At 39.1% G+C, this 137,500-nt stretch overlaps 10 protein-coding genes, 1 long non-coding RNA gene and 5 pseudogenes across 16 annotated transcripts in view; 8 read left to right on the top strand and 8 right to left on the bottom strand.

Moving 5' to 3' along the window:
- The window catches only part of LOC145495853 (uncharacterized), an 11,141-nt gene extending 9,761 nt beyond the window's left edge, over positions 1-1,380 (bottom strand). For both annotated transcript variants that reach the window (XM_081475442.1, XM_081475441.1), the window contains exons 1-2: positions 628-1,380; positions 1-7 (exon numbers count right to left, since the gene is read on the bottom strand). The exon at positions 1-7 is cut by the window's left edge and continues 226 nt beyond it. In XM_081475442.1, the coding sequence (XP_081331568.1) occupies positions 1-7; positions 628-889 (269 nt within the window). In that variant the 5' untranslated portion in view covers positions 890-1,380. The remainder of the gene's footprint in view (positions 8-627) is intronic.
- A 15,372-nt stretch (positions 1,381-16,752) lies between these two features.
- On the top strand, positions 16,753-35,633 carry LOC145495832 (adhesion G protein-coupled receptor L3-like). 2 transcript variants are annotated; one of them, XM_081475418.1, is made up of 18 exons: positions 16,753-17,285; positions 17,707-18,050; positions 18,679-18,738; positions 19,163-19,337; positions 20,778-20,894; positions 21,172-21,235; positions 21,785-21,884; positions 21,965-22,023; positions 22,558-22,678; positions 28,237-28,340; positions 29,556-29,661; positions 30,177-30,327; positions 30,619-30,703; positions 30,781-30,847; positions 31,453-31,535; positions 32,027-32,153; positions 32,825-32,866; positions 33,851-35,633. In XM_081475418.1, exons 1-18 carry the CDS (start codon positions 16,871-16,873, stop codon positions 34,022-34,024), a joined length of 2,394 nt encoding a protein of 797 aa, XP_081331544.1. In that variant the 5' UTR covers positions 16,753-16,870; the 3' UTR covers positions 34,025-35,633. The 2 variants fall into 2 exon arrangements, with proteins under 2 accessions (XP_081331544.1, XP_081331545.1); XM_081475419.1 differs by lacking the exons at positions 32,027-32,153; positions 32,825-32,866 and having other exon boundaries at positions 33,851-33,903.
- LOC145495863 (uncharacterized) lies at positions 26,061-27,249 on the top strand (annotated as a pseudogene).
- A 2,742-nt stretch (positions 35,634-38,375) lies between the features above and the next one.
- Positions 38,376-39,551, top strand: LOC145495857 (melatonin receptor type 1B-B-like). Its single transcript, XM_081475447.1, has one exon. The coding sequence runs from the start codon at positions 38,376-38,378 to the stop codon at positions 39,330-39,332; it is 957 nt and encodes a 318-aa protein (XP_081331573.1). The 3' UTR covers positions 39,333-39,551.
- A 6,573-nt stretch (positions 39,552-46,124) lies between these two features.
- On the bottom strand, positions 46,125-64,672 carry LOC145495831 (zygotic DNA replication licensing factor mcm3-like). The gene is made up of 26 exons (XM_081475416.1): positions 64,505-64,672; positions 63,892-64,004; positions 63,741-63,780; positions 63,442-63,524; positions 63,235-63,320; positions 62,868-62,998; positions 62,134-62,208; positions 60,812-60,895; positions 60,605-60,684; positions 58,256-58,361; positions 57,377-57,507; positions 56,980-57,036; positions 56,533-56,630; positions 56,330-56,403; positions 55,813-55,947; positions 55,165-55,254; positions 54,689-54,773; positions 53,873-53,999; positions 53,306-53,366; positions 52,561-52,650; positions 51,819-51,908; positions 51,392-51,442; positions 50,236-50,354; positions 49,464-49,576; positions 48,243-48,348; positions 46,125-46,995 (listed from the first exon to the last, which is right to left on the bottom strand). Exons 1-26 carry the CDS (start codon positions 64,571-64,573, stop codon positions 46,803-46,805), a joined length of 2,487 nt encoding a protein of 828 aa, XP_081331542.1. The 5' UTR covers positions 64,574-64,672; the 3' UTR covers positions 46,125-46,802.
- A 37-nt stretch (positions 64,673-64,709) lies between these two features.
- LOC145495865 (biogenesis of lysosome-related organelles complex 1 subunit 5-like) lies at positions 64,710-66,430 on the top strand. Its single transcript, XM_081475454.1, has one exon. The coding sequence runs from the start codon at positions 64,737-64,739 to the stop codon at positions 65,187-65,189; it is 453 nt and encodes a 150-aa protein (XP_081331580.1). The 5' UTR covers positions 64,710-64,736; the 3' UTR covers positions 65,190-66,430.
- Positions 66,431-67,177: 747 nt separating this feature from the next.
- Positions 67,178-69,715, bottom strand: LOC145495855 (F-box only protein 43-like). Its single transcript, XM_081475444.1, has 3 exons — positions 69,168-69,715; positions 68,851-68,965; positions 67,178-67,956 (listed from the first exon to the last, which is right to left on the bottom strand). The coding sequence occupies exons 1-3, from the start codon at positions 69,599-69,601 to the stop codon at positions 67,540-67,542; spliced, it is 966 nt and encodes a 321-aa protein (XP_081331570.1). The 5' UTR covers positions 69,602-69,715; the 3' UTR covers positions 67,178-67,539.
- A 3,336-nt stretch (positions 69,716-73,051) lies between these two features.
- On the bottom strand, positions 73,052-79,990 carry LOC145495837 (polyadenylate-binding protein 1A-like). Its single transcript, XM_081475422.1, has 8 exons — positions 79,541-79,990; positions 79,132-79,444; positions 77,639-77,873; positions 76,161-76,425; positions 75,780-75,958; positions 74,666-74,734; positions 73,738-74,118; positions 73,052-73,454 (listed from the first exon to the last, which is right to left on the bottom strand). The coding sequence occupies exons 1-8, from the start codon at positions 79,737-79,739 to the stop codon at positions 73,188-73,190; spliced, it is 1,908 nt and encodes a 635-aa protein (XP_081331548.1). The 5' UTR covers positions 79,740-79,990; the 3' UTR covers positions 73,052-73,187.
- A 1,617-nt stretch (positions 79,991-81,607) lies between these two features.
- On the bottom strand, positions 81,608-84,630 carry LOC145495864 (uncharacterized). Of its 2 annotated transcripts, none has more exons than XM_081475453.1 (2): positions 83,896-84,630; positions 81,608-81,815 (listed from the first exon to the last, which is right to left on the bottom strand). In XM_081475453.1, the coding sequence occupies exons 1-2, from the start codon at positions 84,329-84,331 to the stop codon at positions 81,811-81,813; spliced, it is 441 nt and encodes a 146-aa protein (XP_081331579.1). In that variant the 5' UTR covers positions 84,332-84,630; the 3' UTR covers positions 81,608-81,810. The 2 variants fall into 2 exon arrangements, with proteins under 2 accessions (XP_081331579.1, XP_081331578.1); XM_081475452.1 differs by having other exon boundaries at positions 83,966-84,596.
- Positions 84,631-85,560: 930 nt separating this feature from the next.
- Positions 85,561-91,149, top strand: LOC145495850 (uncharacterized). Its single transcript, XM_081475437.1, has 4 exons — positions 85,561-86,409; positions 87,042-87,168; positions 89,646-89,737; positions 89,843-91,149. The coding sequence occupies exons 1-4, from the start codon at positions 86,071-86,073 to the stop codon at positions 90,500-90,502; spliced, it is 1,218 nt and encodes a 405-aa protein (XP_081331563.1). The 5' UTR covers positions 85,561-86,070; the 3' UTR covers positions 90,503-91,149.
- A 1,921-nt stretch (positions 91,150-93,070) lies between these two features.
- On the top strand, positions 93,071-102,796 carry LOC145495842 (uncharacterized; annotated as a pseudogene). Its single transcript, XR_014050478.1, has 6 exons — positions 93,071-93,174; positions 94,385-94,421; positions 96,926-97,639; positions 98,737-99,009; positions 99,252-99,331; positions 100,418-102,796. The product of XR_014050478.1 is annotated as an uncharacterized LOC145495842 (transcript).
- Positions 102,797-105,165: 2,369 nt separating this feature from the next.
- Positions 105,166-124,392, bottom strand: LOC145495838 (uncharacterized). Its single transcript, XM_081475423.1, has 2 exons — positions 123,019-124,392; positions 105,166-108,898 (listed from the first exon to the last, which is right to left on the bottom strand). Exon 2 carries the CDS (start codon positions 108,894-108,896, stop codon positions 107,001-107,003), a length of 1,896 nt encoding a protein of 631 aa, XP_081331549.1. The 5' UTR covers positions 108,897-108,898; positions 123,019-124,392; the 3' UTR covers positions 105,166-107,000.
- On the top strand, positions 121,385-127,795 carry LOC145495867 (uncharacterized). 2 transcript variants are annotated; one of them, XR_014050482.1, is made up of 4 exons: positions 121,385-121,681; positions 124,414-124,504; positions 124,595-127,200; positions 127,514-127,795. It is a non-coding gene; the product is annotated as an uncharacterized LOC145495867 (long non-coding RNA). The 2 variants fall into 2 exon arrangements; XR_014050481.1 differs by having other exon boundaries at positions 124,414-127,200.
- A 2,855-nt stretch (positions 127,796-130,650) lies between these two features.
- Positions 130,651-135,679, top strand: LOC145494279 (uncharacterized; annotated as a pseudogene).
- Positions 133,275-134,180, bottom strand: LOC145494036 (uncharacterized; annotated as a pseudogene).
- A 1,078-nt stretch (positions 135,680-136,757) lies between the features above and the next one.
- LOC145495790 (uncharacterized) overlaps positions 136,758-137,500 on the bottom strand; it is a 1,047-nt pseudogene continuing 304 nt past the window's right edge.

Raw genomic sequence — 137,500 nt, 5'->3', positions numbered from 1 at the left:
TCGCAGCCTACCGAAAGTGATAAAAGATAAATAAAGAACGTTCAATGCGTTAGCCGTAATTAGGGCCAAAGATTTAGCCGTTAGGCGTAAAGATTGGAAATTTTCTTCGTGTGTCGTCTTATTTTACCTTAAAATTTAAAAAAAGGTCAAAAATAACACTTCTGATCGAATGTTATTGATAACCTCGGCATTTTACTTTGAAAGCCAACATTAAGGTATGAAACCGTCTGCAATATAGTATCACGTTTTCGGAGTTTATCGAATTATATTAATATTCTAATATTCTTTCAACCAATTAAGCATAATGAGTTTTAAATGTGTTTTCATAGAGTTTTCAACGATGATGACAAATTCACTAGTTACTTTAAAGTTTCAAACTCGAATACATAACGAGGGAATAACTTTCAAAGCAAGTTTGCAGTTCTAAGGTTTGTTAAAACCCCCGTCAATATCATTAGGAAAAACAAAAGGTGAGTCGCACTCGTAAACAAATAAGTGTGCCTCAAGCAAACTATAGGATTGGAATAAAAAATTGAAATAGAAATTTATTCAGAAAACAAGTCTAGAATTTTTATTTATAGAAAACGTTGTCGTGGAGGATCACTGCTACACAAACAAATGCCATACCTGCATTTTGCCGAGCCGCTGTGGCAAGTACGCATTTAAATTCATGTTCGTAGAAAGAAGACGCTTGCGGACAGTTGCACCAGCACCCTCCCAGCTGATGTGCGTTGAATTTGCTGCACAGAGGCCTAAAACTCGGGCACAGAGAGGTCGGTAGAAGAAAGTCGTCCGTAGGGAAGCTGACACCTCGTTCGATCTCAATATTGTCAGCAAAGCAGCATCCTGACAAAGTGATCAACAACAAAAGCGTGGAGAATAAAGCCATGGGAACTATTTATCCAAACAGTGGAATATATATAGCCATCAAGCACGCATTACCATCAATCAATTGTCCTTTTTCGATGGCAGAACTTGTACCCGAGTATGCCAAAACCAAACGAGAAAGCCTTTACTTAGAAGTCGCTTCCAATGGGCTCAAGTCTCAACTTCTTATTCAGTCATTCAGATCAAAACAACTTTAAAAGAGAAGCTGAAGTCACGAAAACAAAACGTCTTGGAGTGGAACGCTGACCAATATACGTAAAAAATATTGAACCAAGAGGATATAACTGTCTTAATATATCGTTTTTTTTTTGATGGAGTACTGGATAACACTATCTATGACCTTGATCTGGATAGAAATTTTGGGGTCGCAGAACTTCTGGTCTTAGATATTACCGGTGCCGTAAAAATACAGTAGCAAGCACTCCTTGCATGTGCATGACTTTTTTAAAGCAATTTCCTTTCTCTTTCAATAACTTAAACTCTTCTCAACCTGAGAACACTAACAGAACTTTTAGATGTAAGTTTAGTGCTGAAAAAGTCGTGTTATTGGTATTTAAATGCCAAGTCTTCACACTTCACTAGTTTTGCAAAGCACGTCTTATCAAGTGCCATCGTGGAAAGCAATACGACACGTTGCTTTTGATATATTCCACATCAGTATATGTGCTACAACAAGCTTTTATCAATCCATAGTGTAAATGACCTATCTACACGTTCAAAATAAAAAAAAGGGTGTTACAACAACGCACGCACCAGCAAGCAAATTCCAGTCCAATCTCGTTCAAATAGCCTTCGATCATATTGGTCAGCACCCTTCTCGAAAAGGCCCGAGGACGACCCCGCGGGCTGTATATAGGAAGAAGACTAATTCCAGTCCTCTATGATACCAAACGCCGCTAGCACAAATTTAGTCTCGGTTAAATTATATTATTTAGCAAATATGGAAAATTAATACAACCATTTTTATCATTCATGAATTAAAATTGAAGCTGATACTTGAATTCAGTCCACTTTCGCTTTATTAAGTAGCCATTTTGCTTTGTCAGGTTTTAAACTGTAGTCAGGAAAACAAATTGTATACGTACCGACCGAAATCTTCGCAGAGCAAGAGCGGCCAAGACTGAAGAAAGTGGTAATTTCAAGATTGTAAATTAAATTTATGCCAAGAATTGATGAAATGGTTTTCCTATGTAACCAGGAGCCATAATCGGGGACGGAGACCGTAAGTCTCGGGATTCGCGCGCACCTATGATATGGGACAATTTTTCTATTTTTAGAACAAATTGCGCCATCCTGACGTCATATATCCGCGCGGATTCACGCACGTGTCGGGGGCTCTCGCGTGGATGTTGTCACGTTGTGTGATCAAATGGTGAGAGTTGAGAGATTCTTTTGCGTATTTTTCACAGCGATGGCAGGGAATACGAACCAGGGCGCTTATATGTAGTTTTATGCTCTGAGCTAACGGAAAAGGTGGGTTTTTCAGGGTCGAAAACAAGAGTTCAATCTCACGCTGGGAATGAATACTAAGATCTGCTCACGCTAGTCGTAAGCTTACGCGTATGTTTTGCGTTTGTTCTGACTTAAGAATATAGCAAGAAAACTCTCTACTCTGGTATCGAGTTAATTTGTGAGTTTCTCAGACAATGGTTCATCATAACCAAAACCTGTTTTGACGGTTTCTTATTGTTTCTGCTTGTTTGGTGAGTTTGCAAAAGTTTTTGAAAGGAAAGTCTGACAAGTACAATTAGCTCATTTGCATAGTGCAGCTCGTGCACTTTCAAGTCCGAGTCGGTGTTTGAATTGTCAACAAATCTTGACAAAGATTTCTTTCGTTATCTTTTGTGCTGAGATGCTGGAACAAATTTCACGAACGCAAAAAAGGCCACTAACATCATGTGTGTTTCTTCAACATAAGCACAATGAAGTTTTACACTGCGAAAATGAAAATAGACAAGGAGTTTTGATAGCTCGATCGACAAACTCGAAATCGTTATTCCAAGTTGATTAAAGAAAGCGTCATCGTAACTTTGCTGATTATTTCTGCTTTATTCACATATTTTCAGCTTAGCTTTTAATACGTTCTCAAACATTTATCAATCTTAAACATATTTAAAAACTATAGAGTTATTGTTTGAGTTCGATGTACGCTTTCACACGAAAGAGCGGCGGAAGTACAATTTGTCATGTTTACTGACTGTACTGAAAACACGCATCGGCGGGCGCTCTCATTCATGACAACAGAGAATTTACTGGATTTTTACACGAATAAAACTGAGCAGTATCTACGGACGTAAAGTTATTGGGCCTTGGATGAAACATCAAGCGTTGCTTAAAATTCAAGCGAAACTCAAACTAGCAATTATTTTGTTTTACTTTTCGGTCGCGATAGACTGACAAATTCCTCGCAAGTGTGTGGCAAGAGGAGCTAGGAAACTATGAAGCCCTGAAGCTCTGCTATATCTAAATATATCCGGCTAGTTTTTTGCTGTGTAATGGAAAAGCTGTTAATCTTCAACATATGTGAAATTTAAAGTGGAGTAATGTACAGCTCATGTAAAAGAAGCATCCGTCGGAACACAACTTGGTCAGCGATATATATAAGCTTACAGCGGAACATACCTAAATTCGACACTGTCTTACTTCACTCAAGCTGGAGCAGCTTACGACGAAAATACTTAAGCAAAATTCCAACAGACGTGAACGCGTTGAGTTGTGGGCCAAACACGTGAAACTTTTCGGGAATTTCGGACGCCATTTCCTCCGCGCGACATCCGCAAAAATCCTCGCAGCATGTACGCGCGTGTGCCGCAGGCTATGGCGCAATTTGTTCTAAAAATAGAATTATTGTCCCATATCATGGGGACAACCCTAATACTAGAAATGGCGCGCGCTTACGGTCTCCGTCCCCGATTATGGCTCCTGATGTAACATATGGCCTTTTGAAGTCTATTTCGTAAGAATTTTGCAAGAAATTTAACGTTGAGCCAAAGAAATGCAAACAGGGTAGGAACTTGAAGGGACTACTGTGAATACCACTCCACGTTTTATTCCTGAATGCGCGTGGTAGAGAAATCGAATATTGTAGAGAAATTGAGAGTGTAAATTGAAGATTTAAAATTCCATGTTACTGGTTTACAAACAAATCGTTGGAAGGGGCAAAATAACCACGATGGGAGGGAGGGTGGTGAGAGCAGTATTCTAGGTCATGACCCATATCACTCTCTCTCTCTCTCTCTCCGCCCTAGTAGCTGGAGCCCCTATACATGTATATCTCATTATTATGAAGAAAAATGCAAAATATGGCGCAGAAGCAATATCCAAACGTCATCACTCACAAATCTTGCATGTGCTTCCCTGTATGGATTAAATCGAGAAGATTATTCCAATTATAACGGGCTGCAATGGCCACATCTATATCATTTAGCACAAGAAAAAAATTTAGAATAAAAAGCAGCGATATTAAAGAATGACGTTTCGACGGCTCCATGCTATCATCCTCAAATTCAAATGTAACACATTATGTGAGTTCATTATATAGTTATTACAAGAAAAAAAATAAAGAAATTTTAGTACACGTTTTTCATTGCACGTATTTCATGTTGCTTGCTCATGACCGTATATATTAAAAAAATGCATTGTGTTTCATATTGTTGTTTTTGTACTCTTGCTAATAATTTCCGCCCCCAGAAGTAACAATGGACTCACTGCTTCAATCTCCAAGTAGCGGAAGAAGAATGGGCTTCTTAATCTCGTTGCAGTTTTCTTTCATTTTCTTGCTTTCTTCTTACATATTGTTTTGAAATCTTTGGAAATTTTGGATCATGATCAGGGGTTTTTGGTTAACAAGTGAGCAACTTCAACGATAAATACATTAACGAAATTAAAGTTTTGCCGTTTTCATAACATGTTTGACATTTAAATTTGAAACGAGCTCAACCCCATTTGACCATTGCTTAAACGCTACTTCATCATTCTACATGTTCGTGGACTGAGTTTTGTTTTTATCGGCCCATCACGAAGAGTTTAAGTTGAGAAAATGTAATGAAGCGACGCATATCTTTCTATGTCTTATTCCTTATGCTGTAATTTTAGATCTATCAGGGCCCGACAGACAATTAAGGTGTTAAATTTAGGCAAATGGACTGATTTATGAATTGTGGTGGACTAGGCGGCTTATTTCAAAGTCTCGTTATCTCATCGTAAATTTAAAAAACACCGGCAAAATTCATTTCCAATCAATCGGTTTTTATGCTAATATTGTAATTTCAAAATGTAAGTGCAAAATAAAGTGAAGTTGAACTTGAAGTTGAAATTCCAATTACGTTTGACCGGCTTTCTTTAAGACAATTCATTTTTTTTTTCCTTTTGATCTAATTCAATAAGCTAAACTTGTCAATGGTTAAATCAAAGCAATTTCACAGACAACTTAAAGGTAGATAAAACCATAAATTGGGAATTCACCGACGTGATTTAGTAATAATTTGTATGTCGGAACAGGACAATTAAAATTTCATTTTAAGACAAAATTCCGTCGTAATTCCAGGTTCAATTTTTAGTTATAGCCTTTTTAATTTTCTTTTTCTCATACGCTTCCGCATTGAAATAGAGCAATTGTGATTTAATTTCAAAGAACATGTCGGTAACGTCAGACAATATTTCCCCATATCTCGCATCACAGGCGTAATTATCAACAAGGTAATATATCAGTGTCACGTAGGATAACGGAGGCTTGCCTATGCCGCATATTTCTTTTAAATTTTCGCAGTTACTAATTTCAAGCGAACAGTCCTGATGTCTTAGTAGCAACGCGAACCTTTAAGAGAGGACTGTTGATCTTATTGTTTCGTGGAAGTTTTTGGAAAGCTCGAGATCAAGGTAAAGATTTATAACTAGTCAAATACTTGGTCTGATTTCTAACAATACTTTGTTTAAAAGAAAAATGGCGAATTTAATAGGTAAGCTATCAATTCGAACTACAGACGGCCCTGGATATTGTGTAGACTAGCCAGATCTGTCAGAGCGATATCTAAATAGTAACATGACCCAAAATGTTAGATATTCTCTTGGTAAAGGGAAAAGAAAACGGGAACAAAACTCGATGAGAAATATTTTTTTATGAAATTTAATATTTAATATACTATCTGTCAGCACTCGATGTAATCGGTAGGTAATTCAATCCCAAATAAATACAAAGACTGTCGAATGCGCCAGAAATTACCCAATCTGAATTTGCTTTCCATTCGTTTCTTAGCATATTTCCCACTGACAATGCACTGGGATTTTTTTTATTTATTTGTTTGTTTTTTTCTTTTCGTTTTTACTTCTTTCAGAGAGGCAGATATGAAAATTTAAACCTCTCCTGATTTCCTGAAATTGTAACTATAGACAAAAATTTGATTCGTTCACGACGGATACAGTTTTTCCCCCTCCATTACCTGCTCTACCTGTAACCTATATCCTTCGTTGCTATGTCTCGATAACGTATTTCTCGTTATTCCCCCTCGTCTGCTGCAAGTCTTCACCCTTCAATCCAAGATTATCGCACTTCAATCCTAGATTTCCAGCCCAGTTAATTAGTCCCTTCTGTTTTCTTCTGTGCACCTCCAGTGTTGGTCTACAACTTACAAAATATTTCTTTCTAAGATGCCAATTGATTATCAACTGGAATTTGACTGAAGTAAATTTTAATCGCTGTCTCGAGTTTGGGAAAACTCGATTACGTTTCGACAAGAGATTATCAAGGTTTCTTGGTTTCGAACGTTGACCTTTCCTCGGATCTCCACACACAGCGGTTTCTTCAGAAGCTAATCACTCTACATTTCATGCCATTTTCCCCCCTCCATCAACAAGTATTTTTTACTTTGGAAAGGTCTAGCATCTAACTCTTAATCTTAAGTGTAAAAAGCCGAGTATTATTCTCACATATTCTTGACACAGACACTTTGGCCTCTGTGAAAATTTTCGTAGTGAACTGGCATTTTAGTAAGAAAACTTTATTTAAACTGGGTAGTCCATTCAGCTCTAAGGCTGGTCTCCATAGGGGCCCTGTATCTAAAACTCATATAGGCTAAAAGCCTAAAGTACAATAACTGATAAAATTAAGAAATATTTATAAATTCAGGAAATTTGTGATGATTGAAACAGGAAAATGGACAATTCCTCCAAATTAACTTGAGTCCGTAGTAACAACTGAACAGCTGAATGTGATTACGTACGTTGATATACATATTTATAACATGCCATGAAAAGTACAGCCAATCAGAATACAGGAAAGCCGTTAAATATTACACCCAATCTGCCCATCATGCGCTGCGCGTATGTCGCATTGATTGTGTTAGCCAATGCATTTTCTATGGCATGGCTATAAAACAGTTATGTAACGCTCTCTCGTGGGCTACCATGGAATATCCCACTTTTTCGCTTATGTTTACCTGGTATACACACTCGCCTGAAGGCTTGTGTATGTTCCGAGAAAATACAAGTGATTCGTGGGATGTTCCATGGTAGACAATTCGAAAGCTTTGCATAACTATTATATTATATATTTTTGCTTTGGCTGCGGTTAATATCACTTTCCGAGATCTTGATCATTCTGGATATCATAAATGGTGGTAATTGAACTGAGTGGAGTGCAATTTGGTCTGAAATCATACGCGCGATTTCAAAATCAATGGCTTTTTGCCTTTCATTTTCTTGAAATTTAATTGATTACTTTAAACAGATCTTGAAATCTGATTGGTAGTTTTGCTTTACTGTCCCATTCTCATTGGCTGAGAAAAAGATACGATTTAGAACAAAAAATAGTGCGATTTGTGAATAAATTGAACCACTGAGAGCCAATCAGATTGCAAGGATAACCAGTGATTTCAAAATGGATTTGATTAAAAAAAAAAAAAAAGACTAGAGGTCGTTTCTCATTAAGAGAATACCGCAGAACACTGGTTCCCGTTCACCTTGTCCCCTTGCCCATTTTCCTCGTTTAATATTGGTACTGATATCCGGTCAATATTTATTGACCGATATACCGATTATCGGTTGATAGTAGATCGATAGTCCATTGTTAATCGGTCGACACATCAAAAAACCGAGATATCGATTCTCGAATGACTTGCGCCCTACTATTAACCTATTGTCGACCAATCGTCCACCGACTGCCGACCGACCATTTACTGACTATGAACTAACGACAGACTATTGGTCAATATACTGACGGCCGATATATCGGACGACACTACTAAACGGGACCCAAATTCAAGTATATGTATGAAAGATCGTATATTTGAACTGCGGAGAAGGATATAAAGACATGATTAATCATCACAGTTATTATACACGGCTTAAGCAACTGTGAAAAAGTTGTGTATATAGCTGCGATGATCAATTGAAATTATCGAATATCGTTATATAATAATTACTCGCGTATCTTTCAAAATAAAGCTTTGTCACCTTCAGTCAGTTAAAAAGACTAAATGGTCTGCATATAATTAATGACTATAATTACACTGCTAACAACTGCATATTTAACTCGCTGCTAGGGGTAGTTATATAATTGTTACCTGCAATATTTTCTCGAACATTTTGTTTTCGCTGTACATGCTTTTTTTGTATTCGTTCTTGATGTATGGCATCTTAAAGCTAAAGAAATGACCAAAAAAGGCTTAAGACGAATGACATTAAAGAGTAGTTATATAGGATATCACTTATACTAGACGCTTCCAATGAAATCGAGGTTAAGATATTGTCAAGCCGGTGTGTCTGTCGCAGGAGAGCCATGACGTAATTGAACCATAACACTGTCGAACAAAGGCCTGGTCGAGATTGATTTTACACTCGAACGAACAATGTGAATGAACTTTCCCACATGTCTCGTGAGGTGAATTCATTAAAACCACAGTGGTTTTGAGAAGAAAACACATTTAAAAGCAGTTAGTTTGTCCGGGTGGCGTCAACGTTCACTGTGTAAAACAGCAGCAGAAATAAGGGTAGGTGGACTAATTTGACGTCTCGTGATTCAGTGACTGACTAAATCAACTCGTTTATTGACTGATATGACTATCTGTTTTCTTATGCATGAATACTGATTATTTTCCACCATTCGTTAATCACCCATGCAGGCAAATACAGAAAGTTAAGCCATGGCTTGACTAGCATTTTGATCGGTAATTGTGAAGGATAAACGACTTTAACTCCAAGTATTTGGTAACTGTCAGGAATTTAAGTAAGAATCGGATCCTAAACGATGAAATGTGTTGATTCGGTACGAAGTTGAATTGACGAATTTGACCGTTTGGTCGGGTGTAAGTTTCGAAAATGCTGCAAAACTGAAACATTTTTATTGTTAGGAAGCAGGAGCCTGGGCAATTATGATGTTGTGTTTTTTATTTGCTTAGAAAAATTCTTGGTGTCTGTTTCCTTTTCCCAGCGATTACTTTAGTTCAGTTCCACTCGATTAAAGATCGACGGAGACCCGTATTTTTTCCCTGAATTTTTAACATTTACAAATTTGAGCAACAACCACATTATTTTCAAGCTGAAAACTAAATATAAGTTGGATTAACGACGAATTGTCTATTGTCCATACCTTATTGGAAATCGAAGCGATGCGTGTTTACAGAATAACGAACGACACTAAAACATTCAAGTGACATTTTGTAACTGCTAGAAAATCGACCAATGCAAATTAAATGCAAAACAATCCCTACAACTTTACAAAAGTGCCATGTGCTTTGAAAGGACGTAATGTTGGTCTAACTGTGCAAACATGAATTTTCTTTTGTTCGTGTGCGAAGGTTTTACGTGCAATAAATCAATTTAGTCTCAATAAAAAGAACATCCAAGGCAACCAGGTGAGAAAGCGCTTTTTTCTCCAAGATCAAGTGATGTAGCTCAATATTGAATCTCTCGTTTTGCGCGTATAACAATCTTAGGTCGAACTGCACTCGTAACAAAGGGTTCAATGCACTCTCTGAATCTCTGTTGAACTGCACATCTTTGAATTTAATAGGCGATAATTGAATAAACATGCAAGGAAAAGCTGTCGACCCAAATTTGAAGGAAACTTAAAAATATATAACGGCTACTTTATCAACAAGGTAGAGAGAAATATCATCAAGCTTTGTTTTCATCTAAGTTCATATTATTTGGGGTGGTCAAATAATGTACACGCTTTGTAGTTTCTTCTCGGTCTTCTCTCAACTTTCCGGCATAATTTTCTGCAAGTTATATTTAGTTTTAGCTCTATTGTTTTTGTGTACCAGTTTTCGTAACGCGAATCAGTCACTAAAACTCCAGTGCAGCTAATGAGGACCACGGTTGGCGTATATGACGTAAAAACAAACGAAGTCTGACCTCGACGATCTCTGATAAGGGAAACGAGATTAACAACGCTTCTGTAATTTTATCCAAAATCACTCGCACCTTACCAGTCCCAATATTTACAGTTTTTTGTTCATAAATCACTAAGTTGTTTGCCAGAGAACCCGATGTGTTGTAAATTTGCTCCAACGCCAAAAAAGTTAATGTATTGATCTCGAGGAGTGTATTCATAACTTGCTAGAGCATGACGATCACGTGGTTATTCTTACAAAACAAAACTGAATTCTGAAAACACACGAATCAGGCAGCAAAAGTCTGAACACAAATAATCCCCCCAAAAGTGAGAAAATTTGATTGAATAAAACGAGTTTCGCGTAAAGTGCTTAGTCTGCAATAGCTCTATATAAGAGCACCACAACCCAACGAAATTGTATAAACAGACACTATTGTAAGGCATGTTGAAATTATGACACTGTGTTCAGATAGTAATCATGAATGCCAGAGACGGTGAAATCGTTCCGGTTATTAAAGACAATAATATTAGCTTCAAGTAAAACAAAGCAGCTAGCTGCAGTGCGATGACAACTTGTAATGATAGCCGTGACATCGATTTGATGAATTAAAGCATAATTTTCACTAGACAAATACAACTCACATTTTTCTTAATTAATTTTTCCTAGTCCTCTCATTGGCGTGTTTGAGTCTCGCGTCAGCCAGGTTTCGCGTTGGCTTTTTTTTTTCCTAGCGATGGTTTTCGCCCGAGCGAGTTACCAGTTAAAAAGGCTTCACTGAAAGACTGTCGTAAGTATCATGTAAATACATGTATGGACTATACTTGAAGCGAGAGGAAACTTGTACACCGAAGTTAGTTACGTAGCCTAGCTATTAATTCTCCCTTCTATCATGTTGAATTCTCCATTGCTACTGGATTGGATCAATTCATTCAAAGATGTCGACTGAAACCGCCTGATTTGAAATTTTGCAGGTGCACAATCACATCTGTTTTGCCATTCAAGTTTGAAAAGAAATCAGTAATATATTTTTTAGCCTTGTTAAGCAAAATTTGTTAAAATTAACATCGGCTTTAAGAGGAGCGGTTAACGTTTCAAGATTTTTAATCAATACAATATATTCAATTCTTCTTTTTCAACTGTACTTTTAGACTCAGGAAAACCAAAGAAAAGCGTCTATGAAAGTTTTCTATTAGTTATTGCTTTGTATAAGAAAAATCACATAATGGGAAATTTCTTTGATTTTTTTGTTGTGTCAACTAACACGACGAAAAGAAAACATAAGACATGACATTTTGGAATAACCTATATCTGACTAGCAAACATCTAAAGAATTTTTTAATTAACGTACTATTAGCCATTTTTATTAACGACCAATTGCCTGTTGTGATGTTTACATACTCGAATTAAGCTGCATATAATCGCAGCTGACAAAATTTTGATAAAATTAATTGATCAGCTTTATCTTGTTTTATGGTGCAGCTTACAATTTTGTCTCACAATGCAACGTGCGTTTTTACAAAATTATTTCGAGATTTGCACATTTTCTTTGTTATTCGTAAAACATTTGTTTAACTTACAGTAGTAAACTATAGTAAACTAAGTTTACTATTGTAAGCCTTTGGCGCGAAACCATGCTGGGATACCTGTACTTGGACATAATCTGTCATTGCCTGTTAGTAATCGAAAAAGTGGTAGTTCTTATTCTACAAAACATCGCATTACTATCCGCGGAAGGAGCTACGTCAAGGTTTGCGCATCTTGAAAAGTTTGGCCAAATTTTTTCAAGCTCGTCGTTTGCAATCCGTTTTAATCTTTTCCATCCTTAACCATTCTTGTTCCTTTATTGTTTATTATTTTCTCTTTGGTGTTGTTTTTTTTTTTTATCTTATTAAACTATTATTTTCAAGTTTCCTTTAATTTAAAGGTAATTTTGTACATGGCCAAAGTAAATTAAAATACCGTGGCTGAGCTCCTATTACCCATTTCGTAACACCTTACCTGGAACAGCTGAACAGCTTGAGCTAAAGTGTCCTCATTGCTGTTGCTGGTTTCCTCTTCGTATCAAAGTCTTTTCGAGTTTCTCTTCGCTCGTTTTGGACCTCTAGACCTATTGGATCATGGCGCCCTGTTCGAACTAGATACTCAACCACCGTTGCTTGCCACTATCACACAAAAAAGCAAAGAAAACAACATACGATCAAAGCAACCTTGTGTCATTCAAATGAGTTTGTGAAGTTACAATAGGGACTTTAAGCAATGACGACGGCAGCACCAGGGACAGCGCCTAGTAAAAAATGGATTTATATTTTACCTTCGAATTTTGTACCTATCTGAATTTGTTCAATACGCCAATCGGTCTGAAAACATGCTCAAACTAAAGATATCAGGCCAGCGATCAATTCCAAAAATAAATACGAAAACTTTGCCGTCGTGGCCCGCGTTTTCCAAAATAAGCAGAACTTGGTCAATCACGTTGATGTTTTGCAGAGGACGCGGCTGTCAAATTTACAAAGATTTAAAACGCACGTGTAAAGCTAAGTCAGCCATTGTTCTGCTCATTAAACTTTTTGTTTAATGACGTTTTCGTCGCCGTTGCCGTCGTGGTTTGCTTGAACTCCTTGGCTAATAATTCGCAAAATATGTGGACAAACGGATGAGCCCGTCATTTTCAGAAAACCACATAGTGTAAAAATATTGCAAAACAAAAACTACATTGTTTACCGTGGGAACCGCAAAAACATATGATAATACTAATATGCGAGTTTTGTCCTCTTTGAAAAGCGCTATAAATAATGATCCCTAATGAATAATATCATTAAATAAGCCAGATAAATACCTCCAATGTCGGTAAAAAGACCTACCCCTACCCCTTTGAACAAGCTCTGGCCGACAGACTGCTGACAGTTTAGAAGACAGTGGATGTTTAAGAAAGGATTTTCATCAAAAGTGCTAAGTCATTGAAGAAGTGGACCTTAATTTTCTTTTTTGTTCAGTGGCAGAGAGTCAATCAGTGGCTCATTTGTAAGGGATTCGAGAAACACAAATGTTTTTCTCCTAGTGTAGCATGATTTCTAACTTTTATCAGATGGATAGAGTATGCTAAATGCTATGAATGATGGAAGTAGATAATTTAGCCATACCCCGATGTTTTTCTGTTGATTTAGAAAAAAAGGGGAGAATCAAACAAGGTGGTTTGCACCACTCTTAACCCGCCCATTGGATTTATTTCTGCTCTATAAACCAAGGTCAACCAACCGCTACACGTGAGGAAACCATATTTTAGACAGTTTCTTTCTTCTGTCATCAGCCGTCGTTGTTTCTTTCTTTTTTTTTTTTTTTTTGATTATTGTTATTATCGTTAATGGTGTTTACACGTGAAAAAAATAATTAAAAAAAATGTTTTTCTCAACCAGAAGTAAACATTTTTAAAATCAAATTTCAAATCGAGTAGAGGTAATTATTTGAGTGGGTAGTCCTTCAATGTGGAAACAGCTAAAAAATAATTGAGTGCTTCGCAGAAAAATCATAGTCATATCATATCGAAACATATTTTAAGTGATGTCTACACTTTATCATTTGTAAAACTTGTAAAACGTGCTGATATCTTTTCTGGGTGTTACCCTAGGAATGTAAATGTTAGTATTAATATTACGTGAGTAAGTGTCTTAAAATCAAGATTGCAATATTTTGGAACTGAGTGATTTAGAAGTGAATTTGGTCTAATAATTTACAAAGTTATGCAAAAACGAACTGAGGATTTAGACTGTATGTGAACGAAATTAAAATTGTTCGTACAATTTTAAAACGTTTATAGTATTTTGAGCAAATAATTTAATATACATTTGATTTATCTTGTAGTCAACTATTAAATATTTTTTGTCCAGTTGCATGACGTTTACATAATGTTTGTTTGTTTGTTGTTTTTTCCTTGCCATTTCTCCTGGGAGGGGAGAAAAATAACTACGAAAATACGAATCATCTCTCAAACTACTAACATTAAAGTCATTCTAGTCCGTTTTACAGTTAGTTTATCTATCTATTTCCTTTTTTTTTTTTTTTTTTTGCCATTATGTCAATCGTCTCGGACATCATCTTTTCGGGCAGACAATCTGTGAGTCAAAACAATAATTATCCTCAGAATTTATTTCTGGCGGACGTGAAACGAAATTTGAACTCGAGGGAACGAAGCCTTTTTGGTAAAATGTTATTAGGCAACAAAAGAAGCGTCAGGCATATTCGTTTAAATAAATTAAGTGTGATTGTTTTAAAACACATGCTGGAGACTTTCTATAGTTGAATTAAAAATGATGGGAGATTAATTTACTTCCACTGCTTCCTACCCTAAACAATATATTCTATTTTAATGACAAAGTAATAACTTATTCAGCTCACGTACAACTCTAACCACTTCTTAGTCCTTAAGAAACACTACAAAGTTTTTTTTTTTTCAAAAACAGCCCACATGGAGGAAATAGACTGCATGTTTATATTGCTTTTTATAGTTTGCATTGTTGTTTTTCATCGTCTCGAGAGGCGTTGATTCGTCGGGAAACAGGAAATTGCAGCCTTTGTTGTTCGTATATATTTGATATTTCAATAGCCGGGTTTTTGTAGCAGCATGCTGGCGTCAAAATAGCTCGCTACAAAATTCAATTTATATGTTAAAGTCATTTCAATTAAAGTTCAATGCATAATACTTACAGAACAGTGAAAGAGGCAGACCACACGATTTGCAAACTACATTATAAGGTACACTATTTTAACAGCTTTTAAGCTGATAAAGTTTGCCTAGATAACGATATTTCTTCTTAATCTTCTCGATGCATTTTCTATCTAATTATGCACTTTTATTTTTGTCTGTTGCCCAGGTCACTTTTCGTAAATGGCAGGATAAATAATGTTAAAGATAGGAGCAAACAGGAACACATCCAGTCTTAACGATGAATCTATTGCTGATTGGATAAATCAAGTAAAATAAGTTCATGAACACATGGTGATTTTCGCACTGGAAGCAGAGATCTACAATGTGGGCACTATATGGGCTTGCAATCGTCTCGCGTAAGTAAATAAACACTATATATTTTATTTTACCTTGGTTAGAAACTTTTCTCTCTTCAACTTTGGTTGTTTTATTGAGCATTTTAAATAGCTTGAAACTGTTTCGTTTAGGTAGCAATAGACCGCTTGATGATTATCGTAGGAGTTAAAAGAACGTATACAATGATAGATTGATTAAATAAAACCAACTTGACTTAAAATTTTCTTCAGCACATAAAACGCAGTTTTACCCATTTTTTTTTAATCTGAAGTTTGTGATAAAACAGCCAAGGTTTTGTTTTAATAAATAAATAGTATATGTGCTGAAAACGTAGGTTTGAAAAATGCAACGTAATCATAACTACAATCCCCGACAAAAGTCTTGGCACGCTTGCCCAGTTTTGCAGTATCTGTCAGGGAGATTTATCAGTTCGCCCACTTCCCCCCGATTCAATGTGGTTTATAGTGATAAATTCGTCATTGCTCCTTTCCAACATTGTCGAAGGGGGGGAAGGGGTTCCCTATTCCAGTGATGTCGTTACTTATTGTTTCCAAAATAGCTTGCCAACACGTTTTCGTGTTATCTGATCCAGGTGTGCCAAGGACTTTTGTCTTGGATTGTAGGTAAAGTAAAGTTAAACTTATAACACCACTCAATTTAAACCAATGAACAGACACCTAGAATTAGTTGGCAATCGGCGTGTTCCTTCAGAAGACCTCGAATCTGATTGGTCTCTCCTATTGTTGACTCGCTAACAATTAATGGAGGGCTTGAGAATTAATTTTGCTTTTACAAATAAAATCAAAAATGAATTTCCCTCTGAAGTTAGCGAATATATTTTATTATTCATTATTTTACATCAATATATCATGCCATCGTCATTTACGCCTACATTTGAACGTGTAATTGATCAAAGGAAAGAAAAAGCCGCTACCCAAATTACAGTCCTGGCCAAAGTCATTCGAAGCGGACAAATTAAGACGAATACCGATAGGAAATCGTGCAATTTCAGTTTTTAGTGGACATAAATCTTGTACCAGAAAAAGGTAGGTATTTTACAGTCCTTTTAACATTTTCCTAGAATTAAAGATATAAATAGTTGCCTGAAATAACACCGAAAACGACTTTCCATGGGAACTTGAGAAAATAAATTTCAAAGTTCAGGGGAATAGTACAAACACAGGTAAAATTTTATCATCAGTCTCATTTCACCATATTACCTTCAAGTGTTTCATACGAAGTTCAAAATTTGTTTTCGACATTTGGCGTTGTTAGAAATGAATTTTTCGATAAGATATTTAAAACGATTGCACATAAGTTTACATTACGATGTAGATAAATCTCGGTGCAAAGATTTTGTTCGCTTGTTCCTCCTTAGAAGTCCTTAGAAGCGAAAAGTCATTGCAGCATTCTAAATTTTGGATACACCTTTATACTCCCCTGAACACAGTTTTGAAATAAGGCACCTAGGTTGGATTGTATTGGCGGGCAGAAGATGACGACAAAGACAATTTGTCGATAGAAGGGTAAACCGAAATCTTCAACAACATTTGTAACTTGACGTACCCTCCAACACCTTCCATGTGCATTTGTTCCAGATCTAGTCAGCTGTATGGAGGCTTACGAGTATTATATACATAAACAAAAAACACATTTCTGGACAGAAGTTGTGGAGCACTGCAAAGGGAATGGTTCCATTTTGGCCGTGCTCGATACTCAGGACAAACTCGATGAGTTGTCGAGACGTCTCGAGTCACAAGGATTCAAGAATTCGGACCAGTTTTGGGTTGGACTTGTTTTCAATGCATCCAGTCAACAGTTCATATGGAGTTCAGGGGCTACTGTCAATGCAACCGCTATCAATACTACTTGCGATATCATTCAGAATAAACAGAGTTTCTATGACAAAAACTGGTGTTTTCTGCTTAAACATGTCAAGTCTAAGTCACAGTGTTTTAAGAGAAAAGCTTGTGATAAAAGACTACACCCCGGTGCTGGTTACATTTGTCAGCCGTCTGCCCAAAAAGGTATTTATTTTACAGTTAAGTTACAAGACGTGATCCGATTGGCTAAAAATTCTTTTTCTTTTCCAATTTTAATAAAATTAAGGAGATTCATGTGTTATATTTTAATAACCCTCGCACGTACTACGGGGGGGGGGGGCGGGGGGGGAATGCATGCAATAAAGGCGAACAATAGTAATAAAATAAAGTGGAAGAAGAAGGTAAATACGTTTTTACCACATCATATTTGTTCGAGATTAATGCTGATATGCTGTTATATATTTTGAGATGCCATGTGTTAAGAGCCACCAGTACAAGAAGATAAATCGTAGCTTAGCTTTGGAAAGTCTGCCCAACCAAGTTGTGAAAAAGTACGACAGCCATAATGTCCTTTTAGCAGATACAAATTTCAAGCGCGTGTTCTCCGGATTTTTTTTTTTGGTAGCTACAACCCTGACACTGACTCCTTCTGCGTCGGCAACACATATGAATTCTCGTAGCAGCGAGATTTTTGCTGCTGCTACGACAGATAACCCAGGTTCAAGTACCTCTGAAGATGGGCAACATATGGCGACTTCTGTAGTCTCGTCTTCTAGCATTAACACAGACACTGGGATTCCTGTCTCTAGCAGACCACTAAGAAGGGACGAAACAACAGCATTTGAAGTTGAAACTATCATGGCGACTTCTACATCTACATCTTCAAGTGTTAGAGCAGCCACCCATAATGAACTGAATTCTGAGATTTCGCTGAACACTGAGAATTCACTAAATTCTGCGGCGAATCCGGTGAGTAAGCGTAGTAAGTTTAATCGATAAACAAGAGAGGATAAATAAGAGAGTTATCTTAATTCTCCATATAATTAATCCCTTTCGAGTTATTTTTAGATTACTCCCGACACAATTAATCCCAGCTTGGTCTAGGAATAGCCAATCCCGTGACAGGAATTTACTCACACGGGCAGCGTAGGCCGCTTAACACACACTTTCATCCTACACGAAAAAATCTACGTAACGCATTCGGTAACTTTATCTGTGGGAGGACTAGATAGAGTATCTGAACTTAATTTGAGAAGCATAACCTTGAGAATAACATTAACTCTCTTATCCTTATCTCTTTTCCTTATCCCTCTTTCAATACAATAAGCTAGATGTATTTTTCTCGAGTTGGTTCCTTTTATAACTTGAAATCGACATGGTAAATTAGCTAGATTTCTTACCTGGTTAATTAAAGTCATCATTTCATTTGTTTGTTTCCTTGTTTGTTTATTTACCTCTGCATTTTCTGTTACCATGGTTCCTTCGATAAAGTTTAATTTGTTAACAAATGCTCACCCTGTTGTATATCATTCGCTCGCCAGTACAGTGCAACTGCTAATGCCTTTTTGGTTCGTCTGATTTTTTTTTTTTTTGACAGCTGTTAGAGTTTTCTAATTTCATGAATGCTCTAGATCCGAAAGATCCATTGTCATTAAAGGTAAGAAAGCTTACGTAATTTAGCTTTCAATGTACGTTGATGCCATAACAAAATAAACTTAACAGTTATTTTTGCTCAAAGTCATTTTAGGGGTTTTTTTAGAGGGTTTTTAATCAGGAAGAGTTTAAATTTATATTACAACAATATAAGCTTCTATTTGAAAGGAGTTTTGCATTTAAAGACTCTTAAGTGCTAAAGTGCATAAAAAAACTGTAGACGAATCTTTCATGTTACAACATGTAGTCTGTGCATTTTGTCTGTTGCGTTATGCTGTAAAACCATATTCGCCCAATCTTCTATCCTCCTGGACTACGTGCAGTAAGCCCTGAAGAAAGTGAAAACACTTATCGAATTTTAAATGATATAAAGAGTTCTCGGTTTATTTTTATTATTTTATTATAATTTTTATATTTTCAATATGCAGGTTGCCACAGACGCCTTTGAAGCGCTCGCAACTTCTGTACAATCAACGAGCAAACTACGGAATGGCGTCAACTTAATTCAGTCCACTCAAACCATCGAAGAGTTTGCATTTCAGTACGCGTCTTTCAATTTGAATGCATCAAACACTGAGGAGAGAAAGGAAAACAAACATATTGGTAAAAAAACTAAACTCTTTGTAAATTCAATGTTTGTGTATATACCAGCAATTACGTAAAACGTCCTCTTTGAAGTTATTCACTCGAGGCGTTATCGTGGAACGGCGAGGAGTTATATTGTCTTATTGACTACTTTTGAGTCATTGTTTGGTCGTTTTCTGACCTTTTGGAAAAATCGAGAAAGCTAAGATGGCCGATCCAAAATGGCTGTTAGTATATCATGACGTGTTACCACTTGATATGAAGTCATCTTAGCATGTTGTTTATGTCAAAAGAAAAATGTTCAGAACGTCATCTCTAAGTTTCATAATCATTGCCTGAATATTATTGAAGTTATGAGTGGAAAACGAATTACAAGAAGCATTACGAGAGGTACAGAGACCTTATAGCTCCTTATATGGACAGTGTGTTGGGGGAGGTCAACTCGGCCAACGCTTCAAGAGCAAGGAAGATGCGCCACCCCCGTCCACCCCTTTCCCCACTGGAACCTATTTTGAGCAATTTTACATCTGGCTTTCTGGCAAACTGTGTAAAGGTTAATCATCCTCTTCAAAGTCTGCTACGATTCAATTACTGCGTATTTGGGATCTTCATGTTGACAGTTTACTTTCTAGAGCTGCTAGTCGACTATATATTCTTAGGGTATGCAAATATTATGGGTACACTAAAGATCAGCTTAGTAAACTCTTCGACTCATTAATAATGTCATTATTTCTGTATGGATTAGAGGTGTGGGGCTCCGCCTATCAAGGCAAATATTTAGATCGGATTGACACTTTTTTTCGGCGAGCCTATCGTTTTGGCTATACAAATAGGATCATTTTGATATCTGATGTTATAAATGATAGGGACAGTGATCTTTTCAAAAGAATCACAAGTGACACTGGCCATGTATTATATGACTTGCTCCCACCCAAACGTAACAGAGCTCTTAGAGAAAGGGGCCATGACTTCATACTCCCTAAAGTAAAAACGGAACGATTCAAACGGGCTTTTGTAAATAGATGTCTTTTTAAATTTATTTCTTAAAATTTTTCTTGTAATACATATGATAGGTTTTTTCAAGTTTAGCTTAGTTTGTTATTGATTGTAAAGCCACACGTATGTTGTGACTGATTTCTTAATAAAGACTACTATTATTACTACTACTACTACTGCTGCTGCTGCTGCTGCTGCTGCTGCTACTACTACTACTACTACTACTAAAGTTCTCGTACAATATGGTTGACTTTGATTCAGTTTCTAGAGGGTGTTCTTCAAAATAAACCTTTTTAAAAGGCTTGTTTAGCACCTCTTTACCCAGAACTGTGTAAAGGTTAATCATCCTCTTCAAAGTCTGTGCTACGGTTCAATTACCGCGTATTTTGCGATGGCTGAGTAATGGATATCTAAAACGTAGCTACTCACCACATCCATTTTTGTTTTTTTACCTCATTGTAGTCTTACAAGTGTCGTTGCTGCCAAAGGGTTATAGCAGAAATTTTTCATTTACTGGACAGGAGGGTACCGAGGAGGTAGCGAAGATAACTTTGCCACCGTATTTGTTTCAAGAACAGGGTAATTATGCTAATATCTATGAATAATTATCGTTAAATTATGTGAATAATTATCCAGTAGACCATGCACACCAAGAACGGGAGTTTATCTTGTTGATAACATAAACTATAGCCAAATCGTTTCTCGTTTTATTGATGACTAAACTTCAGTGTATTTTACCAGAAAAATGTTTGAAATATTGATCGTATGTTAAACCATTTGGGCTGGTGAATCAGTTTTCGTATCATTGTTTTAATTATATTTTGAAATATAATCTCTACCGTTGTCGCATTTTCAGATAGCGTTGTAGTCAACGCACTGTACCGAGATCTCCACAAAATGGCTGCCTACCCAGAATCTAGGTAATTTTTTCAATAAATTTACTTTTAGTTCGTCTGTCCGTGTTTGTCTGTCCGAGTCTGCCTGTCTGCACATCAATCTGCCTAAGTGTCTTTCTGTCGGTCGGTAAGTCGGTCGGTAGGTCGGTCGGTCTGACTATCTGTCTCTCTGTCTATCTGTTTATCTGTCTGTCCGTCAGTCTGTCTGCCGGTCTACCTGTCTATCTCCTGTTTGATCGTTATCGGTTGCTGTATCTTTGTTTTGTTTTATTGGTTGACAGTTGGTTGGTTAGTTAGTTAGTTGGTGGCTAGTTGGCTGGATGTTTGGATAAGCTTTCAGTTTCCATTCATTGGCTTAGTAAAGGTTCTTGTGGTAATTATTGCTCCAAAACACGTGAACATTAGAATGTCGGGCCATGCACGTGTTTCTGTATTACGACAGAATGATATATCACTTGAGAATTATTCCGTGGAGATATATCACGTGATCATTTCGGACTTTCCACTTTGCACACAAAAATTCACGATATATAATAACAATTTTCACATTCACTAAATCGTTTTATTTCATAGGAACAGCAAAATTGATTCCATGATTCTGGGAAGTGATGTTAGACCATCTAAACAAGAAATTTTTACGGAAAATGTGACGATAATTCTTCGTACTCTGGAGGTAAATTAATTACCACTTCTCGACGATTTTATTTCCTTCCTACTCTACCATTTTTAACTAAACAAGTGCTCTTTTTTCAGGAATATGACAGCAGAGGAAGAAAAAAGTGCGTTTTCTGGAAGTGGAATGTTTCACACCCGTAAGAAATCTCTGTAATTAATTCATGTACTATTATTTTGCGATTTCCTGGTCTTCCACCTTCATTTGTGTTTGACCACTGGAAACAGCATAGCTGTTTCGTTTTGAAGCTGGCCAAAAAGTGATCAAAATAACAATAACATGTTTGCAAACAGTTTTTTCTTACTACGGGGAAAATATCCATTTTTTAACACTTTTTGTTTCCTTTCTGAGTTAAGAAGAACTAAGCTACTATGAAATGACTCTAAAAGCCAGACCCGGGTTGTTCGAAAGGTGGATAACACGCGTAGTCCCTGGATAGCAATTTATTCGGTGGATAACGTTATCCACCTTTCGAACAACCTCGACCAGGCTCCAGTTGTTCAAAGGGTGTATAAAGCTATTCACCGGATAAATCGCAATCCAGTGGGTAGCGAAATTTGTTTTATTAACACTTATCCACTGGATAACGATTTATCCCGCGGATAGCGTTATCCACCCTTCGAACAACTGGCTCAACAAACATAACACAAAAATAACTGTTATTGCATTGTAGAGCAAATGGAAGCTGGTCTGGCGATGGCTGTTCCTTGGTGGAGTCAAATGAAAGTCACGTGGTCTGCACGTGCAATCATTTGACGAATTTCGCCATTCTTATGAACATCAAACAGCACAAGGTATGTTTTCTGTGGAATGCACTGTGGGTAGCTTTTGAAATGTTACTAGCCTTGTGTGAATTTTATTTTTCCTGGGCCTGTCAGCTCTTGGAAATCTTGAGTAAATCTACGAGTTGATACGTGTTTTCCTCTTTAATTCAGGCTGTGTTATATATGAGAATACCGCTGACCATTATGCATAGTTGTGCATGTGTTGAGTTATTGTTTAACCAATGGCATTAAACAGCGTGGTTGGAATGTAGATTCAAAATGGCGTCTGTGTCATGAATATGTAAGATGGTGTCAAAATAGTGGGATTTCGAGCGCCACGGAACAGGGCCAAACACATTAGGATGGCCGAAGGATACGCTAATTCGTCGTTCAACTGGCCAAGAATGAACTGGGCCGCTGCGGACCTGAGTAAAGAATGGGAAACGTTTTATCAACATTGCGAATTCACGTTCGGAGGACCGCTCAGCAAATGCACTGAGAAGGAGAAAATATGCAACCTTATGAGCTTCGTCGGCAACAAAGGCCGAGAAATTTACCTCACTTTCCGATGGGAAACTGTGCAAGTTGGATCTGGAGAAAGCGCACGAAATGTAAATGAAAAAGAAATACCCCAAAGAGTTGTCGGAAAGTTCAAAGCACACCTCGAAGCAAAGAAGAACCCAATTATGGCGGCAGTTAAATTTGATCGAAGACACCAGTTACAAGGGGAAACGTTTGACTCCTTTGTCACCGATCTTAAGCTCCTGGCCCGTGGTCTGGACATGACAGAGTCGAATAAGTTGATCCGGAACGCCATCGCATGCAAATCTCTGGACAAACAAGTAAGGCAACGCTGCTTGGAGAAAAGTAAAAACCTTAGCCTGGAAATGGCAATTGACATCGGTCGGATGTTCGAAGCGACCAAGGATGGAATACAATTGATGTCTGGTGAAGACCCGAAAGTGGAGGTCAATAAACTTGCATGGAAGAATGGCTCGTTTAAGAAGAATGGCTCGTCCAAGAAGAAACATGACCAAGTTCAAAAATGTGATAGGTGTGGATACAATGCCCACAAGCCACAGGAAAAATGCCCAGCCAGAAATGAATCATCCAACAAGTGCAAAAAAATTGGACATTTTGCCCAAGTTTGCAGAAGCAACAAAAGCAATGTAAACTTACTGCATGAAATGGTCCATCCTGGAGAAGACTTTTCTAGTGATGAGGAAGGTCCTAACAGTGATGTACAACTACTACATGTAGCAAGCCTAGAATTGAATGGCATCAGTGACAAGCAGAAAACATGTGAAAATGACAAATGGTGGGAGGTTGTAGAAGTGGGCAACAGTACCCTGCATTGTCAACTTGACACTGGTGCCTATGCAAGTGTAATTAACACTACTCAGCTCAAGCAAGTAGCACCCAGTGCCCAGATCAAACAAACCAAGAAGACCCTGGTGTCATACAGCCAACACCGAATCACACCCAAAGGTTATGTCACTCTTCCTATAAGATTCAAGGACAGGGAGTTAAATGTGAACCTCTATGTCATAGATAGTAAGCAGAAGCCAATATTGTCAGGCAAAGTTTGTCAAGCACTCAACTTAGTTCAGCGGGTACATAAGTTACAGGCACATGTAGATCCAAACCTAAAGGAGCTACTTGACCAGTACCCAGACCTACAAAGTGCATTCGGAGCCATGCCTGGAACTTACTCTATCAAATTTGATCCCAAAGCAACACCAGTGGTGCATGGGCCTTGCAGACAACCTGCAGCACTCCTTCCCAAGATCATTGCCAAGCTTAAGGAAATGGAAAAGGAAGGACACCTAGCCAAAGCTTCACAGCCCACTGACTGGGTTAACTCTATGGTAGTTTCAAGTCGAGGTGAGAAGATCAGGATCTGCCTTGACCCAGGTGATCTTAATAAAGCAGTGAAACGGGAGCATTACCCAATCCCCACTCTAGAAAAAATTGCAGCCAAGATACCTGAGGCAAAAGTGTTCGCAGTCCTTGATGCTAAAAGTGGGTATCTCCAGATAAAACTAGACTACGATTCCAGTCTACTGACAACGATGAACACCCCAATTGGCAGATACAGGTGGTTAAAGCTACCACTTGGAATCAAATCAGTTCCAGAGCTGTACCAAAGGGCCATGGATGAAATGTTGGAGGATATTGATCACGCATATGCCATTATGGATGACATACTCATAGCTGGACGTGACATCGCCCACCATGATTCAGTCCTTGAGGCAGTTCTTAACCGCGCCAGAACCTACAACCTTAAGCTGAACTTTGAGAAGGTCAGAGTACGAAAACAGTAAGTTCAATATGTGAGCCACATTATCTCAGCAGATGGCCTCAAACCAGATCCAGAAAAAGTAAGAGCTATGAAGGATATGCCACCTCCTGAAACGAAAGAAGATGTGCGTCGGCTTCTCGGATCTATTCAGTATCTGGCCAAATTCCTCCCAATGCTAGCAAAAGTCGAAACACCACTGCGGGAACTAACCAGAAAGGATGTACTTTTCCACTGGGACAAGCCACAAGCAGCTGCGTTTCAGAAGCTTAAGGATATGTGCTGTGAAGCTCCAGTGTTAGCGTACTATGATGTCAGAAAAGATGTGACCATACAATGTGACGCCAGCAAGAGCGCAGTGGGTGCTGTCCTACTGCAAGAAGGAAGACCGATAGCCTATGCATCCCGCAAACTTCGAGCATCAGAGCTCAATTGGGCGCCAATAGAGAAGGAAATGCTGGCGATCGTGTTCAGTACTCAGAAATTCAGGGAGTACAGTCTGGGAAAAACAACTTTGATCCAGACTGACCACAAACCCCTAGAAATGATACTGCGCAAGTCCATGGCAACAGCACGATTAAGATTGCAGGCAATGATACTGAAAGTGAGTGGCTATGATCTAAAAGTGGAATATCTTCCAGGCAAGAAGCAAGTCCTCGCAGACACCCTCAGCCGAGCAAGTCTAAATGAGGTACCACCGGAAGAAGAAGAGATACAAGTAAACATGTTGGAAAGAATCTCGATTTCCGAACCAAAGTATGCAGAACTCCAACAAAACACAGCAAATGAGCTCCATGAGCTGTATGCTATGATTCAAGCCGGTTGGCCAGAAACAAAGCAACAAGTCCCACACAGCATCCGCCAATACTGGGACACACGTGATGAGCTTGCGGTACTAGATGGAGTAATCTACCGAGGAATGAGAATCGTAGTACCCCCGTCGATGAGGCCAGCCATGCTGGAGATACTACATGGAACAAACCTGGGAATCGTAAAGTGTAAGCAAAGGGCCAGGGAAGACCTTCACTGGCCCGGCACGAATGCACAGATAGAAGACAAAGTCAAGGACTGTACCACGTGCCATGACTATGCCCCTGCACAGCAGAAAGAGCCTTTGGTACCAAGCCCTGTCCCAGACCTGCCTTGGGAAATGGCCGCTTCAGACATATTTGCCTTTGAAGGTGAACATTACCTGTTGCTAGTTGATTATTACTCTAAGTTTATTGAGGTGACCAAACTGAAGGATCTCGCATCCCAGGAGACCATTCCTAAAAGAACATTTCAGTCGACATGGCATCCCACCAAAACTAGTCACTGACTGCGGCAGCCAGTACACAAGCAAAGAATTTGAGACATTTGCCAAAAGTTACAGCTTTGAACATGTTCTAGTAAGCCCAAAACACCCCAAGGCGAATGGAGAGGCGGAAGCCGCAGTTAAACAGTGAAGTCTCTATGGAGAAAGAACAGAGACAAGAGAAAAGCACTCCTAGCGTACAGGGCGTCCCCACTTCCAGGAATTGACCTGTCCCCATCACAGCTCTCTATGGGACGCAGGCTACGAACAACACTACCAACAGCACGTGGTCTATTGGAGCCTGAAAAACACAGCATCTAGAAGATAAAGGCAAGAATGAAACATGGTAAGGATAAGCAAAAGTACTACCATGACCGCCAGGGCACCAAAGAGCTACCACCACTCAGATCGGGTGATCACGTCAGAGTAAAACCAGAGCCAGGATCAAAGGAATGGAGAGCGGCAACAGTAGTGCAGAAACATGCCTTGCCTAGATCATATGCGGTAGAGGTAGGCGGCCAAAGAATCAGACGTAATCGAGTGGCTCTAAGGAACGACCCAACAAAGTCTCGTATGGGATATCGGAAAAGTCATGGAAACATCAATCAGCAGACAGAACCTGAGCCAGACAAAACACATGCGGCACCCACATTCCCAGCAAGCCCACAAACGGAGCGCTCATCACAGGAATACCACTTAAATCCCTCAGCTGATGAGGAAATCCCAGCCGGTGATGTGCCACCTTCATCAGACATAGTGGAAGCTAAAGACCCGCCTTTGTATACAACTCGAAGTGGAAGACTAGTCAAAAAACCAATCAGACTAGACCTGTAACAAGTTGTTCTGGAACAAAGGACAGTTCTTGGAACGTGAACAATGACAGACACTGATTGATTAATGTTGAGTTGATTGTCCTTTTATTTTATTTTATTTTATTTTATTTCATTTTATTCTCCTCATTTGTTTCTTTGATTGTAATGGAAAGGAGAGGGATATTATATATGAGAATACCGCTGACCATTATGCATAGTTGTGCATGTGTTGAGTTATTGTTTAACCAATGGCATTAAACAGCGTGGTTGGAATGTAGACTCAAAATAGCGTCTGTGTCATGAATATGTAAGAGGCTGGAACCGAAATCGACTTACGGTACAGATCTGCATATCTTTTTTTGGCATTACTCCTGAGTTCGCTGCTCGGTAACGGGGAAAAGTGGCTTTCAACATATGAGCCAGTTTTTGTTTTGGATTCAATCATGTAGCATCCGTGCTCCAAAGCCCATGCTCAAATTTATGTGTGCCTTCACTCGGATTTCTTTGGCAAACAGTTTGAAAACATTTATCTTGTCCGTGGATGTTTAATAACTTATAGTTTTAGAGTTACATATCATACAATATTATAGCTAAGAATCCATCGAGAGTTGTTTCGCTCCTCCTTGTTCGAACATTCAGTTATGCTTCGACACACGTGTACTCCGACGACTTAGGTCGACATTTTGACATGGGTCACAAATAATACCTGCGACTAGTGTCTAGTTGTAGTCGATTCCCAAAGGTTACGATTAGAATGATCTTCTGCTAATTGAAGTAAACCCAAACCCAAAGTATTCACTCTGGCCAATCACAAAGGTCACAGACATTCCAATGAACCAATTAAAACTATTTTTCTATTTTTTTCTCAAGCTTATCCAGCCTTAGGCCCCGTCAACAAAACGCCGGCCTTGAGTTTACTGTGGACCGAAAACATTTTGAAAACGGAGTTTCGCGGAAACGATGGCTTCTCGTTAATCATGTGATTTCCCTGCTCGAACTTATCTCCGGCGTAGTGTGGACGAACCACTCTCAATAAGAAAACGATATTAAAAACCGCTCTTACAAGAACCAGCAACAAGCTATTGTAAATACACACTGAGTAATTCATAAAAGATGCTCTTTTGTCACGGCCATGTAAGGACATCTACTGATGCGTTTTTATCTGTTTTCTCCTCTATTACAGTTTTCAGACAAACACAAGCAAGCCTTATGCTATATGACTTACATTGGTCTAGGGATTTCGTTACTTGGAGAGACTATTACTATTATTGCGTACCTGTTACTAATGTGAGTATAATTTAATTCAAATACTGGCAGTTGTTCACCAGTAACCGAGAACACAATCTACAATTAAAAGAGTTATATAAAGCGAATCTATAATACAAATTAAATAGTGATAAAATGGACCTAATAGTAAGTCTATAATTAAAATTAAAATAACATTTTTTAGGAACAGCATAGTGCACAGTTTTGCGCAATTGTTATTTAAAAGGTCTCCATTTAAGTGCACTTTCCTCGTGGCTCTCTTAAGGCATCTAGCGATGGCAAGTTCCTTATATCCGGGCGGATTTTACTCCAGAGTGTAGGGCCTACGTGTTTTAATGGGTGATTGCTGAAGAACGCTGTCTTAAATCTTGGCACACGGAATTCCATGACTCTTAATCCTGCACAGAAGTATTGATTTCCAATTGGTCACTGATATATCTAGGGCACAAGTTGTTTTTCACTTTGTACATCAGACAAGAGATATCCTGTACGGGGGCGTAGCCAGGGGGGTCCTGGGGTGCCCGTGAACCCCCCTTTTGTAAGCCTTTTTTTTAAGCGAACAACCTACAACAGGTGACGAAAACGACATGACAATCTGGTGTGTACCTTCACTTTGACACAGCGTGACCCCCCCTTTGCAAAATCCTGACTACGCCCCTGCTGTAATTAAGTAAAAGTAGTCAGGAGATGACATAGTCGATAAAAGTGCCGTTTTTTTGTCACTGACTTGTTTATTTTAGCGAGACGTTTCGGCTAACTCTTAAGTTTTTCAACTGATGAAGGATAAGAGCTAGCTGAAACGTCTTGCTAAAATATATATACAAGTCAATGACAAAAAACGGCACTTTTATCGACGATATCCTGTAATCTTCTATTATTTAAAGATGGTAGCTTAGCTTGGCTGAGAAGTTGATCATAAGACGAAGTTTTGTCACAAAATATCGCTCTTAGACCCCTTTCCTGCACTCTTTCTAACTTCCGTGAGTCACTTGCTTTACAAAAATGCCATACTGTGTGACAGTAAATTAAATGGGGTAAAACGGCTATCTTATACAATAAAAAGCTTACAAATAAGTGAATAGCTAAGAAATAAGTAAGCTATTCAACGGGCACATTTAAGCTAATGCAGGGCGTCGTGTGACAACATGTGTTTTATTATCTCGTTTAAAACTTTACAGTAACGTCTTGAGTAAAATGACACTGCCATGTTGACAGATGTATTTTTTCGATATTTAGATGTTCAAGTCCCGACCAACAAAGCCATCTTCACATAAACCTTGTCGCCACACTGGCGATGGCACAGATCATATTTTTGACGGGAATCCACGCTACACATAATCAGGTGATTTCTTCTTTCAGGGTCCGCTGTTGCCTTCCATGTCTAAGTGAAAATGGGCCTTTCTCATAAGTGTAGGTAATGAATGCGAATCCAATTAACGATTTACATTACGAGTGATATCTGAAAATTCTCTCAAAATTCCACGAACCTTTAGGTAAGTGCCGTTTGAAAGAATTTCCAAATACCACGAGTAGTGTAAATCCTTAATTGCTCGAGCTTTCATACGATTACTCATTTATTACATGACTGAGAAAATTGCAACGCGTGCGAGTTAATTTGTATTGTAGTGCAAATTGAGAATTAACGATAAATTGGCCTGCTCTCGGCCAATCAAAAAGAGGGAATTTTCTCAGCCATATAATAAACAACATAATACTCTTTCAATTTGCAGTTTTAGCCTCGCACGGATGTAATAATTGCAGTTGACTGAATTTCAATCGCTCTGTCTTCATAATATGGGGGAATTAACGTTCTGAACTTCATTCTCTCTTTAACATGCATTCTTGTTTTTCAATCAGGTTCTTTGCCTAACTGTTGCAGCTCTCATCCATTACTTTTATCTCTCATCATTCTGTTGGATGCTGATGGAAGGCATTATGCTTTATCTGTTAATCATTGAAGTCTACAACACTGAACTCAAGCTACCTTTGTGTTACGGCTTTTCACTTGGTGAGTCAGCTTCTTTTATGTTCATAATCACTAAAATTAAACAAAACCAGCGAAATAGTAGAAGTCAACACTACGCCAACGCGAAAATATCCTAAACCGTTCAAGCCTTGAATTTGCAATCGGCGACCACAAAGAGTGCTGGTGTATTCAAGGTGCACGCCATACGTGATGTACACCTCTGGAGAATTCAAGAATGTGCACGCGAATTAAGTATTCAAGTCTTGCTTAGAAAAAAGGCCGAATTCTAATAGGATATTCCGGCTGTATTTTGAGTCACTTGTTGTTTTGCAGGATTGCCAGGTCTTGTTGTAGGAGGAACATTGATAATTGCACACTTGCGAAGCGAGGGAATACATCAATATACAGCCAGCAGTTGGTAAGAGTTATTTCTCTACATGAACACCATCCAAACAAAAACAAAAAAAGGAAACTATTTTTTCATTTTTGTTTCAGGTGCTGGCTGTCAACAGAAAGGTATTACATATGGTCTTTTGCCGGACCAGTCATAATAATATCTGCTGTAAGTATATATATAACATATTGCATGCTCAGCTCATTGACTTATATACTTATATAATTCCAGGCTATGTACGAAGCAAATATATATATATACGCCGAATATTAGCTTACCTTCAAGCCACCTACACTGGGTCCAGAGATTTTCTTTCTACAACGTCGAGAAAATTGAGACTCATATAGTTTGCACTGTACCTTAACTTTTCGTCAGTGTAGCAAACAACAGAAGTTGGAGGACTGGGTTAGTTCCCCAACATGGTGACGAAGTAAAACTACTTTAATCCAGCTTGGTGAAGGCGTTTAAGTTCTTGGGCTCTTCTCTAAGTTTTCTCTCCAAATTAGAGGAATTTGAAAACGCCGGCTTTTCATTTTAGTGTGGAAGAAAAACATTCTCAAAACGAAGCTTTTTGAAAACGATGACGTCACGAGAATCATGTGATTTCCCTGCCCGAGGTTCCCTCAAACACAAATCCAAAATGACCGCTGATTGGTGCGTCTTTTAATTTCTCCGGAGTAGTATGGAGGGGGCCTTAGTAATAGCATAGACTTCTCTAAACACAACATGAATGAGACTTTATTCTCTAATACAATACCGTTCTTTCTCTAAAGGTAAACGTGGTGGTATTTTGTATTGTTGTGAAGGAAATGGTAAACATGACCAGCATGCAGTCAAGTAAACTGAACAAGGTCAAGTGAGTGCGAAATATTTATTTTATGATTTAAGATTGATTAAATTACTGAAGACGAGATCCGATAGGAAATCGAGCAATTTTAGTTTTTAGTGGATGAAATCCTTGCACCAGAATAATTTTAGGTATTTTATAGTCCTTTTTCATTTTATTCAAGTTAAAGATATAAATAGTTGTCTGAAATAACGCCGCAAACAATTTCCCATGGAAACGCGAGAAAATAAATTTCAAAGTTCAGAGCAATTGTGCCAAAAAGATACAATTTCATTATCAGTTTTATTTCACCAATACTTTTAAGTGTTTCAAATGCACTTCAAAATTTGTTTTCGGCATCGACGTTTGCGAAGCAATGTAAATAATCTCGGTACAAAGTTTTTGTCCGCTTTCTGGCGGATCCTTCTAAAATTTTAATAACTAAGAAATATCGATTGATTTTGCAGCGTTTGTTAACACAGGTAATTGTTATTGTTCATTGTTGTTAATCCACATTTTAGAGCAGCAGTTAAAGCCTGCATTGTCTTGTTTCCTTTACTGGGGATTACATGGCTATTTGGTTTGCTGAGTATGGCAAGAGCTGGTGTCGTGTCCCAGTATGTCTTCACTGTACTCAACTCCTTACAGGTGCGCAAGTACATTACATGTACCTATTTTAGAACAGGTGCAAGGTATATACCGTAAGGTGACTGTCGTTTTATTCCCCCTTTCCTTATAGCCCAGGCGCAAAATTTGGAACAAAAAGATAGGGAAAAAAGTTAATAGCAAATAGCGCATGGTACGGACCGAGCTAAAGAGGTCAATAACACTATTGTTATATGTTTGAGTCCCATGAGTGTTCAATTTGAAATTCGTAAGATCAATTATGGCTGAGGGTCTAAACAATCATTGTGAGAAATAGAAATTAATTATAATTAATTATAATTATACTGTTTTGACCTGATCGTTCTGAACAAAGATAATTAATTAGTTAACAATTTGAATTTGTTATGCGTGCACGCACACAGGAATGAAGGAAAAATTTCCAGGAACAAAACTGTTTCCTCATTATAACAGAATAGTTTATCGTAATTTCTTAATTTCAGACCATTTAAAAGTTACGATTTGTAACTAACCGTATGGTGGGAAAAATACAGATTTTGAGGAAATCATTAACTTCAAAAAGACGCTTCTTAGAGAGATTTAGAACGTGGAGGGTACACAAGAAGTGATGTCATAAAGACAACCAGTGTTTCTACTTTAGAGAGTGTTTTTGTACTTTTTAAACGTTTTCATTGAAAAATTTACTTTCTTTCCAGGGATTACTGATCTTTGTTTTTCACTGTGCAAGAAATACCGAGGTAAGATCTTTATTGATTATTCCTTCAGATTACCAGTTTATCAGTCAAATCAGTCGAGAAGTACACAGAAAAGTTTCTTTTCTAATTATTTTGTTCAACAATAACTCCAGTAAAATAAAATTAGAAAACATACTAATCTTTTAATCAATTGGACACAAGTACTTTTGATGCTTTGCTACATATACTTTATGCAGTGTTTTTCGACATGCCATTCTTTTTTGTTTAAGTATGTCAGCTATCTTTAAGGGTTTGAACTCTTTTAATTTTTTGCCCATTTTGCATGAAAATGTTATTGAAATAATCCTTTTTTTTTTACTCTACATTTTGGAAACAAACTGTTTCAAACGTCAGTTACAAGAAATTAAAGTTCGTATACGTGGTGAAGATGATTACCACAGTCTCTGTCACGTGATCTCAAAGTTGGTTCACAGCTATTGGATTTTTAAAAGCTTAAGATAAATTCTGTGAACAGGGTATATTCTAAAATTGCATAGCCCATCAAAGTCCAAGGTTGCTTTTTATTACATTGCGAATTAAGAGGGAATCCACCAGAAATTGGAGTAACAAGTGAGCAAACGCTTTGTTCCAAGATTATGTACATCGCATTGCAAACTTCTGTGTGACTGTTTTAAATAAGTTATTAAAAGGAAATCATTTCTAACAACACCAAATGTATAAGACAAAGTTTGAAGTTCATATGAAACTGATGATGAAATTTCACCTGTATTTGCGCAATTTCTCTGAACTTTGAAATTTATTTCCTCGAGTTCCTATGGGAATTTTTTTTGGTGGTTACTTCAGGCAACTATTTATGTCTTTAGCTTTTCAAAAATGTAAAAAAGATTGTAATAAACTTAAAATTATTCTGGTGCAAGGTTTTTGTCCACTTAAACCTGAAATTACCCGATTTCCTATCTGATTTTGTCTTAAAATTCAAGCGAGTATTTCCAATTCTAAGTTATTATCCTCTTTATTTTCTCTCAGATAAGAGTGGTTTGGGACAAGAAGCTGAAAAAGATGAAGAAACAAGCCTGGCTTTTCTTCAAATTTGGAAGCCCACCTCAAACGAGCACGAGCGAAAACAATTCGAACAAACAAGGACCATCGGAGTTGGAGCTCAATAGAAAAACCAATAAAATCACTCCTGTTGAACGATAGAACGAAAGATGGTATTGGATAATAGCAACACGATTCTTCGTGGAGCAAGATAGAACGAGCAATCTTATTGGAGGAGAGCTTCGCTTCTATTGAAAAATAGAAGGCGCAATCGTATTGGACGAACATTCAAATAACGAAAACATTTTTTTTCTTGTGAAGGATAGCTAGAGAGAATGCATGATATGAACAGTCCAAAAGCAAAAATAACTGCCTCATTGAAAGATATGAGGTAATCGAGTTGGATGATATTCAAATAGTGATATTGCAAGTGTGCTGGTGTTAAAAGAACGGGCAATCACGTTGAACAAAAACAAATCCCATTGTACAACTGCCTACCGCAATGAACGATAGCCGACAAGCAACCATTTTTAAACACACTAAACATGCGAATGGCCGTTTATCAACAATGACCGTAGATATATTTATTTCATATTTATTCTTGAAAACGTTGGATTAATTTTGTCTATTCCCATGAGTTTATTCAGTTGCTAGAGAAAGAACTAATTGCTTATTTACTACACATACTCTTGGCAGCAACTAAGGCGCCGAAGAGAAAGAGGGTTAAAGCTCATGTAAACTCAAAACGGATCTTCTTCCCGTACTTAAAGGCAACTAAAAGCCTATCAAATGAAGAATGTCACTGATTTACATCAAATTATACACACTTAAGTACATCAAACTGATGGATAAGTGAAGTTTGATATCAATTAGCAGGCAGACTTAAAAGAAGATTTGTCATCATCATGAAATACAGAATTATTTTTAGAATGTTGGAAACCTAAGCACGCTGAATTGCTCAGTTAATGAATGTACAAAAACACCGAAAAGGTCATGAGGCGAAGAGAGTGAAGATTATAGAGAAACAAGAGATTATGATCCTGAGAGAAATTAAGACCGATTATACCAAACGAAGTTAAAAAAGAAAAAAAAAAAAATTGAAGACATGCATGCACGCAAGCTTTAAATTACGTGCCTGCTATGAAGACATTTGTTTGCATTATGTCATGGTGCTACCCAAGATAGATCTGATTACAAGTCAAATATACTTTGACAGAAAAAGTTCTCCTGAAGAACAAGAGCTTTTAGACAGTCCTAGTCAACAACACTGCATTAGTTATCTTGGCACTATTTTTTGCTTCTTTTTTCTCGGCGTCCATTCTCTAAGTGCTGTTTATAAAATGTACAGTTGTAGATTAAAAGAAATATATCTAGACAAACGGATAACAAGTGTTATAAAAGCATAATATATTATAAATGTAGTTACAATAAATCAATTCGTTCAGAACAAGATTCATTTAGGAAGTATTGAATTTTAACGACATAAGATATTTATAAAGTGGCCTGAAAGCTTGAAGGTCTGACTTTCAATATATGCGTGTGCCCTTAATTCTGATAAGTTCATCTTATTTGGATGAGCATTAAAAGGTGCGCAGGCAAATCAACAAATCTTATCTTCTGTCATTTCAACAGCAGTCGCTTTAAGATCGACCTAAGAATGAAACCGTCTCGAAGACAGTGGACTGCATTGCTGCTTCTAAGTCTTGATGAGAGGAGAGTTTATATTTTGATAGTTGAAATATTTAAGTGATTTTTCCTTCTTCTTTTCTCCGTGTTTCCTCCGTGCTTCTATCAAGTTAACGAAGCACTCGTGGAAGTTTGGGAGAACTCGAAAAAGCTGTGGAAACACTCTACCAGGGTTCGTGATCCCACAGCATTTCTCTTTCTCCTCTTTCTCCCAAACTTCCACTCGTGCTTCTGTAACTCGACAGAAACGCGGAAATGTTTTCTATTTCTTGTGTATTGTATTTCCAACGTAACGTATATACTCAAGACGAAATATCCTGGCCATCGTAGACTAAGATAAGAGTCATAAAAAGATGACCATTTGAGTAGGTTAACCCGTATCAAAATAATATTGTGCGATTAGGTAGAAGCCTCAAATGTTTAAATGCAAAGTACCATACAGGGTCTTGGTACTGGCTATTATTAATTAACTAGCCGGTTATCTTGGAGTTGGTGCATCAAGTTGGTAACATAAATACTAGCCACATCCAAACACGAATCAGTCTACTCCCTTTTCAGGACTCTTTTTACGATTTTCAAGAGGTAACGCCGTCGCTTTGTAATTATCGGAGACTTTCTCCCATAACAAATAAGAAAAAATTGTAAAATTAGGGAGCCTTCCTTGCTTGTCCGGTGATGTTAAGGCTTGCTCACAAGCTGCAGCATTTCACGAAATGTTTCAGTAAACAACTTCTGCTGGATACAATTGCGCGCCCAAAATACTGACGGCAAGATGAATAAGCTTGGCTACAGCTGTGTGGTGTTAGTGCTGTTTTGTTTGGAGATTGGATGGCGAAAATGGCAGAGGTTGCTTCAGTGTTTTCAGAATTTTGATAGAGCTACTGTTTGATTGTAATAGAGAAAGTCTTAACCAAGCCGAGTGTCATACAAATCATGAGAATAATCAACTTTACCATCAAAATTAACTCCAACGTGTTCAACTTCTTAGCACCACACGTAACCTTAGCAACGGGGCAGTCAACGTAAGGATTAGTATTCAAATTGAAGAGGGAAAATTGCTGAATGGGGTTTCCAAGGTAGCAGCTCGCTTTACAAGGCGCAGGGCCCTTGATGGGTCAGGCTACTTCGAACCTTGCTAGTACCCTTGTCATTTTTATCCTTGAAAAGGCACCTTACTCTCACCATGTCCCTTTCCACCGAAGAGTATGAGCGGGAAATAGCGAGCTGTTAAGATGTGTAAAACCTATAATTGAATAACATCCCATCTAGGCGAGGAAGGTTAGCTCTATCCTGTGGAAACTGGAATTAAATGCCATCGGGACTCCAAAATAGACCCAGGTTTTGCTGCTGTGGATTTCAGCGCCGAATAAAGGACAGTAAATATAATTTGCTGAATATGAATATGCTGAAGCACTTTCTTTATGTTTTTTTTGCCAATAGATCATGACTTGCTCCCTAACGTCAACATATTCTCTATTTCCACTTCTTATCATTTATATATTCACTGTTACAGTAACAAAATATTTTATTCATAAGATGTAGATCAGCTGTTGCAATTTATATTATTATTCACTATTTAAAAAAAACAGAAAGAAAAAACGGTTTCCCCCATAATGTACACTAATATTTTCGTTCTTATCACTCGAAAGCCTCTGAGACTTCTTAACCAAAGCGAAAATCTATCTACACGCGAAATAAATACGAATTTTTCCAAGGGTAGAAATTGGATTATTTCGGAAGTGAAGTTTTAATTAAAGCCTACGTCTTTTCCTTTGAAATTTAAAACTATTTTATTTCTTTCGCAATGAGACAATTTCTTTTCTTTTTATTATTACTAGTCTTATTCATGTTTTATAGCTTCTAGTGAAATTCAATAACCCAATTCTAATTTTTGACAATGAGATCAAGATACAATTCATATTCTATTAATGTAGCGTGGCCTTTCTCGTTCACATCTTAAAAAAACTATAACAATTTTATGACTAAAAAGTAATTTCCCGTCAGGAAGCTTTATATTGACATCGGGTTCTGATGATAATAGTGATAAAGGCAAAAATAAACATTCCCCAAGATGTCTAATTTTGGCATTCGTAAGTTGATCGTTTTTAGTCAACAACAGTCCTTCTTGGAGAGTAAAAGACCTGGAAAAAAAGAAACTGTGGTCAAATTAGGGTGTTGGCTTTTTCATTTGGTTTCGAAGATCCACCTGTATTCTGTTATAAGTTATTCACTCGACAGGAGTTTTAATTAAAATGATTAAATTATGAGGCTTAAATTGACTTTTTTCTCGTGTCAAGGTAACACGTCAGGACTAATCGAACTGACAGAATAAGGTGTCTTTTGTTTTGACATGAGTAAACTTTGTGGGTCTAGATGGTTCCTCTTTATTGAATTATAAATAACACAGAAATGACACTTTTGGACAAAAGCGAAGAGCTGAATGTGTTGCCAATAGCGTAGATTAGATTCACTGCTTTGTAGTTCCAGTAATTTTGGATGAGGTATTGTTATTGCCTTGTTTCTCTTGTTTGTATCCAAGTCCCACATGGGACATAAGTAATTCAGTACTTCCTTGCAAAGTTCTCTTATCACCATCTCGTCAATGATGGCAGAACAAGATAAACTCACCGTCACGAGAGACTAGTCAATGCAAGATATTTGCGAGAGCAGCGTTCGTTGTGTGGTGGTCTTCCATACGCTCAGTCGAAAAAGCAGAACACGTTTGCAGAGCCGAGACTAACAAGAAAAAAAGAAAGGTAACTTGGGAAACATATTATACTTTTCCTTAATTTCACAAGACGGAAGTTTGTTCTCCCAAATTAACACAATGACAGTTGGAACATCAGTTGGCGCTACCATTTCGAATCGTAGTTTTTCCGCAGTTATTGTTGAATCATTTTTATTTATCATCATAAATACCACGGCAATTGTTGGAAACGTATTTGTCATCGTCGCCATTTCAAGAAACCCAGCACTTCGAAAAATCACAAATTGGTACATTTTAAGCTTGGCAATTTCCGACTTGGTTGTGGCAGTCACCTGTTTTCCTCTGTCGCTGGGCGCCTCCATTAAAGGACAATGGCTGTACAGTGACGTCATATGCCAACTCCAAGGTCACGTGATACAGGTGTGGGCGTGTTTTTCTTTGACGATCGTGGCACTGACGGCCGTGAATCGATATTATCGAGTTGTGAGGCCTATTCTTTATCGAAAATTCTTCACAAAGAGATTAACAATAATCATCACTGCAGCATGTCTATTCTTGTCTGTCCTTGTGGCCGTGGGAATGATGTTTGTAATGACAGCAAATTTTCAGTTTGGTCCACACTTCTTCTGCACCCCCAATTTTACTGACAGACTATTGAAGAAAACCATCTCCTTGCCCATATTTCTGGCTTTCATACTAATCTCACTGATGGTGGTCATCTTCTGCTATTTCAAGGTTTACAGAGTCGTTCGCCGTCACGTCATTTTAGTTTGTCCGAATTTAAGGGCCGAGGCGCTTCACCGGCAAAATAAAAACAGTTTCACATGCCGAGTAGACGAGATAAACGCTACTAAAATGGTGTTTGCGATCATCACTGTAAATTGCCTTTTGTGGATTCCCGTCTGCATCATCGGAGCACTGTATGTTTGTGACATTGCGTTGCCACGATGGACCCATCTGATGTACGATTACCTGCTGTTTATAACCACTGCGACGAATCCGTTGATTTACGGGCTCATGAACAAGGCATTCCGAGATGAATACGTTCGAATTATGAAATGTGAAAAAATTACATAGCCGTGTGCTAAAAACAACGTGTCATGAGTTATAATCAAGCACAGTTGGTATAGCAACAGCCGGGTTTGGCACTAACTAACAAATTACTCTTCCGGAAAAGTTTCCGAATCCCTCCAGTGACCTAAACTTTTTAGGAGAAACACAGAGCTGGTATCAAAGTTTGACAGTTTTCATCTTGACAGCACAACATTTTTTTTTTTTCAACATTTGTGGTGCCACTTAGACAGTGTAGATTGAAGTCTACCATTTATGTTTCCATAACTTAAGACTTTTCTATGTTTTACAAAACAATAGTTAGTAAGGACCTCAGTAACTAGAAGTTTTCGAAAATAATTTCTACAAAAAAAGCTCAGTATAAGACGTCAAATTATCTTTTGTGGAAACCACCGACAACAGAAATATGCACGCGCAGTTGTCGATGAATACACTCGTTTTTTTTCTTATAAGAATATTGTTTTTCCGTTCCAGGCTGAATATTCCTATTTTTTTTTGCCATTTTTAGGCTAAAAATATTCTTCTGAATATTCTTAGATTACAACCTGGTATGACACATATCATTTTCTGTAGAGCTTATTGGTTTTAGTCTAGTTTTTCCAATTCGAGAAAGGAAGAAATTTAATCGGTTTAGTAAAAACATGTAATTGCATTGTATTTATAAATTTTCCACACACAAAAAATTGTATTCTTTTCAAAATATCAGCCTCGGGTTTATTCTTAAAATTTCGTAAATTTCGGCCTCAATATTCTTATAAAATATATTCTTACAGTTACACGGGTTGGTACTGACAAAACTGTCGCGTTTGTTATTGACAAAGTAACAGTGGTTTTCAGTATATATAAAAAAAATTGTCTTATGTTGTCAATATCGGTAGCTTGCAACGTTAATGATTTTGCCACTCAGTGTTAAACATTGGGAATATATAACACAGGTACGTTTCAGGGAATACCTAGCAAGCATACCAGTAAAGAACAAGTTCCTCAGCTCGAACTCTTGAAACGAAATATTTTATTTTATCACGTGTTCGACAAACTTCATGCAAAGTGTTTCCTTGACAGTAAGGTTACATCTTGAAAAATTAGTTAACTATGGTCGGCTTTTTTTTTTTTAGCAACAACTAAGTCTCGCCGAGTGCAAACTGAACTTGTCGTATTTTACCACACACAGAAATGCTTGTCGACGGAAATGTGAGGTGAAAGAATAATCTACAAACGAGCGTAGCGAGTGAAATATTGGGGTTAACACTGGAAGATACAGTCCAAATCTTCAAGCCACCGTGTAATTTTCTTTTACTTACATAGACAAAATAGCAGGAAATGACGCCATCAATATCTTTACTAGTGAGAATTTCAGAGCGGAAAAACGTCATAAGCATGCGCGAGTTTTGGCCCCGCGCCAGGCTCCAAGTTTGGAAAAATGGCGGGAATTTCGCCGCTCGTGTAAACAGAAAAAGTTACGAACTTTGTGTGCTTTCCCAATGTTCCCGGTAATCAGCATCATTCTAACATCACTAATGGAAAGTTGGTGCATTGTTTGCGTGGGGAATCATTTTTTTTGGACAAAATTAACCTAAAGAAGGTTTTCGAACCCTTTATTTCCCCGCGCTGAAAAAGAAATTTCGATGCGAAGACACAATTTTTCCACAAACACTCTTTGCATATTGCATCCATATATGCGCACCACTGAATATATGAACAAGAGAGCCTCTCAGCGAGCAGGGGAGGCTTGTTTACCTGACAGTGAAATGCCGAGAAACATTCATGCTTGCCCAAGTATAAATTATTTAGCTGAGCGCCATCTTCGCGTACCTTATTGGCTGTCTGCCGGCGCATAATTCATGGTAGGGCACATTTAGTCGCCTTCCCCTTCACCCCTTAAATGCTAACCTCAAGCAAACAGCAGTAAATAAATGCTAACGCAAGCAAACAGCAGCAAATAAAAGCTAATCGCAAGCAAACAGTATATAAATGCTAACCGCAAGCAAACAGTATATAAATGCTAACCGCAAGCAAACAGCAGTAAATAAATGCTAATCGCAAGCAAACACAGTATATAAATGCTAACCGCCAGGAAATATAGCAGTAAATAAATGCTAACCGCAAGCAAACAGCAGTAAATAAATGCTAATCGCAAGCAAATACAGTATATAAATGCTAACCGCCAGGAAATATAGCAGTAAATAAATGCTAACCGCAAGCAAACAGCAGTAAATAAATGCTAATCGCAAGCAAACACAGTATATAAATGCTAACCGCAAGCAAACAGCAGTAAATAAATGCTAATCGCAAGCAAACACAGTATATAAATGCTAACCGCAAGCAAACAGCAGTAAATAAATGCTAATCGCAAGCAAACCCAGTATATAAATGCTAACCGCCAGGGAATAGCAGTAAATAAATGCTAACCGCAAGCAAACAGCAGTAAATGCTAATCGCGAGCAAACACAGTATATAAATGCTAACCGCAAGCAAACACAGTATATAAATGCTAACCGCCAGGAAATAGCAGTAAATAAATGCTAACCGCCAGGAAATAGCAGTAAATAAATGCTAATCGCAAGCAAACATAGTATATAAATGCTAACCGCCAGGAAACGGCAGTAAATAAATGCTAACCGCAAGCAAACAGCGGCAAATAAAAGCTAATCGCAAGCAAACACAGTATATAAATGCTAACCGCAAGCCAAACCCAAGTCCTACCATGAATTAATTCCCAGTCCACCGTTCTTTCCACCATTACAGCCCGCATTATTACCTGAGCTCGTAAGTACGGCTTGAGATGCGCAGAAAACTGCGCAGCTTTTCCGCTCTGAAACTGAAGTGATGATATGGAAAATACTCTTTTAAAAATTACTGAAGCTTACTGAGTAGGCAAATGCATAATTTCAGAAAAGAAACAGAAAAATTCCCTGATACTACGAGGGAAAAAAAGCACATGAGATAGATATCCAAAACAGGACAAATGCTTTTCTTTCACCATTTGGGGAACAATGTTATCATACTTTACAACTGGAATTAAGCGACCACAATGCCCAATTTTTCCATTTATCAGTTAGGTAAACATCCAGGTTACCTTAACTTTACTCTGGATCTTCTTTAACAATATACGTTTTAGCTTTCTCGCTCATTACATTACTTCCGATACTGATCATGAAAAACCGATCTTCGCTCCATACACTAGGAAATGGAGTCGGTCTCCTCTTCAAAGGCGATAAATCATCCTCATGACTCCTCGATGGCTTTTTCCGTAGTATGCTTGGAGACGCTTTGGAAAAAGCTGTATCGATCTTCTCTGGACTTAGCGTGGAGGGTAAACTACTATTTGAAAATTCCGGGGATAGCGGGGGTGCCTTCATAGTTGTGATTCCTTGCTTGTGAATCAAAGCTAAAGATTTGTCGACCCTTTTGGTTTGTCTAACAATCTTCTCCTTCAAATTTACCGTCCTGTTCAAGGACGGTAGGAATTCTTTCGTTCTGGTCTCTAATTTACGCTCTCCTTGTTTCCGTTTTAATAGGGATTTGGATTCCTGGTAAATGGATGGGAATCTAGTTTTGCCGCGTAGATAGTCAGCACTGGTCAGTGTGTCGAAGCTTTCTGTTAATACAGATAGTTCACTGTGTTCTCCTTTGCCCAAACTAGGGTCTCTTTCATGTTCCTTGCTCTTCCCACAGCTGGACTGCTTTTCCATGTTGTCTCGCTTTCTTCTCTGTTTCTCACCATGTGCAAAAGAAAGTGCCTTTTTCAACTTGTGTCCAGTGAAACCAAGGTCGCCATCTTTAAATGCATCGGTAAATCTGTTCACGTCTGTTTGAACTTCGATGTGGTGAAGTTCTTCCGGACTCTTTGTCAGTAAAGAATAAACTTCACTGCACAACACCTTTCCACCTAGAATAATCACTTCCTTCCTAGAGGTAATTTTGTCTTCATCTGTTTCCTATTTAAAAATGTCTGCTTCGTTTTCTTCTTCGTTTACAAACCGAAAACTCATTATTCCTCCGAGTTCAGGAACTTTTTAACTTAGTCTTCGTACTTAGCTTCACCGAATTTAAATGGCTATTTGACATTACTTGTTAACAAACCACGCCCTTAATTGCAAACGTCGTAATAATTAAGTAGCAAGTTTTTGGAGCACAGTAACTGTCGGTTTACTACCTTGTCTCGCTGTCTTGTAACTGTTATTAGCTGTAAACTACTTTATTTGGCACCTTTTAATTGCAGAATTGTTAAAGAGACCCGTTGTTGATGTACATATCACTGAAGTCACGTTACACGTTTGGCACGAACGTAGATTCCTAGCCTGCATATTTCTCTAAGCATTTCGAGTGGCTGAGCAATATGTGAATTTTAAATTGCTATGAAAAAAACCGTTTAGAATTTTTCAAAGCCTATTTCATCATTTTTCTTTTGAACACCTCAAAGATGAAAGGCGCAAATAGCTAAGTGATTTACCATTGATTGTTTATTATTGTTCATCAGTTTTGCACTCTCCCGAATGACAGTGAGGGAAATTCTTACCCGATTCAGACCTGGCTTTTTTGATGTAAAACGAACGGTGCGGGGCACAGTTCCTCCGCCCCCCTCCCCCATAAGGTAAATAGCGGGTCAAAAATATTTTCTTTGACGTAAGCAGCACTGAAATGATGACGTCATACCACGTGATAAACAATGTCCAAAACAGTCGCCTACTTTCATCCGCCATCTTGGATTACTAGATTTTTAAAAAATGTTAGAATACCACAAGAATTCGATGAAACGTTATCAAAACAAAAACGAAGCGCTGTAATTCCCACAACATACAAAAGTAGCTCTACAATAGTTCAAATTTGCTAATTGAAAGCAAGAAATATTCTTGCTTTGGCGCATTTTCGACTTCCTAGTTTTTCTTACATGACCAGCTGTTCAAAGTGGAAGGTGAAAAATGTGATTAGTGACAGTTTTAAAATATTGGGTACTCCAATATTCATCACAAAGTTTTGGAAAGTATTTTTAACATCGAAGATGGAGGTGGTTTTGAAGGTGTAATTGCAGGGAATAGTTTTTTCCAAGGGAGTTGTTCCTGAGAGGACAACATACTGTTCACAGCTGTTGCACAAAGCCATAGAACTCACCCCTAAAGAAACCGGAACTTCAACGCTGGATACGGATTGGTCAATAACGCAAGCATACTGAGAGCATAGAATGAAAAACTGAATCGTAGTAACTTTCTATCATACCCTCTCTCCCTGTATCAAAAGGTAAAAGAGAGACGCCTAATTGACAACAAAATTCGCACTTTTTTCAATAAAAAATTAGCATAAACTGCAACACAGTACAGTTTTCCAGCAATGGTAAACCCTTCCTCGGCATTTATCTCTTATTAAAAGATCTACAATAATTGATCGGAGAGGCAAGTCCGTCGTATTTCTTTCGCAACGCCCGAGTCTTTTGACGACTTCTCTTCGTAAGCCACGAAATAGAGTTAATGTCACGTCGGCCTCCCCTCGTCAAACCATCGGAATAGTTCGTCACCTTGGGTAGAGAATTTGCCCTAAACGGCTCAGCTGGGCAGACGAGTTGGCCGTCGCAATCATTTGTAATGTTTACTAACCCTGAATTTCTTAACAAGGGCAACGCACTCGAGTTATTTACAACAGCGTTTTAGCGTTTAGCAGGCAAACGCTTTCTCGTTAAAGGTGGCAAAGATATTTCCGCGGCCATGCTCCTGGCTTTGTCTCTTGGTTTAGTTTGGTTCGATTAAGTAATGATAATTGGCGAGTAACGATACTTGGCAATTTGACTTTTTCGTTCAGGCCTTCGCGTCCATCGTTAGACCTTAACTCATCTTGTTCTGAAATACATTCCAAACAAGGAACATGCTTGAGACCTGGCGTTGAGTCTTGTCTAAGCGAGGTGACGAACTGTGACTCCTTCAACAACCAGAAATAGTTTTGTTTGGAAAGATGAAGTCTTGTCCCGTTCGTTATCGCTTTTTTGTTTCGTTGTCGTCTTGAATTTCCTTCCAACCCTGTGTGATCTCTGGATACCTCGAGGTCAGTTTTGTCGCCGTCAAACAGTATGCTTTCATCAACACAGTCGATATCACAGTCATTTCTCCACGCCTTAACTTGCCCATTTTCCCCAGTCAGTTCGGTAATGGTCCGTTGTCTTGTCCATTGCGAAACTTTGAATTCTTCTTCTGTTCTTGTGGAAGAGAATTTAAAACGAGAAGTGAAAAAATACTATCGGAGCAAGCCTTTCAAATAGACTTGTTATCCCACAGTAGGTGCATGCACGTACAATACTGCACAATTGTACTGTTGTAAGAGAAAATTTGCTGGCGACAGCCGTGTTTGTTATAATCAAACAATAGTATTTTTACGAAACGTTTGGGATAATTAACACTTTGAGTCTAAGAAATTTAATTAGATAAACCAGTTTCCACCTTTTAACATTACATGGACAATGACAACTGGAGCAGTCGGAGTTCTGAATTTAAAACCATGGAAAAATTGATTGGGCATTCAAACACAACAGAACAGACAGAACAGTGTTTGGAGCATTTCAGGCAGAGGAAAATGGCGTTGAATAAACAGACTTCGTAACACCCAGGCAGAAATTGTGGCTTTTTTAAAATTATACGAAAGCTAGGTCCAAACAATTTTAAACATAGCATAAATACGTACAATAAAAAGAGTGTTGTGTTTTCAAGTTAGACTCGACACAGAACCTCAGAACCCAACGACATTAAAGACTGCAACACCTCCAGTTTACTTCATATTATACATTCAAAAGAGTCTTGAATAAATTGTCTTCGCTAAGTTACAACCCTAAGTAACTTTATTTATTACAAATGGACATCAATACAACAATAAGCTAATTCAGAAGTTTAGGACATACAATGAACAATCCATGACAACGGTACAATATCCACAGCAATCAGCGATAACCACTAGTTCGGAAATATTGAACAAATCTTCAACGTATGAAGCAAGCATTTTCACGAATAAAGCTCTCTATAGAAACGACTTCTCCGTTTTAACGAGCAAATTCCCCTATCTCAAAAAAACCTGCCATGACAGGACTTCTTGCATCACAAAACAGGCAGTGAAATTCTTCTCAAAGAAGAGCGAGCCAGATTTCGAACAAGACAACAACTTTGCTCATATTTAGCAATTAGAGCAGAGATTTTTTTCCTTTCACCAAAAACGTTTACTATATCTAAACTACCATGACGAGAAAGTTTTGAAAACGACCACGCTAAGTATATCTAAGCTATTAATAAAGTGGAATCCACTTCAAACAATTTCAATGAAGTGTCATGTCGATGCAAACGTTTTACGTGACAAACTAGTCAAGTTAACAACTACCTGTACAATTGCACATTTTTACGCACTCAACCCAACTATACGTAAGATTACAGAAGGAATTTAAACAAATGCACAATATGCATGGTTGACAACAGACCATGTATGGTCTTTGTTGAGAGCAGATTTTTAGATAAGAAACACATTTTCATCTGCTACCATTATGTGATTGGCATCTTGCATGACTTGTAACGCAGAGTCGATTTCTTCATCACTGAAAGTCTTGTCACGCCTCACTGAGTCCTTGACGGTGGACAGAGGTAACGTCTGGGTATGCGCTGATGAGAAGGCTCCTGACAAGGCTGCTTTGAATTCAGCGAGTCTGGAAAACACGAACATGTAAGCAGTTTTAACAAAACCCGTTCAACCCCCTGCAATTGAAGTAAATCTTAGAATATTGTTTAAGGAAGAAAAACATTATAGAGGTAAAAATAAAGGGAAAAACAAGAATGGCTATGATTACGGAATATTAAGAATAGCCCATTAAAGAAAAACGTGAGAGGACTGGGACGAGTTTCTTATATTGATTAGATTGAAAATCTTAACATTTCAACCGAAATGTTACTGAATGAAAAGCTACCCAGTCAAGTTTGAGAGTTTTCAGCGGAAAAGTGTCCAAATGGGAGCCTTGCAAAAGTTGCAAAATTCCCTACAAACCCTTAAAATTTTGTGGCCCGTCTACCCAATCCATACAAACTCTCCATTTTAGGTGATATTTGAAGAGCTATCATTTTGCCATTCTCCTCCTCTAAATACTTCTATTCTTGCTTAAGACTCTCAAATTTAGTTGATCTTTCATTTGAATATCTTAGATTTTTCAAACAAACGGAAAACAACCATACTCTATCCCAGTCCTCTCACGTTTTTGCAATGGGCTATTCAAGATGGTAGCCAATGACAAACAATCTTACATTATTAAGGCTAAACTTTATAAAACACCCTACATGACTTTGTGCGTTTTGCTGTAAATATTCCAATGACAGATATATGAAAACAAATGGTTGAATATTTTTTCATAGCTCATGTGTTTGTCACAATAAAATTTGGCTTATCGCTTCTGAAGAGGGATAAGCAGATAGATGTCAACGCGGGTCACCATTTTCCTAAATGAGTAACGTGGGCAATAGGTCACGTTTGATATATCAATATTCGAACGTGGCTCCGAGACTTTCAGGACAAAACTACAAATTTCTAACTTTCTTTTGTCTTTCAATTCCCGAAAGAGACTTGGATACAAAGAAAGCTCCACCTAATATAGAATTTTGTCCTGAAAGCCTCGAAGCCATGTTAGAATATTGATATACCGAAAGTGGCCTATTCTTGACTTCTAAGTTCTGAAAGAAACCATTTTATTTTTCTTTACAATATAACTATCATTACTTGTTCTTGTTATTCGTATTAAAAACAAAATTTATTTGAAAGAAGAGACCAACAAATTGCCTTAAATAATAACAAAGCATATATAATAAACTTAGAAGATACTGTCAAATGCGCAGAACAAACATTCAAAGAAGAACAGGGTGAAAGTAAAGATAATCTGTATTTTGGGCTTGGCACTGTGTGGTTTACCTGTCAGCAGAAAGAGTAACAGGAGATTTGTCTTCTGTTGTGTCCATGGCTTCTTCAGAGTCACTTGTCTTGGCGGATCGACGGCGTTTCATCTTCTCAACAACGGCTAAACATGTACAAGAAAGCAAAATAGTTAGAGGTCCAGGGGGGGGGGGTACTCCCCTATGTAAGCTATATCGGCATGTGTCGCTGTAAAGGGTATGGTTTTCAGGCAGTTTAGTCTGGGAGAGGGTATAGAAATCAGACAGTTTTGGTCTAGAAGAGGGCATAATTTACAAAGCCAAAAACAGGGTTCTTCATGCGGGGTTATAGCCGAAAATGAAACTCGAAAGTGACTTTGTAAGATACTGGTTTAACTAGCGCACGTTGGACTACGATAGTGACAAAGTTTCTGCATGGAAAACAGCTAGTCTGGGATAGAGTAGGGGTATTTGGTGCCTAGACTATAATAGGGTTACAAAATCAAGCTGATTATGGTCTAGAAAAGGGTAAGGGTTTCTTTGTTCCAACAACAGAGGGCTACGTTGATATTTCGGGAAGAAACTGAATCGTGCAATGTAAAAATCAGAAAACAGTTTTTGCATGATAAGGTAAGGTTTTCAACGTTACAGTCGCAAGTGAACAGAAGACTGATCTGCACTCTGCACGATAAACGTTTTCGATCGCGCTGGAGTGGATAGTAGCCGACGAGACGCCAATTTTGCTGTCGTGTAGTTGGGGGAGTGCAACTACACGTATGATTGCATCGTATGTTTTCTTTCTGAGCGTCATAATCAGAGAGTTTCACCCTGTGGTATTCATGTCCACACATAACAGTGATTCTTATCCAGATTCAAACTCCCTTTAATGATAGGCCCAAACATTTTACAAACGTAAATTCCTTCCGCTATCCCACCAAGTCAACAAGCCAAAAAAGCCAAGCCATCAAGCCAAGCCAAAACAGGCCTTTTGAGCAACTAGAAATGAAGTTTTTACGATCGCGTTTATTTTTGGTTAGCATTTCGCTGAAAACTTGATTTGAATCGAAAGGTCTCACTATTAGTCCTTATAAGGCCTTTTTTTCTGACAGGATTGAAAGGTCTACTTGGAAAAAAAAAAAAAGAAAACAAGAAAAAAATGGCAAAACAAACACACAAACAAAAGAAAGAAAAATAAACAACAACAACAACAACAAACCAACCAAACAAACAAAGTCCCCATTTACGTTGTTTTCGAACTTACATCCTGTATCTTGTTCTCCTTCATCGCTTTCAAAATCGTAAGGGTCAGCCCCTTTTTCACCTCTCGGTTTCTTTGCGACTTTTTGTTTCTTAGCTTGCGACTTGCTCGTTTTGCTGAAAAACACGAAAATTGGAATAGAAACTGAACAAGAAATACCTGGGACATGTTGAAGTGACAACTCTTCACATAACAATCTTCACGGACTCATTACGATCGCTGACAAGTTGTCAATCTCGAGGGATCGTAGAGGCGTGAACGCATTAAAAGTCTAAAGCCTGTTTCATTCTAGCGACATAACTACATAAACGAAATAACGACATAATGACATATTCCCTTCAGGAAAAGATCTGTTTTCCCCCCTTAAGATGTTAAGTTCATGTTGTTATCTTGCTATTATGTCTTACGTTAGGATGTTCATACTACAAACATCACAACATAATTTCCTTCTTATGTCGTTGTGTCGCTAGTGTGAACTAACCTTAAACAGACAAGAGTCCATGTACATAAATGTGAAAACGCTTTCCATTCAGTTAACTTTGTGAACTTGATTACAAGGATCTATTGCGTAACGACGATCCTTTCCTGTGAAAATGTCGATGATGTTGTGAAAACCTTTAAATATATGTTTAACGTTGAGGAATGATAAGAAATCTACGTGTACGGTTTCAAAGTGTTCTCACAAGCTGTGAACAATTTTCTGGAAGTCTTCGGAAAATGGTCGGAAATCTTCCGAAAATCATAATTATAACTATTCTATATCATTTTATCTTACGTCTTGGCTGTCCTCTGTTGTGATTGGCTTGTTTGGCTTTCCAAATCTTCTTCCTCCTCTTCTTCGCCAGAATCTTCTTCAGAATCTTTCTTCCTCTTGTTCTTTTCCCTCTTTTCCACCTGAGGAAAACAAAAAAGCAAAATATTAAATTGATGGCTAAGGAGGCCTTGGAATAAGGAAACAATAGGAGAATCTTTGTTTACAGTATTTGTCTCATTAGCACAGCGATACAGTTTCTGACAGAGCTACAAAAACATTAATTCTGAATATTGAAAGGGCACAGCACGATTAACTGTCTCAAGGAATTTGAGCCCGATCTATTGCATACTTTTTGTGCGACGTGGGTTTAAAAACTCCAAATTTTACAAAGAATATGAGCTAATTAAAGCTTTTTGCGACAGAGAAATTTTGCAGTTTTTTGAAGCTAATTTCTCCTCGAATATTACACCCAAAGAGCCAGATATTTTAACAATTACTAAGTTTCACAAGCGCTCTAAACGTTCGTACTCAGTTCGTGTCTAACGTGATTCCTTCAGGAAAAATGTAAACAGTGAGGTAAGCAAAGATGTGCCTATAGGGTGCATCATTTCGATTGGTTCACTATCCCAGGCTCATCGACATTGTCCACCCCCTACCAAGTGGACAATGCGTGAACAAAGCAAAAACAAAATGGCCGGTGTGATGTCGCATTTTGCCTGTGTTCTCAGACATTCTGGAACTACAAGACAATGCCCTCCCTGAGAACAGCAACAAGGCAACAAAATTTGGTCTCAAAAAATTTTAAAGAGATGCAAACAAGGAAATATTCTGACTCTATGAACCTCTATTGTCTATTATTCACCTATTTAGCAATAAATACTGTCTTACAACATTTTCTATTTGCAGGCTGTTAAATGAAGTCAGGGTTTGATCGGCAGTATTCAGTACTTTGTCGAAATTTTAGCATTCAGAGCTCAGTTGGTGATTTTCATGTAAAACTTGATCGTCACGTCTAATTTTTGTTACTCAAATAACTCAAGACTACGTTTCTCTGACAATTGCAGCGTTTTTTTTTGGCAATTTACCAATATCTAACCGACATTGCTTGCTAGCAAACCCTCTAATGACACATTACTACAATAATTATTGTCATTATATTGACCACAAAAAAACTTACCTTGTGGAAATACGCAAATGACACCATATCAATAGCAGCATCAGCATCGTTCTACAACGTAATCAAAAATTAAAATCTACAGTTTTCCTTTTTAGTGGAAGTAAAGTGTCATTCGCTGCAGATTAAGGTTATGGCAAGAATCAGGTGAACATTGTTCTCACCTGTCTGGGAGGCTGGGTGCTAGTATGCAGGGGTGTAGGTCACGTGGTTTGGCATAGTCCTCTGTCGTGTGTGTAATAAGAATAAGCCAAATTTCGTCCTTTCATCAATAACATACTGAACGACATCCACCCATTTGTCAATTGGGACAGAAATTTTTTTTAAAAAGTTCAGGCCACTAAAATGCTTGGATGGGGTTATCTTCCACAGTTTCGTCCAATACAAAATGTCTCAAATTTGTATAATGTAATTAACAAAAGGTATTTACCTCTTCAATAACTTTGCTCATTCTTGCCTTGGCATGAGCAGTTGCCAAACGGATCATTGTCTCCAGGGTACGGGCAGTAACAGGCATAGTCTATAAACAAAAATAAAGAGTAGTACAACAACAACAATATTGTTATTTCACTCCAGAGTTAGAAATAATTTAATAAAATTGTTATAGATTAAACAAATGATAAGGGTGCTGGCCAGGGTTTTAGTCAGGATTTGAAAAGTGGCAGTCCAAAATGCGCTATAAGGTCTGCTAAAATAAACAATTTCCAAAGTAACATATGGAAAATAAAACAATTTTCTTTAAAAAGTGGCTGTCAACAGGACACCTGGACGGCCATCTGGCTAAAAGCCTGGAGCTGGCTACCCAAAATAACCTAAGAGTTAAAAATGCCAGGCAGCCAGTTAAAAGAAAAGATATACAAGGTGACAAAGAAGTTATTTCAAAACAGTAAATCTAAATAGCTCTTAACGCCTATACTTTTTCATGGCAAACAATTTTACAACACAAGTAGCTAAGCTTGTGTACAGAATATGTAAAGTTTGTTACAACATATAGCCTGTACACAAACTTGCCCACTTTACTGACTAGCCTCGTTTGCTGTGATTCGTCTTTTGCAGTTCGCACATGTGACGAAAAGTGAGCTTGATCACAAGCTAGATGTCATTATAATGCAGCTCTAAATCTTACTTGCAACTGTGTTAAAAATACTGAACAGACTTTGTCTTGACCACACCTTAGCTTTTTCATTTCCAACATTTTCCTGATCTCTGAGTGTAGAGTAGCTTTTCGAGATCTTGTCTGCAGCTTCTTTAGTCAAGCAAGGCTATATGCAATTCAGAAAGAAAGAATCAAGAAATGAAACAGCTATACATGACCATTAACCACTTATTAACTAAGAATGGCGGTCACTCAGAAATTATGTGGTCTTGAAAATGGTCACTCTCTTTTGAAGTTACCTAGTAACTTTATTATATGGCTAGGTCTGTGAGCGGGCAGGATGAACCGCTACCTGAGTTGGCAAGACAGCATTAAATTGCCCCCTCAGGATTACCTGCTGTTTCCTGCAAAAATATAGTATCCCTTTTCCATATAATAAATCCTTTAAATTATAATTGGCCAAGCTTGTTTGGTCAAGAAGGCTGGATATTAGCCTCATTCTTTTTTTGTGTATTTATGGACCTCGACTCTGTCTCGGTCCATAAACACACACACAAAAAAGAACCAATATCCACCCATCTTGACCATACAAGCTTGGTCAATAACCCATTTGTATGTGACCTCAAACTGAAAGTCATTTGTCCTTGAAATTTTATTCACTCTTTCACCGTTTCACTGGGTCTTGTACGTCGCAGCTCAATTCATTTCATAGCTACTCCACCATATAACTCCTTAACGAGATGTATAATTTTTTTCTTTCATTTTCTCTTTATATTGTACAGTTTATTTGTTGGGATTGAAGAATAAGCATATATACTGACCTTAATGCTCTTGGCAACATGGATGTACTTCTTCATGAACGCCATAGACACATATCTCTCTCTAAAAATAAATTGGAAAATAGAAGTTCATATTTTGTTACTTACCTCTTCTCAGCGTTTGCTATTGGTGAATAACATACTGGTGTAACTGTCAATACCAAACTGTATTAATTTTTATTCAAATTGTTCAATTTGTTTCTAGCTTCGTTTTGTTCCCTATTGCTATCAGGGTATCATATAAACATCAAGAGTATTTAAAAGTTCAACAACTCACAAAGTTTATAACAGGGTTCGGGTAACCAGAGAAAGTTACTTCAGATCTTACTTACACATCAAAAAGGTATCTTTTGGCTTCAGCCCACAAGGAATATACATGTGTTGGCTGGTGCAAATGGCACAGAACAAGTAGTGCATACGAATGGGAAGCTACGTGCTTTATTCCTCCATGACAACTAACTGAATCTGGGGAGCCCAGATGTGGCTTCCTTCTAAGGAGGCTGGAATACAAATGACAGGCCAACACATGTACATGGAACCCTCGGACTTAATCACATCTTTTCAGCTTACTTGCAATCCTTTCGCTGTCCATGCAACATTGCATCATGCTTCTCAAAAATGGGTGTGTCTGTCTCCTCGTCCTCTCTGTCAGGGTCCTGTGTGGCCAGTGTCTCTGTTGTCACTCCAAACGGTAAGGCTAATAAATAAATTAAAATAATTATAATATTTAGACAGGAAGCCACATCGGCCTTAGCTGGTTTTCATGCAGGTCCTCTGTCCTGGTCGAATTGGAATTTGGAGATGTTGGTTTTTCATGGGGGAGAAAAACCCAGGCCACAATGGTGAAAGGCGAGCACTCTCACAACTGTGCCACCCCTGCTCCCTTATAAAATAAGCAAATGACAATGATTTAAGAACTTAAGTTGTCAATAACCTTGAGAGCATTACAAAGTTGCCTTCAAAGGACCACTATTTTCATCGAAGATGTTTACAATATGTTTCCCAGTTGTGTTTTTAAAATAAATATTTGGAAACATGGTTTATTTTCCTTGCTACAATTCTTCAAATGTTTTGCTCAAGGTCTTTTTATTTTACTGATTCAGCAAGGAATTGTCATGAAAGTCAAATTTTCAGATCAGACTAATTATTACCAAACATAAATCCATGATTTGCAAACCTGATCATGCCTTCACTTTGACTTGAAAAAATTCTTATTAACAATAATCATTAATTGGTATAATTACTACAAGTAATTCTTTCCTCCAATTTCTCTCACAAATTTTTCAGGGAAGAAAGTATAGATCAAAAAGCAAATTCTCCTGTGGCAAATTACAGAAAAATTACAAGAGGCCATGAGGAGAATTTCAATGTTGAGCCTCTGCTCACCTTCCCCTTCTTGTTCCCCTGGTTTTCTGTATCTGTGCATCCGTAGGACATGCTCAGAGATTTTGCGATCATTGTCAGGGTCCATCTATTTGTAACGTCAAACAAGTTTGTTTGTGTAAGTAATTCTCTTTTTACTAGTCAATTAGTCTAAGCTTAAGGAACAGACAAACCAACAGCTCTGGACCTTTCAAGGCTTTTAATTCAAGCTAACCAAATGACAATAATATACTGTCTTGTACAGTATCAGAACACTATGAAATTAATGTACTCAGCCTCGTTACAAATATTAACAACGTAAATATAAAAATAATCTACACCCTTTAAGAACTGGCAAAAAAATCCCTGCCCTCCCCCCTCCACCCACCCAGGGAGGGGGTTCAACCTTACCAGTTCAAAATTGTTCAAAGAACTCACACAGACTGCAGACATAAGATGGTAAATAATATGATTTCACTAATCAGTCAAGCTTGACTCACTTGATCAAGTACAATAAACAGCAGATCAAAACGTGACAGCAAAGAGTCCTGCATTCCGATGTTGTCCATGGGGTTCTTATACTCGTCATACTGCATTGATGAAGGCAAAAAGAAAGGTGAAGCAAAACATTATAAAAGTACAATGATCGCTTTTTGTCCTCTATTGCACAAAATAATAGAAACAGGCTTAAAACACGATTTTTCAACAACATGTACAGGCTTGGCTTATTCATTGCATCTTGTTTGTTCGTTTAAGTGTCAGTTTACCCATCCGTCCATCTATCTATCCATCCATGCATCCATCCATCTGTCCACCCCTAAAGTTTGTCTGTCTGTTTGTCTGTTTGTCTGTCAGTCAATCGGTCAGTCCATCTGTCTGTGTCTTACTGCATGTTTGTCTGTCATTCTGCCGTCTGTCTGTCTAGATCTGTCTCTCTGTTATCTACAAAAAAAGGAATGACAACAACAAGGAATAGCGGCTTCTTACCCTCCCTGTCTGTCTGTCTGTCAATCAGTCAGTCTGTCTGCAGTCAGTCTGTGTGTCTTACTGTGTGTCTGTCATTCTGACTGTCTGCCTGCCCAAATCTGTCTGTCTGCCTGTTATCCACGACAAAAGGATTACAATCACTAGGAGTAGCTGCCTCTTACCCTGCCATAAACTGGGTTAGCAGCTGCTAAAACCGAGCAGCGAGCATTAAGCTTGGCATGAATTCCAGCCTTGGAAATAGTGACTCTTCCTTGTTCCATAACCTCATGTATGGCAGTACGATCAAGATCACTCATCTAAAAGAAAGAATACTGATATGATCAAATGGACCAGAGGCTAAGCAGGCAGGCCAAGCACAGCCAGACAGTATAGTAAGAGTTGCTGAACATTTGGTTGGTTTCAAGAAATACTCTTATTTAGCCGCTCCATGTTGAAATAAGAACTCATTAATATTACAGTTGAGTGTGATTACAGTGTGAATCTACATGTAAGCCCCTCCAATTCTTAACGCTTCAATGACACTTTTCATGTATTTGTCAAACTTGATTTTGAAAATTCCTGTCACCTTTAACACCTTATTTCTTACATGTCTCATATTTCTTTGTGATTTACAAATTTCACCTTGCTGAATTTAATTCTTAATCAAAATTTCAACCACTGCTGATAAGCTAGTTTTACCTTGTCAAATTCATCAATACAGACCACTCCCCTGTCAGCAAGCACCATGGCTCCTGCTTCTAAGCGACGCTCCCCTAAAAAACACATTTATTTAATAAATATTACACGCAGTTAGTTAGTAATTTATTTGTTATCAAAACTACCTGGCTAGTCAGATTTATTAAGCATAAAAGACTTTTATAAATTAATTGAAAGCTCTTTACCTGTCTCAGGGTCTGTAGTAACAGCGGCAGTCAAACCAACGCCTGATGAGCCCCGCCCAGTGGTTGGAATGGCACGAGGGGCAGAGTGTAGGACATACCTAGGAGGTGTAAGTTTCTTTTTTTAATCAAAAACGTAAGCTGAGAACAAGTGAAATGTAAGAGACATTTACAGGACTTTTCATCAAAAATGTTGAAACTGAACAAATTGGTTGATTAGGATCATCATAATTAGCTTTCTCATTCATAAAGATAATCCTTTGACTGTTCACATTCATGCTTTTATTTCTTAAGTGAATATGGTCTTCTACATGAAAGGAAGGAAGGATGAATGGAAGAATCAGTAAAGATCAATTGAATGAACCAATCAATGAATTTAAATAAAGCACTGCCAAATGAAAAGGCCTGTAAACTGTAAACCAAACAAAACCAAAGGTCAGATCTCCTTACCTTAGCATCTGAGACTTAGCAGTAGATGGATCACCAATCAGTAGAACATTAATGTCACTGAAAAAAAAAAAAATGCGATAGGACATTTTCTTAGTAAAAATAAGCTTTCAAGGAACCAAGCAAGAAAAGGGTGGGAGGTGAGAAGGCAGGGTGGCAGGCAGGTGAGGAGGAGGGCAGGTGGGAAGGCAGGCAGTGGGCTGGCGAGTGGGGAGAGAGGTCCAAGAAAGGCAGAATGAGGTAGGGAGGCAGGAGTCAGGGAATGGGGGTATTTTGCCTGCTACCCTGATGTTCAACAGATGGTGCACACATTTTAGTCTAAGAGCAAATTAAAGTTTGAAAGTTACTTCCATTCATTGAATGGGGAAATATCTATTTAATAATGTCAGAATACACCTACCCTCTAAGCCTTGTTCCATTTTCCAGGACTTTCTCTGTTCCACCTAACAGTAGACACAACACCGCTCTCTTGATGTACTCATGTCCGTGAATTGATGGTGCTAATGACTGGGCGAGGCTTTCAAACACGTCCTATTAAGGAAACATATTTGAGAAATACATAACTGGCCTCTGAGTTCAAGGTTGATCACTTTTCTAGCAAGGTTTCTCCTCATGAGAGAAAGCTAAGTGGCTTTTAGAGTTCAGCAACATCAGGGTTGTAGCTAAGAAAATAGTAACAATACAGTCACTCTATTGTTATTTTATTTTTTGTACTGTATTGTAATTATGTCTTTTAAATGGCAAAAACCAAATAAAATTAAAAAAAAAAAAGCTAAGAATATAGTCTCCTGGCTAGGATTTTCATTGAACCGGTCACCATTTTGCTCAAGGGCTACCAAGCTTTATGTTTACAAGATGGTGGACACAGTGCACAGAAGGAGAACACCCTAAAAAAGTGCTCAAACAAGATTTTATTTCAATTACTTTACTCATTTTAGTGCCACCAATACTCAAGATAGTCAGGAATTTATTCCAAACTTTTCATTTAGCTGGTTCGATATGGTTCAGATATTGAATGATTACAAGTACATGTATGTCCTTTACCAAGTGATGGCCTGCCAAAATCATTCCAGCCGGCGATCACCTCTTTCTCAGTCAGTGAATTTCACCGGTAGCTGGTGCAACATTTTGCATTAAGCCATTTGGTTGGATACAAAGGTCACTCAAGGACCATAAAATGTAAGGAGTAGACAGTAACAAAAGTAGAGTTCTTCTGTTAAAGGTTTGCCACAGCTAGTAGCAATAACAAAATCATACAATAACTGCAATAATGCTGTACCTTCTTGCGACGGCTGAATTTCTTGATGTTAGATACATCACTAGCGGAGAGATTTGGAGCAATTTCCTTACTCATTACGTGGATGTGATTTGCAATAAGAACCGTTCTGCAAAAAAGGGAAACAAAACAAAATCAAAGTAATGCATAGCAATGCCACAGCATTGTTTGAGCTTTAAAACAGAGTTTACATAAACTCAAAAAATAATATATGCTATAGATGTGTTAATTCTTTGGTTTGAGAGCTGAAAAGATTCTATTAAGCAATTAGATTATGAGCTTGAAATTTCTATTGTCTGATAGTTGATGAGGGCGTCCAGCCCTCGTCAACTATCACACATAGAAATCGAGAGCAAATAATCTAATTGCTTTAGTAGAAATCTACTAGTCAATAATAAAGTGTATTATCGTTTGTCTCACGATGTAGTCACTTGAGATGTAGATCGCGACGTTTCGACTGCTTACTGCTAGTCTTCTTCAGGCGATAAGGTCGACTGATTGTACGGTATCATTTATATCACAAAGGTCGGCTGTGATTGGTGCATTTCGATCCTCCTATTGTTCCATTGTTCCGGCGAGTAGCTGTTCCCTCAGTGGTCCGCTGTTGTACCGTTCTCCTGTTGTTGTGTTTCTTGATCGTGGGTATCCATGCTTCAGGAATTTCAATTCCACTGTCCCTGTTGATGTTGTTAGGGTGAAGTCTTATGTGAATAGCTTCCTTGACCCTACGTGTGTACCAGTGAGGATCTCGATCAATAAACTTGACCTCATTCCAGATAGGATAGTGGCCGGTCTCGTGGGTATGTTCAGAAATGGCGGAGGTCTGGGTACGGGCGAGTCGTATATCCCTGTCGTGTTCTTTGATCCTCTCCTGCATAGATCTCCCTGTTTCACCGATGTAGACTTTGCCGCACTCACAGGGAATCCTGTAGACAACACCATCTTGTTTAGCCAGGTTGACGGTGTCCTTTGGTCGCACTAAGTGTGACCGAAGTGTCGTGTCGGACTTAAAAACGGTGCGAATGCCTTGTTGTTCTAGGCAGCGGCGGAGAGACTCCAAAACTCCTTGGACATAAGGTAAAACGGCGGTGGATTTAAATTCCGCGACAGGCTCTCTTCTTGGGGTTGTTCGTGCCTTTGCAATCTTCTGTACAAAAGAGGAGGGATATCCATTAGAAACAAGTACAGATGACAGATGTTTCTTCTCTCCAGCGATTACTGATGGTTTGGTGACGAGACGTTTAGCCCGGTCATACAGACACTTCACAATACCGCGCTTTACTGACTGAGGGTGGTGTGAATCATACGCTAGGTACTGATCAGTATGTGTTGGTTTCCTTTAGACACTGGTGGTAAGGCGGCCATGAGGTTCTCTGTAAACTGACGTGTCGAGAAAGGCGATCTTGTTGTTGTTCTCGATCGCCTTTCTCATTGATCGAGATCCTCACTGGTACACACGTAGGGTCAAGGAAGCTATTCACAAAAGACTTCACCCTAACAACATCAACAGGGACAGTGGAATTGAAATTCCTGAAGCATGGATACCCACGATCAAGAAACACAACAACAGGAGAATGGTACAACAGCGGACCACTGAGGGAACAGCTACTCGCCGGAACAATGGAACAATAGGAGGATCGAAATGCACCAATCACAGCCGGCCTTTGTGATATAAATGATACCGTGCAATCAGTCGACCTTATCGCCTGAAGAAGACTAGCAGTAAGCAGTCAAAACGTCGCGATCTACATCTCAAGTGACTACATCGTGAGACAAACGATAATACACTTTATTATTGCATCTACCACGATGAATAACAACAACCTTTTCCTCGACAAATCTACTAGTCGTTCAAACTTTATCTAAATCCTCTTCACAGACACTTCGGAAACGTCAAGATGAGAACGGCATTCATGACAGAAGGGGAGTAGCTTTATTCTAAAATGAAATAGTGTTATGTAGTTATATGGAGATTCATAAACTAAAAAGAGTCCCTGATTCAAAGTATTTTTCTAACCAGCAAGTGAACCAAAGGCAAGTCAACTATTTTATCAAATGAGTAGAGACTTTTCCAAGCAGCATACATCTTGGAAATCTCTTAATCTTATTAGTCTCTCACAAGGCATAGCTCAATACTGTTGCCAGTCCAGCATTTCAAAGCTAGTAATAATTAACAAACCAGGCTGTGAATCAGTCAAAGGTTCAGACTTGAAGATCTTCATTATTTTTATATGATTGCTTAAAATGCCTTGTAACATGTTGTGTCTTCAAGTGCCACAAACACAAAATTTGAATAATTTAATTATTAGTAAATAATCTTGTATGGCTAGCAATCATGATTATAATAATTACCTGAACGTTCCTGGGGTAAATCCAGACCGTTTGGAGGGAAGGCAGCGATACATTCCAATAACTTGCACTCTATCACCAGGCTACAAGAGAAAGCCAAGACAACCTTGCTCAGACTTAAACCATATAACCTACTCATCAAGATTTATTAGGAAATTTTAATATCAATTAATAGCAACCAATCTATAAATTAATAACTTCCCAATGTACCTTGCATTTATCTACCAGGTCGTTATCAGATATGATGTCCACAGAACGAGGAAGCTGTCCCGCTGGGGCTTTTTCAGGCATTTCCTGGAAGAGACAAAAGGTAGATTTTTATCAGTAGGTAGAGAATGTCTGCTTTATCACAGGGTTCATCACTGGAGCTAGTATCTCATCAGTACTGGCACTTGCCCCTCACAGTAACTGGATGGAATGCTATTCCATCATAGGAACTTCTTCCTCCCCATTCCTACAACCCTACCCACCGGATGCATTTTGTCACATAGCCTTAACCGTTTGACAGTAACTGGGTTTCAACACAGACACAAACCCAAACTTCTCACACACCACTGGTAGCCATATTAAGCTGACCACTGCCGCCTGACCTTTATCGCAAAAAAAAAAAAAACTAATACAAGTAGCATTACGTTAAAGACCGGAGATAACGAAAAAACTGCAAGGTTTGTACATTATACTGGTATTGTATAAAAACTTAAAATCTTTGGGTGGGTGGGCGGGAAAGTCGGCAATGGCAGATGCAACAAAAACAACTACCCACCCCATGTCACATGACCTATACCCAGGCCTCAGTGGTGTGTAAGAGAAACATTTTTCACTTATTTCGTTTCACTCGGCCAATGAAAAATTACTCTTCTCAATCCAATGTTGAGCACATGAACTCTTACATGACTGATGCCACACGCAATTTCATTCTGGTGGCACTCCACTGATCTACCTTACTGACCAGTTTTAAAATCTGGCTGTACTTTGTTGATCGGGTCTGCTTCAAGGGTAAGCTGGATTATGTGTTCATGTGTACTGAACGCATCCCTGGTCAATGTTGATTGATATCCTTGATCGATACCCTCGCTCAATACCCTCGATCAACCCTCAATCGATACTCAATTGACACTCCATTGACACCTTGGTTGACACTCGAATGACGCTCCATCGACATCTTGGTCGACAGTCGGTCGAGAGTGGCCTAATTTTTGATCGATTGATATGAGTTTGTCGACACTCAGCCAACCATCAACGGACTGTTGATCAAGTGTCGATAGAGTGCTGACCAAGTATCAATTTGGATGTTGATCGAGTAGTGATCAAGATGTCGATCAAGGGTATCGATCAAGAGTATCGATCAACACTCGACTGCGGATACCTTTAGCACACACGATCTGGTAAGCTGATGCTTTTAAAATGTGACCAGCAATAGCAGCTGTAAGGTGTAGTTTTCATATACATGTAAGCATCATCCTGCTAAACCAGCACTCTCTACAAGATGGATTTCCCATTTCCAAGAAAATGACAAATTAAAAAGTTGTTACCTGAATTGTAAATGTCTGATGATCTTTGTACGTCGATAAGCCATACTCAGTTTCAAGAGGGTTACCATCTTCATCCTACAGTGAGAAGAAGTCCTTAGTAACAACTCAGTGCATCACAGTCTGGTTTTAGATACTGGCCCTGAGTTGGTAGCAACATGTGCACTTTACTTCAAAGTAAAACTCACAAAAGGCTACAGCAATGTTGAAAATCCCTACCCAGGAACTGGTAGTTTCTGATTTCGACCGAACAAATATGCCATTCTCTTTACACTGTATGCATATATAAAAACTTTTATTATCAACATAGGTGACAAGTAACTGCAACAAAGCTGAGAAATCCTATCCAGTGACATGGGCCACCTCACTTTGTAACGTTGTTCGTATGCAGAACAGAGAAGAATCGACCAGAACTGGAGACACAAACTGCTGTGTTTAATCTACCCTCTCGACTACAGCTGACAAGTCAAAAAACGGAAAGGATGGTCTGAACCATTACCATGGCAATGTCATTCATGAAACTTAAACCGGAAGCGAATCAATCAATATGGATATCGTTACACACTTCAATGACACAGGATACCCTATCCACTCCTCTCGAGTGACACAAGACACCCATGAATTCCTTAAGTTAGTAACATCAAAAGAAAGAATGGTTTTGTGACACATGGACAGTAAACTGTCAATATTATAACAAAAATTACGTAATAAAGATTTACACCAAATACAAGAGTTACCTTTGTGGGATAAACTGAACTAGTTGGGAAAGCATCGAGGGACGTGAGATCTGTGTATCTTCGAACCAATGTTTTCTTGGTCTGTGGGCAGTAATGAACACTACGCACAACCTTTGGCCTTACAAGGGAACCTAACAAACAATAATAACATACTGAGCAAGTGTCCTCAATGTGAGTGGAAGAAGGGAGTGCATGGCCAAAGAAAGCTACGTGTAGTCACCTCAGAGTAAAAAAAATCATGACAGAGCAAGCAAGTTATCCATTTGCAAATAACATGTGGATTAGGTGGCAGTATCCAAAAGATAAAAAAAGTGTTATAGCTTAAAAACTCCATTCCAGACAATAAATTCAACAGTACTTGACTTACATTTGGTTACAATTCCCTCCACACAAACCATGTTTCCGATAAAATGAGCCGAAAGTGACCTGGGTGTCACATGCTTAGCCCCAAAGCTGAAAAAAAAAACACATTTTATCGTCAGGGAGAGGTATACCTCCATGATAAATTATAATAATTGACTAAAAATAATAAATTATTTAACCATTAACAAAAAATTAACACAGATGATTTTACCTCCCATCAAATCCAATAAAGAACTCCTCATGTTTCTTGCCGTAAGCTGTATCAGCAGAGCTTACGAATTCCTTTAAAGCATTCTAAGAAACAAAGATTTTTTTCTCAGTTAAATTGAAAATATTACATGTATATCAGCTTTAAACTAAAAATGATAAATTTTAACAAGATACATGTGTTCTACAGCCAGAGTAAAAGTATTCTGTACAGATAACTGGGATAAGCATAATAAGTATTCAATATCATTATTATTTATTTATTAAAAGCAGTACCATTCATGAATAAGTATTATGAAATACCTGAAAAGCGATCAGCTCCTCAAAGGCATTGTTAAGAATCCTGAGGAAACAAGAAAGTGAATTTTAATAATAACATAGCCTGTTCTGATATTAAGGGTCTCGTAGGAGTAAGAGAAGTTACCGGGTAGGGTGGGAATTAACCCATACTTACTCAACAGCTCTTTTCTCATTTTTCCTCCTCAAATCATTGATGTTTACAATCAATCTGCATTCATTCTTGCTTATCATGTCACGAACTTTGCCATGATATATTCCTTGGTCCTCCTAAAGGCAAAATACGGTCAGCTTACAAAATTCTAGGGCAAAAATTATTATAAAAAAAGCCATCTAAACTCTTCATAATCTCACATTCTGAGGAACTGATTATCAAATATCCATAAAATCATCAAAGGTCGAGAAAGTTAAGTCTAAAATCATGTGAATTAGATCAAAAAGTTTCTTGATCTTAAGAATTCGAACTGTACAGAATATAATTAATAAGCATATGTACAAGCATAAAATTTCCCGGGAAACTCAACATGTGATTTCGGAGCTTTAATTTGGAGTGTGTTCCGTTAAACAGTCTACCAGCATTAGAACACAAAACCAAAGATCGCTAGAAACAAGCATATTTGTTTGCGGTTGAAAGATAGCAATCGAAAAAGCCGAATGAATGAGAAAATTTTAAGTTCTATTGCTTACAACATGTGCGAGCGAGCGAGCGAGGTTCATTATACCTAAATCAAAGCGTGATTTCATCCAAAAAGACCTGCAAATCTACTCACATCGTCGTCCAAGAAATCAAGGTACTCTCTCTGAAGTTGTCGTAGATATTGTTCATTGTCCAAAGCCATTTTTAACGTAGCAATTTGACCAGAGCACAAGCTATTAAACACTCGAGGTCGCTCGTTCGAAGGTTCCGCACAGCAAACTGTTTAACCACGTGATCAGATTTCGCGCCAAAAAGCCAAGTGACCATATATGGCGATGGCCTAATTTGGGGAAAACAAAAACAACATGGCGGGCGAGAAGATTGTGCGTGATGTTTGTGGCATTTATTCTCGACTTTTTGACCACAGGGCAGTCTTACAGAATGAATGTAAATACGTAATGCGTGAGTTTGAAGGTAAAAGAAACGACAGGGAGGTACAAAGGCTGGCAGAAACTTCTAAAAAAGTGAATGAAATACAAGATAGCATCCCAGAGTGTGTTCAACTGGCTGAGTTTCTCAATGAAGTCCAAGACCAATTGAAAGATGCCAGACAACGGTGCCATAATATTTTGGAAAAAGAAGAACAAGATTCTAACAAAATGAGAAGGGAGGAAATTAAAGAGCAGACTAAGAAACAGTGGGATGAATTCTTGAAGGGAATGGATAAAGAGGAAGAAGCGATTGAGAAAGACTTCATGACAAAATCAATCAAACTGAAAGAAAAATACGGTTTGGTGCCTGCGAGTGAGTCAAGCTGAACAGTGACCCTGAGAGTTTTCAAGGGAACTATTAATTAAATGAATTAGAATGAGAAATTAATTGCTGAAACTGTAGCAAACATAGTGTATTTTAACAAATTGAATTTTTGAACTGTGTGGGTGGCAATAAGGTTAAGTTGATTGTGGTGCTGGTTTGCACCACAATTGTAACGGTGCTGGCAAACACCCCCCAGCTCTTACTTCTTACCTCTGCCGGTCTTTGAGAGTTTTTTAAAACAAAATGGGTTTGTTACCTAAGACAGTGCTCCCTTTAGGCTGTGTTCACACTCGGTACCTGGCACCGGGTGAAAATTGTGTTATGTTCAGACACTGATTACTCCAAGAACCCTGAAATACCACAAAGTGCCCAAGTAATCGGTAGAGACCTTGGCCGTGATCCATTCAACCAAAATTTCCGGGCTGAGGTTCCAAAATTTCTTGGTGTCGAATGGATCGCAACGGGTCTGGCCTCATTCCATTCCACTTGCGGCACAAGTTTTGTGCTCATTTGCAGGATGTTGGATCACTGTTGCTCGTATTTGAGCTAGATGAAGATTTCAACAGTGATATCAATGGTATTGTGTGAGCCGTTTCATGCATGGTAATTTAACCTGTATAACAGGTTATTTTGAGCAGACCGTTCCCAGATATTTGCCATATGAGTTCAAACACTTCTTTCAAATGACGAAATATCTCGGGAAATAAATCGTCTTTGAGAGCTGTTAACAGCCAAAACATACACTTGGATTGCGAAGCAGCTACATTATCTGTTGTAACTGCACATGGATGTATGAGTGACACCGATAGATCCGCTGTTGACAATCCATAAAAGCTGCAATGATAAGTGTTTTCCTCCATGTTGTACATAGAAAATGCCGAACAGCGAGGTAATGGGATTGAGAATGGGCCGGAATGGTCAAATGGGACAGTCCATTTCGATTGGACCGGTCCAACCAAGAAAAGTGGTCCACCTTGAAAGGTGGACCGACTTTTTTGAAACTTTCCCAGTTGGACAGAGTCAATCCATTCAGTGTTAGACCGAAATTTCTGGAAATTTTGGTTGAATGGATTGTGCCCCTTATACCCAGGCACAGGAACTCCAGAGGGATTTGCATAAGGGCCTTGACTCAAAACAACAGTTGGTAATGACATATAAGGCACAGAAACAAGAATTATTGAATATTTTTGTAGAGAACTATTAAACAAGTTGATTCCATGTTGCAGTGCCTCTGTTCAGTTGTAGATCACAGATGACATAAAATGTGGTAAGAACAAAAAAGCGACACGAGGCAATAGCCAAGTGTATCACTGCTGTTCTTACCACATTTTCCTCTCTCCTGTGATCTGTTATTGAAAAGAGGCAGAGCAACGTGAAGTCACCTTGTTTTATAATAATAAATGTCCTCTAGTATGTCTGTCTTTCAGTTGATCATAAGTTAGAACCTATCAAAATGCGAGAATAATTCGACTTATTATGTGGCTAGCTCGGTGAGCGAGCAAGATGAATCAAATCCTGCGCTGTGATTGGCTACCTGAACAGGCAAGATAGAGCTATCTTGCCCGCTCGGGACCACCCGCTGCGTCCCACAAGAATAATTTCCCCGAAAGCCATATAATAAATCCGTTATTGACCAAGCTTGTTTGGTCAAGATGGTTGATATTGTCCTTGTTCTCTTTTTGGGAGTTTATGGACCTCGACTCCGTCTCGGTCCATAAACACGCAAAAAAAAAGAACTTGGCCAATATCCAGCCATCTTGACCTCGCACTTGGTCAATAACCCATATATATTATACAAACTAACAGACAAACTAAGGTGAAACTATGTTTACCCTTTTGTAAGTTGGTGTAGGTGGCTGATAGGTCAAAACAAATAATTAGTGAAAACACTTCTAAAAGATCTCAGTGACCTGAAATGTTGCCCACCCTTCAATGGTATTGAATCAGAGGAGTTCTAGTTTCAAATTTTGCTGACGTTCCTTCAAGTTGTCAATTTTCCCTGACTTGTTATCATTTTATTTTCCCTATTTCCTAACCTGTGACAACCCCTGTAATGTGAGTAACTAAGAACAAACACATGGCAAAGATGTATCTGAAATCCTTATCTCATTTATTGATATGAGGATTCATGCGATGAATGTGTCGATGATTTATCAGAATAATTTTTATGCTGCATAAAATAAAGATGGAAAACAACTTTAAAAATGCCTAACTAAAAAATTCATTAATAAGCTAAACAATTATACACTGCACTTGCTAAAATTCATAAAACCTATCTAATGAATTATTATTACATTAATAAATAAGCCATTGCCTAAAATATAATACAAATTTTAAAAGCTTAAACCTATGTCAGAGTCTTCTAACTCGGTCTTTACTTGATTTACTCCCAACAATGTTCTTGTTGGGTTTTTTCGATCGTAGCCTTTGATCAGTTCTTTCAGAGGGAACAAATACAAGTCCATCACATGAGTCCCCATTCTGATGATGTTCACTATTTCTAAGGCAAAGTGAGCAGAATCTCAGTCCACATTTTTGACACTGGGAATGACCCTCTTGTGTTTTTGACAAGCTGGAAGGAGATGTACACTTTGGGCATGGTCGAAGTTTAACCATCGCCTGACTTGATATTGGATGAGGACACACAGACGTCATAGGAGAGTTGTCAACCTGATCGCCACTTTCTTTGCGAGGTATGTTAACATTGACACTTTTAAGTGGCAGTTTTGACAGAGTTTTGACCAAAATTGTTTTGTTGCCATGGTTTTCCTGTGGGGAGAATAATAATAATGTACTGTTAAATTTCCATATCAAGCCACAGGCCTATGTTTATCCCCTGATTTTGAAAACTGTTTCATTTTTCTCCCAGTGAACCTTTCTAAAGCTCCATGTACTGTATTTCCTTGATCAACACCACCAGCATCTATTTTAAACTTGATCTGGTGGACCCAGGGTTTATTTGATGCCTACAGCTTACTAGAAACTATGTTTATTAAGCAAGGTTTCTATAACGCAATCATTATTTTGGCAGCCATACAGTACATTCAGACATTATAAGTAAAATATGATTGTACCTTGGCGACCTGGAATTTATTAAGGGCCGAGTGGCTAATCAAGAAAAATGGTAAAAGTCTGCATACAAGCCAAGTGGCCCATCAGGCCAGTGCTTTTTTCTGGTTTCAGCAGCATGAAGCAACTAGAAGTATTTCTACTCCCCCCTGGATGGGAAGCTAGTCCACTGCAGGGTTACCCCCAGCATTCAATTCACCGGTACCCATTTATACACCGGGGTGGAGAGAGGCACTGTGAGAGGTAAGTGTGTTGCCCAAGAACACAACACAATGTCCCTGGCCAGGCCTCGAAACCCAAACCGCTCGATCAAGAGGCGAACACACTAACCATGGGGCAACCATGAAAATAAGGTGTTATTTAATAAGATTTCAAATGGTATACATGTGTACTGTGATTGGCCAATGTGCTTCCCAGATAGACTATTTTCTTTTTCTTTTTTCCTGTCAATTTTAATTTTATGGCCAGTTATCAGTAAGCTATCACAAGTTGGGAAATAGCAAATCTATTTATAGGGGACAATGGCAGTGTTTGTTAACATAAAAAGTTAGCTAACCAAAAATAATCGAGTTCGTGAAAGTGTCCGCTGCCTACCTTTCCCTTGAGATAATAATATTCCTTGCGTTCTCCTAGGAATTCCTTCCACCTTTGTTGTGTTGCGGTGTCTTGTTTGACAAAATTCCTCCATTTTGAGCTCACAGAAGCAAATCTAAACACAGAAAAAATACAGGGAATGTCAAGGAAACATTATTAGCTGCAAAAGAACCTCGCCGCAAATCGATGTTCAAATCGATCGGCGAGCTAAATCTTAACTTACAGATTAACTCAATTATTGTTATTAGCAATCAAAAGCTTGATTTATTCAAGTTTGATTTCAAAGAGACAGCCAAGGAATCAGGATATAAACATACCTGCAAAGGTCCAGAGGCTCTAGATAACTGCAAATTGTTTGGCAAATCTTATTGCAGTTAACCGCCATTAGATCTGAGATGACATCGACGCAACTTTTCCCGATGAGTCTTCCAATGATCTTGTCCTCTGGCAACAAAGGCGATCGTTGAGGACTTTGCTTCGTGGATTCATCCTGATCGCCGTCATCAAGCTCAAACTTGAGCTTAGGCAATCCATCTAGAGCAAGTGATTGAAACTGAGGGCTGCAAGCTTTTTCTTGAGAGCACGGTGGAGTAAGGAAAACAGACGATGGCGAGGTTTCGAATGAAGGAGTCATGCGGCCAGTGTTGATGCGACTAAGAAGTTGATCTCCTGGCGATTCTGGCGTCAAAAAACAACTCGGCAGCTCAGGCTGACTGCTTTTCTTCTTATGATGTCTATCTGTTTGCTCCATGGCTACTTTGAATTATGGTAGATCTGCCGCAGAGTCAAAGATCACGTTCGTTTCTCGATCTTTGTTGTGTGTTGACGACTGACGCTTGGTCAAAACGTTTTGATTCAACCGCCAAATAGCGAATACAATGTGACAGCCAATCACAGCTTCATATTTTTTTCCCGCCAAAATAGCATTTTTGAGAGCGAAACCGCTGCTTTGGTTCGGCCGTCCTTGGACCCTTTCCTTGCTCGGCCGAAGGCCTCTCTAAACATGAAAAATTTCCACTGTTTTCCACTGACGTACAAGGGAAACAATAATTACGTTTCTGTGCGATCAAAGGCAGAAAACGATAGAACTGCTGAACACATAAGCGAATCTTTGCTGAGGTCACTGTTTACATTTTTCCTTATTTACGTACGACATTGCGCAGCCGGAAGGCATTGCAAACATGTAAAGAGTTTGAAACTTAGTAATTGGTGAAAATTTTTGCCTCTTTGGGTGTAATATTTGAGAAGAAATTGGCTTTCAAAACCTGCAAAACTTCTGGACAACTGGCACTAATGAGCTCGTATCTTAACTCTTTGTAAAATTTTGAGTTTTTAAGCCCACATTGCACAAAAAGCATTCGATCTGATTCGATACGTCGGATTCAAATTCCTTGGGACAGTTAATCGTGCTGTTTCAGAACTAATGTTTTTGTAGCTCCATCAGAAACCTTATCGCTTATGCAGAAACGACTGCAGAAACCGTATCGCTTATGCTAATGACGGAAACGTTATAAGCAAAGACTACCGCTCGGGCCGCGCTTGCCGATCTATTCGGTGTCTTTCAAAAGATGCGAACCCATGTTCTTTCTATTCTAGTGCGAGTCCTCTTCCTATTTTGGGAACTGACCCTTCACGCTTACGGGTCAGAGCCTAACTCAGTACTTAAGGGCACTTCAGGAGTCACAGCAAATGAATTTCTACAGTTTCTTAGTAATTAACAGCTGCAGAAACACGTACTGAGGTCTTGAGTTAGCCTGCGTAGCTTGGCGGTTTTTAAGCAAGTAGCGCGCTAAGAAAGCGAAGAAGCCGCGATAACGAGCGCTAAAGCCGCATTATTAAACGAACTCAAACTGCTTAAAAAATTGCTTAAGCCGCCAAGCTACGCCGGCTAGCCTCCCGAGTCCAGTGACCCTTAAGTCTTAAAATAAATAAATAAATAAATAAATAAATAAATAAATAAATAAATAATAAACAAATAAACCGCGTCATCTCTACGCTACGCTACGATGCAGGGTCCCCGTGGGTTTTGCTTTCTTGCCAACCTAACGCCTTTTAAGGTTATATTAGCCATCATTCTTTCTTTAACAAATAAAGAAGCCTAAGCCATGTATCACACTGTGATAACACACGACGGGCATTTGAGAACACGAGTGAAATGTAGATAACACGAGCCGCTGGCGAGTGTTTTCTCAATTTCTCGAGTTTTCTCAAATGGCCGGAGTGTTTTATCACTTCATTTGCTTTATGATATAGATTTTACAAGCCGCGAGTAGAAACAGCAAAGCACACACAGATCGACAAACTGACACAAATTAATACCTAGCCTGCGAAAAGGCTAGCTGTCCCCGCTCCGATCGCTTTGCTTTCCGAATTCTTCTGTTTCGCGCTCGCCGAAATTTTTTTCCGTCCTCGCAGGAAGCCTGTTCGCAGGCTATTTAAGGTCATTCCCCAGAATTGCATTGCGCATCCCTACTGCGCATAATTTCACGTGTGATTAGCGCGCATGCATTAAAAAATGGCGGCTTTTTGTTTACAGCTCGACCTCGCCATAGAGGTAAATCGTCATTTTCTCGCAAACGAGTATGGTGACCTATCATTCTTTTTTCTGTTTTTTTTGAATTTAGTAATAAATTTCTCTGTGTAAAATAAATATGGACCAATTGTCAGTGTAGGACAAAAAGCAATCGTCGGAAACGTGAATTTAGTAAGCAATCGTGACTACAATCATGGTGCTATTATAAGGATTTATATGGGTATAAACGAGGTGCTGTTGCTTCTAAACGAACATGGGGACCCCTCATTTTTATTTCAAAATTTAAGTTCCTATAATACAAACAATCAACAGGCAAAGTTTCACAAAAATCTCAGTGCAGGTTCTATTTCAGTGGAATGGAGAATGCAAATTCTCCACCTCTACCTAGAAACAGGTGTAAGTCTGTCAGAAAAAGAATTAATCATCAAAAAGTTGTAAATAAAAGGCTACAAAGCAACAAATTCAAAATGCAACGTCTGTTTAACATAGAAATGTCATCTAATTTATATTAAAATTGTGACGACTGCCTAAACTTATACCACTAAACAAGACTGAAAACATGGAAATTCTTATCACGACTAATGTCCTACACCATTGTGACATTTTAATTACTTGCATTTTAAACAGAAACGATGGAAATAGAATATTAACCTCTATCTGTAGCAGAGAAATATGAAAAAAAGCCCCATGCGAGGACTCAAGATCCTCGATGTATTCACTAATTACAGAAGCATATCATGCTTCTGCTAATTCATAATAATAATCTGCACATGGTAGGTTCATAAAGATGAAGTTCAATAATTCAATTTCGTTTTAGTACTATAAAAATTATAACCATGCTTAGAGACATGCATTGCAAATTCAATGAATGTATGAAGGTGAATACAGAACACTATCCTGTAAAATTTAAAATTAAAAAGTCTTACGTTTATATGTAGGATTCGGAAATTTGTTTCCATACACAACTTTCAAAATTCAACTCAATGATGTTTAGCAATGGAGTTAACCTTTAACTAAGGAAAAACTAAGCCAGAGATCTTGTTTACAGAATGTCTGCAACAATGTTCAGTTCAACACCAAACTTCTAAGCATGCTAAGATGGCGGATATCCAAGGTGGCGGATATCCAAGATGGTGTCGGTACTCCTAGTCTACTAACGGTTGAAGTCAAAAGTTCCGACCCTCGGGACACGGCGAATGATCAAAAGTCCCAGCCACGGGCAGACTTGTTACGTCAAAACCCCCGCCTATGCCCGGCCTCCCCCCAAGCGGTTTAACATTGATAGGTGCATAAAAAGGTTATATTCTCTACTTTGGTCTTACTTTGCACTGGTAAAAACAACAAATTCAACACAGGCCATGAAATGTTACAAGAAAAGTCCATTGAAACCTCTCGGGAGCTCATGCACATTATCCCGGAAAAATATGACGTTTTCGGCCCATGAGCTCACGTAGGGGAAAGTGACTGGTTTTCTCGGGTCCGAAAACCGGGAGACCACGTTCTTAGGAGATTTAGAATTCAATGAGACAATTGAGAGAGGAATCATTGTGACCAGGTTCAAAGATTTCTGTATCGTACAAAGGTGCATTTTCACGGTCTGGGTGGAGAACGATGATGAATCTCAGTTGTCAGTTAATCCTGACGATTTCTCAATCACAAACCACAACGTTTTTCACCAGAATGATCAAAATAACTTTATTGGATCACTCTGAAATAACTCGTCAAATCCATGGTAAAATTAACATAAAGGGTTGTGTTCAAAGTCCTGTCCGGTAGAAGTGAATCTTAGTTACACGGGCACACTTCAGTTCTTCATCTCTGCACTCTTTTCCTTGGCACTGTGGGCGCGCAGCACAGACACTGCCTCCTGAGTTTTGGCTGCCAGAGCCTCCCGAGACTCCAACATGTGCAACAGCTCAGTGTTGTCAATCTCCAGCAGCATTCCAGTGATCTTACCGGCCTGGTCAGGGTGCATGGCTTGGATCATGGGGAACAAGCGTTCACCTAACATCTGTTTCTGTTCTTGTAGTGGGGCTGCTGCAAGGACACTGGGGTTAAGGGGATCCTGTCCCTAAAACGAAGAATAACATTTTATTATGACACATGCTGGGCTTTTTGCCTCTGCCTTCTTCAGTCTCGGAAAACTGTTCACTTTTCGGAACAGATAATGTCCACAGACAAATATCTGAGCATATGAATGGTTTTTCACAAAGACTCGTTTTGACACAGAGGCAAAAGGAAACTCGGAAATGGCCTATTATATCCCCGTTTGTGTTTGAGAACACCCAAATGCAACCAGGAAGCTCTGTTAGTGTACCAATCACTGTTCACAAAATTGAAGCAATTTCACTCACAGGTATTTGAATGGTCTGCTGGACCTGCTCTTGAGGCTGCATGGGCACTGCTCCAGGATGTCCTTGTGCAGGCTGGTTACGTACATTCTGCTGAAACTTGTAGGCTGGTCTCTGACCTTGTCCCTGCATGGCTCCAGGACCACGAACTTGTGCTTGGCCCATACCACCCACTCTCTGGCTAGGACCCCCTGCACCTCCTGGCTGCTGCTGTCCTGGCACACCCCGAGGTGGAACCTGACGGATGCCTCTTGCACGTGGAACCTGTCCGGCACCTGGTATTCCCTGCATTCCTGGGGGTCGCACCTGCTGCTGAGAGTGCATGGGCTGCCAACGAGGACGGACTTGCGGCATTTGGGGTGTGAAGAATGGGCGCTGTCCAGCCTTTGACAGAAAAGATATCATCAGCTCATTCTCAACCTTTTAACAGCTGGAACTAACAAAACTATTTTCTCTGGACACACTTCCTAGGCTACGGATTTCACTGCAAAAAAGTTCAAAATTTTTATTTACTGTCAAACATCCCCCGAAAGCCAAAAGCCTGTATTTTTCTTCTGAAATGTGTCAAATCCTACAATTTACTCTGATTGAAAACTCCAATGCAACAGTCTGCTTTCTACAACAGCCAGTAAATTTTGCTCAAGAGTGAATGCTCTATAGAGGTTTTATAACTGTCTGGTAGGGCAGATTACATGTGAAGTACATCCAATAACCTTTGCATTGACTGTTTTGTTTGTTATTATTAACAAAGTCGAGCAGTGAATTCATCTAATTTTAATTGTTATGGCTCTCAACCGAAAAATCTTTTTAAGGCTGCAACTATTCAAGGAAATCTATGCTGCCCTATCAGCAGTCACTTTGTATGTTAGAAGTGAAAAGTGAAAAAAAAAATAACCTACCACTTACTGGCATTTTACAATACATATCTTACCTGCGCCAAAGGCTGCATGTAGAAGGCACCTGCTTGAGGGAACACTTGACCAACTTGTTGACCAGCCGCCTACAACAAAGGGGTAAGAACGGCATTAACCTACTGTACTGTACAATAAAAAAATAATTAGCAAATACCAGCTACGTTCCAAAACAAATCTTCATGCACCTTCACGTGGAACTGTCACTACTTCAACCATGTGTGTGCCAAACTTTTGTCAGATTTCTGTGTCATTAATGATCAGCTCTCAAACACTCACTCATCCTCATCGGTCCCCAAGAGGACTCTTGAGGCAGAACTAATGATCAGCTCTAGGCCATTCTATATTGTAATGCACATTGATGTTGCTATGTTTACTAGCCAGTAAAACACTGATACATGCATTAGGCAATGTTCCTGCATTCAAACTGATAGAGTGCTAGAGTAACAAAGCAATCTACTGTAAAAGAGCAGGACTACTTTCTGCCCTCTATCAACTGTGTGTACCCAATTACTAATGCTCTAGGCACAACAGAAACCACTGGGCATTAAGCAGCAATCTAAACTGACTCTGCAAAAGATTCTCTAAGCAATATAAAAAAGCGAATTGTAAGAATAATTTGCAATCATATGTGAAATAAACAACTGCATTGTAAAAAGGTAAAGTTTGATATTGTCCCACCCAAATTGAAAGAACATCAGTTGCAAAATACAAAAAAAAAAACTGGGATTGTGGAAGTATCTGTACTCTACAGCTATTTTGAGAAAGGTTGTCCAGCAAAATCATAAAAGCATACACAAGAAAGCCACAAGGAATTTGGTTTGAGTCAGTCACCTTTTGACTGATCAAAATTCACTTGTTTTAGCCTGATAGAGGGAGAAAGAACTTATACTTGCATTCATAGTTTCAACTTCCTTTCGTGGACTTTGATGAAGCAACAAACTAGTGGATTTTTTCCTTTGCTTGCCCGACTGGCAAGTGAAGTTTATTTGAGGAAAATGCCCTGACAATGTCACAACGAAGAAAATGAGAAAATTGAGGGACTACTGAGAGCGACTTTCACGCTTGTTCATCACAGTTGCAGTTTGCTCAAAAAGCAAGTTTGAAAACAGGTTTTCTTTGCCTGCTGCATACCTGTTGCATTCTCAATCCAGCAATGCGCTGCATGTGTTGAGCAGCAAGCTGGGCCTTACGCTCTTCCTTCCGCTGGGCCAGAGCTACATACAATGGCTTGGACACTAAAATCCGGCCATTCATCTCAGTAACAGCTTTAGTGGCCTCCTCTGGTGATGAGAAACACACAAAACCAAAACCTGCAATGGAGAGAGAAACAAGCAACTGTGATCCTTGATATTTTGAATGCGGAATATTGGACACAAACTGCACAACCACATTAACTCAATAGTATTGCTGGTCTAAAGCTTCAGAATGCAAAGTTCAAGCAGTCATGTACTAGAGAAAAACAACAGAATTTTACAACAAAAGGTCGACATTTCCTAGGGCTTGGTACCATACCTTTAGAGTTGTTCTTGTCATCCATCATAACCTTGGCACTGGTAATAGTTCCATAAGCACTGAATTCCTCACGAAGGCGTGCATCATCGATGGTATCATCCAAGTTCTTCACATACAGGTTGACACCCTGGTAACGATTGATGCGCTCGATCTTCCTCTTTTCAAACTGAGACTTCAGATCCATCTGCCTCTCTGCCCTTTTCTGTGCTCGAGCAGCATAAAGCTTTTGTCCATTCCAATCCTTTCCAGAGAGTTCTTCCACAGCCTATAAAGATTTGCTGTTTGTTAGCTGACTGTAAATTTAGAGATTTTCTTTTATTTTGTCAAACCCCTTTTGGTGAAGTATTTCAGAAATACTGTTTTAAAGTTATTTACTTCAAGATGATATTAAGTTTGGAGAATTGATCAAAGCGTACATCACAAACTGTGTTAAGTTACAATCAAGGTACCACCTGTGGAAAATGCTGTATTTTACATAAATACCAATCTGCCATGAATGACTGGTATTTTGAACTTTCACAGATTTCACAAAAATTTAAACTCCCTGGACCTTCTAAACAATATTTCCGAGAACAGTTCACCAATAGAGTCTATTTGACAAAATAAAAGAAGCTTGGAACGTTTGGTCCTTTTGTGGAGATTCTCCATTTTTACAGGCAGATGCTCTTAAACAAGTGACAAACAGATCACATGACCAGACAGGCTAGAACAACAACTACCGTTGCTTGCATCCAAGCGTGAACACGTGACCCCAAAACAAGCTCTAATTGGGTGTCGAACATGGCATGATTGGTCACCAAACATTTGAAGTTTAGCAGACCATGGCACAAACTTTCATGCTCAAAGTTCAGTGCACGAAATGGCAGAAAGATTGGACATTATAGACTTCTTCAGAGAAATTGGCCCTGACCTGTGTCAATATGCATAAGCCTTTCGCCAAAGTGGTATTACTTCTAGTATAACCATGAAATATTGGCGGGAGCAAGACTTTCAGAGTCTTTCAGAGCACGAAAGTTTGTGTTATGGTCTGCTAAACTTCAAATGTTTGATGACCAATCATGCCACGTTTGACACCCAATTAAGGCATGTTTTGGCGTCAGGTGTTCACACTTAGATGCAAGCGACGGTAGCATGCATGTTATTCAAAACACTAACTGTTGTAAGGCAAAGCCTTGACTTCCAATGTGACAAACACTGACATAGCCCACTGATACACCAAATCAGGGACTTCGTAAACGTTTTCAGCAAGAGGGCAACTGGTTTTCTCAGGCAGGCAAAACTTGAACAGGCAAAACTGAACTTCTTATCAGAAAAAAAAAATAAAATAACCTTCCTCTGGGTGGTCAAACCAGGCGATCATCCTTACAGGCGGTCAATATGCCCAGTGCCCAGCCCTAATGAAACCACTGCTAAATAGCTATTTGTTCAGAGTGGAAGTTAAAAGCAGCCAAGATGTTAAACTGTGTCTGCCTGCCTACCTGCTGAGCTTCCTCTGGTGTCTCAAATGAAACAAATCCAAATCCCTTTGAACGTCCCTGATCAGACGTCACCACCTTCAGACTCAGAACTTTACCAAAGGAATCAACGAGCTCTCTGAAATCTGCCTCAGTCATCTCCTCACCAAAATTCTTCACATACACATTGGTGAACTTCTTCGGTTGGTTTCCAAGCTGTTCTAGACGCTCTCTTCGAGACATCCACTTAGTAGCAAATCTACAACAAATAAATTTGACATACATTTTAACGCAAGTTTTCTCACCAAGTAGAACAATAAATGGCATCCCCAGGTACAGATAAATACTGGTTTCCACCACTTAACAGAAATCAGTCAGATTTTTCAGAATGACTCAGAAACCTGGGAAAGACTACTGCAGGGAGTTTAAATCAAAAACATCTCCTGGGGGACCTTAGACCCCTCTAAAAGCTTGCTCCTTTGGTGTGCTGTTTCGTTAACTGGCCATCATTTATCCTAGATCCACGCCGGATACTCGTCATGAAACAAACGCAAACCCCATTTTGGAGACCAGATCAGTGAATTTTTTGTATAGATCAAAAAGATGGAAAGAAATGTTTAAGATCCTAAATCTCACAGAGTCTTCACTTCCATTCTCTAAGATCCTCACAGAGCATTGTTGGGGTTGTCATAAAGGTTTGAGATACACAGTGTTATCAATGGAGTAAGCAGCTGATTTTGCCAATTTTTCTCAAACCATTCAGGCAAACAGAGTAGCTGACCGAGAGCCCCTACACTGTGTTATTTATGCCTATTGTCCTGACTTCAATTTCGTCGGAGACAAAAGAACCCAAATGAATCTACCTTTCTACTTTCAATTGAACAAGGAACGCACCCACTGGAATACCACAATATTTTTGCCTTTTCTTGTGGCCCATGCATTTCATTTCCCAAAATTATCTCTTCAGAAAATGAACATAGTGGTGAAGTTCAGACCACTCCAGGCAACAAAAGACGGGTTGAAATGTTCCGAGATCTTTGTACAGGAATGTGTCAAGTATCCCTGTAGAAGTAAAGAGGGATAGTACACCAGATGGCTATCAAAGGGAGGGTTCAATTCTGACTCAAGTCAAGGCATGGGCAATGGGCATGATCTGCTGTGTGATACGAAAACGAAAACAAATCCTAATAACCGTTTTTCCCTATGTTTATTTCCAAAACCCAACCAATTACCCGTACATGGTTCTTGTGTATTTATGCTACGTATATAGGATGAAATTTTACAGATTAAAAGCAATGTTCCCGGTACGTGACTATGTTTAAATGCCTTGGATAGTTTTTACCCTTCAACGATGCGTTACGATCACCTTACGCAACGACAGATTTACTACACATGTGCGTTCGTGATTGTTGCTAAATTCCGGGTAAATTGCACTCTTGCCATAAATAACACTCAACCAACCCCTTAAACGAAGATAAACGAAGATTAAACGAGGAAATATCAAGTATTCGACTTACACTTTTTTGTCGTTCAGCAACATGCCGTTCACCTTTCGAATGGCGTTTTCGGCTGCCTCTTCGGTGTCAAAATGGACAAAACCGTATCCCTTCGAATTCCCCTCTTCGTCTTGAGCAATTTTACAAGATAGGATGTTACCGAAGGCACTGAAGGTGTCGTACAGGGCCTTGTTGTCAATACTTTTGTCTAAATTCTTGATGAAGATGTTCCCAACACCAGATTTGCGAAGGGAAGGATCTCTCTGAGACCACATGATTCGACATGGCCTTCCTTTGATAGGATCGAAATTCATCGTATCCAAGGCTCTTTCCGCTACGGAAAAAACATCAAGACACTAGCATTTAACATACACAATAACCTAACTCTAGAGGTTCTAGTTAAGACGAATTAAAACGGCTTTTTCCTTACCAGCAGCCGGTTGCTGAAAGTTCACGTAAGCATAACCCAGCGAGCGGCGAGTTACAATATCACGGCAAACTCTGATGGACAAAACAGCACCGACTGTGCTGAATTTCTCAAACAGCATCGCTTCGGTGACATCAGCTGCCAAATCACCAACGTACAGAGACGCTATGGGATAGTTTGGTGCGCCAGGAGCAGGATTCATTTTCAAACTTCTTTGGGTTCACTTCGACTTGTGATGACGGTTCCTTAACTGGTTTCTTTAAATTTGGAAATTTTTTGAGGATTTTGTAATTTTTTTTGAAGATTTTCTCCGCTTTAAAACTTTTTTTGAGCCTTTTTTTACGTTTTACAAATTTTTTTGGCGGCTTTTAGCGTCGCTAAAGAAAAAGAACGCTAAAAAACCGTTGAAAATTCTTACAATAAATCGACACCGACAACGATTTCTCGAAGGTGAGGGGGAAGTTGTGAGCCACGCGTTTCTATATGTATCCGTGGGGGCTCCCTCCGAGAGTAGCAGGGGTGACACCTCATTGGTCAGAATTAGGCCTATTACACTTCCGGTTACGTCATACCCGACACGTGCTTTGATTTGAACTTCCGGTTGAGGAGCATGCTTTTTTGGTAGTCTGCGTTTTTTTTTTTTCGCGAATTCTCTTCCTCCTCCTCCACGCCCTCCCCTTTATACGCCTGATATGCAGGCTACTTTTTTGGTAACACTTCACCTCGCTTCTCTAAAAATCGTTGTCAAATAAACTGTACCTGTTATCCTTTCCAAATGTAGTCGTTTACTGTGTCAAATTTATATCTTTACACAAATGTGAAAGGAAAAAGATTTTGACAATTATTGCCTGCATGATTACAATTTTATACATGCTTTTTTGAGAGTTTTTGAAGGCCATCTTAATATAATCTTCACTAAAAATGTTAATTTCAAACAATACTTATGCCATATATTATTTGCACTCTAGTCCATTTTTGATAATTTTAATAAAGATTGTGCCAGGCATGAGCCTAAGTCAGACATCTTTCATCAGCATTAACCTGGAAATAGCTTCATTTTTTTTTTTTTTTTTTTTGATTTTTTTTTTACAGTTAATAATTTATTGAAAAATGTATAACCTACCCCAGGGGAGGGGAAGGGTATTCTAATCTAAAAAGGACTGGGGTGTCCCTCATACCTTTTAGGGGTTAAAAAAGAAGTATTTCTTTGGTACCTCTTAGAGTGCTCAGCCTCAAAAGGTCCACAGAGAGAGCTTTTGCGGTATTGAGCCAAAAATATGACAGGAGATAATGTGTTGTGAACTGGCACCTCTTAGGGGTGAAAAACATTTCAAGCCATGCCCACAAAGCAGGATCTTGATACCTCTTTGGGGTTCTTTTCAAAAATTCCGACAAGAACCCCTGTCCTTTTTATATGAGAGTCCCCCCCCCCCCCTCCAGGGACCTTACTGGTACTAGTTATCATTTTCACTGAGTGATGCACAAACCAAGCCAATATTGAGAACAAGGGTTTTGATAACTTCTATCAATTTACAATCATAAAAAAAATTGCTTTTCATTCCAGTGGCTGCCATTTTGAATTTCTTAGAATAATTTGTAGGACTTGAAACTGTCCATGCAAATGATACCCCTCCTGCAACTAAGTGAACTCCCTCAGATCATCTCCTAGTCTAGCAAATACAGACCTAATCTCTTGGTCTCCTGCATGGATCACCAAATCTCCTGGATTCAAAGGAGAGTGTTTAAAGCACATATTTCCACACATATTTTTGCTGACTTAGGGACAATGTTAGGGGATATTTTTGCGGTTGAGTCAGCCAAACCCAATTTCATACACTACATTTTAGGGAGTTTAGAAGAGCCAAAATCGGCAATCTCCTGGATTTCAACTTTTTTAGGTTGGCATCTCTGCTCCTGTTCAAAGTAAATTTTCTGGTTCAAGCCCTACCTCCAACCCAGTGGAAATTACAGATAGGCTTCATACTTTGCTTTGAAAATTTAATATTGATCTTCCTTCCTTGAAATGAGTAAGTATCATCAGTCAAGAGAAATATTTTTCAATCAAAATCTAGAAAAAAAAATGTTATTTTATTTACAACTGTTCTTTGAGTTCTTTATCCACAAATATTCAAGTAATGTAATATTTCTTTGCTTAGTCTTGCTTGTTCCTCTCTTGATATTTTTCTTCCAACTCCCTCCATGGATTTTCAACCATTGAATGTCTGTAGTAAGCTTCAATACTTGGTGAATCTTCTCTTCTGTTGCCATGACCTCTACCCTGTGAACATAAACAAAAACATAGACTTACATATAATTGTACAATTGTGAATGCAACATTGCATCATGCAGCACTAATCAATTATATAAGATGGAAACCAACCCAAGTATTTCCCTGTGAGCCTTAGCTCTAGAAAGGAGATCAGTGATGACATGAGGTAAAAAAGAATTATTTTAACTCAGTGGAAACAAACCAATGACCTCCATGTTAGATCACCTTTAACTTTACTCCACCAACTGAGCTATGAGGCTAGACCATTACAGAATTGCACCCGTTGAAAAATGTCACACGGGAAAATGCAGATGAGCAAAAAAGGAGACAGAGAGCAGGAATAAGGCCTGTCAATCACGTAATCCCCAGTGTAGGTCTTTTTCACAAGTATTGTCCTAGCTCTGACAGCTCAAATTTTTACTCTATTCATCAGAGAAGAATAAAACTAATAATTATTAGATGGTGTGCTTCATCAAATATAACGGTTACTTTATGCTGCCAATAAGCAGAGATGTGAGATAATATTTCAATGTTCTGGGGAAAATTTTTTCGTTTTCATTACTGTTACTCTTAATTTGTGAATTGATATTTTAAATCAAATGTGCACTTTATTTCAAAATCTTCTGGATAGTTTTAACGTACTTCGATTTATCTGAAATAGCCAGCATGCGTTGATCAGTTGTTTACATTCTACGCAAATTAATCAGCTGGCAGTGCGGGACTATGAAAGTTGAAAACACTTTTTAGGTAAGGGCATACCACCTACCACAGTGTTTGCCAAATCTCGAGCAGAAACATTCCTTCTGTTGGCAAAAATGTTTGAACAGTAGAATATATATTAGCGAGAGGATGGTTACTGCTGTTAAGCAAAGACATGTTGGATCACATTTCAATTTTCAATGCTTCAGCAAATCGAAAACGAAACCAGCGGTATCCTTTCCAGCCTTGTTCACAGGTTGTTGTGCTTACAAAGCATCATGGGTACCCCACACTTTACCCTAGGTGATGCTTTTCAATGGGCACAATTCTGTAATGCAGAAGCTGTTAAGCAAAGACATGTTGGATCACATTTCAATTTTCAACGCTTCAGCAAATCGAAAACGAAACCAGCGGTATCCTTTGCAGCCTTGTTCACAGGTACAGCAGTACACTTTACCCTAGGCAATGCTTTTCAATGGGCACAATTCTGTAATGCAGAAGCAAGTTGTGGGTTAAATTAAGGTGGTAATTTGTGACAAGGTGGATATTGAGGGTGCAATCAAGAATGCAATGTTATACCACATACATATACACTGTTTGTTTCCTGAAGAGGTTCTGCCTGCATGTACAGCAGACGGTTAGTGTAGCATGTGCAGCGACTGGCAAATTCCAGAACGAGATGAAACAAAATGAGCTCTAGGCATGTCGCGACAAACTAGTGGGTGGGACTACTTTACAGGTCGTCTTCAAGGGTAGACAAGTAAACCACGGAAAACCAAAGTTGATGGTTATCAGCGATTTATTGCATCAAAATAAACGATCGTAAAATATCGGTTCTGCTCGAGCCAAGGGTTAGGAAATCAAAAAAACATCAAGAGTTCAAGGTTGACAAGGCCATGCGAGAAGGAACGAAAAACTACTTTAAAGGGACACTAACTCAGCGTTTATATGCGTGTGGTGACGCTTAAAGGTCCGATTAAAAAAACCATCAAAAAAGAAGTAAACATTGTAACTACGCTCGTAACTAAGATAAAGAGACAATTATTAACTAATCATGATTGGCCTAGCTAGTGTCCTTAACAAATAAAATGAACGAACTCAGTTGAGTCAAACTTCGAAGTTATCATTAACTTTTATATTAATTCACTCAGTTTAGTTCATCTCATGTGAAGTTCGACTTTTGACCAGGGCCTAAGCTTACCTAGCACGCATGTAAAACTTCTTTAAGTGCATATCAAGCTACAAGTATTTTAACTCGTTATTGATTTGCAAAACATAAATAATTAAAATAAATAATAAATAAATATATAAACCCTTTAACAGCCTTTTAGATAGTTTCAACCGTCTACTCAGGCAAAACGGTATAAGCTTAATAATCAAGCTAAACTACATCCAATTAAGCTTAATGCAGACAAACTATGAGGCAAACTCAAGCATGTCTTCTTGTGTACAGTATGTACCCTGTGTGGCCTTTGTTGTTCAGGATATCCTCTAGATGGAAAGCCTTGTCTTGTTCCAGCTACTTGCCAAGCTCCTGGCCGGAATCCTGGTCTTACTCCTTGTGGAACAGGACCGTCCATAAACCCGTACGGCCTTTGTGAAGGTTGGAAAGGTTGCCTAAGAGGTGGATAAACATTATGGCCTGGTGGCGGAAATCCCGGACTCTCGAATCGCGGCCTAAAGTTCGATGAGGGTGCTCTAGATCGCCCTTGAAATGGCGAGAAGCCTGGACGACGAGGGCCACCGTACATTACAAAGTAAATGCGATTGCTGTTACAAGTCACATTCGAAGTGATTCGTCCGCCATGTTGAAGCTTGGTAACCATTCAATTTGGAGTGAGGGAAAAGCCCTGGGAACTAGGTCCCACAGGCCCAGTTTTCGGCCGTTTTCGACTTAGTTTTCCTGCGGTCCTTACCTCGACATTCAAAGCATCCCATAATTCTCAGATTTTTAAGAACCTTCTACGGGAGAATTTTACTAAATCCATTGACCTCAATTTCGATCGAACGTTCCTGAATTTTTGGTCCCAAGAAAGCTTCCATTGGTTGTTTTCCGTTTAGAGTCCGGCCGACAGTCCGGCCACTGGAAATTTCCTGGCATTCTACGCAGATGCTCTTCGAGTTCGTCACGCAGTCTTCCTCCCCACGTCGGGGAGGAAGATGACGAGCCCAAAGAGCGAACGGAGGCTAGAAATTTCCAAGAAAAAAGGAAATTCTAACGCTTTTAATGATGCCATTTTCTCTTTGGGTCATTTCCAAGCCTTTAACCTTTTGCCTTTCGCGGCTTCGCGCAATGGCGCCCGAACCAAATAAAGTGGCGGTCTCTTTGGGGAAATTTCACATGGAACTCATTCTTCCCAGAAAACAATTCCCAACCAAAATTTCGGATTTTTTTTTTTTTTTTTTTTTTTTTGGTTGTTAGTCTATGTTTACTGGAGCTAAAATAAGGAGAAGGTGGTTCTTTTTTAACGCAGGCGAAAATTTGACGGCTTTATTTTGCCTTGCAACCATGCTATTTACAGACTCAATGACGTCATCTTTTGTCATTTACCTAAAATATTCACTGACATTCTGCAGTCATAGCAACTGTCGTATTCGTATCTAATTTTCATAATTTTAAGTTCTCTCGCTCCGTCTTCGTTTTGTCAACATTTGACGTCGGTTGCTTGTTTCGTTGAAATTCATTAAACTACTACCATCATCAAATGTAAGGAAATTCACTATAACCGGTATTGTTTTAAAGAAAATTTGACCTTCTAATTTTTATCAATCCCTTGGCTGTGACTTTGAGATCACGTTAATAAACCACCCTGGTACGCGACTCAACTTTTTTGCCCAAATGTTTATCAAGTTTGAAGCACTTTTAAAACTTCGGTGACAACGAGGCACAAATTACAGTCACATCAGTGTACATTCTGACAAAGAAACTGGTCATACTTTGTAATTTAGGTAAAAATTGGAACCAAGTGAACTTTTTAGTTTCGAAAAACCTGAAGCATGAGGTTTAAAGAGGTTCTTTTAGAACCAGATAAATATGAAAACTGCTTAGCGCCAAACAAGATGTATTTAGGAGTTTGTCTTTCTTAGGCACTAAATTGTCATCAAATAACCGACGTTTCGAAATTGCTGCAATTCAGCCTGTTATTTGCACTCGTACTCGTATGAAACTAATTTAGGTGTGCCAGGATGCAAGCGCTCGCGTGCATAGAACGATCTCCCCCAGCTGCCCCAAGACTAGCTCTCTGAGGCAAATCTGCCTTTATCACTGTCACCTGGATATCATCGAACGAGTGACCTGCGCTGACTCTCCGCAACGGGTTTCTGAAAACTTTTAATTTATGCAGGCCGATCTCCCACAGGCAACAACCCATCCCCACACTTTTGACGAACGACCAATCAAAAGCATCCAAGTATTATATTTGAAAGAATAAACCAATCGTAGCGTCTTTCTATTTCGTCGCATAATTGAAACAACGCAGCAAAACCACTCCTTGAAATAAACTTGCAAAGTCAAGCCTCTGAACAGTTTACCTTTCCATTCAGTACCGAATTCTGTTTAAAGGTAATGGGCGCTAAAAACGTTCTGTTCTTTGTCATGTTTCAAGGAATGCTGAATACCATTGTTTACGCTGCTGAAGAAGACTCCGAACTTTCTCGTTCAGTGATCTTCACGACGCGGCAAGATAAACGACTGAAGGGACATGTAGTCAAAAGGTTTGAGTCTCCCAGCCTGACCTCATGCAGCCATTCTTGCCTGAGAAATTCCTGGTGTACCTCAACCAATTTCAAGATGCCATCTATGAAGAACACCAAAGGAACTTGCGAACTGAACAAGCATGGCGCCATTGACGAAAACGCCAAGTTTCATGATCAACAAGGAGTCACTTTTTCTTTGTTTTTAAAGGTAATTAGCAATTAGCAACTACCGTAGAATTCCGAAAGTAACGGCCACTGCGAAAATAACGGCTCCCCGAAAGTAACGTTAATTTTTTCTCTTCCTATTGAACCCCGAAAGTAACGGTCCCCCGAAAATAGCGGCCCACACGAAAGTAGCGGCCCTTTGAAGAAGTCACTAAAAGAGAAAGTCTCTGTTCTCAGCCGGGGGTCATGCGGATGGAACAGCCTGCCTGCAGGACGACTGAACAGTTGCATTGCGATATAATGCGACCATTATACTTTCGATTCGCCGTCAACACCTACTGGTTTTGGCCCTTTTTCTTGTTTGTACGGCTGCTTTGTTTATTTGGGTAGTTAGTAACATACATAAATTTCTTTTTCCAAAATTGGGTCTCCGGAATACTATCCAGCACACTATAGTCATCGAAATAAACCTTTCTCAATACAGTTACGTTAGCAATTTTTGCACGTTAGCGAGAGCAAACAGTGAAGCTCGCACGATCGCACGAATTATTCGCCTTCTGACTAAAAATTGTTTTAGCATGTATCATAGTCTTCCTTCCTGAACTTTGAGCTGTCTGTTTTTCTCTCTTTTTTTGTTTTTTCTAATTAATTCAAACGCTTTATATGTGTGATCAGGGTTGCCAAAGTCCCACAGCTCTTGGTTGCCTCAACGGTGGTTCTTGTGTAACAGACGACAAGAAACAAACATTTTCATGTTTGTGTAAAGCGCCTTGGATTGGGAAAAACTGTGAAATCAAACTTGGTAAGAAAATGTTCCAAGAACTGCAATGCTGTATTATAACATAGCGCGCGCGCTAGTCCTATCTAATTCCTGTTGAGCCATCATGAACAAAATCTCTATGCACGCACGGATGCGTATATAAGATGACGTGTCCAGTTTCAATCATGATTTAGCTGCAAAATTTCCGTCGAGGTTGGTGCGAGTTCCTTTTGTTTCGGCGATGTTAAGATTATTCGGAACAATCCAAACTCTACTTCGAGCCTTTGACTTTTGCCAAGCTAAGATGTTTACTTAAACGTGAGTATTTTGACTTTGTTTGTCTGCATTTTCATCGAGTAAATTAACTTTGACTTCCTACATTTTCATTACAATTAATTCGAAAAAGCGAATTTTTCATTGACGATTTTAGAAACCAGGTTAAGCGTTTTCGCTCAACCGTTGCTCAAATGATCGTGACCTGTTAGATTGTGAGAACATTGTGAGAACTTTGTAGAGGGTGGTAAAGGGTATTTTCGTGACCCGTGATCGGCCCTTTTTATTTCCTGTGAAATGTGAAATAGCCATTTTTTTCCTCGTGAATCGTGATTTCCATAGTCGCCGTGAACCGTGATTTTCCAAAACGTTCTCTTCTATTTTCCGTGAAGCGTGAAATGCCAATGTTGTATTTTTCGTAAATTGTGAAAGTGCTGCTTTATTTTCCGTGAAACGTGATCTACAACCTCCCCCCCCTCCCCCCCTTTTACCACCCCCTTTGTAGTCAATCACAAATAAAACAGGTTTTAGGGCCCAAGTTGTTGTTACCATGTTATAAAAGAAGAAGCCAGAGTTGCCCTCGGCTGTCGCCTTGAGCAACTCTCAACACTTCTTTTGTGCACTCTAAACTTCCTGCGTGCATCCATAACTCGATATACGCACGCGAGGCATGAACCAATTCTTAATTTTTAAATGAATTTATATTTGTACACCACATCCTGTCAAATTATTTTCACCTCTAGTTAGTCTCTCTAAAATAAGATGCCGTTTCAGTTTCGAAAGCAGATCGATAGTGTTGATTCATTTCCTTATCGAACCACTATGGCCTTAGTTTGCATGTTCGTAACACTATAATGGTCTCTAACGCGGGATCTCCACTGTGGCATTATCTAACAAGCTTTAACGAGAAGTTAAATGACTATTAGGTGAGTAAAATATAAAAGAGTAAAATGTATGGGCAGCGAAAAAAGTTGAACCACATCTTTTTCACAGACGCAAGTTAATCAGTCATCGTCACACATCTGTTTTATTTTATTTTAATGAGCGAAAACTAAATAACACATTTAACATCGAATATTAACGCCAGAAAAACGAAATTTCGATGTCATCTTAATATCATTATCAAGTTAGAAATAATAAAGCAACGGTAAGTTAATTAAACAATTATTGATCAGAATAAAACGTTGGAGCTGCGCGAACAGACTCAGCATCTGGTAGATCACGCAATGCAGCTTTCCTTTGCATCTCTTTAGGATCGAAAATTTGTTGGCAAGTTCAGTGATCTTGGCGTTATGTTACTCTTGCAAATGCTTTCCAAAGGCAGATGACTTCTGCTCTTCACTGCATTCAGGTAGATGGCGGCAGATGTATCCAATATATTCTGCATTGAAAGGAAACGGGAACTGATCACCCAGCCAGACTCATTCGTGAAAAACTCTTTGTTTGATATTTCTCTTAGTTTTTAATTGGCACCCGTATAACGCTTAATGTTTATTCTGATCCTAACTCACGCAAGAACCTGTCATGATCACATCTCTTCTGTACATATATAAAGAAAACATAACTCTCTCAGTTTTATTTCTAAATGGATGATAATGTCAGATGAAGATGAAATCGAAACGTTTATTTTTTATTTTTTTTATTTTACCACTAAAATTCAGGCGCCGTTTATTGACACGCGTACATAATCCGACAGTGGAAATTCTTTCTAGATTCAAAGCACGGAATGTCTTAACTTCCAGTGTACGATATATTAGAGTTGACAGAAGGAGACAGAGTTAGAAAAAGTAGTGGAATAGCACTAGTTTTTTTAATAAGTTTGCGAATTCTCTATTACGAATATTAAAGCAAACATAAATGTCTGTACTAACCAGTGTAACCTTGATAAGACCACAACGCCTTCTTAGCGATGGGCATTGGGGCAGGTAACTTTTCTGACAACAATTTTCTTTTTAGCTTAAGGTCTCGCTGGAGTTCTCTTTCCGCTTTTTCGCCATGTTTCTTTCTCAGCTCGTGGCAGGTTTTCTTCGCTTTTTTTCTGTCGCCTTTCTCTAGCAGAAGAATTATTTTGGTAATTGCTATCCATTAAAAATCTAGTTGTCAATTTCTTGTCTGATTTATGTCACTTTTGATTCTTTTTCCTGAAATTTAAGCGCTGCTTGTGAAAACTATAATAACTTCAAAACAGCATGCACATTAAAAAATCATGCATCTATCAAATCTTTGCGTTTTTCATTATCATTCAGATGCTTTTTCATGCGACGAGACTCAAAAGAAAGCTGGCGAGACGTTACCAAATGGACAATACTTGCTAACAAACGGGAGCGTGTCATTCAAGGTAAGCAAAATGGAGAAGACATCACTCGCTAACTTGACGAAAGCAAAGCATAGCTTTTTAACGGATAATTTTTAAGGAATACTAAACTCGCTACTCCCTCATTAGGTGTACTGTCACATGACAGATGATCACAAAGGATGGACTCTGGTCGCCCGATTCTCAAACAGTGATGATAAAAATTGGATGAATGACACCGGTTTATGGTGGTATGACCAGCAAGTTGCCATGGGAACAATAACAGACCCGTCGAATAACGCTGACATGATTTCACCCGCATTTTGGTTTGTCAGCGGCAAAGAGTTTAAGATCACGCGCAGTGATGACCTCAGTCATACTCCTCTGTTACAGACCACAGGTAACTGTTTGGCTGGACAAGCATTCCGATCAAAAATTACAAGTTATGGCGACTTTAGAAATGGCAAAGTTTGGGCCAGTGACCAGTGCCAGGAAAACTGCACGGTTCTTTATGGCGGTCAGTACAAGTTAACAGACGGTTTTCAACAAGCTGAGTGCAGTGGAAACATCCAAAGCGCCAACAACATCGGCTTCTGGTGTGACTGGAGTACTGGTGATGGATCAGTGATGATGATTGGTGGAGGAGGACACTATTGTGCACGTGCTGATCACGGGATTGGAATAACAGAGGCGAACGCTGCTTCTTTTGTAGACCTCGGCAGAAAGCAAATTGAATATGACTTTGGTTATGACGCTTGGTCATATTCCCCTCCGTCCCAGTCCTACTCATTAAATCTGTGGATTCTTTGAGTAGGACTAATCACGAGCTACATCTCAAGAAAGTTACGTTTCAGATTATTGTTGAACTCTAAATTTGTTCTTATAAGATAAATGTTCATACAAGTGCTTATCAACAACATTGCACAGGATTAGACAAAATTAGTCAATTTGTTTAACAATTCTTTTTCATTAGAAGTCTTTCTTTTTGGGGAGAGCATAGAGGCTAACTGTTCTGCGATAGTATTTCGAGGATTCGAGCCTGAAAATATGGCTAAGTGTATTTCTCTGACGCAAAGCCTTTCAAAGCTGATAAAATGTAAGTTAGGTTAGTTTTAGTGTCACTAACCGTATGAATGCAAGTGCAGTTACGACTTTACGCTTTGAGTAACATTTGAAAATTTTCTCAACATTGCATTAGCCTCTAGGCGAGTATACAATTTAAAAGAATGTTTAAACATCACGAGTATTGTGAATCCTTTTTTTTTATTCATTGCTCGAGTTTTCAAAAGATCCGTCATTTATGATATGACAGAGACAATTACGAAAGCACGCGCATTAATTTGCACTGGGCGCAGATTAAAAACTCGGCCAATCATCATCAGGTAGTTTTCTCCGTCATAAAATGCTTCTAACTGAGCAGAGTATTCAGCTGTAACAAGAGAAAATCTGTAAATATCTATTGCTAACCGGTTGCTGTATGTGGAAAAATTAAGGCTTATTGTACATTTCTAAGGTGTGTAAGCCAGCTTTAGAGACCAACGAACACGGAGTGACCTTTTCAGTTTTCTTTCCTTGGTTGAGCTAATTCGAGAAACTCAATGTAGGGTTTACCGGCAACCGTTAACTGGCCAAAAAATTAACCGTCGACCGTCAGAAACGTAATATTTTTACCGTCAACCGTCATATGAGCAGGCCAATATTAGCCGTCAAATGTCTTTGATGTCCTTAATGAAGAGCTAAGCGATTAACGTAAATGCGGTCAAGTTATGCTGTTCATAAATGATCGTTTTAACATGTCACAACACTAGATTTATGTGCAGGTCCTTTACCTTCTAGTCTCGAAAAAAAAAAAAAAAAGAAAAAAACCAAACGATTAATATGTCTAGCGGTAATAAAGGAGAGGTAATTCACCTCCCCACTGAGAGTCTCTAATTAATTTCTGTTTTTTGTTGATGTCCTGGGCTTGAGTGTGTTAAACTGATAAATTCAAGATAGGATTAGCTGTCTTGATAAATATGATTGTTCTTCCAAGTTAACGAGGTCCTTTGTCTGATGCAATAAGCAAGTAGCAAGCTTGTACGTTTTATAGCTTTGTATATCTTTCTACTGTTTACTATCAGCATTGTAAGTAGTTTTGGCAGTGTTTTTAATAAATAGATAATAAATATAAGAAGAAAAAAAGTTGACCATCTTATGGAATTAACAGACAAAAAGAAGCCCCGCACCTTCGCCACGCGACGAATTTTGTTACTACAGTATGTAAACAGTATTATTAAGTCTCAGTCTGTTTTGTTTTAATGTTTCTTTTTTTATCACCCCTACAAGATTCTCACGATACTGGCAAAAAATAATAAGGATACTCATGCCAGAACAGCGGGTATTTGTCATTCTTGGCTTTGAAAGGTTAAAGTTTCTTTCAAACGATGACAGATCAATTGATAACGGTTTCGCTTTACAGTTCTGTCTTGGCATATCCCGTATACAGGAACACGAAACTGCTGCTAAAAGGAAATCAAACGTTTAATTTACAAGACAGTCGAGCTTGTTCAGACCGTTGAACTGTTTGTTAATTCATAGTTAGTAGATCATGGAACTTTTTAAGAAAACTTTAAAACTTTAAAACCTTAAAACTTAAAAGGAAAAAAAAAACGTATAAAAGACATAAATTAAAGCCAGGTACAGGTTTTCAGTTACTTCTTAGCTTTCCTGTCCTTTACGTTTAATTCTTGTTAGCTGTTGATTTAGTGCGATGGCACAAGAACATAATTACCGATTAACAAACAGACGCGTGATATTGCATTGCATTCCCTTACAATTTATGGCCCATAATAGAATTAATAAAGAAAGGAAGGAAACCTGCCACCCACCTATACCCTAAATGAAACTACGCCAGGAGTTTAAAGTACTGTAATTTAACAGTATTAGTAAACGAAGAAGTCTCAGTATTTTTTTCAGAACGACCCTTGCAATATTCTCAGATTACTCTCCCGCGCGCACTGATCATCAAGTTAAGTAATGTTACGTTCATGCCGGGAGATATTCTTGAAACTCAGAGAAAGGTTAAAGTTTCTTTCAAACGTTGACAAATCAATTGATAACGGTTTCGCTTTACAGTTCTGTCTTGGCATATCCCGTATACAGGAACACGAAACTGCTGCTAAAAGGAAATCAAAGGTTCAGTTTACACGACAGTCGAGCTTGTTCAGACAACTGTCTGTTAATTAGCTTTAATTCGGAACCGATCATGGAACGAAACAAGTCAAACAAGAAAACTTCCTCCAATTGTGGCGACGTTCTCTACAAAGGTTCTTCGTTTCTGTCCTTTATTTCGTTGTTGTTGATCGTTGCGCTGTTTTTGAGAATGGAATCGATAAACAGGAAAACAGAGATGAACGAACTGCGAATTTCCAAAGTGGAAAGCCGCATGGAGATCGGATAATCACTGACAACAAACCACAAAAACGAAATGAAAACACCAGAAAGTAAGTACATGTAGAGCACTTTGATTTTGAACTGTATTACACGAGTGAGTTTTATCAGAACAATCATGATATTGTTAATTGGATGGATGCATGAGTTTTTGAAAGACACTGTAGCGACATGTCTATCATCTGTGGGAGGCAAACCTCTCAGTCGAAAAAGTCGATATTTGTCTGAACATATGATTTCAATCTGCCGCGTGTATGTTACAATATCATATTGCTTATTCAGAAAGAGTTCTCTAAGTCGGTTCATCTTCAACAGATCTGGAAGAAAGCGAAGACATACGTGATCGATCGATACAGGAAGTCCCGACAATTCTGAAACCAAACATTTGTTTTCCATCCTCTTTTTCCTTATGTCGTCGTTACGACCCAGCCAAAAAAAAAAAAAGAGAAAAAAAGACATCTTTTGCGATGTCTTTCAGTTTACTGGCGTCGTAATATATGTATTATAATTATGGACATATGTTTTTATCTTGATCTGGGTATGAAATATTTGGCGAGTGTTCAACTAGTTTAAAGGTCTGGCAATGACATTTGGTAAGAGGACTGGGCTTGAGTATTTAGCAACCCTCTTTGGAGGGTTCAGGGTACTATATCGAAATTTTGATTCTATTAACCACTGGATTTAACGTTACCATTTGTATAGTTCATCACTATCAAATTTTGCCAATTCAAAAAAAAAAAACAAAACAAAACAAAAAAGATTAAAATGAAAACAAAAACAAACAAGACGCATGGCTGCGTGAACTCGGGCTTTCAATATCGCACATCTGGAGTTATCTTTAGGGGACTGCCATATTGCGATTGTCTCTGTTGTCACGCAATTTCGTTATTGCCAGTCATGAATAATTCTACTTGTGTTTATTTTTGTCTGCTGAGTGTAATGAATGTTGTTGTGGTACTAGAAAACAATCAAAATAATATATTAACATATAGGAGTAGGTTCCTACAAATGCCAAAGGTTGAAATTCAAGGCCTTTTCAATTCGGCTTTGAAGGCCAAGTTTTAGAAAATTGAGGGACCGCTTTTGGAATGGTTTGCATAAGCAATTTTATAATTATTTAATATTATTTCTCAGCTTTTCCATGAAAGTACTGTAATTTTCAACTTGAAAATTGCTTAAGGAAAAGCATTGCTAAAATCAAGCCCTAGTCCTTAAATTCAAGTACTTTCAAGGCCTTGATTTTTTTTTATTTTTAAATTCAAGCATCTTCAAGGACTTTCAAGGCTTTTACAAACCCTGAGTAGGTAGCGTATTTACCTTAAATTGCAAGGAGAAGGCAGTTTTTTTTATCTATTTTTGGTGTTGAGTCATAGTTTGTTGCTAGATGTTGACCCAAGGGGAGTTGTCAGAAATTAGTAGATTAAAGCAGTACTGTTCAATAGTTCATAATTATTGTTTTTAATAGAAAAATCCCTGAAACCACTGCAACATTATATAGCTAGAGTGAGTGCTCTTGGCAGAACATAAATTTTGGGAATTATGTATAACAAAACTGTAACAAAACGATGGAAATGTCTCAATATTTGGTATCAATGCTGTGTTGTTTTCCTGTGTATTGACCGGAAACAACGACAAATAAGTCTAACGGAGGAACAATTGACAAGTTATAACATGAGGTTCAATGTTCTTTGTTCAGTTTCTTGGATGATCTGTTCTTGTTTATATTTTGATTAACATTTTTGCAGTTACAGAATGTAACCCACGTAAAACAAAAGTACACCTATACTGGTATATATTATCATTGTCGCCAAGGGAAACGTTCATGTTGGCGGTGATTTGTCTCTTCATTCGATCTTGTTCTTTTGTAGGATGACAGATAGTACTGTGAAATTGTCGTCGTATTCGACCGCAAAGTTGTCAAAAGGGTATTATTTTAAACTTTATCAATTTTAACCCCTTTCAACTCAAATATATCATTGTTATGTATACTCTGAAAATAATGTACTAAACTATTCAGTGGTGATACTTCAAGCAGCACACATGTACCTTGAGGATGGCTTCTACCATAAATATCCCTTGCATGAGAATCAAATATTTTCAAGCCCATATTGCCATTACAATAGATAGCCACTGCGGTACAGCCTATTGTCAAGACAAAATTGTTGAAATCTTCGGATATAAGTGATTGAAAGGCTCCATCTAAGGAGGTACAGTACTGATATCCTTCTATTGTAGCTTCTTGATGAATAGCACCAGTGTAGGTTTCACTGTATTGAAGTTCATAGTCAGTCTCGAACACATTTAAAAGTGTGGGTAATTCGGTCTGCATTAAAAATGATTGTCTGGTTAACTGAGACAAACTTGAATACAACTGATTTCCGGTATTCATTATTGACACCAGATCATTAGCAGAATTGATTCCTTGTTTGTTATTGTAAATCAAAGAGCATAAACTCATTGCAACACATTGTTGTCCTGAACTTTGTCCAAATACCAACTCATTAGCTTGGCTATATGGTGCCGTTATTGTTTTGCTGGGGTCAATATACATTGGAGTAGGACCAGGGTTTTTCTCTATATCTGAACTCAGTTGAAATTTAGAATAGTTTGATACACGTGTCTCACTCTTATAAAGACACATGGGTCTATTACAAGAAAACATTGATAAATACCGACTTGCTCTATACTTCAATTTCATTAACCTTTGATATACCATCACAGAACAACTCAACAAATACTTCTTCTCATGTTGTGTAACTTTATTTAATCTTACCCTCTTCGTATGAAGCTTACAAACATTCTTTGTAACTCTTCTAACCTTTGACTTTGTATTTACATTGAGTGTAATAGCCATCGAATTTCTTTCGCTTTCATCAAGCGAGGAATTTTCTACGAAGGCGGCCGTTGCTTTTAACCATGCTCTCTAGGCTTCATCCTACGCATGCGCGTACACTTCATGCATGCGCTGTAGTTGAACTGCGTTTTGTGACGGAACGCAAAAAAAAACAACAAGGAGCCGAATTTACACCTCGGGCATTTCCTTCGGAAACCCGAATAACAAAAAACTCGTTAACGATTTCAAGTGAACTCCTATAAATATGCAACTGAGCGCGTGATGCGTTATGGGTTACGCGCGGGGAGATCGGTTGGGGGGCGGGGGGGGGGGGTGGTGAAGGAAGCACATGCAAAATATACAAAATATGATGGGTACACCCATGAATCATCTTTTTCCCTTCGTCAAGTAAGTCATTTCCTGACAACTCCAGAGAGGAAAATTAATATACCCTAATAAGACTCAAACTGTGAGAGCTCCTAGCTAAGATAGGAAGTACACGAGAGTATATTTATTTCTTCTGAAATCAGTCGAGATGAACATGATAAGCTGTCGTCGTTAAATGTCTGATAATAATGAAATGAATACAAAGTAAACAAAGAACGCGAAATGCAGCGGCAAAATAAACAAAGGTCCTCGCATGTCGCTTCTCTGTATCATTTCTTCAGTTGCGTCCTGCCCCAGAACAAAGGATGACGGAATCGATGAAAACAAAGCTTGTTATAGATGATATTGAATTACAAAGAATTCTGCAAACAGTGCTATTGTGTTTATTTTGAGATTCGAAAAAGTTGTGTAATAACACGAGTAGACACTGAACCACCAACTCGAATCACACATCACGTATCGCGTGTCGTGGATGACGCGACACGGGTGCAATACCTCTAAAAATGAGTGTTTTCGGCAAAGAAGTGTTGTTCCTTTTTTTATCACCGCGGCTCAGAATAACGTGAAAGTTCTTTTACTTTCAGGACATCGCCAACGAAAAAAAGAAATGTGCCCCAGAAGCAAAACACTCTAACAATATCTTTCCAGCAAATCCGCCAGGAAATAGACAAGAAGTTAAGTCAAGCGTGCGCTAGCAATGACACACTTTGTCAAGTAGGGACCACCGGGGCCCCCAGGGGATCCCGGTGTGCTCGGATATCCCGAATACAAGGGAGAAAAAGGAGCCACTGAGATACCCGGTCCCTGGGGACCTTTGGGTCCTGTAGGAGCTCCTGGCCTAAGTGGAAAGCAAGGTCGTCAAGGACTCCAGGGAATTAAGGGCGAAATGGGCGAGGAGGGGTCTCGTGGAATTCCTGGGATAAAAGGAGATGTTGGACCAATGGGCCGTCCAGGACAAAAGGGCTCGATTGGCTTGCAAGGGAACAAGGGGAACAGGGGCTATACGGGCCCTCAGGGACCAAAAGGAGAATGCATTTTTGACCCAAAGATCAGTATATATCCAGTGTCCCAGGAAGTCTTTATCAACGCAACGGCAATATTCTACTGCTGGGTTGACGGTCAGACATCTCAACAGATAACGTGGAGTAAGCTTGGAGGTGCCTTGCTCAAAGATACCACTGTGAAAGATGGCGCACTGCAAATCAACAATGTACAAAGGTCTCATGTTGGATCATACATGTGCATGGCAAATACTGTTCATGGATTCTTAAAGGCCATTAGCAGAATGCGACTAACAGGTATTTACTCTCTTTCTCTTTGACTTAATGAATTAATTGATATCAAAAATCGCTCTTAATTCTATTCATCTTGATGGCGACAGGAAAAGAGAAACATTATGCCGATAACCGAAGGCATAATGTTATTTTATCGCGAGGCATTTCCTATTTCTTATCAGTTTGCGGGTTGTGCTCTAATCTGGTAACAATGGAAGTCTCCTGTCCCATGAAAAATGGGCGCGTGTCAAAGTTAAGTACAAAAGGTTGGTTATCTCTTACACGTGGCCCCTTTCTACTATTGCCATCATCGCAAGAAGAACTTTTCTGCTTTTTTTGCGTTCAGAAGTATTTGTTCTTTTTCCCTCCACCTCCCCGGTCACCGACCCGCGGACTGTCAACATATCTTATGTAGTATTTTACTTTAGCTTTTACTGGTGGCGAAATTTTTAACCCCACCTTTCCTGAAGAGATTTTAATCTTTGTTTGTAACCTTAGTTTCAATTAAACTCGTCACATTTGCGGTCATTTATCCCAAACGATTCGTTTCTATTGTGGTCTACCTATCTCTCCGGCAAACTAGTGCGACGCCTTGCGGAGATCTCGATGTCTTAATGTTTGCGAATGACTCAAGATAAAATATTATTTTGTAGTTACTCCTACATTCCTGTTCCAAGTCTTTTCAGAATTCCTGATTCTTGTGTAAATACACCCGTCTGATAACAAGCGGTCGTGTCCTTCACCGCTCTTATGTATGCCTGTGGTTACTCTTGGATGGAGTTCAGTGGCTTTGTAATCATATTTTTTGAAATCGTTTGGACTTGGGCAGTCTGCAATTTCGTTCGTGGCAAAAACAGCCAATTTCTTTGCCCTTGAAACTCACAATCTGTTCTTTCAGTTATTCTCCACTTGATTAATATGTTGGACTTTTAAAAGAGGATTTTTTGCATTGTTCTCGTGCTTTAAGATGATGTTGCACGGGACAACTTCCAACGACGACGACGTCACGCGCTGTTGAGACTTGAAAAAAACTCAGTGGTAAGGCAGTTCGCGGGAAAATCATTCCAAGGGTATAAATTAAACTAGAAAATGTTTGTCATAATGTTTACTTTCTTATTTAGAGCCACCGGTTATTACCAACAAACCTCCCTCGCAGGTGTCTGTAGTTCAAGGATCAACTTTAAGTCTTTGTTGTGAAGCAACAGGATCTCCTCCACCCAAGGTTCAGTGGTCACGTGATCAACAGTCTTCTTATACAACACTGGCTTCTCAGCAAAATGGATGTCTTGAAATTAACCCGGTCAAGTACAACAGTGACGGAGAGTACATCTGCCAAGCAAAAAACCGTTTTGGACTAGCGGAAACAACAACTAGTGTTATTGTGACGATGAAAAGTTAAGTTTACTGCATTCTGTACCCTTATAACCGTTTTCAACAAGATGTTCCGCTATTCTCTATTCCTAAAAGCAGAAAAAAAAGCCAGACGATTGCAATAATTTATGTGTTATACAAACATCAACGTGCAACTGGAATGAAACTTTCTTAAAAATGCTCTCAATGTGAAAAAACAAACAAACAAACAAACAAACAAAAAAAGAACGCATAGCCATATTGAAACTTTACATCCACTTTTCAGCTGCTCCTTCGTGTGAAGAGGCTCTGTTGATAGCAGATCAGAAGTTACCTGACGGAGAATACCAACTTACACATGGGAAAGTAAGTTAATAAAGTGCCAAATTACGATTAAATTTAAGAGGAAATATTAAATATAAGATATCCCAAGCTTTGTAGTCCAGCGTAACCGGTCAGCCTATATAAAACTACAGCAGAATTCACGGACATTAAACTGACAGAGTTTCAAGGAGTGATCTTGGCAAGTTTGCATTATGTTTTAAAACTTTTTCATCGGTTAACAGTTACTATTACAAATTTTTTCTTAAAAGATCCATTAGTTAGTCAGTTAAAGGAAGGAAACTTATTTAAATCTGCAATAGTTAAAGAATTTCCAAAGACAACGTTTGTATCAGTCTTGAATTGAACAGCGCCTTTTGTTTTGACAAAGTATATAAATTTTGCGAGGACAACGGAAAAGGCCCACATATATTTTCCGATTTGATTGCCTTGGATTTTTGTCGATGTTTCCATATAGCTCTGCGTCCTGGGAAGTCAAAGCAAGTGGAGAAGGGTTTTCACAGAAACGAAATCTGTGTTTTTAGGAACTAGTTATTCCGAATCATTTATGCGTTATTTTATGAGCTTTCCCGATGTTTCCTATTTTAAACTTTCGCCAACAGTGCTTACAATATGCTGTATGTCTTTGTACGCAACACCAGAATTGAAACGAAATTTATCTCAACCAGGCCTACAGATATGTTTCCAACAGTTATACTTCACAGGTAAAGTGATTTTACTACATGGCCTCCAGCTGCTGGGCGGAAAACAAACTGACCCTTCTAGAATGCAAAGCGCAACAAACATACTTCTCCTGACTTCTCACTGTTTCACCTGGGAGGAACCGAAACGCGGCACAACCGACTAAAAGAATTGTCGTGCATGCAGTTGTGTGTGTTTGCTGATATCATTTATCATCGAGAGAAAATTCAAGGAGTTTCCAAGCAGTTTAATAAGAAATGGTTAAATCAAGAGGGTTCTAAGCATCTTTGAGAACCAAATTTCACCAACACCAAACTCTAAATCAAAGGCTAAATTGAAAACCAAATTCGTCGCCTCTTCTTTCAGATTTTAAACGCTTAAAAAAGGTATAGTGCATAACAACCGGGCCATTTTCTGATATCATTCCAGGTTTACTGTGACATGACATCAGATGGCAAAGGATGGACTCTTATCGCTCGATTCTCAAATAATGACAACAAGAACTGGATGAAAGACAGTGGTTACTGGTGGTATGACCAGCAAGTTGCCATGGGAACAACGTACAGTCCATTTATTAACGCTGACATGATCTCACCAGCCTTTTGGTTGGTCAGCGGCAGAGAGTTTAAGATCACGCGCAGTGATGACCTTAATCACACTCCTTTGTTACAGACCACAGGTAACTGTTTGGCTGGACAAACATTCCGATCAAAAATCACAAGTTATGGCGACTTTAGAAATGGCAAAGTTTGGGCCAGTACTCAGTGCCTGGGAAGCTGCACGGTTCAATATAGCGGTCAGTACAAGTCAACAGACGGGTTTCAACAGGCTGAATGCAGTGGAAACATCCAAAGTGCCAACAACATCGGCTTCGGGTGTGACTGGGGTAATGGTGATGGATCAGTGATGATGATTGGTGGAGGAGGCAGTCGTTGTCTACGTGCTGATCACGGGATTGGAATAACCGAGGCTAACAAGGCATCATTCATTGACTCTGATTCCACGGGGAATCTTCAAACAACGTTGCATATGGCTTTGGTTATGATGCAATGAGGAGTTCTACTCCATCCCTGTCCTACTCGTTAAATCTGTGGATTCGTTGAGTAGGACTAATCACAAGCTACATCTTCAAGATAGTTACGTTCCAGATTATTCTTGAACTTTAAATTTCTTGTTTTAAGATTAATGTCGTACCAAGTTCTCATTACCAACATTAGCAAAGATTTGACAAAATTAATTCAGTTACATTTAATATGTCTAACACTTCTTTTTAATAAGAAGGAAGGAGGGGTTGAGGAGGGGGTGGGGGGTGGGGGAGAAAGGGATTAGCCACTGATCGTTCTGTTACATAAAATTAAAGTATTTCGACGATCTTAACCTGCAAATGTTTTATAATCTCAGTATACTTCGTGTATTCATTTTGTAATTGTAATATTCAGTTGTGGATACTTCATTGCGTATTTCATTGAAATACGTTCCTTATTTTACATTCAGTCAAGAAGTTTTATTGTGCTGTGTCAGTCAATCAGTTACACAGACAGTATTTTTTCTATTGGTTGGGTTTTTCTAAAGTTATTATTTTTTCTTTGTTGTAAATTTATTGCGATCGCGTATGTTAAATAAATACAATGGAAGATCATCTCTCTTGGTAAATGTGATTTTACTTCCTTGTTAGCGTGGTTCTTTGTCCAACGTAATAAGCAATTACAACGTTGGCGCGTGGTCTTGCATTGCATAATACACTGAGTGACAAAATTACCCCAGATCTCGATTTAGGCACGAAATTTCAGCTTTAGTAAGTTATCATTTCTCATGTGAAATTACAAAATTGATGTGGCAATGTTGACGCGATACAGTAAAACAAGTCGAAACTCCACGATTATGAGCGTAATTTGCCACCCATTATATTACAAGGCTATCAAATGGAATACTGCTCATGAAATTAGGAAAAAATTTCCCTTTGCGTTTTGTCAAAATCAAAATAATTAGATTAGAATTTTGACAAAAGGCAAGTAAAGTTATTTCCTGATTTTACATCATTTTACTCGTCACCATTTATTTACCCAAACTTATTTACTGCTTATTATTGAATTAACAGACGAGATAGGGGGTGGGGGTAAAGAGTTAGGAACTGCCCCCTCTCCACCCAACCTTAATCCACTAAATCAAAGCGTCACATAACTACAGTTGCATAGCAGTATTTATCTTGTGATAAAGTTCCCGGTTGGGTTATCGAAGGGGGACTTGTTTTCACACTCTTCGCATCGCTTTACTAGCCTATTTTGTTTTTCACCATCGCTGGGAACCTTTCACGGGCTAAGCAGTATTATAAGAAAGACGTCTTAGTATTATTTTTAAAATGACCCATAGTTGTAAGATTCTCAGGATATCGATGCTCGTGTTATGAAAACAAAAATATTCGTGCCAGCACTGAAAGGTCAAAGTTTCTTCCAAACGATGACAGATCAACTGATGACGGTTTCGCTGTAGCTTGGCATGTCCCGTATACAGGAACATAAAACAACTGCTTCAGAAAACCTACAGCGAATACGACAGTCGAGCTTGTGCGTAAAACTCTTTCAGCTGTTATTGAGAACCGAGATCTCATGGAAGCAAACCAAAAGCTCCCCAAACAAATGTGGCGACGTTCTTCACAAAGGTTCTGCGTTTCTGTCCTTTATTTCGTTGTCGTTGATTGTTGCGCTGTTTTTGGGAATGGAATCGATCAACAGGAAAACAGAGTTGAATGAACTGCGAATTTCGAAATTGGAAACCCGCGTTGAGGCCGAATCACTGCAGACAACAGACCACAAGAACGAAATGGAAGTGCTAAAGAGTAAGTAAAAAACCTTATTTTTTTGGAATGTCAGGTGTATTATTTACGTTATAGCGGAGCTCCGGCGGCCCGAAGGGCTGCCAAGCGGAGCTCCATACTCATATGGGAAAGAAAAGGAAACCCATGAATGGATTTTCTCATGGTTTTCATGGCTAGCGGTATTGCTCGTGGGCGCGTACGCACGACGACGACGACGGCGGCGGCGGCGGAGTTGCCCAACATGGTGGCCATACTCCATGCCAGCTAATAGGACAGACAACAAAATAAAACGAGGAAATCTACATTATAAACACAATATGCATATCACTACATTTGAGTATCAACAGCAAATCCCTTCTCAATGAAAGGTGACCGAATAAAAGAAAGGATAAAGAAAATTCGTTTAAGTTTGTAGTGTTAAAGTTTTAATTATTCGCGCTTAAATTTGAAGATTACAGAGTGTATTTTTGCCGACGGCTTAATTTACAAGTAGCTTTGTAGTAATTTTATCGGCGGTAGCTTTACCAGTCTTTAAACAAATTAACCTGGGAATTCACCCAAGCATTTCGCAATTAAACCAAATAAATTGAGCTAACAAACGAGGAAATCTCCATACTTTGTCATCACAATATGCAAATATTCACATTGGAACGTCAAAAGTAAATTTGGCAAATCCTGTTCGCTTCGGCTTAAAATGGTTCATACCTTTCTTGGTTTTCAACAACAGAAGAAGAAATTTTAGCCTTCTACGAGGCGGCTGTGCCAACTAACACAGAGAAAACTTCAAAACTCGCCCGGCCGTGTTTCCAAATACGGTTTTGGTTAAGTTTGTTTTTAGACATGAGGTTATAAGCTTAAGTTGACGACGAAAATCGACAGAAAACTTAATTTGTTTACAACTTACAACAACCTCCACAAAGCGACTCACGTGTTATTGTTTAGAGATGAGCAAAATTAAAACGATGTAATTCATAAAATGTCTCACAGCATGGCTTCAAATAAGGAAGACTTTACCAGGATTCCAATTGAAAATAAGCTTACATCGCCGAGGCAACTTGTTAATTTTCATAGCAAACGCCACAACAAAAGTCACTTACCGCAAGTCGGCAATTCAGTTCGGCCAGTGTAAATCTTCCTGGCAGGCAATAACTTGCAGCAAAAGTTGTGAAGACTGAACTGAACTAATCTTTTCGATAGATCAACGAATCAACCACTTTTTTCCGCCATGTCTACTGTTCTGTAACTTCTCTAACACTCAGGAACGTTTGATTTCTCTTCCTCATCACCTGACCAAATCATGTGACTCTTGCAGGGCTGCACAGCATCACGTCCCGCGAATTTTTAAACATACTTGGAAAGTTCTGCAGTCTTCTGAGTCAATCTGTCGGGTACTTTCGCCTCCTTTCTATAGCCCTCGTTAGCTTTCGTTCACGGCATTGTTCGGTATTATTTCACCTCCTTTCTCTAGCCCTTGACTCGCTATAATTCACGGCATTGTTCAGTACCGTTTCGCCTCCTTCCCCTGTGCTGGCCCGCTTTTTGCCGCGATCTTCTTCGCTACCTCTTTGCCTGTTAATTCTTGCTTTCTGTTTTTTTGCTTCAGTGCAACCGTATCTTAAAAACATTAGATCAACGTCCGCTATCGTTTGTCGACATAACAAATAGAAATGAGTTTTCTTTTCTTTCAAAATCTCGCCAAGAAAAATGGCATTCTTTCCCTACAAACCGAGGGTGCATTTCTCTGTCAACCTATTAGCTGGCATGGAGTATGGCCGCCATGTTGGGCAACTCCGCCGCCGCCGTCTTCGTCGTCGTCGTGCGTACGCGCCCACGAGCAATACCGCTAGCCACGAAAACCATGAGAAAATCCATTCATGGGTTTCCTTTTCTTTCCCATATGAGTATGGAGCTCCGCTATTATATTCTCATTGTAACCATGTATACATTTTTTAATAAAAAATTAATGAATTGTAGCCTGCATCCCATTAGTTTATTCACACAAAACGTCAAGTGTTTTAGGCGACCTTTCTTCCTCCTCCCCCCCTACTCCATGACCCTGTTTCTTTCTTCATTTCATTCTTGCTCTTATGCCATAGTAGAGCTTGCTTCATAATTTCATGATAATCTTAAATGGCTGAGCTTGTGGTTGTTTTTATTGATGACTTGTCAGCAACTGAAAATCCCTGAGGACCCCAGAGAACAACGCCCAATACTGCGACTAACAGCGGGGGCACTGGCTGGGATTGTCTCATCCACTGTTACATATCCTCTAGATTTAATAAGGTACAGTACACTACAATAGGGCAAAAGGTTTTCAACTTGACAATGAGTAAGAGCCACATGCATGTACTGTAAACCATGGGCTGATTTAGGGGGGGGGGGTGGGGGGGGGGCAGAGAGGGGCTGCAGTCCCCCCTTTTTTCTTGCATTTTTTTTTTTCAATTTTTTGAAGTGAACTATTTTTGGAGTGCTATTGTGCAATTGCCACAGCAATGTGTTTGGGTTGTGGATTTGGAGCAACTTTGCACTCTCCAGGCATTCTTTTGGCCGTTTCAGGATCCACCCCTGTAACCATTGAATCCCTTGAATGGTGCAGTGCATATTACGGTGATGAAAGATATGTTTATTCTCAAAATTTGTCTGTTTGCATCAGATTAACTTACCACATCTTCACCCCCTCTCCAACCTTTTTTGTTTTTTCCCTTTACGATAAGTTTTTGGTACCCTAATTGATATAACCTTGAATGGTGAGCATGAAGTGTCTATAATTATTACCAAAAACACAATTACCACTGCTGACTTAATTAACTCCAACCGCTGCGCATTAATTCTCTTTTTTATTGCCTGGTAATTGATAATTACGCTGTTGACAATAGACCATTCCCCTTAGTAGGTACAGGGAAACTTCTACAGGCAATGACATAACTTGTGCTCTCTTTGGTGAATAATACCCAGTTAAGGAACAAAAATCAACAAGATTCATTCTCAGTTCCTGGAATTTTTTATACCCATCATTGTTCATTAAAAAATGCTTGGCTGGAAGGCAACAAATATCTTTTAGGGAACAACAAATGCAGCTCTTTATTATTACATATATTTTAGTACATCTCATATATCTTAGTCTGTTACATTACAAATGAGGGGTTGATGTCGCTTTACAACTACGGCACAAAGATTCTTTTTAATTTCTTCTCTGACCTCTCCAAAATGGTGCATCCAAAAATTAGTCACAACAAACGTTTCTCATCCCAAATTCCCTTTATCACACATTTCAGACCCAGTACGCTTACTATAAGTATCCCACTCCTCCACCTCCCCCCACCCCCTCCACCACAGGGTGGGCAATTTACATTATGGTACAGAAGTATATAAAATGCTCACCCTCACAGTAATTCAGGTCATTTAAAATAAGACTGGGTATTCAATATGGTAGACTCTAATAATTAACCAAAATTTTTGACACAAGAGAAGGTAGTGAGAGACGTTACAGGTAAGAATTCTAAATTGTAATAACTGTTCTGTTACGATGGCTTGTGGTATACACGCATGTATACTGTTGGGTTACTTTTTGTTGTATTAGAGCAGCCTTTTATAATATTTTCATTTTAAGTGCAGAGTGCACTGTAAGTAACTGGCTAGTTAGGCTCCCGGTTATCAACTGCTAAAGAGCAAGGGCACTAAGATGAAAACTTTGTGCAATTATCCAGACTATATTACAATTTATTCTAGATAACCGTGAGATCTTTGTGGTACTCCTTTCTGGGACAAACTGTGTCGTTCTTAACGCATGCGCTGGAGATCCGTTTTATGCCTTTGTCCTTTCTTATGCACTGATTTATAAAATCCAAAAGAGTTTGGATTTTTTTTTGAAAATTAAACTGAACGGTCCGTCACAACTGCAATATTTTTGAAAATTTAAACTTATAGAGGACTTAATCCGTTCATAGATGGTCAAACAGGCAACTCGTCGTAGACGAAAGCACAGTAAGAATTTTTCCCTTCTCCACTTGTCCAGAAACATGTTAAACGCGCAGTTTTCTCCTCGATGTTCCCAGTTTAGCAACTGGCCTCTAGATCTAGCAACAAACTACGAAACAGCGGAAATATTTAGTGTTTCTACAAACAAATTATAGTCCTTGTTTATCCGAAAAGGGCTTAAAGTTCTGACTTTAATTTGATTTGTTATTCGAGCATAGTTCACTCATCAGCTTCCGATCCGCTCTCTTCGGAGCTTGATTCAAACGTGAAGGCAAAATTTGGATTTTCTGTGAAAAAGTTCTGGAGTTCGTCGATTATTCTGAACTGTAAATGAAGAAACTTCATCTCAACATCAAGTTCTCCCATGCATTCGTCGAACTTTTCTGGCGTTGTGATGGATTTTTCCAAAAATTTAAGGAGTTGTGTAACTTTCTTGTGGTGCAGCAGGGACTCCGGAACTGGCAGTGGTTGACCGTAAATCTCGTCTGACAGAACAAGATATTTTAAAATCTCTGTCATCAGAATTGGATGTGTTTTTGAGCTGTCCAACAAATCTGCCAAGTTCTGGGCACTGGGGACTTTACTCGGCGTATCAAGCTTCGCCATCATTTGTGCATTGAGTGATTCTAACCAAGCATTGATTGGGTAAAACGATTTGTATGTAAACATGAAGTTCACAGGAAAGTCCGATGTCGTTTCAAATGTATCTGAGCCTAAAACTGGCGCCTCAGCCATATCTTCGTCCAACATAGAAAATCCAACCTCCAGTGTAACTTTAACGCTCTTGTCATCCATTTGCTGGAGAGTGTTGGATCCACTGATGAAGTAATGTGGACAGTACTTTTTCTTAACACAGGCTCTCAAGTCTTCCATCAGGCGTTTTACGCGATCGCCGACCGTTTCCATGGTCCACTGATCGATGGGTACAGTTTCAAGTGCCCACAAGAAAAGCGTTTTCGGGGTGTATGTGGTTATTATGGACTCCAACTTGATGCATCGCGAGAAAAGGTACTTGAATATAAGATAGCACATCTTCTGTTCTTCTGTGATCGAGGTCATAAGTGTCCTTTCTGCCAATGAGAATGAGTATCTCCACTGTGTCTGTGGGACGACAGTGCTCGCGGCACTGTCTGCCATGTCACCATTACTTGGCGCTTCTGAGCTTTTCACCGATGCGTCAAACTTGGGTACAATATGACACCCGTCTTGTGTTACCTTCTTAATGAGTTCCTCAGGAGGCCACCCTGATGGTCTGTTTCTAGTAGGCCACCCTTTAGCACAGCTGGGCCATTCTTTGCAAGGCACTGACAAGCTGACATCCTCGGTAAGAAAAAGGTGCCGGCCTTTTTGGGGACTTAAATCTCCGATACACATCACCACATGAACCGCTGGGCCCGCTTGTCCGACATACTGGAGGTAGTCTCCAAGGGATATGCAATCTTCCTCGTGGTACACGTTCTCGCTTTTGTGGTGTTTTTTTATTCGGTGGACGTTTAAAATGGCTGTGATGATTGTTAATACGTTATACATCTGCTCAATGAGAAGCTCCGAGGATAAAAGCGTGATTTCTCTATCTTTGACACATAGGTTCTGCAGACCCGGTACCCAATCCACATTTGGAGGGACCGCCAACTGAGCATAACCTGGAGGCAGCGAAGGAATGACTTGCAGTTGTAGAGGTTTCTCTAAAGACTTCAGATCAACTTTCTGCTGTGAATTTTCGCTGGCTGAGATATCCTTAAAACAGAGGTTGTAATCGCATTCAAAAGACAGACCTACATCTCTCATTATGTCATCTTCAGAGTGGACAGGCTGTCTAATCGGTTGGATAATGGGCACATCTTCTGGCATGCTTCCAACTCGTTGGCCGTCATATTTTTGATTCGCTATGAAGCAGTTATCTAGATCGAGCGATCCACTGTGCTCTAAGAGCGTTTGTGTAGTTCCTGGCATAAGTTGATTCAGCATGTGGTGCAAGTTGGTTTTGACATGTCCAAAGCAGGTCTGTTTGATTATGGTCAACATCTTGTAGATGTTAAAATTCCAAGGACTGTAAGGGACACCTTCTGGGTAGTCTATTTCAAAGGGACCGTCATCTGATCCTCCCTCAGCCATAACTATCAAAACAAAATAACTTTAGTAAGTAAGGTCAAATCACACGAGCCTGGTGGGCCCTTGACTGATGGAGTTTACACGTATTCCACAAAAATAACAAAATAAAATAATAAAGCTCATTTTGTGGAGTAACCTGCCGCAGAAATTTTTCGATTTGGTTAAATCTTTGATTTTCTATGGCTCGTCAAAGTACGTCAAAACGCCGCCATTTTGGTTCACGACCGAGTTTAACGGGGCATGGGTCGAGGGCCGGATGTGATGTCAAATCCAGAACACGGTGATTCTGTAAATTCGCATATTTACTTGTTTCTGTGGGAAAAGGCTGGGAAAGTAGTTCGAAAAAATGTTAGCCAGGTGCGTTGTAGTGGGATGTAGCAACACAGCAAACGTACAGGAGGTACTGCGCTTCATGCCATACCGTTTTGTGGAGAGATGATCGTCCTCAAGAGAAGAAACGTACAAAGCGATGGATCGATTTCGTGAAAGCGAAACGTGCAAAGTGAGAGGCGTCTGAGTTTGCTGATCTGTTGTAAGGGTTTCAAACAAGATGATTTCGCTCGACGCCTGGATTTTCAACGAGAGGAAGGGATTTTGCTGATTCCATGGCTTAAGTGAGACGAATTTGGAATAACCGCTTTTCCATCGATTCGTGCAGCCGTTGTTGCATCGATCTGATCTGATAAACAGCAGCAGTCAGTCAGCACAGCCGATAGATACAGAAAAATGGTGAGATAGTTTTTTTTGAGCAAATGTTACCAGCCGTTGTATGTTAGTATCCTTCCTTGTTCAATTCTTTGAAAAAGAAATCTGTAAGGGTATTTTGGGAAAGAAAGTCATGCGAACAAGCACACTAGTTTGGAAGACCCACCGTTCAACAAATGTGGCCATGGAGACATTCAAGCAAGGAATGGCTTAGAATTAGTTTACATGTTCAGAACCCTTTTTACAGATGGGTATTATCAATATACAGAGAACACACTTCGCCCAGGACCACAACAATTTCAAGCTGTCTGTGTATGTGTCTGTTTCTGCATGAGGCTTGTGGACTTGAATTGTATTTATAGAAGTTTTAATTATTGATACCATGGTAATACATGCATGCTTATGAGATTGCATCTGTGCTGACCAAATGCTTTTGCAAATGAGGACACGTTGTTCCAGAAACATTGCTGAAGACACAAATATTTCACTCTTTGCCCAGCATGGGAAACATTGTTGTGACACAAAAAATGTTCCTGATAAATATTATTTTTCACAGGGACACGGTTGTGTCCATAAGAATGCATCTGCAACTTGCTGCACTGTAGAAAAGCCATCATTGAACTGATGTTGTTGTTGTTGTTGTTCTTTTTATTATTATTATTATTATTATTATTATTACTATTACTATTATTATTATTATTATTATTATTATTATTATCATTATCATTATTTAGCTCGTATTAGCTGAGCAGTAGGTGTGTATGGGAGAATCTTGACTGAGGACCGAACGCAGTGAGGTCTGTAAACACGATAGAGGTTAAGATTCTCCCATACAGACTGACTAAGCTTGGTTAATAAGATGTTTACTATAATTTGCAAACAAGAACGATTTAATTCTTTTAATGTAACTGGTTTGTACTAACTGACATTTTGCTTTGCTTTTTTTTTCTCATCAGGCTTTTTGGCACTTCCATAAATAAGTATTGTTAGAAGAAAACAATGATTTTGCATTTTAGTTTACAACTTCTTCACTGCAAAGCATTACCAGTCTAGATGCCGGTCTAGATGGGAAGATCTAGTCTGCTTTCAATATCAGTTTCAGCCAATCAGATTTGTGAATTTGGTAGTTTCTAGTCCTTGTGAGACAGGGCCATATCATTATTAGCTTGTCATTATTTTCCAGGAAATAGATTAAAGAATACAGAATCAAAAATAAATAAATAAATAAATAAATAAATGAATAAATAAATAAATAAACAACATAATTTTATTGTTGTCAAGGTTGATTGCGACATGTAAATGGTCAGTGAAGGGACACAAACATTAAATTTTCCACTTGACAATAAAAGAAAGAAAGGCAGCTGCTTCCAGTTTGTAACACAGGATTATAATAATTCACATTTCTAAGCAAAAGTGAAGAAAAAGGGGTCCTTTTGATGTTTCATGGGCCTTTTTTTATTAGTGTGTTGTACGAGTAAAACAAACTGTCTATGTCTATGAACCAATAGTTCAGTAAGCTGTTGGTCTCCAGGTGAATAAGACTGATATGTTTTCGAACAAATGCCATATTTTTGCAGTATTGTACAGTTGTAGAACAGTTTGTGTTGCAGTTTGTCAAAATAAGTACAGTAAATATCAAGCCCACTCTAGTTTTGTTCGAATTCCTCATAAAGGTCAAATCATTCAGAGCTTTCATCCTTTTCAACTGAAAATTCCTTTCTAGTAATATTATCGCTACATAAAGGAGTCCTCTTGTTCCCCAACATCCCATACACCAGCCTTGAGAAATCTTAGTATGAAACACTTCGTAACTAAAAAAGATTATTGGAAAAAAGTTTTCTAGTAGTGGGCATCTTATGGTGAGGGAAGGAGGGTGGATAGGGCAGGATACCTAAAAACAAAGCTCAATGAAGAAATCACAAAAAGTAACAGTATTGTTCGAGAATCACTAAAGCATGTTTGTAACAGTGATACAGGACTAAACGGGTGTACACTAATCGTAATTCACACTTGACCAACCAAAGATTGCAATAACATAACCAACCCCCTAGCTACCCCCCTCTTACTCAGGAACTTTACAATGACTTGTTTATACATGTAACTGATCGTTTCACAACTATACTTGTAAATTGGAAGAATCACTGTTAAGTAAAATGTTGTGTGCATGCATGTAAAGACGGATTCGGAAACATTTTTTTTTTACTTTATACAGCCATGTGCATGCCTAAATTACCTCTCTTTGCTGCCAGTTTGATGATAGGTTTGCTTCCCTTTAGTTTTGTATTTGCCCGCTGCTAATCTTAAACTCCATTTCTGAAGGCATACAGGTTTAATTCCTGGATATTCGGTAACACACTTTAAGATAACATCGGCGCCAATATTTTCAAGAGCAAGATCACTCTTCTTTGAGTCTTGACAACCACAACATTCGTTGATCTTTTGAAGGGAAGCGACGCTACAATTTTTACACTTGCACGTAAAGAACACAAACACTGTCATGGGATAATCATTTTGATCTACATTGAACGCATGAAGTTAAAATAATTTGAGAAAGTGAACGGACTTGACTGTTATTACGAAAGTATATTAGTGCGAGATCGAAGAAGGCGCGAAGATAGTAAAGACGCGCCACGCGCTACAGTCTTACTAGTATCACTCTTCGACTTCTACATATCATTGCCTTCGAGTCTGTCCAGCAGAGCTCGTTCGAGTTCTTTGTCAGCATCCACCTCCTGGTATTTGGCTGTCCATTCTCCATTGGCCAGAGAGTAGTCAGCATACAAATCAGCCCGGTCGTCACCGTTTGACTATTCAGTTTGCGATGTTGATAAGCGTGAGCGGTCATTCTCTTCAGCGATATAATAAATTTCAGAGTTTTCCGAGTCAAAGCTCATTTCAGAATCAGAACAACTAGAAGACATTGTTAGTAAAAACAGAAATCGGTCGACTGCGGAGTCCCAGCGAAAGAACTTGTGCTGCAAAAAGGCTTCTACACTCGGACAAAATAAGAGACCTGACTAGGACAGCCAAAGCATTCGTTCTGGATTTGACGTCACAGCTTTAACTCTCCCCAGATTCCCTATGGGCGGTCGCGAACCGTTCGAAACTCGGTTTCGAAGGGGCACAGAAGTTCGAGGATTTAACCAAATCGAAAAATTTTAGCGGCAGATTACTCCCCAAAATAAGCTTTATTATTTTAGCGAAATAAAAAAATTTGGTGTTAGCTAACACCAAAATACATGTATTCCATGAAGCGACCAGGAGAATTTCTACTCCTTCTGTATGGGATGTTGTTCCATCGCAGGTTAACCCCCAGCATTTCGTCAAGTTTCCCCGAGAGGTATTGTGATAGTGAAGTGTCTTGCCTAAGAACACAAAACAACTTACTCCGACTAGAGTTCGAAACCTGGACCTCTTGATCTGGAGTCCGGCGCGCTACCCACTAGGCCTACTGCGTTTTCCTCTTTAGAAAGAAGAGAGTAATTTTGGATTAAGTTTCTTGGAAAGAGAAAATTTTGCTACGTTGTAATGAAACCTCTTAGGTTGGGACAGGGTCAGTGGTAGGGTCATGTGTTCCCGTAAAATAGATGGATGAAATGTTATTGAAATAAGTCATGTACATGTGAACTGCGGAAATGAAACTAGGTGATAAAATTATCCTCACCGCGACAAAATTTAGACGATTACATAAAGAAGCATGAAAAAAGACAGAACTTAAACTGGATTTAAATTCCACTCGAATTTCAATTTGATTCATCCCTTAGATGTGATTAACTGAAATTTAAAATGGTTGTGAAATTAAGAAACTAAGAGTTTTACCGATCAAACTCAGAATTGCAGTTTTACAGTACAGTGAGTTTAATTTCTGACAAAGTGTTTTTAAAGCTAATACTGCACAGTATAAGCGATTTATCAAAAATGCGTTAAGAGAAAAGAGGATAGAATGGATCCTCAATGTACCGCAAATTGTTCAAACAGACTTTAAAAACTAAGTCCGGTGTAAATCAGTGTATCTTAGTTCGGTTACCCCCATTTGTTCATTTTGCCTGAAAGAGCCTACCGTATTTTCCCTATTAAACGGGAGACCCCGTTTAAACACTGGTCTCGAAAATAACGGCGGGTCCAAACTTCTTATTTTTAAATCAACGCCGGGGGCGTTTGATCCAGCAGATACGGTATGCCTGGCTTTCAGTGGCGACTCAGGCACTAACTCAAGCAGAAGCGCACCGAAGTATTTTGTGTAACGCAAAAATGAAAGTCGAAGTAAGCATCAGTTTTAATCAAAGCTTTTTAAGAGTCCCTGTCCATAAAAATGGAAAATAACTCGGCAAGGGTCGAAAATTCGATTTCGCTCATATTTTCATGGTAGATAGGCTAGGGCAATATAAAAACTACTGGATAGTTTTTTTTGGCAAAATATCCTTTTATTTCAAAGAAATAGGCAAATTACCAAATTCCGTTAAAATCGTCATTTGACACACCATTTTATTAAACAAGTTTGAGAGCTTCGCATGCAAAACCACATCATTCTTCCGTCTTTAAAATACTCAAATATTTTTGTGCAATGCTTAAATGTGTACTGGGTTGATTTTAGGGAATGTCGCGTTGTCTTTTTGGGTGCAAAATAATTAAATTTCGAAGACATGCATTTCATTCGCTTAAAAGTACTTCGTGAATATAATTAATTTTCACCATGTACGAAACCTACAAATGGATTATGCTTCTGGTGGTTGAATTGCAGAAGGATGGTCTACAGATTCCTGTAAAAATTTCTTTGGGCAAATGATTGTGAGCGACGCGAGAGCTTTTCAAAGTACATCAAAAATGCAAATATTTGATCATTCCCTTGTCGAATTTCAATTTACGGGTTAGACGTATATTTTAGCATGCGCCACATCACTTGACCTATGTTAAGCTGAAATAGACACAGAGCTGATAATTTCGAAATGTTCTAACCTCATTTGCTGTAGAAGGCAGGTCCAAAGCCGATTTGACGTGTTTCTGTTACCATTCGTCGCACATAAAGCAGAAGTTTGCTTTTGTTTACATAATGTCTGATGTACATCGCCAACTGTCAACTTATTTAATGGTCGAGTACCATGAATCTTAACCCACTTTCGACACATATGATCACCACTGCAACTAAGTCAAAAACGGCTTAGTCATTTGTAGATAGTTGCTTGCTTTGCACTACACCAAAATATTACGTTTGATCATAATGGTTTGATGGCTTGAATCCTTGCCCGCAGCGGTTCCTCGTTCGTCACGCAATGCTGTCATCCCATTTTAGGGGGTAGGGGTAGGACAGTTTCTATCCTTATACGTAAGGCTCCGTAAGGCTTGGAACCACTGGGAACACACAATCGTGTTGAGTAGGAAGAGATTAAATTAAGAAATGAAAAGAATGAACAATTTACCATTGCCCCTATTGTTATCTTTTACTCGACCATCGCTATCTACGTGCCCTGCGTAATACTGTAACGCTAAACCAGAAGCATATGCTTCTGGCTAAACTCATACCTAGGTCTTTTCGCGCTGTGCAATTATTTTTGGTTTACATGTAATACAATGGGCTACCCTCGGAGAAATGGGTGGTGACCGCTTAACGGGGCTAGCCGCTTAAATAGAGGTTGGTGTACCTTGAACATTAAATTTTTCACTATCGGGTCATAAATTTCTTGGTGAACATGGAGTCAATTCAAGACAATCATGATAGACGTGTGTTTAAGGACGGTGCCTACTTTTGTTAGTGCGCAAACGTTCTGCGCATCGCATCGCGCATCGCAACGCGCAAGGCATGGTTTAAGCGCCACGCGCGCGCTGGGTTGACATGACGCAATCAACTTCGCTACCAAGTACGCGACTAAATTAAAAGCACAATTTTCCTACTGTGACCAAATCAAGTTTAATGAACCTGTACTTAAACCAAGAACACCAGAACAGCAGCATATCGCTAACCACTAACTGTTAACGTCTTCCAGCTGAAAAACTAGCTGTTATCTGTCGAGAATTATACTGAAATCCAACTGTAAACATGTACCTGCAGATGGCGTAGTGCGCGCGCAAAACAAGTGCGAGATACGCAAATGTTTTACTTACTAGGGAGGTGGCAGCAAAAAATGTAACGGGCACCGTAAAAAGTTTAAAAAAGGATCAATAACTTTAAAAAACGCGTGGTTACCCCTATATTTTATGTTATGAAGTGGAAGTGGCAAGCCTATTCAGCATGTGATTAGTTTCTGGTTGTGAGCAAAAGATATTTAGACTGTATTTTAGCTGAAACAGAGGAAGGCTGTCAGAGACGCTAAAAGTGCTGTTACAACGATTTTGTTATTAAAAACATACCAAAAATGGTTTTTATGTTACCATTTACCATGTAGTTTTCAGATCTTTATAAATGTGTTTGCTTTTCTGTATGTAAAGGCGAGTTCTTAAGAAAGCTGTGAAGAAATATCCTCTCCTCCTTTTTTCAGAAAATGCTGATGTCAGCTTTTTTGAGATTCAAGGCTAATTATCTCGGAAAAATGCGTGGCTACCCTCTTTTTTCTTTGTGGATTCCGATAGACCTTGCAAAGATCTACTTTTTCCGGAAGGTCCTAACCTGGCGCAAAAACCTTTGTATTTAGCAGGCACCGTCCTTAAACTATCACTCGTCATGCACCTTCAATTTCAGACTCTTATCTGCCATCGCCCTGTCCAAAACAAAGTTTTTAAATTTTGGGTGGTCGCTTAATAGGGGTGAGGACAATAATGAAACCCTTATCGGAAGGACCAAATGGTGGCCGCGGAGGTAACCGGTCAATAGGTTTTTTATTTACAATACTTTACTGGCAATAATCTTGGACTGAATTAATAACAGTCCTCTATTTTCTGTTACAAACATGCCAAACAAAATTCGCCAAATAAAATGGCATGGTCAGGGCTATTTACTCACGTAATCACTAATTAAATTTAGTCTGTTTTTCTCACGAATTAGACACGTTGTGATGTCCTATTTTTATTTCAGCTAGTTCTTGCTTCTGTGATCTATAATTTCTTTATGGCGATTTTTTTAAAATTCCAGTGAGTACACTAGCTTTATCAGCTGTTGTCTGAAACATCAGAACGTACAACAAACATGATTTGGACCAAGGCCACATACACTATAGAATACGACCATATAAATATATACATATTATTATATATATGAACAAACAGATGAACAATGATTAAATTGTTTCACTTATCCTGAGAGTATTCTATACAAAATAGATCAAAATGTGCAGCATATGCCGTGACAGCATTGCGTGACGAACAAATAACGGCTGTAAGATTGTGCTGCGCCGACACTGTAATGTTTGTCACTAAGACTCGGACGCACACAGCGACATCTTGAATTCGTTTATTCAACAACACCACTCGTCACGTGCAACATAATGTATTCTAATTTATGCAAGCTTAAACATGACATCTTCCTTTCCAATAAAAAAAAAAAAATAAACAAAACCGAAAACAAAAGAAAACAAAGGAATAACAAAGTAGGTCAACAAGTTATGTGACAACAATTCACAGAAAATTGCTAAAAATGTCTGTTCCACACTGTTGTCACTATTAACTGGAACTTCCCCATAACCAACAATAACACAGCCTAGTAGTAAGCAAATAAAAAAAAAACAAAACAGTCTGATTCAATGTCTGGTTACTGAGTGTGGACAGTTCAGTTCATAACATAGTCCTCTCTGAATCTTGCTGGTAATCTGACAGTTCGGCCGCTGGAAGTACGCTGTGTCTGTTGAGGACTGCAATGGCTGGATGAGTTTAGGGAGGGCATGGCAGCATCAGGTGGTGGGACGGCAACTAGCGGTTCGGCTACTACAGGCACGCCTGGCCCATCAATAGCTGGTCCTGCGATCAGTGGAGGCGACTCGACTGTTGGGAGCAGGTGATGACGGTTTCGTCGGTAGGTGGTACCATCAGGTGTTGCAACTATGTAGGATCTTGGAGCACTATGTTGTGCAGTAACGATGGCAGGCTCCCAAGTCTTTCCTTTTCTTATTCTAGCTGTTTCACCCTCCTTAATACTCGGCAGCTGCTTAGCATTCCGGTCATAGTACATCTTCTGCTTATCACTCCGCTGTTGCAGCTTCTGTTGGGGGCTATCAACCACTTGAGGTTTCAAGAGAGACTCCACAGTAGGTAGTTTGGACTTCAACATGCGACTCATTAACAGCTGAGCAGGTGACTCCTTAAGTCCAGAGATGGGTGTGTTCCTGTACTCCAGTAGAGCAATGTAGGGGTCATTTCCGTCTGCACAAGCCTTTCTAAGTAAATTCTTGATGGTCTGGATTGCTCTTCCACTCATCCCATTGGACTGTGGGTATCTGGGACTTGATGTGGAGATTTCAAATCCCCACTCACTTGCAAAATTACGGAAAGCCTTGCTTGAGAAGGGCATGTTGTCGGCAACAACTTCATCTGGAATACCATGTCTGGCATAAATTGATTTCATGCTAGTTATAACAGAACTAGCTGTCTTGTCTTTCATAAGACAAAGTTCCGGATATTTAGAGTAGTAGTCAACCACAACTAAATAAGAGTTAGTGTTCAGTTCAAATATGTCTGCACCAAGCTTCTGCCATGGTCTCTGGGGAACTTCATGAGGCAGGAGAGGCTCTTTCTGGTTCTCTCTTTGATACTTGAGACACACTGGGCATTTAGCCACCAGTCTCTCAATTGCAGTAGACATGCCTGGCCAATAGACTACAGCTCTGGCCCTTGACTTACACTTTTCAATACCAAGGTGACTCTCATGGATACAATTCAGGACAGCTTGTCTCATATCTTGTGGGATTATGAGCCTCTGGCCAAGGAACAACAGGACTTCTACTTCATGAATTTCACTACGAAGACTCCAGTAATGGGCAATTGATGCAGGCAATTGGCTTCTGTGGGAAGGCCAACCATTCTTAACAACTGTACATAATTTCTGAAGGTCTTCATCTTGTGCTGTTGCGGACTTCATTTGTGCCAATTTCTCCTGGGTCATGGGAAGATTTGTAATGAGGCTATGGACCATCACCTCCATGTCATCGTTCAAATCATCACCTGTAGGCTGCTCATTCAGAAAGGCTCTTGAGAGTGTATCTGCTACATACATGTATTTGCCTGGAACATAAGAGATGTTGACTTCATACTTCTGAAGTCTCAGAAGCAGGCGTTGAAGCCTTGGAGAAGAATTAACCAGTGGCTTCTTTGTGATTGATACCAGCGGTTTATGGTCTGACATAACATCTACTGGTCTACCATAAACATAATGATTGAATCTCTCGCAGCCAAATACCACTGCAAGAAGTTCTTTCTCTATTTGGGCGTAGTTTACTTCTGCTTGGGTGAGAGATCTTGATGCGTAGGCAATTGGGTGGCCATCCTGGAGAATGCATGCTCCTAGACCTGACTTAGAGGCATCCACTTGCAAATTGACTGGCTTAGAAGGATCAAAGAACTTTAAAACAGGCTGACTTGACAGGATCTCCTTTAGATGCTCCACTGCCTGTGTGTGCTCATGTGACCAGATCCAAACTACATCTTTCTTCAACAGGCTTCGCAAGGGGGCAGTAGCTTCTGACTGATTAGGAATAAACTGAGAAAAATAGTTCACCATTCCCAAGAATCTCCGCAGCTCTTCTCTGTTCTGGGGTAATGGCATTTGAACTATGGCTCGCACTTTCTCAACATCTGGCTTCAATCCTGATTCAGACACAATGTTCCCCATGTACTTGACTTCACTGACTTTGTACTGGAGCTTTGCTGGGTTGAACTTAACTTTCGCTTCTCGTGCCCTTAGCAAAAGCTTTCTCATGAGTGTATCATGCTCAAACTCATCTTTAGCAGCGATAATTATATCATCAAATATGACTTCCACACCATCAATGTCTCCAAATATGGATTCATTCTTTTTCTGAAAAACCTCTGGTGCTGAACTTATACCAAATGGCATTCTTTTAAAGCGATAACGGCCATACGGAGTGTTGAATGTGCAGAGGTGAGAACTTTCATCATCTAGACACACTTGCCAGAAACCATCCTTTTCATCCACTATTGAGAAAACTTTCTTGCCACTTAGACGACTTGCTATATCTTCTGCAGTTGGAATCCTGTGGTGCTCTCGACGAATTGCCTTGTTAAGATCTCTGGGGTCTAAACACAGGCGTAGGGACCCATCACGTTTCTCCACAATGACGAGACTGTTAACCCACGGGGTGGGTCTGTCCACTTTCTGAATAACATCTTTCTCTTCTAGCTCCTGGAGTTTTTCTTTCAGCTTCTCAAGCAGACTATATGGCACTCGCCGTGGTGGGTGAATGACAGGCTCAACTGTATCATCCAATTCAATGTGATAACTGCCTTCCATACAGCCCAGTCCAGTAAAGACGTCAGGAAACTCATCCAAAATTTCTTCCTTTGTGAGTGGCGCCTGGGCAACACTCTCTACTCTTCTGACCAAATTTAATTTTTGGCAAGCTGAAAGTCCCAAAATCGGTGGTGACTCAACAGCGGCGACAAAAAATGGCAGGTTTTCTTTCATTCCACGAGCTTCACAGTGTAAGTTTAGTGTGCCTTCAGGTTTAACCTTGAAGTCTCCATAAGATGAGAGAATGACGCTGGTTTCCGAAAGCGGTGACTTATTTCTGAGTTTCAAGTACACACTGAGTGGCAACACATTCGCTTCGGCTCCTGTGTCCAGTTTGAATTTAATCGGTGTTCCGCCGACACGTAAATTCGTAAACCAAGCCGAGTCTTCGACAGGCGGTGCACTAGTCACTGTTCCGATAAATAATTCTTGATCTCCATTATCTGATTGAACTTCTAATTCGACTCCACCAATGGCGCCTTGATCGCTCGGAGTGACTACGTGTACGGGAGATTTCATTTGCGGACAAACTCTGGCGAAATGATCTTTTCCTTTACAAACGAGACAAAGCTTTCCAAACGCAGGACATGACTTTGGTAGATGCTTAGTACCACACTTCGAACAGTTGAACGGTAATTTAGGACGCGGCGGTTTTGGACGCCTTAAATTGAACTTGTTTCCGACCCAATGAACTGGAACGCTCTTGTCAGAATCTTCCAATTCCTTTATTTGACTCGAGCTTGCTTCGCCGGCTCTGCAAACACTTGCTGCTTTTTCTAGGGTAAGGTCTGACGATTCACGGAGCAGTCGTTCTTTCAGTCGGGTATCTCTCACACCAAACACAATTCGGTCGCGGATCATGAGGTCATGCTGATCGCCAAATTCACGGGACTTTGCACGTGTTTTCAGCTCGGTGATAAACTGATCAATTGTCTCGCCTTCTTGCTGTTTGCATTCCCAAAATCGATATCTTTCAAACACAGTGTTCTTTCTCGGGTTGACATACTCCTCAAACTTCTTCTTAAGATGAGCAATCTTGTTTGGATCCTCACCAGTAGCAAACTTAAAGGTATTATAAATTTCCAGCGCTTCTTCACCGATCACGTGAAGCAGGATCGCGCACTGAACTTTCTCGTCTTCTTTTATTTTGCCAGACGCCGTCAGATAAAGGTCGAATCGTTGGACCCATCTTCTCCAATTTTCACTTGGATTTCCTTGAAGCGACAAAGCTTCCGGAGGCTTGAACGAATCCATTTTACTCCTGGTACCATGTAATGTTTGTCACTAAGACTCGGACGCACACAGCGACATCTTGAATTCGTTTATTCAACAACACCACTCGTCACGTGCAACATAATGTATTCTAATTTATGCAAGCTTAAACATGACAGACACGCTTATCAGCAATGGTCAGCAATCGATCAAACGTAACATTTTGGCGCAGTGCAAAGTAAGCAACTATCTACAAATGACTCAGCCGTTTTTGACTTTGATGCAGTGATGTTCATATGCGCAGAAAGATGGTCACGGATTCATGGTATTCGACCAATAATAGGTTGCCAGTAGGCGATGTACTTCGGACGTTCACCTTGTGTAAACAAAACCAAACTTCTGCTTTATGTGCGACGAATGGTGAGAGATCGACTAGAAACACGTCAAATCGGCTTTGGACCTGACTTTTACTACAAATAAGGTTAGAACATTTCGAAATTATCAGCTCTGTGTCTATTTCAACCTATTATAGGTCAAGTCATGTGGTGCATACTAAAATATACGTCTAACCCGTAAATTGAAATTTGGCGACGGATTGCCAAATATTTGCATCTTTGACGTACTTTGAAAAGCTCTCGCGTCGCTCACAATCATTTGCCCAAAGAAATTTTTACAGGAATTTGTAGACCATCCTTCTGCAATTCAACCACCAGAAGCTTAATCTATTTGAAGGTTTCGTACATGGTGAAAATTAATTATATTCACGAAGTACTTTTAAGTGAATGAATTACATGTCTTCGAAATTTAATTATTTTGCACCCAAAAAGACAACGCAACATTCCCTAAAATCAACCCAGTACACATTTAAGCATTGCACAAAAATATTTGAGTATTTTAAAGACGGAAGAATGATGTGGTTTGACATGCGAGGCTCTCAAACTTGGTCAATAAAATAGTGCGTCAAATGACGATTTTAACGGAATTTGGTAATTTGCATAATTCTTTGAAACAAAGGGATATTTTGCCAAAAAAAAAACTATCCAGTAGTTTTTGTCATGCCCTAGCCTATCTATCATAAGAATATGAGCGAAATCGAATTTTCGACCCTTGCCGCGAAATTAAGAATTTGTCTAAGGCACTCTTAAACCCTCCGACACTTTTGGCAATGGAAATTGCTCGGTTTTACTTGCTGAAAGCGCGGACGATTGCTGTAGCTTCCTAGCCATAATATATCTTTTGAATTGGTTCATGCTGCGTTTCGTTTTCAGTTCGCAAGCGATTATCAAGGCACAACGTAAGTATAAACGCAAGTGATTTTGAGAAAAGGGAAAATTTGGAAGAATATGATCCTTAGCGGCCTGTCCTTGGCTAGAGAAGTGATAAATTTATTCAGAGTCGGTAACTGCCTGTGAATGTTTACCTCAGCCAAATATTTTGACACCACTATCGCCTTCATAGGTTTCAGCTGTTTCAGTTCTGAATAAAACTACAGCTTGCTGGTTTGCTTTTCGATTTAATTACGACATATGCATCAACAATCATATTCCCAGAAAACTTATTTTCGCGGAATTACTTTATGATCTCGTATTCCTATCACGTACACTGTCATCACAATTCACCATGTCAAGGTAGCCAGGTCATGGAAGTATGCTTGTCGAATCATCATACTGAAAGCGCTTTAGTACGCACTTTCTCTTCCCTTGTAATAAAGATAACCGAGTTTTTCAGTACTTTCTTATTTAAGTTCCTTTAAAATCATCAGGACATTTTATGTATCATGTACTTAACAGAGCCATTGAAGTGAATCTGTAGGCTTACCTTGGCAATGAATATTCAGTTAGTATGGCGAAGGCGCAGACGAAGATTTACGAGTGTAATGCAGCAAGTTGGCCTCTAAAAAACCAGATTCACCCCTATCACTCAGTAAAGCGCAGAAGATCGATCGTCGTTGCGTCTGCGGTTTTAAAGACTAAACGCTCAAACATAGAATTATACTTTCAGGGAATTGTTCCTCGGCGTTGCAGCGCGGAATCAGTGATGAATTACGCTCTACGCTGTTTCTTCCTATTGGGTGTTTGACAATACGGACCTTGTCACGTCAACACATTTATGTAGTCTGATTTTAATTCTATGAGTCCTGGGTGAACCCCAGTTTTTCTATCGTCTATGTTAGCACAGGAATAGGATAAACTCTTTTCGACCGTTTCTAGCGGTTTCAAACTAAAACCATGTAATTCCGAGAATCGACAAATTGATCACGAGACGATCATTCGACCCAAGGGTCATCATGAATCTTTATTATTTTGTCTCTGTTTCTAACGAAAATAATAAAGGCTTTTCATGCGCGGTTTGTTGTAATACGAAAGATACAGCCAGAATAACTCATTTTAGTGGAATTTCAATAACGTGTTATGTAATTCATCTGAATCATTTGGATCTCAGCGATTCTTAAAACTTGTTTTCAATTATCCCGTATGAAACCTCACTTAGAGGTGACTGACTCCATTAGGAAACTTTGTCTGCCTCCCTCCCCTCCCTCCCCCTCTAGTTTCCTCCTTTACCTTGTTAATGGCGTTAACCATATTTGGAATGTACTCGATCCCTACGATTTTTAGGTGAAACGAAAACTAAATAGCGGAAGATGACTTCTCCAGCACTTCACCCATTTTATTGTAAAGTTTTTCTCTCGTTCCACGAACAACAAGAACCGGGGGGTACTACACCCAAACTTTGGTTGGGGTGTTCCGCTGGGGTTCTACATCGCTTATCCTGAATATGACGGAAAAACCTTAATTTTCCTACCCTGTTTATGACAATATATGTAATTTTATATCCCTGTATATGACAAACCTTAAATCCCTAACCTGTAAACAAAAGTAACACCCTGTCCATGACACGAAACTCGAATCGGTAGCTCGGAAACCGGAAAATGGATACCCCATCTATGACAAAAACCTCGAAAAACCATATCCTGTCCAGCGGATCATCCCCGTATAGTCAACATATAGGAATACCCTCCCTTCCGGGAACAAGAACTTGTTCTCCTTTGGAAAACGATTTTGATATATTTTTGTGCTATAACATTGTTTTGTTTAGAGAAATGACGAAATCTTTATCCCTAAAGTACGTCTTGAACATCTGCCTTAAAAGATAAAGGCATGCGCAACATTTATCACCCCACAGTCCAGTAAATACGAGTGTTTTAATTTACAGAAACATACGACATGCATTTGTGACCATTGTGAAAGAGGAAGGCGGTCTTATGAGCGGAGGTTTATTCAGAGGATTAGGACCATCATTAATAGTAAGATTATCATATAACCAGATTATTGTACATTCTTGTAACAAAATAAAGTTGCTGCTGTTAACTTAAATTTATTTTGCATTCCACAAGGAATAGCGCCTTACATAGGATTGAATTTCGCAGTCCATGAGAGCTTGAAAGGTATGTTGTAACGGAGTAATTCTATTCACGTGTCTTTGATGCTATGTGGCCTTAAAGTGCTGATAATGGGCCGGAAACACCGTTCGATTGGTGGCAACGACAATGTTTTTCGTGAGATGCCCGATGTAATGAGTAATTCTCCCGGGGGGGGGGGGGCACTGCCATATATGGGCTATATAGGTATGTGCCGCTGTGAAGGGTATGGTTTTCAAGCAGTTTACTCTAGGATAGGGTATATAAATCAGAGCGTTTGGGTCTAGAATAGGGTATCATTTTTCACAAAACTGATTAGTTGGTTGAAGATTTTATCTAGTCTAAGGAAACCAGGAATGGCCACTCAAAAATATAGAAAAATCAAATCAGCAAGTTTAAATTTACGCAAATCAGCCTCAACAGTGTCGATAGATGGGGGATTTGGGGAGTTTACTCTAGTATAGGGTAGCAAAATTCAGCTGAACTAGCTCTGGTATAGGCTAAGGGTTCCAGGGCCCCAGCGGCACATCCCCACCCAGAAATTCCCAAAGTACCTCCCCCGGGGTAATTCTCGTCGCTGCAATAGAAATTTCATGCGACAGCTTTTAGAAGGTAAAAATTTGATTGGCCAAGTGGCTCGAGAGCGATGCTGCACTCAGACAAGCAAATTTTTGTAGGAACAAGAGCAATGATGTCCAAAAAAATAACTGCAAGTGACGCTATGCACGGCGGGGGGTGGAACTCCCATATGAAACCGACGGGGATGGTAGTAGAAAATTTTGAAATCGCCTCCTAAAGAAGACCAAGCTAGACGTGGCTCACGCATTTTTTAACCCCTAAAAGATACTTTACACTTTATAGGCTTAACCCTAACTCTAAAAGTTTTCATTTATCGCAGGTAAATCAGGTAAATAAAATAGATAATTTTTTTGCTTTACACACCTAAGCGAGACGACGAGCATACCTGTCTGTTTCATATGGGAGTACCCCCCCCCCGGGGGGGGCTATCCATAACATAGGCTTTATTTTAATTGTCTCAGGATAGGTCATGACGTACTACCACGTCCAGGCTGGCGGACATAAGTTAAGGGTGTTGACACATGAGCGAGACTTACCAGTGGTGGTCAAACTGTCTTGTGGAGCGGTGGCTGGTTCTGTAGCTCAAACTGGTAGGCCCTCTTCACTCACTGTTCCTGTATTTTGGTAACTTTAGGACTTAATGCTAGGTAGGGCTGCTGGGCTTTCACGTAACTCCCTAAAATTGTGTCAGCGTTAAGGACCGTTCACACAGGCAAGTTTTGTCGCCCAGCCAATGCAATTTTTGTCGTGCAGAAGTTGCAACCTGCGGCGATATCATCGCGATTTTAGTGCAGTTTGTCAGTGCAAGTCTATTTTGTGAACAAAAGCCGTGAGCCTGATTTAAAGTGAAACTGCTACTCAAACTCGCCGTGTTTCGTGAGTTGCATCTCAAACCGTGCCGATAAACTGCACTGAAATTGCACTGAAATCGCAGCTGGTTTACACGCGCCATTTTGGTGTTGCAACCTGAGCGCGACTTAAATTACATTGCACTGCGCGACAAAATCGCCTGTGTGAACGGGCTTTTCAGCGGGTTATACTTCCTGAAAGAACAAAAAAAACTATCCCAAAAACCCCTGATTTTTTAATGAAAATCAAAGTGAGAATGTTTTTTTTTTTCCGTCTAAAACCTCGTTCCCGAGGTCTCTAGGCCATTTTCTCGCTTTGGTGTCCTCCACTCTCCACTTTGAAAAGTCATGTGATAAAATCGCATGAATTGATTGGGTAACGTGGTTAGTGACTCACAGCGATGAACCTTTAAAATCGCGGGAACGGGCACACCAGAAGAATTTTACCGAATTTAAATTGTCGATCGATATCTGACGTGCCAAATATCCGACTCGCCGATTTTCGTCGAGGGCGCTGTCGGCGTATAAAATCGCTTATTACATGTACATCGCTGGCTTGAGAGTTGCTATCCGAGTTCAAGCCCTGGCTTGGTAATTGTGTTGTGTTCTTGGGCAAGACACTTAACTCTCACAGTGCCTTTCTCCACCCAGGAGTATAAATGGGTACCAGCGAACTGTCAGGGAAACTTGGCGAAATGCTGGGGGGTTGCTTGTGATCGACCAGCATCCCATCTAGGAGGAGTAGCAATACTCCTAGTCGCTACATGTTACGGAAACCGGGATAAGCTCCGGCTCTGTGGGCCCCTTGGTTCGTGTGCAGACTTTACCTACCTACCTACCTACCTACCTATCCTTTAGAAAAAGCAATTTCCACAATCAGGACAAGAACAAAACGCTAAGTTCCAGCAACCCTTACAAGAAAACTATAAACAGCAATACAGCACTGTGGTGCTCCATTATAGCTTATTGTTAATTTGAAAATATTAACTCGGGTACCTACCCTCTTGATGTGGCTCGTCGCCGTATACAGATGAAGGGCACCAGTGGAGAATTATTCAAATACAACTCAACGTGGCACGCTTTTAATATTATTGTTAACACTGAAGGAATTTGCGGCTTGTTCAAGGGAATGTTGCCAAATTAAACCTTTTAAAGGTAACTCAGTACACTCTTTTTTAGATATATATGGGAAACTTTTTTCTATGAGAACGTTGAAGCTGTAAAATAGGTCCAGGTTTTAAGAAAGTGCTAAGAACGTAACTAACCTGAGACTATGAAAAAAAAAAAAAACAAAAAGCAAAAACAAAAACAATTCTAAACCGTGTTAACAAAACAGCTTTAAAACTCAAGTTGTTTTACTTTGGAGTGAATGGGGAATACGACAGGCAAGGGGAAAGAAAACGTTACACATAGTTAGTATTTGTTGCAACAACAAAGCAGTACTGAAGTCGCTTGATTCTCTTTGCAGGTTGCTCCCACTGTTGGCATTCAATTTGCTGTGTATGAAGTAACCAAGTCATTGTTATACGATTACTGCGAAAGTCAGTAAAACTTCCCGAGGATTCGCCAATCGGAAAGAGTTACACCTTTTGTACCTCACTACGAATGCATGCATGGGACGAAAGCTTATCATTTTGACCCGAAATAATATCTCTTCTTTTTAACTAGATAGTGTGTAGTCCATTCCTCTCTTCTGTAGCACTTAATCCCACCCCCACCCCCGCCAACTCTCTCGTCAGAGACGCTTTTTCAGCCCCAAGTGAAACATTCAAATTAAATTCAGCCAACTGACCAATTAAAAACCGGAACTTTACATCTTACTATTAGCAGCTTACAAATGAACTTGTCATCTAATGAAATATCTTTTGTTTTATAATCACTTTGCAGTGAAACGACAATAAAATAATTTCTCACTAAGTATAAGTGATGAAGACGTATAGGAGTGTGCATTTCGTTTATTGATCACATATAAACAGCCCAGCCAGTAACTTTACCAATGTACTAATGTCCATAAAGTGATGCACTAAAATAAATTGTTTGTGAGTGAAGAGATCAAGAGACGGATATGCCGTCGAATCACAACTCCTAACTGACAAAAGCCTTAAACAGCGTTTTCCCGTGAAGTCTGTCGGCCATATTGGTGTCCCTAAACAGTGAAAAGTCGGCCATGTTGGTATCCAAATCAATCCTGAAGGAGACAAACTCTTTTGTAATGCAAAAACTTTTTTTTCCTTAAAGAAATATGGCCGCTGGTCACGTGAGTGAAAACACTCCAGTATACTTTGAAAACGTAACCCACATACAGACCGAAAATACCGCAAAGGATTACATAATCTACATACCAACTCACAACTATTGTATAATTACTACGTGAAAAATTATATTATCCAACTTTGTATAACTACTCAAAACCTCACGAAATAGATTTCTCGTCGAAAGAAAGGCTTTAGAGATATCCTTCATCAGTGGAGTGCTTAAGCCTTGAGCTGCTTTGCCGAGAAGGTCGTGAAGTGTTAAAGGACGCAGTTTATTACCGTCTTTTGATTGGTAACAATAGACGAATTTCTTAACGGAAACAAACTTGAGGTGTGATTATTACTGGATAAAGAGTTGCTTATTGAATTTAAGGAGCGGCATGTGTAGCGTTCCCTACGGGCCAATCATCGGACCGGATCTCGACGCCGTGATAGGTTATTGCCAGGTACCACCTGGGTTATTACATAGTTTTCTCAGGAGGATAGATCCTCGATAGATCAAATCAGTCAAAACTTTTAAAAACTCGTTTGAGGTGTGATTATCACTGGATAAAGAGTTGTTTATTGAAATTAAGGAGCGGCATGTGTAGCGTTCCTTACGGGCCAATCATCGGGCGCTGAAACGTCGCAGAAAAGTGTCTTTGTTTGATGTTTTAAATGTAGGTTAGGACAGCGACACGCGCTGTCATCAATTGTAAATATCGCCGGGGAGTGAGAAAATCAAGAGTTTAGTTATGTACCCATGACTTTGAAGGAAAACAGAAATAAACAATTAATAAATCAGTTTTTGTGTATTTGTAAAACATGAAGTTTCCAAATCGGTTCTCAGTAACATTTTGCTCATGGGAGAAAATTAATAACGCTTAAAACTATTGTATTGCCGGGGGGAAATTTTTGCAAAGATTGCAGATAGGAAAATCGGTTACGTATTTTGCATCGCAAGGAGTCAGTTATTCTTTGTCGCCAGTAAAACTTAAAATATATTTGGGTTTACAAATAAAGGGAAAATTGTACTAGAACTGCGATATAATCAAGATATAAGGAAAGAAAGAAGGGGGGTTCGTTTAAGCTGTTTAAGATCTGTAGGTCTGTAAAGGATATTTGATGCAAAGAGGAAAAGATCTTGGTAATATGTTATGTAACCCAGTGATATCAGTGTTGAATGACGTGTTATTTTGTTTTAAATCAAACTATGAGGGAAAAACCATGGTTTACTATCGATCATACCGTTGCTGAAAGTTTCTGTTTGAACCACTCACACGTCATTTTGTTTTTGGTCGGCGGTGAGGTCGCCAGGACAACGTTCTCTTTCGACGAGGGAGCTAGGCACGATTTCCGCCGCTTTCTCGAGTCCGGTCTACGTTCCACCCGAGAAGAGACGGCTGGACGCGTGAGCGGCAAAGCATGTCTGTGACGTAACTTCATAATGTAATTCTTGCGGCGCTTCAGGTAGCCGGAAATGTCATCTGATGACAATCATAAGCAGGCCCACATGACGCCTACGGCTCGTAAAATTTGTGGGGTTTTCGCCACTTCTGTTAACTTTGGCCCTCCAACCTATTTTGTTTCACATTATTGTCGCGGAAGGGCATTACATGCTGTGTTCTATAGAAGAGTTCTTTTTTAGAAAAAGTAGAGCATAGCTGTTTGACTATGCTGTAGCAAATGTCATGTCAAAGGTCACACATATGTTGGTCTGCATGGTGTTGACACCATGTTTATGTTTTGCTAGTTCGGTTTGCTTTGGCTCATTTAAAAATTTAATTTTGTCTGGCTTCGCCAGAGACTGATGTTGCTTCTCTTCAAGAAGACTAAGGTACACATCAATTTGACTGAGTGTTTTGTTTCTTGAAATCGATGTTTGCGTTTATCCCTCCCTTTGTTTACTTTGTTCGTTATCTCATATTCTGGCACCACATGATTCAAATATAGATTCTAACGTATAAGTCTGTTGGCCATTTTGCGTGTTGTATACGCCACTATGTTTTAGATCAGGCAAGATTTCATCAGTTGACGGTATTTGTTAAATATATCCCACTAATGCGATCACACTTCATATCGCACAACTCCTTTGCGGTCCTTTGCTACTGCGAGAAAGCTAATTTATGCAGCCTGCTCGATTCAGGCAGGCAGATTTGTTATTGGTTGAAATTAACAATGCCAAGTCCACGAGTCCGGCCGTGAGTTCGGGGGAGGAGCGCGGGCTCTTTTCCCGAACAGCAGCTGGTAATCGAGCCTAGAGGGAGCATCCCTCTATTGACGCAACCTCGTTCCCAGGTTCTTTCCTGCTAAACCTGGAAACGGCGTTGCAGTTGATGTTGTCGGTCACCTGATCGATACCGCTCTGAAGATGTCGATCTTTGGGGAAGATTACATGCGTTTATTCCGCGTAAATTTCGTTTTGCAAACCATAGGAGATGTGTTTTTAAAGGTATCTAGTATTTCATCAGTCATTAAGAGGTTTGTTTATGGTGAAGTAGAGGAATGTTGCCCTGAAGATGTGGAGACTTTCAACGCTACGATTCGCAGTCTTCTATATTTGAATCCAAGGTTGAAGTGCATGTCAGAAAAGGATACTTTTAAAGAATTCCATGATTTGACTCTTGAATGTGCGGAGCCGTCGACCACTATCTTATGTTCGGATCGAGACAGCTGCAGGAAATGCATGAAACGTTTGGTTGTGGAAAAGGAAACTCATGCAGTTGTGATATATCATGCGGAACGTGGCACCTATTTAAGAAGCAGATTGTCTAAATTGTGCCGAGTGTGCAAAATTTACGAGCACTTTGGATACTATACTGTTGGAGGGCAGAAACATTTTGATTCCAACTGTTTGCAGTTACCGTTTTTGTTATCAACTGAAGACACTGCGTTTGATATGACTCTCCTGAATCAGTGTAAAAATATTTTATTTGTTGGTGCAGTTGCTTTTGCAACTTTCTCGGCTTCGTAAAAACGTCAATCTGGTTACACGAAAGGATGCGTAGATGAAGAGGAGACTCGAGGACAAGAGAGGAAACGGTTTAAGGGGTATGTATTCAAATTTAGGCAATAAGTTCAGCTTTTAAAGCTTACAACATACTCTTAATACAAAGGGCGGTGTGTGCTGCATGTGGCTGTTGTGTTAGTTTTGTATATTTGATACAAGCAGTTAATCAAAGGAAACTGTGACTAAGTCATGGATACATTACGTTTCAATGGGTTTTGAAGATAATTAAATTCCTTGTAACAAAAACAAAGCTGTGATGTGGGCATCTAACTTTCCATCCTGTTGTTATTTAAAATACAAATTGAAAGCTGATTCTTAATTTCAGAAAATTCAGCACTAAAAATGCAGTTGTGCTTGATTCTCCTAAACAAGAAGACAATGACGTTTTAGTCCAGTTGTTTGTCACCTTGCCTGATGGAAGTGACATTCCAAAAGATGGCCACAGTGTGGTTCCAGTGGCAGTTCTAAAGAAAATTTTTGAGGATCACAAGAGCAGCATATCATCTGCTATGGGCGTCAAAATCAAGTCAATGAAAATCAACACTGAATCAAATGAAGGAAGCAGTGATAATAAATTGAACTATATAATGATACCAATTAGTTTTGCTGTGTTGGTTTCTTGTGCCTAGTGGCTTACTGTCTTCACTGTGCCAGGTATGTCTGGATGCTGGTTATCCTGCTTTCATTTGATTACTCATTCACTATAGCACGCAAGTGTGCATGATATCGCCTGATACTTACTAGCTAAAATCAGGCGACATCATGAATAATTAAGGTTATTCCCCAGTATTGCATTGCGCATCCCTACTGCGCATAATTTCACGCGTGATTAGCGCGCGCGCATTAAAAAAATGGCGGCTTTTTCCTTGCGGCTGGACCTCGCCGTAGAGGTAAATCGTCATTTTCTCGAAAACGAGTACGGTGACCTATCATTTTTTTCTGTTGTGCTGAATTGAGTAATAAATTTCACTATGTAAAAGAAATATGGGCGAATTCTCTGTGTTGAGCAAGAACCAATCGTCGGAAACGTGAATTTAGCAAGCAATCGTGACTATAATCATGGTGCTATTGTAAGGATTTAAATGGTATAAACAAGGTGCTGTTGCTCCTAAACAAACACGGGTACCCCTCATTTTTATTTCCAAATTTAAGTTCCTACAATATAAACAGTCAATAGGCAAAGTTTGACAAAAATCTCAGTGCAGGTTCTATTTCAGTGGAATGACCTTAAGCAACTTGACTGATATTTGGGCAGTTTATCAATGTTTTGAATTATAAACTGGGATGGCCGGCAGTGAAGGTGTTTTTTGCTTAACTTTTTGGGGACTGACACATCTGGGTAGAAAATAAGTAAGAAGGGAATATTAATGGAAAACCCTTAACTAATTAACTTTAAGACGATGAGAAGAACTTCCTCTCACAAAAATTTAAAAGTTCTTTACCGATTTGTTTTTACCGTCATTTACTGCAGTTACACGTGGAATAGGATTCTGGATGAAGTAAAATTTCCATTTATTGGAATGCAGTAAATTTCCCCAAAGTTCCCGGGATTTAAATTACTTATTCAACTTATAAACATCCTTTTGCTATATCTATCGACCGATCTGTCTTATGTTAAAACAACTTACTTTCGTTGAAGGAAATCTATTTCCATGGATTTTTACTTTCGAAGGTCGCGTAGATTTCTCTGTATTTTTGTCAAAGGGCTACGTCACGATAATTTGAATGGTTTTCCGGGACGTGCAAAATTACCTTCAACGTGAAGGAAACTACAAAATATTAGTTTGTTTAGTCAGAAAAACACAAAAGAAGTAATAATAAACCGAGAAAGAACAAGGATGTTCAAGGATGGAGAAGATTGACATGGATTACCAATGACGAATTTGAAAACTTTAGGCTAAATTTTTCAAAACGGATCAACCGTGAAGTAGTTTTGTGAAAAACGCATCTTGGCTTGATAAAATGTGCGCGGATTACGTAGTATGTATATTCTAGACGTAGTCATGTCACAAAAGTTGAAAACATAATAACACAACAATATAGTAGCTTACAGTGTCTTATGCCGGGGTCTCGATAGGTAGCTGTAGTTTTAAAACTTAAAACTCTTCGACTCAGTTGCAGAGCATTAGTCCTCATAAGAAGACAGTAAATCTTTAACCTTGTGATTCCGGCAGTCGAGGAAGTTGGGTCCGACACTCTTCCACCACTCCACGACTTTCTTTACACAATGTGTTTGATTTTGGAGCCATTTTCCAGCTGCTATCGTGATAGTCATCGTCAACAGGATTAAAGGCACCTGAAATGGTCTTAAATTAACCATCCATGATTTCAAACCCCTCACCGACAACGTTCACATTACACGATTCCCCAAAAGCTTTTCTGTAAATGATGCCATGTACTTTGCCCGGCTCCTTCATTTGCTTTGCAGCTCTGTAAATTCCGTGGTGTCGGTTCGCATGATAACAACATAGCCACTCTTGCAGTGGGTACCGTTGACAGTACGCCAGTCATCTGGACCATTTTGCCCGTAAAGAATAATTCCACCATACTTGTAGTGACTTCCACTATATGGATCTGATCGGCACGAGATGTGAATCGTGTAAGCGATAAAAATCGGAAGTCTAGCACTCTTTGAGGAAACAACAAGTTTATCATCTTCTTCTTCAACATAGGCTCCAAAGTGTGACATATTTGTTGACAGTCGGCAGGTACAAAGAGATATCGATTCTTATGTCGAAAAAAAAGTTAAACCTCCCGATAAACTTGATACAATTTTTTCAATTAGGAAACTGCCCAGGGCTCAGATAGTCTCCTTCGCAGCCGCTTAGAGGAACAGAGTACAATGTTTACAAACGTAACCTCACGGTACGTCGCGAAATTATTTAATTTATTCAGTATTTTTAAGGAAATCATACTTGTTGTTTAGTTTCATTTCGAATAAGAATAATTACCGACAAAATTTGTGTGTAAATGTGCGTATATTTTTATAATTTAATGTTTTCTTAGTTGTTTTGATCCGGCAATTCGGTGCATTCTAAAAACTCTGAAAACTCCTAAGCTTACAATTTTTGAATTAAACCAAATTTCAGCCGAATATGTCGTTGGAATCGTTTGTGTAGAGTCGATTATACACGGTTTGATTTAACGGTTTTTCGATTTAACAACATGATTTCTCTGAATCATCTTACGACATCTTTACGACAGACAAACACAGCACAAAAAACGTCGCTCGGTAGCATTTTGAAATACATGTTTTAAAACCCTGCGATATATCTTAGCCTCAGTCAACAGTAAAATGATGAAATCTGTGTATAAGTTTTGTATAAAGTAAGCTCTGCGAGCAAAAACAATTGAATGGGTTGGTGAGCGAAAATTTTACCGTATGACTCGGCCATGAAAAGTTACGCTTCTGGAATAGAAGTAAGATTCTAATTATAACTATTTCAATTCTTCGTTAACATCTTTGATAACAAAATACTTTATGCTCTTATCTCTCCATAGCAAAAGAAGACAAAAAAGCCATCAACACTGAAAGGAGAAAACAAGCGTTGAAGAAGCTACGTGAAAATATTTCAAAACCTTCTACAGCAAGTAAAAACGAAGGTCGTGTTCGAACAGAAAACATTGAACGGGAGAATATATCAATAACGGTTACACACGAAAATTCAAGAAGGAAAAAAAAAGAAAAAGAACAAAACTGAAGACGTCTATGTTAACGACGATCGCCAAGGACAGGTGGAATATGATGCAAGTCCGAACGTGGCGAGAAAAAGAAAAAAGAGGGCAAAACACAGCAAAGGAAGTTCAACTTTGGCTCCTGCAGTCTATGGCGGTCAGTTGGAGGAAGGCGAACGGGAAAGGGTCCCAACACCGATGCCAGCCCACCGTGGTCTGAGTACGAGAGCAGATCCTGGGGAGAGCTTTCAAGAGGAGTCACGTGATGGGCGTCGACACAGGAGGAAGAAGAAACAGAAGAGAGCACATTATGAAATTAGAGAACAGGATGAGGGATTCGATGAGGAGAGCGATACTAGACAGACGGGGAATTCGGAAGATTCGCTGATAAAAAGCTTGCCCCGCCCTCGACAACTGATCCAGCTGCAGGAGAGAAGTACAGCAACTATCCAGTTGTGATTCCTTTGTTTTTTTTTATATATAAACGTTTGGAATAATTTTTTTTTATCGCCTGTTCTAATGATAAGGTCGGAAAGTTCTTAACCTTAGCAGTGGATTTCTAAAGTTATGAAATGTGTACAGTCGACCCCGCTAACGGCAGATCCTGTAGGGGACACTTCCTGTAAGCATACTAAGTTACTATTATTTGCATTTTGAGTTTTGTCGGCTGCTCAAGTTCAAAGGATCATGGAACTCTGATCATGTTTTATTGTACAGTGTTCAATACGTTCGCTAATATTTCAAATCATTGGTTTGTAGATGTCTGCAGTTAAAGGATAAAGCTCTACGTTATGTCTGTAATCGTCCTGCACTGCCAAAACCATTTTGAATCATGACAGATTTAACCACTGTAATTATCTTTAAGTAACCTTGAATTGTAAAAATAAAATAAAAGAAATATATATCATGTTTGTCCCTACCACCGACAATGATTACCAAATCTTTAAGTCTATGTGTGTACATGCTACAATTAAGAAACAGTACACCAGTCGTTTTCCTCATCCTCCCAAATTAAACCACGTGGAAAACAAACCCTTATTTTCTCGGTGTTGAGATGAACTCTGACTAGCTCTCGAGGTTGCGTTGCTGGTAAAACAGACTTTAAGTATATTAATATATGACACGTTTGTTTGTTTGTTTTTTTTTATTTGCTAGATCGAATCTACGTAGGATCCTGACATAAAGATCCAAAAAAAATTCCGATATCAAATTTTCTTGATGGCGTTTTGGTCGTCTAAAACGTGCAAAGAGGAGACCTGGGGATAGTGGAGCAGTGACGTCAAAACAAGAACGCCAGCATGCAAATTTTTTTTATTGTGGTTAGCTTTGCAAGTGTAAGTCAGTGTTAGTATTGAATTCTTTCCGAGAATATCAGGATGTCGGCTGTCTTGGCGACCTTGACCAACCTTTGCCAAGAACAGCAATTTAACAATTTTCGTAAATAACCTTTCTTCAATACTAAAGAGAGGCCAATTTGTGTTTTTTCTATCGGCCAGAAAGCGGTTCAATCCTGCCGGCCGAACTCGAAAATACAAGAGGTCGCTTCGTTAAGTGCTCATCAGCTACATTTGAGCCAGAAAACACTGATAGTTTCAAATATTGAAACCGGAAGTGTTACCGAACAGGTCAAGCGAAAACCGGTTTTAGGAAATGGCTTCATTAAAAATGAAAAATTTATTCACAGAAAAAGGGGAACACGGGAACATCTATTTTACAATTTAATATTCTCTTTATCCACATTATCATCTTCGATGTATTAAGTTGACATCATCTGTTAATCACAAATCCGTGAATGACAAACAGAACAAAATCCTTTATTTCCGAATATCACGATTCATCCAAACACTTTTAAAATAACTTCAACATCATGTCAATAATCGTTAAATTCTCCATATCAATCGTTTAATATCATCTTACTTTGTTATTTTGATTGATCAAAGTCCGCCTTTGTTAGTTCAGTCTGCTAATTCTTTCACAGTGTAATTCTGCCTCGCAGGAAAGTTAGGCCCTGCATCCCTCCAGATCTTGATCAGTTCCTTGACAAGCCACTCAGAATCTTTATGCATGCTTTTGCTATCATCATGGTAGTGATCACTAAGCGCCTGAGTTAATCGTCAACTGGCCATTTTTTACTCCAAATCCTTCGCCTACCGCTGTCATATCATTCAGAGATTCCCCGAAAGCTTTTCTGTAAACGATGCCATGTACTTGGCCAGGTTCCCGTGGCCATTTCTTTTGCAGATCTTTCAATTCCTTGGTGTCGGTTCGCGTGATAACAACATAGCCACTCTTGCAGTGGGTACCATTTGCAGTGCGCCAGTCTCCTTGGCCATTACGCCCGTAAATGATAATTCCGCCGTACAAACCACCACTTCCCTGATATGTGTCTGACTTGCAAGAAATATGGAGCGTTGTGACAGTAAATGTCGGACCGGAGCCACGAGGTTCTCGGTAGACATCAAACGAGCTTTTATCTCCTGCTAAACCGACGTTGGCTGCAAGAAAGAAGATGTGATTCTTCAATTCTTCCAAATCT

The sequence above is a fragment of the Orbicella franksi genome, chromosome 8 (genome assembly GCF_964199315.1).
Source record: "Orbicella franksi chromosome 8, jaOrbFran1.1, whole genome shotgun sequence".
Lineage (NCBI taxonomy): Eukaryota > Metazoa > Cnidaria > Anthozoa > Scleractinia > Merulinidae > Orbicella > Orbicella franksi.
This window is presented reverse-complemented; position numbering and strand designations above follow the sequence as displayed.

Excerpts from the sequence above, each read along its gene's own strand:
- LOC145495832 (XM_081475418.1), top strand. The coding sequence starts at position 16,871 with ATGGAGGCTTACGAGTATTATATACATAAACAAAAAACACATTTCTGG. Across the intron at positions 17,286-17,706 it reads TCAGCCGTCTGCCCAAAAAG|CTACAACCCTGACACTGACT; the intron begins GTATTTATTTTA and ends TTTTTTTGGTAG. Across the intron at positions 28,341-29,555 it reads ATTGCGTACCTGTTACTAAT|ATGTTCAAGTCCCGACCAAC; the intron begins GTGAGTATAATT and ends TTCGATATTTAG.
- LOC145495857 (XM_081475447.1), top strand. The coding sequence starts at position 38,376 with ATGACAGTTGGAACATCAGTTGGCGCTACCATTTCGAATCGTAGTTTT.
- LOC145495831 (XM_081475416.1), bottom strand. The coding sequence starts at position 64,573 with ATGGCTTTGGACAATGAACAATATCTACGACAACTTCAGAGAGAGTAC. Across the intron at positions 63,525-63,740 it reads AGGAGCTGATCGCTTTTCAG|AATGCTTTAAAGGAATTCGT; the intron begins GTATTTCATAAT and ends TTTGTTTCTTAG. Across the intron at positions 60,685-60,811 it reads ACCTGGTAGATAAATGCAAG|CCTGGTGATAGAGTGCAAGT; the intron begins GTACATTGGGAA and ends TTTCTCTTGTAG.
- LOC145495865 (XM_081475454.1), top strand. The coding sequence starts at position 64,737 with ATGGCGGGCGAGAAGATTGTGCGTGATGTTTGTGGCATTTATTCTCGA.
- LOC145495855 (XM_081475444.1), bottom strand. The coding sequence starts at position 69,601 with ATGGAGCAAACAGATAGACATCATAAGAAGAAAAGCAGTCAGCCTGAG. Across the intron at positions 68,966-69,167 it reads GAGCCTCTGGACCTTTGCAG|ATTTGCTTCTGTGAGCTCAA; the intron begins GTATGTTTATAT and ends TTCTGTGTTTAG. Across the intron at positions 67,957-68,850 it reads ATTATTATCTCAAGGGAAAG|GAAAACCATGGCAACAAAAC; the intron begins GTAGGCAGCGGA and ends TTCTCCCCACAG.
- LOC145495837 (XM_081475422.1), bottom strand. The coding sequence starts at position 79,739 with ATGAATCCTGCTCCTGGCGCACCAAACTATCCCATAGCGTCTCTGTAC. Across the intron at positions 74,119-74,665 it reads ACATGCAGCCTTTGGCGCAG|GCTGGACAGCGCCCATTCTT; the intron begins GTAAGATATGTA and ends TTTCTGTCAAAG. Across the intron at positions 73,455-73,737 it reads AGCAGACCATTCAAATACCT|GGACAGGATCCCCTTAACCC; the intron begins GTGAGTGAAATT and ends TCTTCGTTTTAG.
- LOC145495864 (XM_081475452.1), bottom strand. The coding sequence starts at position 84,331 with ATGGTTACCAAGCTTCAACATGGCGGACGAATCACTTCGAATGTGACT. Across the intron at positions 81,816-83,965 it reads AACAACAAAGGCCACACAGG|GGTAGAGGTCATGGCAACAG; the intron begins GTACATACTGTA and ends TTATGTTCACAG.
- LOC145495850 (XM_081475437.1), top strand. The coding sequence starts at position 86,071 with ATGGGCGCTAAAAACGTTCTGTTCTTTGTCATGTTTCAAGGAATGCTG. Across the intron at positions 86,410-87,041 it reads CTTTTTCTTTGTTTTTAAAG|GGTTGCCAAAGTCCCACAGC; the intron begins GTAATTAGCAAT and ends ATGTGTGATCAG. Across the intron at positions 89,738-89,842 it reads ACGGGAGCGTGTCATTCAAG|GTGTACTGTCACATGACAGA; the intron begins GTAAGCAAAATG and ends CTCCCTCATTAG.
- LOC145495838 (XM_081475423.1), bottom strand. The coding sequence starts at position 108,896 with ATGGCTGAGGGAGGATCAGATGACGGTCCCTTTGAAATAGACTACCCA.